The sequence below is a fragment of the Rhinoraja longicauda genome, chromosome 7 (assembly GCF_053455715.1).
Source record: "Rhinoraja longicauda isolate Sanriku21f chromosome 7, sRhiLon1.1, whole genome shotgun sequence".
In the NCBI taxonomy this organism is placed as follows: domain Eukaryota; kingdom Metazoa; phylum Chordata; class Chondrichthyes; order Rajiformes; family Arhynchobatidae; genus Rhinoraja; species Rhinoraja longicauda.
In genome coordinates, this window is record NC_135959.1 from 49,155,606 (window position 1) to 49,277,983 (window position 122,378).

Sequence of the window (122,378 nt, forward strand, 5' to 3'; positions counted from 1 at the left end):
AGCAGTGACTCAGTGGGTCAAAGGACCCTTTTCCACAATGTATCTCTAAATTTAAAAAACTCACAGGCTGGACCGTATTTGAAGTATTGTCACCCCCCCATTAAGGAAGGATGTGAAGGCTTTGGAGAGGGTGCAGAAGAGGTTCACCACGATGTGCATTCATCCCTTCCCACCCAAAGCACCTCCTCCCTGGGACCTTTCCCCTGCAACTGCAGGAGATGTAACACCTGTCCCTATATCTCCTCCCTTGCATCCATACAGGGATCACAACCTGGCAATGAATTCCACCGATTCACCACCATCTGGCTAAAGACATTCCTCCTCATCTCCTTTCTTAAGGTGACATTATCAACATCTCCTTCATTCTGAGGTTGTCCCCACTGGTCCCAGATTCTCCCAATAGTGGAAGCACTGGAATTTAGAAGGATGAGGGGGGATCTTATTGAAACATATAAGATAATTAGGGGATTGGACACATTAGAGGCAGGAAACATATTCCCAATGTTGGGGGAGTCCAGAACAAGGGGCCACAGTTTAAGAATAAGGGGTAGGCCATTTAGAACGGAGATGAGGAAGAACTTTTTCAGTCAGAGAGTGGTGAAGGTGTGGAATTCTCTGCCTCAGAAGGCAGTGGAGGCCAGTTCGTTGGATGCTTTCAAGAGAGAGCTGGATAGAGCTCTTAAGGATAGCGGAGTGAGGGGGTATGGGGAGAAGGCAGGAACGGGGTACTGATTGAGAGTGATCAGCCATGATCGCATTGAATGGCGGTGCTGGCTCGAAGGGCTGAATGGCCTACTCCTGCACCTATTGTCTATTGTCTATTGTCTATCCTCTCCACATCCTGAGACTGAAGAAGGGTCTCAACCCGAAACGTCACCCATATTATTGGTGCATCAGTAATGGTTATTTCTGACTTTGCGATCAAATACTGCATAAAACAAGGTATCATTTTTGAGAAACTTCCAGTATATTTTAACAATAATAATAAAACCCAAAATATTAAAATGTACCTTTTGTTTATGATCATCCACCTTCAGACTGGATTGAAAGATGGATGATCAAAACCATCAGGTCTCTAAATTTAATTAACAAATATTTTTGTTGAATGTACTGTGTTCCGTTGTATTATGTAGTTAAGCAAACAGTACCCTTGCCAATCAAATTACTTTCCCAACTTTTTACACAATTTAGTACTTATAATGTAAGCAGTCAGCATGTTTTTCTTTAACTTGCTGCCTTAAGGGACCTGTCAGACTATTAATAAAAATGCTGAAAATACATAGCAGGCCCATATCCAAATGGAGAGAAAAGTATGAGAGTTGTTCACATGTTATTTTTATTTGCAAAATACACTTACTCAAACATTCTTAAGAATGCCATTGTTAAAAGCTTCTTAATAGCACACATATTGGCGATCACACCGTTGGAAGGTTGTCTATAACATTAATTTCTGATTTACCATAACAGTATCCCTCTAGTAATACTTTAACTCCTTTAATCGGAAGTTACTGGACATTATCTTGCACTATACATTATTCCCTTTACCCTGTATCCGTACACTGTGGATGGTTCGATTGTAATCATGTATGGTCTTTCCGCTGACTGGTTAGCATGCAACAAAAGTTTTTCCCTGTACGTTGGTGCACGTGACAATGAATTAAACTAAACTAAAAAAAAAATATTTGTTAACAGATAATATGATAAAATATAATTTTGCCCTGCAGAATTTTTTTCAATTTCAAGTTATTTTTAAATATCCCATCTACTTTAGCCATGATATTGGCCCGTGTAAGTGTCAATATTTGGAGCTTAGGGTGCTCCATTGCTTTCAGTCACACATACAAATAGCAACTACCTTTTTCTAACGTGAGACAAGTTATTCAGCAATTCGGGTGACACTGCAATGCATGGGGCCAGGTTACCCAAGAGTATGAAGGAAAGGCAACTGGTAGCTTCAATCCTTGCATAATGGTGTCTTGGTGCCCAATTTAGCAGTGAGTAATGGTAGCAAGCAAGATAACAGGACCAGAGAAATGAAAGAGAAACTATCCTGCCAGCCAGGTCAGATGTATTTCTGACTCGGGGGAATATTGCTTCAAGGGTATCCCATTCTCAAAGGGAGGTTAACCATGATGAACTCCTGCACACTGCAGCCAGTAGTGACTAACTGACAAAGGACGATGTGCACAACTCAGCTCTGTCTGAAAAAGGGTCTCAACCCAAAACGTCATCCATTCCTTCTCTCCAGAGATGCTGCCTGTCCTGTTGAGTTACTCCAGCATTTTGCGTCTACCTCCGAAACATCACCATTCTTTTTCTCCAGAGATGCTGCCTGACCCATTGAGTTATTCCAGCACTGTGTCTATCTCAGCTCTTCTCAAACCAATCTGAGCCCTCACACAAGGAACCAGAAATAACAAGAGCCGTGGAGTCATAAAATAATAGGAACAGTGTCGGGCTATGTTCTGACATTCAGTTTGATCATGGCTGACTTTGTATCTAGGAGGCACTTTCCTGTGCGAACCTCATATTTTTTTACATTTAATGTCCAAAAATATATTGCTGATCCTTTTGGTAATTTTCAACAGGATTGAACAAAAAGTGCCAAGATTTGCCCAGTGTAGGAAGGAACTACAGATGCTGGTTTATACCGAAGATAGACACAAAGTGCTGGAATAATTCAGCAGGTCAGGCAGCATCTCTGGAGAAAAAGGATGGATGACGTTTCGGGTCTTGACCCTTCTTCGGTCTGAGTCCGAGAGAGGAGGAGAACTTCTTCACAATAGGCATACCTTGAGGAGATTTGCAGTGGAGCAGGTAAAATGTGTAGAAAGGAACTGCAGATGTTGGTTTATGCTGAAGACTCCTGTGTGAAGAAGGGTTCTGACCCGAAACGTCACCCGTCCTTTTTCTCCAGAGATGCCGCCTGACCCACTGAGTTACTCCAGCACTTTGTGTGCAATAGTTGCCCTGCTGGTTCATCTAGATCTTGCTAACTCCACCCACATCTTGCACATGTATATATTAAAAAATCTCCTTTTGCATGGTTGGCAGAAGCTTCAGACACAGGAAGCTTGGTTTCTTCAAAAGTCAGAGGTTGCAGTCACCAAGATACACAATAACCATCTGCAACCTCACCTCTAAGTCATAGAACGTGCCAACTTGAAAACATATTTCTACATCTTTATTGTTGCATTAAGATCCTGGAAACCCCTGCCCCTACCTCGCAGACACAACAAATAGCAAGGAGGGCTATCACAGATCAAGGTGGGCTGTTAGAGAGCTACCCGATGGGGGGGCTGACGAGAACATGGGGGGCAGGGAGGGGAGGAGAGGGGTGCTGTATGATGAGGCGGCAGGCAGTAGATCTGACTGTTCGGTGAACTTCTGTAACTTTCTTGGCGCCAAGACTTGACGACACTTGTGCACTGCCTGGGTGAGGTCTGCCGTGTAATTTTACCGGGTTGCATGCAAAACAAAACATTTCACTGCACTGACGTACATGTGACAATAAAGTATCATTGAATCATTGAATCCTCTCCACCTTCCCAAAGGCTACTGAGGACAATCATTAAATGTCAGCCTGCTAGTGAACCCACATCCAACGATTAGATTTGAAAAGAAAAGATATTCCCCCTTCCCCTACACTGCCCTCTTTTCCATATCATTTCAATAGCTCCTTGGCCATAATTCATAAATCTAACCCGACCAACTGATATTTATAAAAACACATTCTTACATCCAATCAGCTACACAATCATCAAGAGCTCGCACTCTTACACTGCATGCATGCCTGCTGTACTCCTATTCAATACAATACAATACAATACAATATATCTTTATTGTCATTGTACAGGAGTACAACGAGATTGGGAATGCGCCTCCCATACGATGCAATAATTTAATTAATTTAAACAACAACAACCCAACTAAACAAATTGTAACAGTTTTAAGACAGAATAAAGTGCAAGTAGATCTGTGCCAGATCACTGTGCGATGTGACCATCCGGCTCAGCAGGACCGATTCATAGCAGCTATGGCCCTGGGGATGAAGCTGTCTCTGAGTCTGGAGGTGCGGGCGTAGAAGGCCTTGTATCGTCTGCCCGATGGAAGGAGTTCGAACAGACTGTTGCAGAGGTGTGAAGAGTCTTTGTGGATGCTGGTGGCTTTTCTGAGGCATCGTGTGTTGTAGATGCCCTCCAAGTCTGGTAGCTGTGTTCCGATGGTCCTCTGAGCTCTATGTACTACCCGCTGAAGAGCTTTCCTTTCTGCCTCCATGCAGCTGAGGTACCACACAGGGATGCCATGCGTTAGGATGCTCTCTATGGTGCAGCGGTAGAAGGTCGTCAGCAGCTGTTGGGGTAGACCAGACTTTTTCAGTGTTCTTAGGTAGAACAGTCGTTGCTGTGCCTTCTTGACCAGCGCAGCAGTGTTATTGGACCATGTTAGGTCCTCCGAAATGTGAGTGCCCAGAAACGTGAAGCTAGACACTCTCTCCACACTGTCCCCGTTGATAAAGATCGGGGCGTATTCCCCGTTATGTGACCTACGGTCACATTCCTACAAAATGTTCCTCTGATGAATGCAGCAAAGTTGATGGAGGTGCTGGGCTGTTGTGGAGGAAGTTGTTGGTGGCTCTATAGGATGGGCTTAAGCTGCTTTGGGCCTCAATGGCTAAGATTCCTCGATGTCCTAAGGTGAATCTGCGGAATTCATTGCCACAGACGGCTGTAGATGCCAAGTCAATTTTTAAGGCAGAGATAGACAGATTCTTGATTAGTACGAGTGTCAGGGGTTATGGGGAGAAGGCAGGAGAACGGGGTTGAGAGGGAAAGATAGATTGGCCATCAATTAATGGCAGAGTCGACTTGACGGGCCAAATGACCTAATTCTGCTCCTATAACCCATGAACCTATGAACGACCCTCTCCATCGTGCACCATACCTTCATAGATGGTTCTGGTACAATCCACTTCAGGTTTCACACACAGTTCCTTTATGGGGAAGCAATGCTCTTTGATATTTGATACAGGCTTTAGGTCAGGCATATCATCTTATTCCACAGACACATCAGCCTTCGTCTGAACTTTCCCCCACCCCACACCTCCCCCAAGTCCTCATCTGAGCCTTCTGCAGTAGAACTCATGCCTGACCTCACCCCCTGATACACTGCACAGGCAGATCCCATATCCTAACTGCTTCTGCTGTGGGCAGAGTGCCAATACCTGAGCTGGAAGCAGCAAGCAGCAGAGTATTTGTGTCTTTGATCTTTTGCTGGGCAGCAACCAGAGATTGGTGAGGTTGGAGCTATTGGCTGTGCAGAGGAAGGAAGTCACAAGGATTTGGGATGATGGGAGGAGGAGACGGTAGAGTGGGGTGCAGCAGAAGCGTAAAACAAGGGGCCATATAAAGGTATAATGTGGACATTGTAAGGAACTGCAGATGCTGGTTTACAAAAAATAGGCACAAAGTACTGGAGTAACTCAGCCGGTTAGACGGCATCACTGGAGAACATGGGACGCTACTCTTTTTTGAAAATTACTGGGAATATGACTTTGTTCTAACTGGTCTGAGTAATTGTGCTTGCTTCACCTTTCCACGATGCTTTTGCTCCTGAGAATCGAGTCAGAATGCTAAAACTCTCAGAAAAAGTGCAAAGGGCATGATCGGAATCCAGACTAAATTAGTAATCCAAGCTTGATGCTTGAAGTATTCCTTGGAGCACAGGAAGCTGAGGGGTGATCTTATAGAGGTGTACAAGATTATGAGGGGAATAGGTAGGGTGAATGCACAGCTACTTTTACCCAGGGTAGAGGAATCAGAGGACATCGGTTTAAGGTGAGAGGGGAAAGATTTAATAGGAACCCGAGGGGCAATTTTTCCACACAGACGGTGGTGGGTATATGGAACAAGCTACCAGACGAGGAAGTTGAGCCAATTACTATAACAACATTTAATCGACATTTGGATAGGAATATGGATAGAAAAGGTCAATGATTCCATTCAACAATACTTTATTGTCACAGGTACCTAGGCACAGTGAAGTGCTTTGTTTTGCATGCAACCCAGTAAAATCATCCAGCAGACCCCAGCTAGACAGTGCACAAGTGTCGCCACGCCAGGTTTGGTGGGATATGGGCCAAACACGGGCAGGTGGGACTAGAGTTGATGCGGCAATTTGGTCAGCATGGGCAAGTTAGGTTGAAGAGCATGCTTCTGTACTGTACGGCTCCAAGATTCTCTGACTATACTTGCAATCTTGGCACCGGGACTCATGTCTTGGTAACCTGTATTCAAGTTCCACCGTGGTAGATGGAGAATTGAGTTCATTTGAATCAATACATCCGGAATGCAGCAAAAGCTGGTGTCAAAGATGGTGACAACATCAACAGATTGGTGAAGAGAGCACATCTGGCTTATTCACCCTTTATGTCTGCCCAACAAATGAGACAGATCCAGAGCATTTCAGTTTACCCTTACCTGCCCACACATCATAATCATAATCATACTTTATTAGCCAAGTATGCTTTGCAACATACGAGGAATTTGTTTTTCCATACAGTCTTACCAATAAAAAGCAACAGGACACACAAAATACATTTTAACATAAACGTCCACCACAGTGACTCCTCCACATTCCTCACTGTGATGGAATGCGAAACAAAGTTCAATCTTCTTCCCTTCTTTGTTCTCCCGCGGTTGGGGGCCTCGAGCCTTCCATTGACAGGACAATCTTAGCTCCTGTAGCCAGCAGTCGAGCCCTCCGCGTCGGGGCAATCAAGCTCCTGCAACGTGGTGGGGGGGAAACTCAGTTCCCCCGCGTCGAGCGTTCTGACCCCGGGTCAGGGCTAGTCGAACCTTCTGCGACTTTGGAGCTTCCCGACATCGGTCTCTACCCACAGGCCGTGGTTGGAGCGTCGATCCCAGGCAAGGAGGGATTGCAGGCTCCGGTGGTAAGTCCACGCCTCGCGGTGAGGCTCAAAGTCAATCTTGAGCAAGGCCGTCAGCTGCATAATGTTAGGCCGCAGAGCGACCGGAGATACAATCCAGAAAACAATCGCATCTGCGGCAAGGTAAGAGATTGAAAAAAAGGTTTCCCCCAACCCCCCGCCCACCCCCACATAAAACAAACAAGCGAACATTAACACAAACTTTTAAAACACACTAAAAATAACAAAAGACGAAAAGACAGACAGAATGTTGGCGAGGCTGCCATCACTGAAGGTGCCACAAACATCTCTAAATTGGACAGTTGAAAGGAAGATGCAGTCGCTTCATCCCACAAAGGAATCAAATTGAACAAGACATGGCGCAGTGGTAGAGTTGCTGCCTGACAGCAGAGACCCGGGTTTGATTCTAACTACAGGTGCTTTGTGTCCGGAGTTTGTGCGTTCTCCTGTGACCAATGTGAGTTTTCACGGGTGCTCTGGTTTCCTCCCACACTCCAAAGACATACAGGTTTGTAGGTTAATTGGCCTCTAAAATTATAAATTGTCCCTAGTGCGTGTAGGATAATCCGAGTGTGCAGAGATCGGTGGTTGGCGTGAACTTGGTGGGCTGAAGGGCCTGTTTCCTCATTGTATCTCTAAAGCAAACTAAATTAGAAAATTCAGCATTCCGAGACAGGCGCACTCAGTTTTATGAGTGACCTGTTCAATAATAGCTTTGTTAATTAGATGTGAGAATAGATATTTGATATATTGCAGGAATGTCCAAAATTATTTGAGCCCTAATTAAACATCTTGTGGGTATAAATATTTAGGATGTTTCTTGTCCAAAATATGTTCATTCCGTTGTGAAAGGGCTGTTTGTAATTTCTCTGATATGAAAGAGATTCCATTTATTTACAAGCACAAGGCAGCCTCCTGGAGGGTTGCCGTGTTGGCATCCACAACTCAGAGGCAGCCAAATGGAGGACATGGTGTCCATTATTGAATGATTATTTTGAACAACAATCTGCAATCTCCCTTCTCTTTGATCTGGGATCCGCTCCTCCTTTGCACTGTTGTAGCATGACCCTTGCCAACACTTCGTTAGACATGCATCACCCAAGTAGGCTCTTCTCCAACTGGGAGTTGAAATTGGCAGATCCCCAGCTGGCTGTTGACTCTGAAAATCTTTCTTTCAAAACAATATATTTTGACTGAGCGCAGAAACCCAGTGTCTTAAATGAAAAGCATTGACTTTTTACCTTTAGTTGTTTAGGAGGATGAGGGGTGATCTTATAGAGATGTGCGGAATCATGCGAGGAATAGATCGGGAAAACACACAGAGCATTGTGCCCAGAGTAGGGGAATCGAGAACCAGAGGACATAGGTTTAAGGTGAAGGTCGAAAGATTTAATAGGAACCTGAGGGGTAACCTTTTTACACAAATGGCGGTGGGTGTATGGAGCAAGCTGCCAGAGGAGGTAGTTGAGGCTGGCACTATCGCAACATTTAAGAAATATTTGGGCAGGTACATGGATAGGATATATTTAGAGGGATACTAGACCAAGTGGACCCGTTCCTTGTAGGGTTTCCATTGTGACCTGGGAAAATTGCTTTTTTCTTTAAAATAAATTGTCTGTTAAAATTTTTTTTTTTATCTCAATGGGGAGGAGGAGGGGGGTGGAGAGGAGGGGGTGGTGGTGGAGAGGACTGGGGGGTGGAGTAGGTGAGGAGGGGGGAATGGGGTGGGGGAGGCGAACGGGGAGAGGGAGCCACTGACACCATCCTGCCAGCGGCCATCTTCTTTCTCCTTCACTCCAAAATTTTTAATGGGTTGGACAGGCTAGATGCAGGAAGATTGTTCCCGATGTTGGGGAAGTCCAGAACAAAGGGTCACAGTTTAAGGATAAGGGGGAAGTCTTTTAGGACCGAGATGATTCACACAGAGAGTGGTGATAATGCAGGCAAGGGGGGGGACTAGTGTAGATGGGCCATTTTTGTCACTGTGGGTAAATTGGGCCGAAGGGACTGTTTCCATGCTGTATGGCTCTACAAATCTATGACTAAATAATGGAGTAACTCAATGGGTCAGGCAGCATCTATGGAGAATATGGATAGGTGACATTTCAGATTGGGGGCATTCTTCAAACTTGAGACTTCAAAGTAGGAATACCTTAATGACATTTTGTAGTCGAGTAATAAAATGTAAAAACAAATGTAGAAAGAACAGAAGTAATGTTATTGGAGCCACAGAGAGATACAGCATGGAACTAATTGTTGACTTCAGAATGGTGAACTAGGAAGATCATGTGCCAGTTTTCATTGGTGGGTTGGCGGTGGATAATGTCAACAACTTCGATTCTGGGATGACTTGTCCTGGGCCCAGAACCTAGGTGTAATTATGAAGAGTCTGCAAACTCCACACAGGCAGCACCCAAAGTCAAACTTGTGCCTCTGGTGCTGTGAGGCAGCAGCTTTACCAGCTATGCCACTGTACACTGTTATTGCATGGATAAACTCTGAAGGAAAAAATTACAATAAGGAAATAATTTTATTTTACAGAATCAGCTTCCCTTTGATTATCATCTATGAATTTTCAGCAGATATAGACATAAGATGTGCATGCATTCAGGTCACTGATGATGTGTAAGTGGCAGGAATGTGTTTTGAGCTCAAATGTATCAGAGATCTCAATTGACATTATTTAAAGCACATACATAAGTATAAATTATAGGTTTAGATACCTGCACATCTATCATCTTTAAACACTTCCTGTCAAAGATTAAAATTTCTATCCTTGGTGCTCTAATATTTTTGAACTATTTTGCTGTGAAACATTTTACTTAGACCTTTTACAACATTTACATATACTAAGTGGCCTCTGTGCCTTTTAGTTACTACTTCTGAGAACTAAATTAAGCTGATCACACACAGCTTGGCTTTCACAAAATAGACACAACGTGCTGGAGTCACTCAGTGGGTCAGGCAGCATCTCTGGAGAAAAAGGATGGGTGACGTTTGGGTCAGAACCCTTCTTCGTACTGAAAGTAAAGGAGGGATGGGGGATCTGGAGGTAGGAAAAGGCCAGAACAAATCAGGGCTGGCAACAGATGACCAAGGAAGGGTAGAACCCATAATGACCTACTGTTGGCTAGGGAAGAGATGATAACGATGGGATACAGGGATGAGAACAGTGAAACTAGTAGGACAACTAGGTTGGGGATGGGGGGGAGGTGGGGGGGGGGGAGAGGAAATGCAGGGGTTACTAGTGAAATCAACATTCATACCACTGTTTTGTAAGATGCCCAGGTGAAACATGAGGTGCTATTAAATCCAGGCAGGCTGGCCTTGAATATGGGAAGGATTTCTATAAACAGTGTTGAAATGTTAGGCGATAATTTACTGTGGTAGAGTATAAACGGCATCTGAAGTTGGTTAAACTTGCTGTAGAAGGATGGATTGTTCCCATTTTTGTGTGAAAATAACTGAAGGAGCATAATAATAGAATGGCATCAAGGAATATGAACGAGCACTTGCAATGGGAAAGTCGTTTAGGGCCAAGTCCACACAGGCCATCAAACACCCTTTCACATTCGTTCCATGTTATCCCACTTTTGCATCCACTCCCTACACACTGGGGGCAATTTACAAAGACCAATTAACCTACAAACCTGCACGTCTTTGGGATGTGGGAGGAAACCAGAGCACCTGGAGGAAACCCCTGCAGTCACAGAGAGAGGGTCAAACTCCACATAGACAGCTGCCTTACAGCGCCCAGAGAACCAGATTCGATTTTCACCTCAGGATCAAACCCGGGTTTCTGGCACCTTGAAGCAGTAGCTCTCCCAGCTGTGCCACTGTGACATCCCTAGTTGGAAGGTGTCAATTAATTGCCTGATCACATACAGAAAGAACAAAATACAGAGAGGAAGAATGCATTAAAAGAGGGAAAAAGACAAGGAAAAATTAATTACATTTTACTTTTAATATCAGCAGCAGATTAAAAACCCAAGAGAATGCTACTCTGCCTATACTATCAATGCTACTCTGCCTATACTATCAATGCTACTCTGCCAACACTATCAATGCTACTCTGCCTATACTATCAATGCTCTGCAACTTCATGTTGATTTGTAGCATTTTACCATAACAATGTAATTCAAAGGCTGTCTAGCATGAAATGAACAAGATTTAACTTTCTGGGTCAATGGATTTATTTTTTGAGATCTAGACATCACTGGCAGGCATATAGCTTTGCTATGGCGATGTTCCAATGTCCTTGCTGCCCTGTCGTCATTAATTGTAAAGATCATGGGTTTGGGAAGAGTTATTGAGAGTAGCCCAGGTAACTTTATAGATGATACAGACGGTAACCTCTGTGTGCAGGTGAACCTCGTGTAAGGAAGGGACTGTATTCCTAGAAAACAGCCCCTATCATGATATTCCATAATGTGAAGGCACATCGTCTGTGCACATATCAAGAAATATAGAGCAAAAAAATTAAATTTTGTTTCTATTTATTTAGTTCTTTTTTTAAATTTTGTTGACAAAGATCTATGTCAAGAGGCCAGCAATCACCCCTCTTACCTCTCTAAATTTCTTGGGATTTATCCCACCTGGGCATGTGGACCTATCCATCTTAATGCTCAAGGGCCCCATCTCCCCATAATCTCAAACTGCCCTTGCCTATTATTAATCTCCACACTGATCTCACAAACCTCCTTGTCCTTCTCCTTCATGAATCCTGATGAAAACCATTGGTTTAGTACCTTACGTGAAGTTAGAGAAATCAATATTCATACCACTGGGCTGTAAGCTACCCAAGCGTACCCAGTGGTATGAATATTGATTTCTCTAACTTCAAGTAACCCCGGCATTCCCTCTTTCTCTATCCCTCCCCCACCCAAGACACACCAGCTTCTCATTTTCACCCATCAAACAGCTTACAATGGTTATCATCGTTACTTTTTTCCATATCTTTTATTCAATAGACAATAGACAATAGGTGCAGGAGTAGGCCATTCGGCCCTTCGAGCCAGCACCACCATTCAATGTGATCATGGCTGATCATTCTCAATCAGTACCCCGTTCCTGCCTTCTCCCCATAACCCCTCACTCCGCTATCCTTAAGAGCTCTATCTAGCTCTCTCTTGAAAGCATTCAGAGAACTGGCCTCCACTGCCTTCTGAGGCAGAGAATTCCACAGATTTACAACTCTCTGACAGAAAAGGTTTTTCCTCATCTCTGTTCTAAATGGCCTACCCATTATTCTTAAACTGTGGTCCCTGGTTCTGGACTCCCCCAACATTGGGAACATGTTTCCTGCCTCTAACATGTCCAACCCCTTAATAATCTTATATGTTTCAATAAGATCCCCTCTCATCCTTCTAAATTCCAGTGTATATAAGTCTAGTCGCTCCAGTCTTTCAACATACGACAGTCCCACCATTCCGGGCATTAACCTAGTAAACGTATGCTGCACGCCCTCAATAGCAAGAATATCTGAGGAAGATACACACAATCTCCCAAATGTTCTAGGGGCCGGAGAACCTAGGGTGATGGAGGAACTGAAGGAAATCCACATTAGGCAGGAAATGGTTTTGGGAAGACTGATGGGACTGAAGGCTGATAAATCCCCAGGGCCTGATGGTCTGCATCCCAGGGTACTTAAGGAGGTGGCTCTAGAAATAGTGGAAGCATTGGAGATCATTTTTCAATGTTCTATAGATTCAGGATCAGTTCCTGTGGATTGGAGGATAGCAAATGTTATCCCACTTTTTAAGAAAGGAGGGAGAGAGAAAACGGGTAACTATAGACCAGTTAGTCTGACATCAGTGGTGGGGAAGATGCTGGAGTCAATTATAAAAGACGAAATTGCTGAGCATTTGGATAGCAGTAACGGGATCATTCCGAGTCAGCATGGATTTACGAAGGGGAAATCATGCTTGACAAAGCTACTGGAATTTTTTGAGGATGTAACTAGGAAAATTGACAGAAGAGAGTCAGTGGATGTGGTGTACCTCGACTTTCAGAAAGCCTTCGACAAGGTCCCACATAGGAGATTAGTGGGCAAAATTAGGGCACATGGTATTGGGGGTAGGGTACTGACATGGATAGAAAATTGGTTGACAGACAGAAAGCAAAGAGTGGGGATAAATGGGTCCCTTTCGGAATGGCAGGCAGTGACCAGTGGGGTACCGCAAGGTTCGGTGCTGGGACCCCAGCTATTTACGATATACATTAATGACTTAGACGAAGGGATTAAAAGTACCATTAGCAGATTTGCAGATGATACTAAGCTGGGGGGTAGTGTGAATTGTGAGGAAGATGCAATAAGGCTGCAGGGTGACTTGGACAGGTTGTGTGAGTGGGCGGATACATGGCAGATGCAGTTTAATGTAGATAAGTGTGAGGTTATTCACTTTGGAAGTAAGAATAGAAAGGCAGATTATTATCTGAATGGTGTCAAGTTAGGAGGAGGGGGAGTTCAACGAGATCTGGGTGTCCTAGTGCATCAGTCAATGAAAGGAAGCATGCAGGTACAGCAGGCAGTGAAGAAAGCCAATGGAATGTTGGCCTTCGTAACAAGAGGAGTTGAGTATAGGAGCAAAGAGGTCCTTCTACAGTTGTACCGGGCCCTGGTGAGACCGCACCTGGAGTACTGTGTGCAGTTTTGGTCTCCAAATTTGAGGAAGGATATTCTTGCTATGGAGGGCGTGCAGCGTAGGTTCACTAGGTTAATTCCTGGAATGGCGGGACTGTCGTATGTTGAAAGGCTGGAGCGATTGGGCTTGTATACACTGGAATTTAGAAGGATGAGGGGGGATCTTATTGAAACATATAAGATAATTAGGGGATTGGACACATTAGAGGCAGGAAACATGTTCCCAATGTTGGGGGAGTCCAGAACAAGGGGCCACAGTTTAAGAATAAGGGGTAGGCCATTTAGAACGGAGATGAGGAAGAACTTTTTCAGTCAGAGAGTGGTGAAGGTGTGGAATTCTCTGCCTCAGAAGGCAGTGGAGGCCAGTTCGTTGGATGCTTTCAAGAGAGAGCTGGATAGAGCTCTTAAGGATAGCGGAGTGAGGGGGTATGGGGAGAAGGCAGGAACGGGGTACTGATTGAGAGTGATCAGCCATGATCGCATTGAATGGCGGTGCTGGCTCGAAGGGCTGAATGGCCTACTCCTGCACCTATTGTCTATTGTCTATTGTCTATAATATCCTTCCTCAAATTTGGAGACCAAAACTGCACACAGTACTCCAGGTGCGGTCTCACCAGGGCCCGGTACAACTGTAGAAGGACCTCTTTTCTCCTATACTCAACTCCTCTTGTTATGAAGGCTAACATTCCATTGGCTTTCTTCACTGCCTGCTGTACCTGCATGCTTCCTTTCAGTGACTGATGCACTAGGACACCCAAATCTCATTGTACGTCCCCTATTCCTAACTTGACACCATTCAGATAATAATCTACCTTCCTATTCTTCCCACCACAGTGGATAACCTTACACTTATCCACATTAAATTGCATCTGCCATGCATTCGCCCACTCACACAGCCTGTCCAAGTCACCCTGCAACCTCATAGTATCTTCCTCACAGTTCACACTGCCCCCCAGCTTTGTGTCATCTGCAAATTTGCTAATGTTACTTTTAATCCCTTCATCCAAGTCATTAATGTATATTGTAAATAGCTGCTGTCCCAGCACCGAGCCTTGCGGTACCCCACTAGTCACTGCCTGCCATTCCGAAAGGGACCCATTTATCCCCACTCTTTGCTTTCTGTCTGCCAACCAATTTTCTATCCATATCAGTACCCTACCCCCAATATCATGTGCTTTAATTTTGCACACTAATCTCCTATGTGGGACCTTGTCGAAGGTTTTCTGAATGTCAAGGTACACTACAACCACCAGCTCTCCCCTGTCCATTTTCCTGGTTACATCCTCAAAAAATTCCAGAAGATTAGTCAAGCATGATTTCCCCTTCATAAATCCATGCTAACTCAGAACGATCCTGTTACTGCTATCCAAATGCTGCGCAATTTCGTCTTTTATAATTCACTCCAGCATTTTCCCTACCACTGATGTCAGACTAACTGGTCAATATTCATTGTTCTTTATCTCTCTATATCATCGTCTAAATCTCTTTTTTCCATTTTCCATAACTAGTCTGAAGAAGGATCTCAGCCCAAAACATCACCCATCCCTTCTCTCCAGAGATGCTGCCTGTGCCACTGAGGTACTCCAGCTGTTGGTGTCAAACTTTAGTCTAAGCTGGCATCTGCAGTTCCTTCCTCACACATGTCAGATACCGATTTACTCAGTAACAACCACTCCCAATTTACCCTCCCTAGTTCCTGCCTAATAATGTGTAATCCTCATTCTAAATACTTAGTATATTTACCCAAGGTCCAGAGTTATCCTTATTTATAACTATATTAAAACGTAATGAGTTGTGATCACTGTTCCCAAAGTATATTTCAGTGACTTGTGACACACCATGGCATACATGCACATGCACTGATACCAAATTTTAACTTTAAAAGTTATATTGAGTCAAATATAATGAAACATTCATTTTGAATGCAATTACGAAATATTGCCTGAAATTGCATTGGTCAGGTTACTATTTGAGTTGCCCATAATTTTTGTTATAATTTCAAACAAAATTGTCAATAAACTGACAGATTTGAACTGCACAATTTATCTTTCTCTTTCATGAGAAAGTATTCCTTGATGTACACATCTCTGGTATGTCAGTGTAGTTTAATTGAACCATTCTCATCAACATATCCTTTTTCATCTACTTAGTCTATGAACACAGCAATCCTTTCTCTCCATTCTCACCTTTCTCCTCGGTTTTACTCGATTTATATATACGTACAGATAATTTGTATTTCAGTTTTTTGTCACGAGTATCGAGGTACAGTGAACAACTTTTGTCGCGTGCTAATCAGTCAGCGGAAACACTATACATGATTACAATTGAGCCATTCACAGTGCACAGATACATGATTAGGGAATAACGTTTAGTGCAAGATAAAGCCAATAACGTCTGATCAAAGATAGTCTGATGGTCACCAATGAGGTACAGAGTCGTTCAGGACTGATCTCTACTTGCAGTAGGATGGTCCATTTGCCTGATAATAGCCGGGAAGAAAATATCCCTGAATCTGGAAGCGTGTGTTTTCACACATCTATACCTTTTTGCCTGATTGGAGAGGGGAGAAGAAGGAGTGGCCACTAGCCCTCTGATGTTACATAAGCTCTCCTGAGTCCTCAATTATAACCATGCCCTTGATTTTACCATCTCATGAGGTATTGGCTGCAGGAGAACATGCTGAGGGACACACTGAAGCTTGGTGCAGCAAACACAAAGCTTTTGTGGGGGGAGGACCAGTCAATCATTCCACCCTTGGAGTTTCAAGAGCAAAGTCCGGTAGGGCACCCCTCGAACGAGGGAAGGGGTGTCACCCCTGGGGTTCACATGAGTGGTAAAAAGTTTCGTTTAAAGACTATAGAATGTATAGACACTGAGAATGAGTAAGAATTTTGGCACAGTTTTTTAGGTTTGTATATATTTTTTTATTCTGAGCAAAGTTTATTTTGGAAGTAGAAAAACTCACCTACCAGCACCTGCCTCTCACCCCTACCTCTCACTTACAATATACTGGCTATCTTCCCTCTGTAGGGCCACATCTCTTTGCCTCCATAGATGCTGCTCAACCTGCTAAGTTCCCCCAGCAGTTTGCTTTTAGTCTCCAGTAATGACCTGTTTCATTGATTCTATTTATCCATTATCCAAGACAGCAACAGTAAACACAGCCTTTATTTTCTGGTATCAAATACCTGCTTAAACCACTCTTTTCCAAAAGTTTTGGATTCAGCTTTCATTTGTTTACAACTCAGACTCTAACACGTGATGTTCTCTAGATTTTCCTTTACTTTGAAGCTCATCCTCTTCACAAAACCAACCCTCCGTTCCTAACTATAGATCTACCTATCTATCTATCCATTTACTCAATATTTATTTACATTCAAAACCAAGCAATGAGAATTATTTGCTATGATGCATAAAGATCCACTGTTGATATTTGTGAACGGGCTCTCACTCACAATGTCCATCATAGTATGGTCTGCATTATAATTTATGACAAATCTATAGCTGCAAAATACTATTCTTCCAACACAGCTTCTTAGTTCCATTAGCAACAAATGAATCTTTCCACTCATATCTACCCTATGTTCAAGGTTGTATGATCCATCTTGTCCTCACATATCATTATCAACTTTCCTACATTTCTTTTCTGTGAAAATCTTCCATGAGTTCTTGTAAAATCTACTGTTGTAATGGACTCAGCAACGAAAGATGCCCAATCAATGTCTTAAATTTCACCTACTGTGACTGAGGCCATTTTAACTCTTGATTTCTCTACTCATTCAATATTGTTCACTCAAGCAATGTCTTTTGAAATTTCCAATTGCTTGCTAGCTCTGTGTGTCTGCTCCAGTTTTATTCCAGCTTTCATTATTCAAGTGTAGAAAAATGATTACAAGCAAAGACAGTCTACTGGTCTCTGCATAACTACCACCATTATCCGTGTATATTTTGGCAACATTATCCAAAGGATCCTCCTGCCGAAGCACAATCAACTCTACTTCCTGGCCACATGATTTGATAGGACAGAAAGTGCTGGAGTATCTCAACAGGCCAGGCAGCATCTCTGGAGAACATGGATAGGTGACCTTTTATTCAGGACCCTTCTTCAAACTGATTTGGAAGGTTGTGTGAGGTCTAATAGTGCTGGTCCAGACTTGTCTTCATTTCTTCGTTGAATAATCTATGCATCAGACCTAGTGTAAAGAACGGTCTCGACCCGAAACGTCACCTATTCCTTTTCTCCAGAGATGCTGTCTGACCCGCTGAGTTACTACAGCTTTTTGTGTCTTTCTATGTTCCTTCCACCAACATTCCATCCTCTGGTTTCACAATTCTACCTCTTCTATCCTTATCTCACACTCATTGGCTTTTTATCTCTGGCTTGTGTCCAAGAATCTGCCAACCAAAAACCTCCTTCACCTGCATCCAACCATCACTTGCCAGACTTTGGCCTGCTCCTGCTCCTACTTCTTCACCCCACCACAATCCCAACCTCAAACATCACCTATTCATGTTCTCCAGCCTCACCCGTTGTGTTACTCCATCACTTTGTGTCTTTTTTTGTAAGCATCATACCTGCTCAATGTTGAACCCTTGAGGCAGTAAAAGCAATCCATCTTGAAAGATTACAAGATGGTGGAGATGAAAGGCTTTGCTTTGAACGACAACATTAAAGTGGAGAAGAGAGATTACTGAACACAAATGCAAAATGTGCCAGTATGATTATGTTAACTGGAAGGAGTATAGACCACACAGAATTATCCTCTGATGATAAATTGCCATTGAATGTAATTGCAAAGATGTATGACAATCCAGGTGTTTAAAGAAATATTGTGACTACATGCTACTGAAAATAAACAAATACCATTTCCTAAAAATGGTTTGCAAATCTTGTAGTTTTACAAACCCTTTTTAGGAGAAGGCACACCAATTTCTTTCAGATGGTAATATTAGTCTAGTGGTTTTATTTTTATCTACATTTAATGCAGCTTTCAATAGTAACAGTTTCACTTAGAAAAGTGATGATATGGCCAAATCTGGCAACACATTTGTATACTGTCTCAGTGTACTATTCCTAGACTCTTGTACTGAATTAAAGATGTGCTTATATATAGTAAAAAAATTAACGAATTGTATGCAAAACAGAATTTCACTGTACCTCAGTACGTCATAATAATGTCCTTGAACCACTGAATGCGTTCATTAATGTTTACATCACTTGCATCTCATCTGTTCAGAACTGTGCTCTTATTTGAAGTTGCAAATGGTTTAATGTAGTCCTTTCATTTGTTAGAATCTTATGTAATTCTTCATACTTATCTCACTATCCTCCATATCCTCCTCAATGAATTTTAATGGAAGGTACTGGTTTAGTAACTCATCTGTATCTAAGCAAAATTGCTCCATTACCCATGAGTGGTCCTACCCTCTTCCCAGTTAGGCTCCCATTTTTAATGCATTTATAAAAGGCCTTGAGTCTGTTTCATCCACCTTGGTCAATGCCAATGATATTTCATGATCCCTTCTAGTACTCCAAATTCCCTGCCCGAGTTCTTTAAAGATTTCTTTATATTTCTCAAAGACCCTGTCTGATTTCACCTGAACCTTAGATACACTCCCTTTTTGACCACATTTACAGTGTCTCTGGTGCAACGTTTCAATATCTTACCATTCTTGTCTTTCCTCCTTACTGGAAGATGCTGGTCCTGAACTCCGATCAGCTGGTCAGCTGGTCTGAAGAAGGGTCACGACCCGAAATGTCACCCATTCCTTCTATCCAGAGATGCTGCCTGTTCTGCTGAGTTACTCCAGCATTTTATGTCTATCTTTGGTCTTTAAACAACTCCCACATGTCAGATAACGATTTGCCCAGTAACAACTACTCCCAATTTACTCTCCCTAGTTCCTGCCTAATAATGGTGTAATCTTCATTCCAAATACTTAGTACGTTTCCCCAAGGTCCTGAATTATCCTTATATGTAACTATATTAAAACGTAAAGAGTTGTGATCACTGTTCCCAAAATATTCTGGTGACTTATCTTGTGACTCACCACGGCATACACGCACAAGCTCTGATACCAAATTTTAACTTTAAAAGTTATATTAAGTCAAATATAATGAAACATTCATTTTGAATGCAATTAGGCAATAGTGCCTGAAATAATTGTTGTTTTAATTACAAACAAAATCGCTAATAAATTGACAGAGTTGAACTGCACAATTTATCTTTTTCTTATAGTTATCTTAGATAGAGTTTTATTTTGGTTCTTCCTGGCCCTGGTTTCATGGAGCTTTTATTTTCTTACCAACTGATTTAGCAAATCCATAGCAAACAACCGAGCCTACAGATCTTAGTTCAGTTTAGAGATACAGCATGGAAACAGGCCCATCGGCTCACCAAGTTTACACGACCAATGATCACCTCTACACTAGTTCCATCCTGCGCACAAGGGAGAATTTATAGAAGCCAATTAACCTACAGACCTGTATGTCTTTGGAATGTGGGAGGAAACTGGAGCACCTGAAGAAAACCCACACGGTTACAGGGAGAACATACAATCTCCGTACAGACGGCACCCGTGGTCATGATCGAATCTGGTCTCTGGCGCTGTCAGGCAGCAGCTCTACCAATGCACCACTGTGCCGCCTCTTAACGCCTCTGGAAATTTTGGTCAAAATGTACCTTTGCAATGAAAGAAACTATGAAAGACAAGTACATTGATAGGACACCTTTGGAGGGGTACGGGCCAAAAACAGGCAAGGGGGACGAGTGTAGATGTGACATGTTGGTCGGTGTGGGCAAGTTGGGCCGAAGGGCCTGTTTCCACACCATATGACTGATTCTATGAAAGAATACCCATTGAAAAACTATCAGTCTGCGCTGACACAGGAGTAAGAGAACCAATGACTTTGGAATCTTTTTCCATCTCAATAAAATGCAACAAAAAAAAGACTACTGTGGGATTGATTGAAGTGGATTGCTAGTAAATTCAATCCTGATAAGTAGCGCTAAACATGCCACACAATTAGATCAGGGCATTGTGTTTGAAATTCATTCCAGCAAAGTCAATGGAATTAATTTTTGATGCAACCTTCAATGTGTTGACATGATTTTCGAGCGATATTACAGAGCAGGGATGAATTTCAAAGCACAACCTCATCTTCGAGTTCTTTTTCAAATAATAGTTACACATGATTGGTTTCGAATGTAGAACGAACATTTTGAAATATACTTGCTTCAATACAGATCATGAACTAATCAGTAATGAGAAATTACAATGCCCAATTGTACAACATGATTAATTAATTTTCACAATTACTTGAAGATTGCTAAAACAGCAAGGTTAATTGACTGTACCTGTACTGAAGTGAAATCATCTCACTTGCACAGTGAGAGTCAACATCTCTTTGTTATCAGAAATCTGTTATTCTCAGTTCATAAAGCAGATTTCATGCTAGCCAGCACCAAACATAAATATAATTTTGTTGATTTCCTCTTTAAATACAAAATGGGACAGGCAGCAAATTACCAGTAAAGCTGGTGTCAACTTTATCTTTATCAGCCCAGACGGATGGCAGATAACTAACTAGTTAATCGGATGGCGTCTTCATGAATATCCCCATCCTCAGGGAGTGGGGAACCCAGCAGGAAAGAGCAAACAAGATACCGGGGCGGCGCAGTGGCGCGGCAGTAGAGTTGCTGCTTACAGCGCCAGAGACCCGGGTTCGATCCCGACAATTGGATTTGGTACGTTATAAAAAATTGGCCCTAATGTTAAGACTACAGGCACTGATAATATTCTACCTTTACTGCTAAAGGGTTGTACTTCTGAACTGGTGGAGCCTCCATTCAAGCCGCCTTGGTAGAGCTAACGAGAATTACCCAAATCCTAATCCCCACAAGAGCAGTGAAAATTTTGCTAGAACTGGAAAGTTTTGCCAGAAGTCATATCCTGCATCCAGTCACCAACAACATGTTCAATGATGTTCATTTGGGAATCTTCCATGATCACCCATATCCAGACTTCACTGCAGTCTTATCATCTAGGCAGTTTGTAATATTAAGGAGTCCTGGTAATATTGAAGCCATTGAGCATCAAGCAAAACTATTCACTGAATGGGGTTGAAGGAAAGACTAATGGCTTATGCTAATAGCATTAATATACAGTGCCCTCCATAATGTTTGGGACAAAGACTCATCATTTATTTATTTGCCTCTAAACTCCACAATTTGAGATTTGTAATAGAAAAAAATCACATGTGGTTTAAAGTACACATTGTCAGATTTTAATGGAGGCCATTTTTATACATTTTGGTTTCACCATGTAGAATTTACAGCTGTGTTTATACATAGTCCCCCCATTTCTGGGCACCATAATGTTTGGGACACATGGCTTCACGGGTGTTTGTAATTGCTCAGGTGTGTTCAAATGCCTCCTTAATGCAGGTATAAGAGAGCTCTCGGCATCTAGTCTTTCCTCCAGTCTTTCCATCATCTTTGAAAAATGTATTGCTGTTTATCAACATCAACAAAGTTGTGCCAATGAAAGTCAAAGAAATGAGACTGAAAAACAAGAATAAAACTGTTAGAGACATCAGCCAAACCTTAGGCTTACCAAAATCAACTGTTGGGAACATCATTAAGAAGAAAGAGAGCACTGATGAGCTTACTAATCGCAAAGGGACTGGCAGGTCAAGGAAGACCTCCACAGCTGATGACAAAAGAATTATCTCTATAATAAAGAAAGATCCCCAAACACCTGTCCGACAGATCAGAAACACTCTTCGGGAGTCAGGTGTAGATTTGTCAATGACCACTGCCCGCAGAAGACTTCATGAACAGAAATACAGAGGCTACACTGCAAGATGCAAACCACTGGTTTGCCACAAAAATGGGATGTCTAGGTTACGGTTTGCCAAGAAGTACTCAAAAGAGCAATCACAGTTCTGAAAAAAGGTTTTGTGGACAGATGAGACAAAGATTAACATATCAGAGTGATGGGAAGGGCAAAGTATGGAGGAGAGAAGGAACTGCCCAAGATCCAAAGCATACCACCTCATCTGTGAAACACGGTGGTGGGGGTATTATGGCCTTGGCATGTATGGCTGCTGAAGGTACTGGCTCACTTATCTTCACTGATGACACAACTGCTGATGGTAGTAGCATAATGAATTCTGAAGTGTACAGGCACATCCTATCTGCTCAAGTTCAAACAAATGCTTCAAAACTCATTGGCCGGCAGTTCATTGTACAGCAAAACAATGATCCCAAACATACTGATAAAGCAACAAAGGAGGTTTTCAAAGCTAAAAAATGGTCAATTCTTGAGTGGCCGTCAATCACCCGATCTGAACCTAATTGAGCATGCCTTTTAAATGCCTAAGAGAAAACTGAAGGGGACTAGTCCCCAAAACAATCATCTGAAGATGGTTGCAATACAGACCTGGCAGAGCATCACCAGAGAAGACACCCAGCAACTGGTGATGTCCATGAATCACAGACTTCAAGCAGTCATTGCATGCAAAGGATATGGAACAAAATACTAAACATAACTACTTTCATTTACATGACATTGCTGTGTCCCAAACATTACGGTGCCCTGATATTGGGGGACTATGTATAAACACTGCTGTAATTTCTACATGGTGAAACCAAAAATGTATAAAAATGGCCTTTATTAAAATCTGACAATGGGCACATTAACCACATGTGATTTTTTCTATTACAAACCTCAAATTGTGGAGTACAGAGGCAAATAAATAAATGATGGGTCTTTGTCCCAAACATTATGGAGGGCACTCCATATCTCAAATTGGCACTGCAGTTATGGGAAGGCATAATACTTGAACCAATGTGATGTTGGAAACTATGGTTCTAAAGATTGAAATGACAGATCATTCATCATTTTCTGAAGAAGATATGGTGAACTGAAGGCCAAACTCTTTGGATAAGAGAACTAGTAGAAACAAGAAACTGTAGATGCTGGTTTACAAAAACAGGCACCAAATGCTGGAGTAGCTCAGCGGGTCAGGCTGCTTATCAGGGTAATGGGGATAGGAAGGTCCCAAGCTGAAAAGTCACGTATCCATGTTCTCCTGGGATGCTGCCTGACCCGCTGAGTTACTCCAACACTTTGTGTCTTTTTGAGGTTAAGAGAACCACTTGACAGTCTGAAGATGGGTCTTGACCCGAAACATCACCCATTCCTTCTCTCCAGGGATGCTGCCTGACCCGCTGAGTTACTCCAGCATTTTGTGCCTACCACTTGACATTAGAGTTGGATTGGCATACCAAGAGAACTTCTGTGGACCTACACAAGATGCAATATTAGAAGCTACTGTGAAATAAGGAAACTAAAATCTTTGAATGAGTTTCAGATTTTGAGAAGTTTCTTTAAGTGTGCTCGAATAAAATCTTTGCTTGCCTGAAGTTTGATGGACCATGAGCGGCCTTTGTTCACAACCGATTCATAACTAGTCGAATGAACACAGAACATAGAACAGTTCAGCAAAGCACAGGCTCTCCAGCCCATCGTGTAGTACCAATCATGATGCCAATCTAAAGTCATCTCAGCTGCCTGCACGGGATCCATAATCCCTCCATTTCCTGTCTTGTCACAATTCTGTCCAAATGTATCTTAAACATTGATTTTGTATCTACTTCTGCCACCTCCCACTGCAGCAAGCTCCAGGCAGCCACCACTGTCTGCATAATTTGTCTGGCATGGTGGCGCAGCAGTAGAGTTGCTGCTTTACAGCGCCAGAGACCCAGGTTCAATCCTGACTACAGATGCTGTCTGTACGGAGTTTGTACGTTCTTCCTGTGATGCATGGGTTTTTTCCGGGTGCTCCAGTTTCCACCTACACTCCAAAGATATACAGGTTTGTAGGTTAATTGGCTTCAGTGAATTGTAAATGGACCCTACCGTGTGTATGAGAGTGGTTGTCTGCGGGATCAGTGGTCGGTGTGGACTCGGTGGGCTGAATGGCCTGTTCCCATGCAGTATCCCAAAATAAAATTAACTGAATCTCCTTTAAGCCTGCCCTCTAGTGTTTAACATGGATGATTAGATGGCAGTCATCATTTCAGTGTAGACACATGATAAAGGGAATAACGGGAATAACGTTTAGTGCAATATAAAGCCAGTAAAGACTGATCAAAGATAGTCCAAGGGTCTCCAATGAGGTAGATAGTAGCTCAGGACCACTCTCTAGTTGTGGTAGGATAGTTCAGTTGCCTGATAACAGCTGGGAAGAAACTGTTCCTGAATCTGGAGGTGTGTGTTTTCGCACTTCTATAACTTTTGCCCAATGGGAGAGGAGAGAAGAGGGAATGGCCAGAGTGTGTCATGTCCTTGCTTATGCTGGTGGCCTTGCCGAGGCAGCGTGAGTTATAAATGGAGTTAGTGGAAGGGAGATTGATTTGTGTGATGGTCTGGGCAGCATCCACAATTCTCTACACTTTCATGCGGTCTTGGATGGAGCTGTTCCCACCCCATGCATCCTGATAAAATGCTTGCTACGGCACATCTGCGGAAGTTGGTGAGAGTTGTTGGGGGCATGCTGAACTTCCTAAGCCTTCTAAGGAAGTGGAGGCATTGGTGTGCTTTCTTGGCCATTGATTCAATATGGGTGGTCCAGGAGAAGTTGTTGATGATATTCACTCCTAGGAATTTGCAGCTTTCAACCATCTCTACTTTGGTACTGTCAATGCAAACTGGGGCATGCACACTGTCGATCACTGTTGAAGTCGATCACTATCTTCTTTATCTTGCTGACATTGAACACAAGATAGACACAAAAAGCTAGAGTAACTCAGCGGGACAGGCAGCATCTCTGGAGAGAAGGAATGGGTGATGTTTCGGGTCGAGGCCCTTCATTGAAAAATGTTCATAGAACACATCCTTGCAGAGCACCAGTGTCCAGCATCTGCAGTTCCTTCTGTCTCCACAGGCGTAGATTATTTGGTATCCTTCAAGGCTCCAAAACACAACAAAAAAGTCAGCAGAAAATATTGTTTAGTTTAGTTTAGTTTATTATTGTCATGTGTATCGAGGTACAGTGCCTTTGTGTGCTCGCTATCAGGTCAAAGAAAAGGCAAAACATGAATACATTCAAGCCGTCGACAGTGCACAGATAAAGGGTACAACATTTAGTGCAACATATAGCATTGAAGTCCGATAAAGTCCAATTAAAGATAGTTCAAGAGTCAAGTGTTTTATTGTCACATGTCCCAAAACAGAACAATGAAACTCTTGCAGCATCTCAACAGATATGTAAACATATTATTCTGTAAAAGCCATTATACACAACAACAAAAAAAAGTTCAGTGCATATAAAAAAGTACACAGACAAATAAACAGACAATTTGTAGACAGTTCAAAGGTCTCCAATAGTTGGAAGGTCAGGACCACACTCTAGCTGATGATGCCGAAACATGTGAACTTGTGAGATTCTTGGACTGTAGTTTCTTTTTAAAAAACAGATTCACTGCAGTTTTGCAGGGAAGGCAATGTCCTAAATTAGTCTTGCCCACTCCTGTTCCACTTCTATAGTCATCTCCAGGCAGTTTCTTCTTGTTTGAGTACAGTTGGCTATGGATTAAAAAAACGGCGGAGCAATTTGTTAACATTACTTCGAGGATTCATAATGCTAAATGAAAAGGGTGCTAATGTCTTATATTCCTGCAACAACAACAAAAATCCAGCCAGGAATCCCAGATGGTCAATTTGAGAAACAGAAGAGTTAACAGGTAACAGTGATCACAACAGTGAACAGTGCAGGTGATCACAAACACCGACTTTAACCTGGTGTTAACATGGTGCTTTGCAAGGTTGGACAGTGCAGATCCGCAAATGACTCGGGGAACTTGAGCGCTGCATCTTAACATTAGCTTCGTTATCCCATAAAGTGCGCAAAAAAAAGTAGTGCGTTGCCAAATCTATGTCATATAAGGACTGTGCACTGTGGATGACATTCCCGGCGTCAAGCAGAAAGTGCTACGTGTAGACTTTTTCCCCCTTTTAACGTGAAAGCCTCGGCTGTACTTGCAATGCTTTTCCTTTTGTTTACACTGCAAAGTGCTGTTTCCCTATGCTTTGCCCGGCTTATTTCCTCACCAGCACTGTGGCAGCACACGCGCGATTTGCACCGATCACTGTCTCTGCGTTTTTGAAACCACATCTACTTTAGCGCTGTCAAGAGTTACTTACCAGGGTCCGGTTTTCACTGCATTTTCAACGCTTTGAAGATGCCCTCCTTGAAGATGAGATCTCCCCGGGACATAGTTTGTGGGTGAAATTTCGGATCCGACTTACTCCTGGGGCTGGGGACTCGAAGAATCAACCTGTTGCATCTTTTTTTTTTACGTCTTGGGGCTTGTTCTCTGCAGGTCGAGACGTCCAGAACGCTTTCTGCCGTCACATTAATAATGCAACAAACTTGTTAGAAGAGCAACGCCAAAGTTTCCAGAACGCTTTGAAAATTTGAAGAACTATCGTCGCCTAAGTGGATTTTATTGCTAATTAAGCCGTGGAAATCCAGGAATAAAGATCCCAATGTTATTGCTATTCACATTGGTTATAGTGTTTGCTGACTTTGGCCTTCATGGCATCAAAGCTCAAGGTGGTTCCATTAAGGCTTTGCGATCATCTACTATACAGAGAGATGGTAAGTTCGTTTTTTAAAATATTTATTTATTGCATGCGAGTATTTGAAGTTGTTTGGAGCAACATTGTTTTCAATTATTAAAGAGAACTGGCGTTGTTTAGCGACTCCTGTTGGGCTGAATGCGGCGAAGGAAACACAACAAAAACTTCAAAACTTTTTTCCTCCCCGTTCCCCTGAAGTATATACAGTGATATTTCAACTTCTTGGCAGAACATTTAGTTTGACTCCATGAAACGTTCCAACAACTGCTTTTTTTCTCACCCCACATATTTGACATTTTTTGTGCGGCGCCCGTGTGTTCCTGAATTGTGTCATTTTATTTGCCTCTTTTCTGGTGCAGCACAAAGACAGTGTGTTTTTCACTGGACTTGGTCTATATTACAATGCAGTCGGGTAGCACACGTATAACTCACTGCGCATACAACCATTAAACAAAAGTCTAAAAAAAAGTTATATATATATATATACTTCAAGATTGCATTCAGGAATTGAGGCCAGCCAGAAATTCAGCTGTGCCTAAATGTAACTACAACTTTATCTCAGTTGGTGACGGTCTGGGCAAAGCTCGCAACCTTCACTACTGTTTCTCCAGTCGCCACGAACGACTGCGGATTGTGCAGTGAAATACATTTCAAGCGGGCGGCTTGAGCTGCCGGAGTAGAGTTCTTGCACAGGGCGCTTTTCCAGCGGCGCTGCCGTGCTAAAGCTGACAGTTGCCTGTCCATTCCGCAGAAGCTCTGGTTTCAGAGCTCATAGGCGCTGCATTCCAGCTGGAAGAATGCGAGTGTAATGGAGGGCAGCGGGATCCATTACCCGCGAGAGGGAGGGGGCATTTACTCCGGCACTAAAATCGCCTTGACCTCATCTTTGTCATTGTGCAATGTGCTATACAATTTCCCACATACATCAGTGGTATACAATCTCCCACATACATCAGTGGTATACAATGTGCCATATACATCAGTGGCATACAATGTGCCACATACATCAGTGGCATACAATGTGCCACATACATCAGTGGTATACAATGTGCCACATACATCAGTGGTATACAATGTGCCACATACATCAGTGGTATACAATGTGCCACATACCTCAGTGGTATACAATCTGCCACATACATCAGTGGCATACAATGTGCCACATACCTCAGTGGTATACAATGTGCCACATACATCAGTGGGAGACATTGTGCCACATACATCAGTGGAAGACAATGTGCCACATACATCAGTGGCATAGAATGTAGCACATACATCAGTGCCTTACAACCTGCAACATTCATCAATGCCATTCAATGTGCCACAGACATGAGTGCCTCACAATGCGGCATTCAATGTGCAACGGACATCAGTGCATACAACCTGCCTTCATGCACCAATGCCATACAATGTGAGCCTATGCGTCCCGCCCCGTTCCCAAGCCCAGACTCTCCGCCGATCACGCACTGGTCAGTGGGAAGCTCAGGGGCCGCTGTATCTGGAGGGTTTCAGAGCTAAGTTCCATACTGCAACATACTAGCTACTTTCCTTTAATTGGCCGTGATCCAATACTGCATGGAGGGCAGGTTAGGCCAAACCAGCTCCATGATATCAATGTCCTTGCACTGTTTCAGTTACAATGGAATAGTCATCTTGATAAATAGTATGCTTTGATCTCATTGTATTTTGGCATTGTACAATGCATAATACGTTTAATGCCATTATTACAACCATAATGTATTGCCTTCTTTGTTTTAAATAAGAGTATAATGTATCATCATAAATGGTACAATTAATTGCAAAGAATATCTATTTTAAAGTTATCTGTTTATGTTAATTCACAGATTTATTCACTAATTTGAAATTAATTCACACATTTACAGATGCATTTAAATTAAACTCCAGCGTTAAAACATTTTTTACTCATCTATGAATTAATTAAAACAGTCATTGCTGCCATTTCGTTTGAAGGCGCAACTTTAGATTTATCACGTTCTTACTTTAATGTGCAAATGAGTGGTTTGTCTTTATTTAAATTAATACATTTTTGTTAGATAATTAAGAGTTGCAAGACAAAACAAAATCAAGCTTCAGTTATTGTGCCTTAAAATATAATTTCATGGTTCACTGAAAACAAGTTAAATTGTTGATGGCTTTACCATTATTGCAACATTTGAATTTTGGGTTTCCATATTAAAGAGGCTAGGCAATTTTTCAAAGTAGTGTTCAGTGAAAAAATGATTGTAAAATGTAACTAAATGTTCATGGAAGTTTATGATGGAAATTACCCAGGTATTTACTCGGACTGATTTTATTTCAACTATTGATGATGTGTTAATAATTTCCTTCCTCAGCCACACATCACCTGTGTTGGTCATGACATACCATTGTTGGACAACTGGGAGCAGAACTTTGCGAGCTTCAAACTCATTAATACAAGGATACTGAATCCTTTTTCTTTATCACCTTTTTATTTTGTCTCTTGCATATTACCCCACAATCAAGATGAGGAACACACAAGGTTAAAAGTTTGACAGGTCTCAATACCATACCAAGCAACAACTTGTACATATAGCAGACGTGTAACAAATGAAATATTGGCTTATCATAAGAAGATTATTGAACACAACTTGACACTGAGCTATTGAACAAGATATTTTGACCATAAGATTGGTCAATGAACCTAGTTTCTTGGAATGTTTTAAAGAAGGGAAGAATGAAATATGAAGTAAAGATTAAAGGGAGATTTCCAGAGCTTCAAACCTTATGCAACTGAGGGCATAACTCAGCAATGGAATAAAATAAACCAGGGATATGCAGTAGACCAAAATTGGAGGATCTATCAACGTGTGATTGGCACATTTATAGAGAGCAGAATTTCATGGGTTTGGATGGATATGAGAATAAGGATAAGAATTTTTAAACCAAAGCATGGCTGGACTGTGAGTCAATGTAGGTCACACCAGATCAAACGTATGGAGTTTTTTGGTTCCATTATTGGAGTTTCATCACACTTCACGTGTTATTTTTCAAAATGTCTTGTCCAAATATTCAGGAAAAAACCTGCATTAAAAAAAATCAAATGCTTTCCTTTTACCTTTTCTCATAACTACCTTTCAGTAAAATGTTATTGCATTTTAATATAGAGTGCCCAGTCGTGTGAATGCTCATATGCTTTAATGTAATTTGATATGGAAATGTAGTTATAATCAGGTCTACTTTATCTTGCCTGTTAAAGGTACAAAGCTAGGGACAAAGTAGCTATTTAGCCTTTTGAGCATGTTTTATCTTTCATGGCTGGTCTGTAATCTGTTCCATTTCCATGCGCTGCCTTTGATCCATCTGTGCCACCTTTGCAAACTAATGTTCCATCATACTTGGTATTGAGAATCTCAAATGACCGAACATCTACAACTTTTCAGGAGAAAGTTTTAACGATTGTGAAGACTTTTCCTTTTCCCAGATTCTGTCTATCTCTCTAAGTTAATATTCCTATCGACTTCATAATATTCCACCAGTCAGAATACACCACCATAGTCCCTACTATCTTAACTTTACAGGTAATTGGCTGAGAGTTATGTTTTTAATGTGTTGGGGATGTGTTTGCAAGTTTCTCTGTCCTATGTAAAAAGTGTGTACAAAATGAATAAACATCATGTTGTTAAACTGATGCTCTACACTTTTGCATTTAGGAATCATGAATGGTTGCAACAAAAAAATCCATGAACATTCCTGCTATCTCATTTTTTTGTCTTTCAAATATTTAGTAGTAGGCTTCTTGTTTTCTGTAGAAAGACACAAAGTGCTGGAGTAACTCAGCGGGTCAGGCAGCATCCCAGGAGAACATGGATAGGTGACGTTTTAAGTCGGACCACTTCCCGAAACATCACCTTTCTATGTCGGGACCTGAACTGAAACTTCACATATCCATGTTCTCCAGGAATGCTGCCTGACCCGCTGAGTTACTCCAGCACTTTGTGTCTTTCCTTAGCAAACAGGTATATGCAGTTCCTTGTTATTACTTTATGTTTTCTGTTTTGTGTATTTTCATTCGAGTAGTTCGCATGGATATATATATTTTAGAAATTTAGTAATGTTTTGATACACAAACTCTCATATATCCAGTCTTCAGAAAGCAAAATGGTAAAACAGTTATCTCCAATGTTCTTCATAGAGCCTAACATTGCATTTACTTTTGCAGGATAGAGAGTGGTACTTTTGCTATAATTAGCACATAATTTAGTTGTATTGGAAGAGGCAAAGTGATGCTCAAGAGTGTTATCATTGCTGTAAAACTGTTTCCACGAGGCAACAAACCACTGACTAATTGGGCACTTCATTAATTTAAGAAGGGTATTTTTTTATTGCTGAATATACTAAATGCTGCTGGTTCTGTTTTCTGTGCCACACCTATTGGCAACTTCTAGCTCCAATGACTATTGGATCTAACTGGAACACCCAAATCATTATTTTTTGCAGAGTAAATATTCCAAAGGCACTGAATGCTGTAGAGACCAAGATAAAAATATCTTGGTCTCGACAGCCTTCAGAGAATGATAAGTTCTTGGTACTATGGGTGTCAGGTGGTATGGGGAGTAGGCAGGAGAGTGAGATTGATACAATACAATACAATACAATATATCTTTATTGTCATTGTACCGGGGTACAACGAGATTGGGAATGCGCCTCCCATACGATGCAATAATTTAGTTAGTTTAAACAACAGCAACCCAATGAAACAAGGGAGGGAAAGATAGATCATTCATGATTGAATGACAGAGTAGACTTGATGGGCTGAGTGGCCTAATTCTGCTCATTTAACTTATGAACATAAAAAAGAGGATAGCAACATTTGAAATTTTACCTCAGATATTGATTTTAGTGTGATTTCAAAAATTATCTTATCATTGATTTTTCTGTTGAAATCACTGAAAATTCCTTTGGTCTTTTGATACAATATCATGTTCGTGTAAATCATTATTTAATTTGCAAGCCAGAAAACTATATCCTGGAATATTACAATCAGCCACGAGGCTTTATTACAAAACTTTATTTTTGTGTGAGTTGCAGTGTGGAATCATAAAATGTTAAATTATGTTTTCAGTACTCAATTGCAGTTGAAAATACTAAATGATAAAAATATTTTCTTCATAGGAAATTGTTGCATGATTAAGAAAACCAAATAAAAAAACGCATTACTGATAAAATATCCATCCTATTTTTGGATGTCCATTCTGATTGCACATAATATTATATATACTCACACCTGCATCCGTATATAAGCTCAGTTATGTGATTTAATGTTTGCATTAATGGGATACAGGGTTTGCTGAGGTGAATAGCCCAGGACCAGAGAACATAGGTTCAAGGTGAAGGGGAAAAGATTTAATAGGAATCTGAGGGGTAACTTTTTCACACAAAGGGTGGTGGGTGTATGGAACAAGCTGCCAGAGGAGGCAGTTGAGGCTGGGACTATCCCAACGTTTAAGAAAGAGTTAGACATGTACATGGATAGGACAGGTTTGGAGGGATATGGACCAAGCACAGGCAGGTGGGACCAGTGTAGCTGGGACATGTTGGTCGGTCTGAGCAAGTTGGGCCGAAGGGCCTGTTTCCACATTGTATCACTCTATGACTAACAGAGCTGCCTGTTCACAAAGGATTCTTTCCATCCTTTACCTGAGATAAATTTCAGGTAGTGAGTATCAGTGTTTCTTTAATTGCGATCAATGCTCAAAGATTACCTTAGTACCAACTTTGGTTTTGTTGCTTCTAAATACAACATTGTCAGAGAAACTACCCTAAGTGAGAAGTTAAATTATTGTATCTTGTATATCATCTTCAGTGTATATAGTAGATTCCAGGCACAATTTTGATGATTTGGCAGGAAGGCATTCCCAATGTTGTAGTCACATTATCCCACAGTTACGATCGTTGAAATTGATTTTATGGGACTCTATTCCTTGGAGTGCAGGAGGATGAGGGGTAATCTTAAAGATCCTAAAGAGTATAAAATCTTGAGTGGAATAGATTGGGTAGATGCACAGAGTCTCTTGCCCAGAGTTGGAAAATTGAGAACCAGAGGGCATAGGTTTAAGGTGAAGGAGGAAAGATTTAATCGAAATCTGAAGGGTAACTTTTCACACAAAGGGTGGTGGATGAATGGAACAAGATACCAGAGGAATTATTCACAAAATGCTGGAGTAACTCAGCAGGTCAGGCAGCATCTCGGGAGAGAAGGAATGGGTAGAGGAGGAGAACTTCTTCAAAGTGGACATACCTCGAAGAGAAATCGCAGTGGAGCAACCAGTAGTATAAGAAAATAACTGCAGATGCTGGTACAAATCGATTTATTCACAAAATGCTGGAGTAACTCAGCAGGTCAGGCAGCATCTCGGGAGAGAAGGAATGGGTAGAGGAGGAGAACTTCTTCAAAGTGGACATACCTCGAAGAGAAATCGCAGTGGAGCAACCAGTAGTATAAGAAAATAACTGCAGATGCTGGTACAAATCGATTTATTCACAAAATGCTGGAGTAACTCAGCAGGTCAGGCAGCATCTCGGGAGAGAAGGAATGGGTAGAGGAGGAGAACTTCTTCAAAGTGGACATACCTCGAAGAGAAATCGCAGTGGAGCAACCAGTAGTATAAGAAAATAACTGCAGATGCTGGTACAAATCGATTTATTCACAAAATGCTGGAGTAACTCAGCAGGTCAGGCAGCATCTCGGGAGAGAAGGAATGGGTAGAGGAGGAGAACTTCTTCAAAGTGGACATACCTCGGAGGTAGTTGAGGCAGGGACTATTGCAATGTTTAAGAAACAATTAGATAGGTACATGGATAGGACTGGTTTAGAGGGATATGGGCCAAACGTGGGAAGTTGGTTGGTGTTGGAAAGCTGAGCAATAGGGCCCGTTTCCACGCTGTATGACTATGAGATTATCTCGTCTGGTAAATATACTGATATCTTTCTGGTATTTTTATATTACTTTATGAATGGGGAGAACGTTGAAATTATGCCTGCATCTTTTGAACAAGATTATTCATTGTTAGGGGAAGGTTATATGAAACAGAAAATTCCAGAGGGAGGTTATGCCTCAGTTGAACAATGCAATGGTGAGACGTTATTTGGAATAAAGTGTATAATATTGTTATTCTTATTTAAGAAAGTAAACAATTCAGAGAAGGTTTATTAAACCTATACTTGGGATGGGAAGGTTGTTTTATGGTGAATGATTGGAGAGCTTGTGTCTGAAGGAACAGAAGATTAAGAGGCGGTTTGATCGATAGTGGTGGAAATGGAGAGAATGGTGTTTCTTGTAGGAGAAACTGCAGCACACTTTTAAAAAGTTAGGTAAGTTCTTAGTTGGCTTTGACTTTGTTTACAAAAATCACCTCACAACCTTCTTTGCTCTAAGAAGAACAGCGTCAACTTCCCAGTCTCACCACAGAAAGTGAAATCCCTCCATTCTCAGGATCATTTCACTGTATCTCCAGTGCACCCTCCTTAAGAGTATTACATCCATACTGTGTGGTATTGACCATAATTGGATGTGATGCTGTTGGGTCCAAACCGATGTTGAATTTGCACTCTGTACCTCTGTTTATTCCACGTGTAATTTATTAGTTTTCTCAACTTCTGGCACTTCAAAGATATACACATACTTTTTCTCGTTTGTCTGTACCTTGCGCTCTTTAAAATTATTACTTTATATCATATTCCCATTTCTTATTCTTCCTACCAAATGTATCATTTTGCAGTATCCTGTTTAAATTTCACTTGCCATATTTCTGCCGATTCCACCAATCTATCCACCTATCATTAAAGTTGATCACCACTCACTTAAGAAAAACTATATTTGGATGTTTTGCAAATCTGCAGATGTTGTAATAGCACTCTGTACTTTCAAATCAAAGTAAAATATATCAGGAAGCGGTCCTAATAACAACCTTTGAAAATCATATTGAATGCCTTCTTCCAGTCTGAAAGGCACCTGTGCACCTAATCTCTTCAACCTATCCCTGAACCGATTTTGCAGCCAAGACTTCCTGCTTAAAGTCCACTTAAAATTTAAAGACAACCTGATATTTCTATTGGAAATGCACTTTTGTATTGCCCAGAAGATCCAAGCTTGATGTAAATTTGAATTGTAATTATATGGATTTTTCAGTAACTTTTCTGGAAGGTCTTATGCATGGAATATTGTTGCACAAGAACTGGCTATTTAAGTCAGAATGTTTTCTCCTGATTATCAACGTTTTGATCCTCAAAGATACTGGAAAAATGGTGAGTTTAGACTTGAGGGATACAATGCAGAAACAGGTCCTTCAGCCTGCCGAGACCACGCCGACCAGCGATCACCCTGTACACTAACCATCACAATAGGGACAATTTTACAACATCAAAGCCAATTAACCTACAACACTGCGTGTCTTTGGTGTATGGGAAGAAATTGGAACATCCAGAGAAAACCTACATGGTCACAGGGGGAATGCACAAACTCTGTGCAGACAGCACCCGTAGTCAGGATCGCACCCGTCTCTGGCGCTGTGAGGCAGTAACTCTACTGTTGCTCCATTGTGCCACCCACAGTGTGGGTGCTCTAAGCTGTAGATTCATTGGCCTTCCCTCTGTAGAAGGTGCCTTACAACTGCTACTACTCAAGAAGATTACTAGCCTTCTGAGATCTGTGCAAACAATGGACAAGTTTCTGTGCCTTTGTTCCATAACATCAGCAGAGCATCAATCAGGCTGGGAACATGGGAGTAAATTGAAAGATTTTGTACCTTTATATAATTTTTGGTATATCTTTTGTGCTAAAATGGATAAATACAAGGCTCCTCATAAAGATCTGGAACAGTCAGAGTTATTTCCCTGATTCAGTCACCCAATGTTTCTAGAAGTCATTGGCCTGCAGATCCTGATTTCTGTCCTCTCAAAGGACAATAGACAATAGACAATAGACAATAGGTGCAGGAGTAGGCCATTCAGCCCTTCGAGCCAGCACCGCCATTCAATGCGATCATGGCTGATCACTCTCAATCAGTACCCCGTTCCTGCCTTCTCCCCATACCCCCTCACTCCGCTATCCTTAACAGCTCTATCCAGCTCTCTCTTGAAAGCATCCAACGAACTGGCCTCCACTGCCTTCTGAGGCAGAGAATTCCACACCTTCACCACTCTCTGACTGAAAAAGTTCTTCCTCATCTCCGTTCTAAATGGCCTACCCCTTATTCTTAAACTGTGGCCCCTTGTTCTGGACTCCCCCAACATTGGGAACATGTTTCCTGCCTCTAATGTGTCCAATCCCCTAATTATCTTATATGTTTCAATAAGATCCCCCCTCATCCTTCTAAATTCCAGTGTATACAAGCCCAATCGCTCCAGCCTTTCAACATACGACAGTCCCGCCATTCCGGGAATTAACCTAGTGAACCTACGCTGCATAGCAAGAATATCCTTCCTCAAATTTGGAGACCTGCATGCTTCCTTTCATTGACTGATGCACTAGGACACCCAGATCTCGTTGAACTCCCCCTCCTCATAACTTGACACCATTCAGATAATATCTGAAACATCTTCCCTGATTTTATGCCTGATTTTATTAAACGGTGGAGCAGGCTTGAAGAATGTAATGCCTTGCTTGCTCCGCATTCATGTGTATATATCTTCATATGTTGCTTTCACTTACATTGCAATATTCATGGAACGGCACAGCACAGGAACTGGCCTTTCGGCCCACAATGTCCTTGCCGAACATGAAGCCGAGTTAAACTAATCTCCTCTGCCTGCACATGATCCATATACCTCCATTCTCTGCATATGCATGTGCCTATCCATAAGACGCTAAGACATAGGAGCAGAATATCAGCCCATGAAGTCTGCTCTGCCACTCAATACTTGTTGAACTATTTTTCCCTCTACACCTCATTTTCCTGCACGTTCCTCCTTTTTGTACGTTCTCCCTGTAACCTTTGCCGCCCTTACTAATCAAGAACCTGCCAATCTCCGCTTTAAAAAATACCCAATAACTTGGCGTCCACAGCCATCTGTGGCAATGAATCCCACAGATTCACCACCCTCTGGCTCAAGAAATTCCACCTTGTCGCCATTCCTAAGGTACGTCCTTTTATTTTAAAGCTGTGCCCTTTGGTCCTGGACTCTCCCACTACTGGAAACATCCTCTCCACATTCACTCTGTACAAAAGCCTGTTGAATGCCACTCAATGTTTTATGTCTGAGATATCAAAGAATGCTGAATTTTTATTTAGTTTGTGGCATTTGTGGCATTTTTCCATCACCTTTCTCTTTATAAACTTCAGAGGTCACATTTGCTATGGAGATAAACTGTGTTTTTTGTACTTGCATCATCTAACCAGCGATGGCGCTAATAAGCTCTATTTTCACCTCCTGATCTTCAATGGCACTTTATTTGTCACATGTACCGAGGTACAGTGAAATTCATTTTTGTATACAGTTCAGTATAAGTATCACTACACATAAGCACATTCAAGAGAGAGCTGGACAGAGCTCTTAAGGATAGCGGAGTCAGGGGGTATGGGGAGAAGGCAGGAATGGGGTACTGATTGAGAATGATCAGCCATGATCATATTGAATGGCGGTGCTGGCTCGAAGGGCCGAATGGCCTCCTCCTGCACCTATTGTCTATTGTCACTTGGGATATATCTCAGATCAGCATCACAGATACAGTACAAGTGTATAGTAGTAGTATACTGCAACAGAATACAGAGTCGCCAGACTTGGCACCATTTTCAAGTCCCAGTTCTTATAGGTGTAGAGTCCTCAGGAGGAATTGTGGAAAACCTACTTGCACCAATTAATGCTGCGATCTAATTGATGCAATTATGGCTTTTTTTGTAGAAACAAAATAAAATGAAAATATCATATAAAATAAAAATATGGAGAAGACATTAAAATGAAGACTGAATTGTGCCCACGTCTAATTTATTTTCAAGCTTCAACTTGAAGACTGCAGTTGATGCCAACACTTAGATTTTCATGTCTTTGGGCATAATTTTGTTACCCAGTTTTTATTTGCTTGTTTTGAATGGGCAAAATATACTGCGGATGTCAATTTTAAACCCAGATGAGAAGATGAAAAAATACAGTTATTTAATGTGATGCCATGGGATAGTTATGTTAAAGTTATAGTTAAATAGATGATGGTTCAGCAATTGTTAGTTCCAATACAGACAATACTCTCTTGAATAGAAAATAGTGCTCTAAAAAGATGGGCTGGGGACCCATTTGGAAATAATGGTGGGGGATCTTGAGGCAAAGTTTGGATGATTGTTGTTCTTGGAATTCATTGCCACAGACAACTGTGGAGGCCATGTCAATGGATATTTTTAAGGCGGAGATTGACAGATTCTTGATTAGTACAGGTGTCAAGGGTTATGAGGAGAAGGCCGGAAAATGGTGTTGAGAGGGAAAGATAGATCAGCCATAATTGAATGGTGGAATAGACGATGGGCTGAATGGCCTAATTCTACCCCTAGAACTTTTGAACATATGGGTCAAAGCAGCAGGAGGTGTCTCAATCTGAATTTCTTCACTGTTTCAGTCAATATTGCACTCAATTTATTGATGGTATGAAATCTTGTCTAGATTCTGTAGTGATCATTCATAGTAGCTTGCATACAGACAACGCCCTCTTAAAGATTCAAGTGACTGCTCAGGTGCTGGAGCCTTGAGCAAAAAACAAAGTACTGGAGGAACTCAGCGGGTCAGCCAGCATCTGTGGAGGGAAATGGACAGACGTCTTGGGTCTTCAGACTCAGTCTGAAAAAGAGAGTCCTGACCAGAAACATCGTCCATCCATTTCTCTCCACAGATGCTGCCTGACCCTCTGAGTTCCTCCAGCACTTTGTTTTTTAACCCTCCTTCCAGGCCATCATTTCAAAACCTCTTTGCTGAAAGTCTAAATATTGCTATTGCTTAAATTTGTGCCAGCATACTGCAGCAAAAGTTGATTTTGCTACTTTTACAGAACAACGGTATGGCTGGAAAAACTGACTCACAGACCAGCCGCGACTGTACAGGATTTTAGAAGCCTGTGGTTAACATCCCACGGGAATCCTAATTGAGGTAAAAGGGAAGCTGAATTTTGGCAATAAACAACATGTTATTCCACACCAAGAAGAGAAAAATAGGTTAACATTTTTGGATTAGTGGTTAACCTGATCTATTTTAATTTCACTTCACCATTTTAAGAAAACTTTGCTGAATCCTATCCTTCTTTGTTTTCCTTGGACTTAGCAACGAAGAAAATGATTTAAATTAGATGATTACGTTTGCTAAACTATATAACTAATCACAGCATTTAATAGTTGCAGTCTGAATAACTTAGAAATAATAGTTGAAGGCTATTTTAGTTCTTTTATCTTCTTGGCCAGTAGAATAGGAAAATATATTGAAAGATTAACATTGGGGAGCAAAATATTAAGGCATTAATTTGCATATGTTTGCAATATTTGTTTTTTTTTCTTATTTAACTGAATTACATAAAAAGGGAAAATGGAATACGGTAAATGGACTTGCATTGACTTCTTCCGTTTAACGTGTTCTCAAGACGTGCTGCAGTGCGTCACACCCAATTATTTACATTTTTAATGTAATTGCCGTTCTGTGGATGAGTGCGTGCGTCTGTGTTATAAACAGACGTTAATAATATGGCTGTATCCACCTATCACTTGCCAGGCTTTGTGTTGTCCCATCTCTATCCCACCTTTCTCTCCCCCACCGGGGAGTCTGAAGAAGTGCCCTGACCTAAACATCTAAATTTAACCTTGTTCTCCAGATATCCTGCCTGATCTACGGTGTTACTCCAGCACTCTGCCTTTTTTTGTAAACCAGCATTTGCAGTTCCTTGTAACTCCTTAACATAGCTGCAGTCCCCCTGCTACTGACTTGATAAGACTGCTCTTGTGTTGCAATAGTTTCTACTTCTCCTACCACCTTAGGTAAGGTCCATACTCCGCCACCTCCAGTTTAAATTCCATTTGGAATATTTTGGAGGACCAAGAACCAAAAACCAAGAACCTCTCTCTCCCCCACTCAAGGGATTTTGTGAATCTCAACTTTCCTAACAGAAGCCCAAATGAGAATCTTAACTGGAAAACTGGTTAAATCCATTGGCACAGGATGGAAACATTTTTTGACCTCAAAAGTTTCCAAATGAATATTTAAACAGAATTGAAATTTCCTTCTACTTGTTCAAACATAAGATGTCTTTTACAGTTCTCCCCTAACTCTTGAAGTATCCTGAAACAAATACCCTAGCTCCATCAATTCAAGGTTTGCAAAATAATGTCCTCTTCATTTCTGCTAGTCATTTCCTTTAGTTTACACAGCACACACTTCTGCTGTGTGCAGTTCTGGATAAAACTGCAGATGGAAGAATTTAAATGGTGCAGCACCATAAAACCTATTGCTGTTCAAATCCAAAACCTGGTGGATATTCGGCAAAACCCTACTCCTAAAAACGATACAAAGTACTGGAGTAACTCAGCAGGTCAGGCAGCATCTCTGGAGGACATGGATAGGTGACGTTTCATGACGAGACCCCTTTTCAGACTGATTGTGGGGAGAGGAGAAATGAAGCTGATAGAGAGGAGGGGCAGGACAAAGCCTCGCAGGTAATAGGTGGATACAGGTGAGGGGTCAGATAAGTAGATGGTTGGACAAAGGCCAGAGATGAGCAGACAGTAGGAGTGAGACGATAGGATTGAAGAGTTGTGAATCTAGAGGAATGAATGTAGGTGGAAGGGGAGGTGTGGGGGAGGGGGGTGGGGGGGGGGGGGAAATAAGTACTAGAGGAATGAATGTAGGTGGAAGGGGAGGTGGGGGGGGGGGATGTGGGGGGGGAATAAATATTCTGGAACTCCAACTCTCCTTTGTGTCTTTTTTTTGTCTACCAGCATCTGCCTTCCTTGTTTCTACAAATCCCTACCCCTTTTCATTTAAATAAACTAATCCTAGAAGTAAGGTCAGGGTCAACAGAAGACATAAAGATGTGGGCAGACATCTCAAAAGTTTGAGTGGAAAACATAAAATGTCTGAAGAACCATGGGTCTTTTAAGCAAGATCAAACAGAATGGCAACAGCTGCCAAGTATTTTTCTATATTTGCTAATTCCCCAAGGGACTATTTGCTTTGTCCGCATCACTCAATGGAGCCTTTATGAAATGCTACCTTGAATGCATGCCGGATAAATGAAATCGCTATTACCTATATCGTAGCTCTAATTGTGGTTGAAAACTGTTTTGAAAATTAAACCATGATGACACCATAGATCAGGAAGTTAAAAGTAGAAACGTACTGAATATAGCAAAATGGATCAATTCCCATTACCACGTTGCACTGACACTAAACACTTAGCTTTTCTGGCAGAGGTCTTTCTGGGACTGCAGATTGTTGCCATGTGTCGTATATGCTTGCCGAATCACAATAGGGTCTGCATCAGTAAACTTAGACACAAGAACATACTCTACACCATCGGGCTTGCAGCTCATCACATAACCCCAAGTTGCATGGAGTGTTACAGCTGCAATCATCAGTGATGAAGAGAATACCAGTTATGATTATAGACACAAATTGCTGGAGTAACTCAGCGGGTAAGGCAGCATCTCTGGAGAAAAGGAATAGGTGACTTATTGGGTTGAGACCCTTCATCACTGAGAGTCAAGGAGGGGAAGGGTCAACCCGAAATGTCACCTATTCCTTTTCTCCAGAGATGCTGCCTGACCCACTGAGTTACTCCAGTATTTTGTGTCTATCTTCAGTGTACACAGCATCTGCAGTTCCTTCTTATAAACCAGTTGTGATTAACTCTCTCAGAGTTGTACACATCGAAGAAGCAGTGACTTTAGACTTGAGAGCGGAAATGGGCCCTTCAGCCCACTGAGTCTGCACCAACCAGTGATCACCCTATACACTAGCACAATCCTACACACTAGGGACCATTTTTAATTTTACCAAAGCCAATTAACCTGCAACTCTTTACATCTTTGGAGTATGGGAGGAAACTGGAGCACCCAGAGAAAACCCATGCAGTTACAGGGAGAATGTGCAAACTCCGTGCAGACAGCACACATAGTCAGTATCGAATCCGGGTATCCAGCGCTGTAAGGCAGAAACTCTACCGCTGTGCCACAGTGCTGCCCTAATGCTTCCATCCCAGTGCTTCGACAGTTTTCTGCAGTTTGAAGTATTGCAGTGACTGATAGAGTCATAGAGTGATACAGTGTGGAAACAGGCCCTTCGGCCCAACTTGCCCACACCGGCTAACAATGTCCCAGCTGCACTAGTCACACTTGCTTGCGCTTGTTCCACATCCCTCCAAACCTGCCTTATCCATGTACCTGCCTAACTGTTTCTTAAACGATGGGACAGTCCCAGCCTCAACTACCTCCTCTGGCAGCTTGTTCCATACACCCACCGCCCTTTGTGTGAAAAAGTTACCCCTCGTATTTCTATTAAATCTTTTCTCCTTCAACTTGAACCTATGTCGTCTGGACCTCGATTCCCTTACTCTGGTCAAGAGTGTGCATCTACCCGATCTATTCCTCTCATGATTTTGTATACCTCTATAAGATCACTCCTCATCCTCCTGCGCTCCATGGAATAGAGACCCAGCCTAATCAACCTCTCCCAATGGCTCACACCCTCTAGTCCTGGCAACATCCTCGTAAATCTTTTCTGAACCCTTTCAAGCTTGACAATATCTTTCCTATAACATGGTGCCCAGAACTGAACACAATATTCTAAATGCGGTCTCATCAACATCTTATACAACTGCAACATGACCTCTCAACTTCTATACTCAATACTCTGACTGATGAAGACCAAAGTGCCAAAAACCTTTTTGACCACCTTATCTACCTGCGACTTGAACTTCAAGGAACCATGCACCTGTACTCTTAGATCCCTCCAAGCTACAACACTACCCAGAGACCTACCATTTACTGTGTAGGTCCTGGCCTTGTTCGACATCACAAAATGCAACACCTCACACTTCTCTGTATTAAATTCCATCAACCATTCCACCGCCCACCTGGCCAATCGATCAGATCAAGATCCTGCTGCAATCTTTCATAACCATCTTCACTATCGGGGCAATTTGTAGAGGGCCAAATAACCTACAAACCTGCACATCTTTGGGATGTGGGAGAAATCCAGAACACTTAGAGGAAACCCACATGGTCACAGGGAAAACGTACAAACTCCGCATAGAAAGCACGCAAGGTCAGGATCGAACCCGGGTCTCTGGCGCTGTGAGACAGCAGCTCTACCAATATCAAGGTATGGCCAGTTACTGCTCATGGGTAATGAAACACATGCAGTGTATATGATTAACAGGCATCCTTGATATTGACGATAAAATTTATTGAGCTGAACAGATGACTGAAAGATATGAAGGCGATATCTGGATCATTGGATACATTTGCCACTTCAGAATTTAAATTTACAAAGTTATTTTCACATTGAGTTATGCAGCAGTAAGTGTAAAAGCAAAAGTGTATGAAATTATCGCCCTGAGACTTTTCTTCTGCATGCTGCATTGTGAGCTTTGTAAATAGCTGCTCCCATTTTCCATTTTCACTTCTGATTAAAAAATAAATGTAAACATTTAACCTGGGGTGCTAATTCTATGACTGCTTTCTTAGGTGCTCGACTCCTGTCCATTTTGAAGGAGAATTCTGAATTAATATGTTACCGTGTGTTTATGGAAGTTTACATCTGCCTGAGAGAGCAAATTATACAACATCTTCGTGTTGCTTCCAAAGGATGGCACAGTTCAGCATTCGAGGGCCTGAGCTATAGGGTGAGGTTGAGCAGACTTGGACTTTATTTCTTGGAGCACAGGAGAATGAGAGGTTATCTTATAGAGGCGTATAAGATCATGAGAGGAATAGATCGGGTAAATGCACAGTGTCTTTTCCCAGAATAGAGGAATCGAGAACCAGAGGACATAGGTTTAAGCTGAGGGGAGAACGATTTAATAGGAACCTGAGGGGCAATTTTTTTACACAAAGGATGGTGGGTGTATGGATCAAGCTGCCTGAAGAGGTAATTGAGGCAAGTATTATCACAACGTTTAAGAAGCATTTAGACTGGTATGTGGACAGGATAGGTTTAGAGGGTTATGGGCCAAACGCAGGCAGGTGGGACGAGGGTTGATGGGACATGGGCAAGTTGGGCCGAAGGGCCTGTTTCCACGCTGTATGACTCTAAGTGGTATTGCAACACTCATGCCTTGAAGTATTGCAGCCTTGAAGTACATGGTGCTTCAGTCTAGTTTGTGTGTTCATGTCTCTGTACTTTGGCATGAAGTCAAAGGCAAGACTGATTGGCAGTTGGCACCATTAGATTATGTTTGCAGAATGCCTGCCAGGAGAGATTTGGAGAAGCTGAGGCTGACGCTGATAAAGACACACATAAGCACGACATGGGCTGAGTTGAGGACTGAGTTAAGTACAGAGACAAATAGGAGCATAGAAACATTGAGGTTGGAAGCTGCGTAGGGCTTAGAATAGGGATGCATTGAGGTTGAAAGCTGTGCAGAGGATAGAATAGGATGATTGTACACTGTGAATGGCCACCCTCTGACTAAAGAAATTTCTCTCTTCTCCAGTTCTTCCTCCCTTTTTCATTCTGATAAGTGCTATGAACACCCTAAGATCTATTTCCAGTTTTGTGGTCACCTTCGTCTTCATATCTTGAAATGAGTATTATTGGTCGATCGCTTATACAAGGTAAAACCAGTTCAAAGCTGGTTTGGATGGGTAATGGACACCTCAATTATTTTCTATGTTCTGTAGTTATTTTTTTCAAGTAATACAATAAATTGAATTGCTGAATAGGATGACATAAATTATTCGGGTTACTATAAACTTACATATTTTCAGTAGGTTCATATTAGTCAGTGGGTTCAAATCCAAGGCAATTAATATCATGGTCCATGTCAACATTTATCAATTTCTCAAGGCAGTAGGCCTAAGTAAAGTCTGAAGAACACTTTATCAAAGTACACTGTGAACACAATTCAGAACTTTAACAAATCAATTCATGGGGCATTGTGTTGTCAAATGCTATGTTGGAGGCATGGCAGCTCTGATAAGTACAGTTCTAATTCCCAATATTTAGGCAGTAAACACATCAATACTCCAGCTTACACTGCTAGGAGAAATTAGATCATAATCAGGCACCAAAACAACTGATCTGTTATGACATCATTTGGAGAGATCCAGAGAAAATTATAAGATGTCCTCTTGATAGTAAAATGAATTATTGATAATTCTTTATGCATTGATGGCTATCCTGGATGCAAATGGCTTGTTTTAGGGATACAGCGTGGAAACGGGCCCTTCAGCCCACCGAGTCCATTCCGACTAACAATCATCGGTACAATAGTTCGATCCTACACTCCGGCGACAATTTACAGAAGCCAATTAACCTTTCAAAACTGCACATCTTTGGGATAGGGGAGGAAACCAGAGCACCCGGAGGAAACCCATGCAGTCACAGGGAGAACATACAAACTCCATGCACACAGCACCTGTAGTTACCATCAAACCTGGGACTCTGGTGCTCTAAGGCAGCAACTCTACCGCTGCACCATTGTGCCGCTCGCAGTTATAGAAGTAGGCCAATCAGTCATGGTACCTGTGCCAGCTGTGTTCTATAACAATCCAGCAGGTTAGACCTCCCAGGCCTCCCTGCGGTTTTGTAACTTTATAACTTTATTCTCTTTCAAGTATCGATGCAATTCCATTTTGAAAGCAGAAGTTGAATCTGCTTCTATCATCCCTCCACTTAATAAATACCAGTGAAGACCACATTTTGTCTACTTGTTGCCTGATGAAACTTCTCTTTACACCATCCCTGGACATTCTGACAATCACCTTCAGTCTGTATCCCCTGCTTCAGAAGCCCTCTACCAATGCAATCAATTTCTCTTTGCCACATTATCCAGACCTTAGTCAGCTTTGACCTCCACTATCAAATTGCCTCTCACTGTAAGAAGAAAGGTCCCGGCATTCCCTGTCTACGTACAGAAACTCAAAGCCTCCATTATCAAGATCATTTTACTGTACCTTAGGTGTTTAATTTAGTTTATTATTATTGTCTCATGTACGAGGTACAGTGAAAGGTTTTTTATTGTTGCATACTATCCAGTCAGTGAAAACACTATACATGATTTTAATCAAACTGTCCACAACGTACAGATACAGCATAAAGGGTACAGATACAGTACAGATATAATGTATAGATACAGCAATAATGTTTAATGCAAGGTGAAGTCCGATTAAAGATAGTCCGAGGGCCTCCAATATGGTAGATGGTATGTCAGGACCACACTCTAGTTGGTGATAGAATGGTTCAGTTGCCTGATAACAGCTGGGAAGAAACTGTCTATGAATCTGGAGTAATGCGTTTTCACACTTCTGTACCTCTTGCCTGATGTGAGAGGGGAGAAGAGGGTATGACTAGGATGAGACTTGTCCTTGATTATGCTGGTCCTAGCCAAGGCAGCGTGAAGTGTAGATGGAGTCCATAGAAGGGAGGTTGGTTTGTGTGATGATCCGGGCTACGTTGACAACCCTCTGCAGCCTACCCTCTCTAAGACCTTTACATCCACATTGTGGTGCAGTGACCAAAATTGGATGCAATGTTGGTGTTGTGTGTCCAAACCAGAGTTACATTTACATTCTGTACCTTTCTGTTTATTCCACATGTGGTTTATTAGTTTTCTCAATTTCTTCGGCTATCTTCAAAGAACTCCACACAAAAAGACATTCTCTTCTACCATTGCACTCTATCAGTAATGCCTTCCAAAATGAAACTGCATTTGTGTATTTTGTAAATCTGCAGATGTTGAAATGGTTTCCTGTACATCCAAGTCAAAGTCAAATATATCAGGACGTGGTGCTTATAACAACCTGTGGAACTGCACTGAATACCTTCCTCCAGTCTGAAAAGCAACTGTTCATCTACATTCTTGAATGTATTTCTAAACTAATTTTGCACCTGAGTCTTTACTTTAGAGATACAGCAGAGAAACAAGTCCTTCGGCCCACCAAGTCTGCATTGACCAGTGATCACACCATACACTAGCACTATCCTACACACTAGTTCATAAGTTCATTAGTTATAGGAGCAGAATTCAGCCACTCAGACCATCAAGTCTACTACCCCATTCAATCATGGCTAATTTATATTTCCATCTCAATCCTATTCTCCTGCCTCCTCCCTATAACCCCTGACACCGGTACTAATCAAGAATCAGTGACACTTTACAATTTTTTAACAAAACCAATTAACCTACAAGCCTTTAAGTCTTTGAAGTGTGGTGGGAAACAGGAGCACTTGGAGAAGACCCACATGGTCGGAATCCCACAGTAATTACTATTAATTCTGTACTTCTGTGAAAAGTTTCACGTTCTTAAACAAAAACTCATATTTGAAATAAATAGTGGAATTCTGCACTTTTTCTTGTTTTTTGTCCTTTCAGCTCAAACTGACATTTCATAAAACTAGTCTCACCCATCTTACTAAATTATTTTGGGTATTAATTAATAAGATTTATTGCATTCCAAATCATCTGCACCCTCTGACTGGGTGTTTTCTTGCATTTAACAAGATGATCTGATTTGTTTCCAAAGCAATTTCCGCAACTATGTTTGACATCTTGAAACAAAATCGTTTAAAAATATTACATACTAGGTCTGGTCTGTTTTTTCTTTTTACTTTTTTTTCTTCCTTTATTTCTTTCTCAGATTAAAAACTGTAAACTTATATATTTCTAATTTTTTTTGCCCATGTTCTTGTTGGGAGCAAGTTTCAGTTGTAGTCCAGAGAATAGCGGCACAGTGGTGCAGCGGTAGAGTTGCTGCCTTATGGCACCAGAGGCCCGGGTTTGATCCTGACTACGGGTGCTGTCTGTGCGGAGTTTGTATGTTCTCCCTGTGACCACCTGGGTTTTCTCCTCCAACAAAAGACAAAGTGCTGGAGTAACCGAACAGGTCAGGCAGCATCTCTGGAGAACATGGATAAGTGACGTTTCAGGTCAGGTCCCTTTATCTGACTGATTGTCATATTTCATTATTAATTAATTTGCTGTGAATTACAAAATGTTTGTAATATGCTGCCGTTATTAATAACATTAAAAATTGATTAAAAAAAAAAAAATCTCCTGTAAGGAGAATTTTAATCTGCTTTAAAGATTGTAGATGTTTTTGAGTTGGACAAAGTCCTTGGACACACTCTACCTTGCTTCCATCATGTTCCTGGGCCACTGCCACAGTTTCTATTTTACTTGAATTCCCATTCTTCCTTCATTCTGCATTAATCATTTCCACCCCCCGGGTCAATCTTTTGCCCCTTTGTTTGCCCTATTACCACCCTGGTTGCCATTTAATCTTTCCTTCCTTCCGCACTGAAAGAGTCCTTCCCCTTGGCTAGCCTTTCCTCTGAGCTTGCTTTTCTTCCTGAGTTCCCAGAAACACCTATAACTCACAAAGTTTCTCTCTTCACAAAGGTTGAATGACCTGACGGTGTTTCCTGCATTTTCTGTTTATTTGCTGTATTTCGTTGCAATATTTGATGCAAAAAGTTAACACATTTCCTGTTTAAAGATAATCAAAATACTACCTGCAAGGAGGTACCATTGAAAGGAAATTCTCCATTACAAGCAATGGCACCAGTCTGTATTTAGAAAATCAGCTTTCGAGGAATAAAGTATATTTTCACTCTGCCTTGTTGCAGTTGTAATTTCGCTGGTAGGCCACTTTATACATATGTATACATCACTTTGAGTTTACACTTCAGTTGAAGAAAGAACTGTGTGTGTGACTTTGCATGCATGCAAAATAAATGCAATTCAGGAAGAAATAAATAAAGTTACATTGCAGGATTGAAAGCCAAATCACACACCATCCAAAATGAACATCTTGAATGGAGGTCAGTGTAAGGTACTGCAAAAAAATAACCAGACTTGGTTTAATTTGGATCATTTAAATTTAGCCTCTCTCTTTTACAAAACAAACTGGTAGCATACTTTGTAGGAAGAAACTGTAGATGCTGGTTTACACCGAAGATAGACACAAAATGCCGGAGTAAATATAGTGGGTCAGGCAGCATCCGTGGCGAAAAGAAATAGGTGACGTTTCAGGTTAAAATGCTTCTTCAGACTGAGAGTCAGGGGAGAGGGAAATTAGAGACATGAAAAGGTTCAGAACAAATCAGAGCTGGCACTGATGACCAAGGAAAGGTGGAGTTCACAATAGTCCATTGTTGGCTGTGGAAAAGGTGATAACAAAGGGATATATGGATGCGAATAGTGGAACAGGCAGGATGACCAGGGTGAGGGAGGGGCAGAGAGAAAGGAAATGCAAGGGTTACTTAAAATGAGAGAAATCAATGTTCATAACACTGGTGTGCAAGCCGCCCAAGCAAAATATGAGGTGCTGTTCCTCAATTTGCTTGTGCCTCACTCTGATGGTGCAGGTGGACAGGATAGAAAGGTTAATATGCGAATGGGAAGGGGAGTTAAAATGTTTGGCAATCGGGAGATCGCTTAGGCCAAGGCGGTCTGAGTCCCTATTTTGAGGGATTAATTTCATGCTTAATAATGGATCTGTGTGATTCCAATCCAACAAGTCATGTCTTCCAAATAAGTGGAAATAGGATACGGAGGTCTGTGTATAGTTCCTTCCCTTCCTATGGCAAGCATTTAAATATCTTTTACCTATTCCTCACCTATTCCTTTTCTCCAGAGATGTTGCCTGACCCGCTGAGTTACTCCAGCATTTTGTGTATTTCTTCAGTATAAACCAGCATCTGCAGTTCGTTCCTACACATTTTATCTCTCCCCAATGTCAGTCTTAGCGGGGAATCCCTTGCTGAGGATCAATAAGTTCAGAAAAGGGGTTGGAAATACTTGTTGGAAGTACATTCTCCCTGTGACCTCATGGGTTTCCTCCAGGAGCTTCATTTTCATCCCACTTCCAAAAAATGTGCGGGTTTGTAGGTTAATAGGTGTCTGTAAATGGGCCCTAGTGTGTAGAGAGTAGATGACAATGTGGGAGATAACAGAACTAGTGTGAACAGGTGATCAGTGGTCAGCTGTATCTCTAATCTAATGGGACATTTGCAGCATTTTTGTTTATTATGCCAGATATACAGTATCTCCAGTTTTTAAAAAAATTGAAAGTCAATGTCTTGGGTCTTACTGCTGCGTCACTGGGGGAAATTACAACTTACTTAATATGTGTGAACATGTGCTCGATGGTGGGCGTGAACTTGGTGGCTGAAGAGCATGTTTCCATGCTGTATCTCTAAAACAAAAAAACAAAACTTCTATATGATTTGTGAAGGGATCAGGAAGAGGTGGAGGAATCTTTACCCTTGCAAGCCGAGGCTTCCACCTTAACCCTGGGCCCCTTTACTGACGATCTCTCCCAGGACTGTTCCCATGTGCCTTTGGCTGTATCTCCTGCCTTGCTCGCCTGATTCCTGCCTGCCCGTCTGACGTAAGTGATCCATTAGGGCAGGAATTGTGCTAGATCTACTTAAATGAGGCCTGAGATTAATTGACATGGGTCTCACCCCATCAGCCTGCTCTCACAAGTTAAGAATGTGGCTTCAGATGACCTGCATTTCAATGCTGCCAGCAAAGAGCTATAAACTTAGTGATTTAAATTGAACTCTATGCAGTTCCTACCCTTCAATGTAATTAATGGTTTGTCGTGACCTTTCCAATACTTCATATTCAACAGGAGCCTAGACCAGTGTAAGATATCCATTCTTGTGTTATGATCTATTTGATGGATATAGTTTAGTTCAGCGATACAGTATGGAAACAGGCCCTTCGGCCCACCTTGTCCACGCCGACCACAATCACCTTTGCGTAGGTTCTGCACACTAGGAATAATTTTAAAAAGCCAATTAACCTTCTGCATGTCTTTGGGATGTGGGAGGAAACCGGAGCACCCGGAGAAAAAACACATAGTCACAGGGAGAATGTACAAACTCCGTACAGACAGCATCCATAGTGAGGATCGAACATAGGTCTCTCTGTGCCGAATATGATGCCCAATTAAACTGATCTCACTGTCTGTACATAATCCATAATCCCTCTATTCCTTGCACTTCCATGTGTCCATCTAAAAGCCTCGTAACCACCATCATCAAGTCTGCCTCCACCAACACCCCTGGCAAGGCCCCTACCTCTCTCTGGGTAAAATAAAACTTGCCTCACACATCTCCATTAAACTTTCCCCCTTTCACCTTATAGCTATGCCCTCTTGTGATGGACGTTCCCACCCTGGCAAAAAAGGTTCTGTATGTCTCCCTATCTATGCCTCTCATCATTTTATATACTTCTATCGTCTCCCCTCGACCTCTGGCGTTCGAGAGAAAATAATCCAAGTTTATCCAACTCTCCCTGTAGCTGAAACCCTCTAATCCAGGCAACATTCTGGTAAACCTTCTCTGCACCCTCTCCAAAACCTCCACATCCTTTCCGTAATGGGCCAATGAGAACTGCATGCAGTACTCCAAATGCGGCCTAACTAGAGTCTTGTGGAGTTGGATCGTGACTTCCTGACCCTTATACTCAATGCCCCTATCAGTGAAGATGATAGGACAGTTGAACAGGGATAGGAGTGTCCAGAAGAAAATGGGGCAAAGGAGATGATGGGAGTTGTCAATTAGATGATAGTAGGTGGGATACAATAATTGGCAATGAGATGGATCAAGTCATGTTGAGCGTTGGTTAATCAAACTTTAAAGAAAAAGACATGTAGGAAAGAACTGCAGATGCTAGTTTAAATTGAAGATTGACACAAAATGCTGGAGTAACTCAGCAGGATAGGCAACATCACTGGAAAGAAGAAATGGGTGACGTTTCCGGTCGAGACCCTTCAGACTGATGTCAGGGGAGTGGGCGGCACAGAGATCAAATGTAGCCGGAGACAGTGATTGGTAGGAGAACTGGGAAGGGGGAGGGGATGGAAAGAGAAGGAAAGCAAGGGCTACTTGAAGTTAGAGAAGTAGATACTTACTGGACAAGTCAGGCTCATTGAGTAACATAGAAGCAGATGTAGCCTTGTGCAGAAGGCCTGCCTTAGTGTTTGTGACTAGTGCTATTTGGAAATCTCAAGTGCACTGCAGAATTCTCACCTAGTGACACAAGGCAGTGCTATACATTATTTGATGCCAAAAGAGAGATAGACAATCTCTAGGTATGTCATCAGCCAGTGCATAAAAACATTAGACCATGCAGTAGGATTTCCAGGTCATTATATGTCCTGGCAACAGCCTAGGACTTGCGTAGAAAAGGCACCACTCATAACAACTGGAGCATGGACTGGGCATTGATAATGGCACCAAAACATGGTGCATCTTGCATGCGGGATCAGAAGACTATTTCTGTACAATTTGCTAATCGGGAATATGCTTAGGTATGGCAATAGTCTATTGGACTGTTTGTAAGAAGAGAATTTCACTGTGTATTTGCACTTTGCACATGAGACAATAAAAGCATCATTGAAACTTTGAATACGAAAAACAGAGAGGACTAAGAGGAAGGACGGACTTTACAGTTGGTGTAGGATAATTAATACTGTGTTAAAAATATACAGTTAAATCCATGAGGGGGTGGTTTGAGGGAAATGGAAAAAAAAATGATCCTGGGATCACGATGCACAATTAACTGGAGTTTATTGCAAGCAGACTTGCAAAATACACATTATCATTGTCTTTCTGTCTGCTGCTCACTCAAGACAACTGGGCTTTTCCAGAACTACTGCATAACCTGACCAACATCAGTTCCAGCTGGCTAGAACTGATTACGGCCGACCAACAGTTCTTAAAGCGGAGACACTTTGAGGCTGGAACTGGTTATGGCAATTATCACCGAAACCGAATTGCTTAGAAGGATGAGGGGGGACCTCATTGAAACTTACCGAATAGTGAAAGGCCTGGATAGAGTGGATGTGGAGAGGATGTTTCCACTGGTGGGAGAGTCTCGGACCAAAGGCCATAACCTCAGAATAAAAGGATGTACCTTTAGAAAGGAGATGAGGAGGAATTTGTTTAATCAGAGGGTGGTGAATCTGTGGAATTCATTGCCACAGATGGCTGTGGAGGCCAAGCCAATGGATATTTTTAAGGCGGAGATGGACAGATTCTTGATTTGTAAGGGTTATAGACAATAGAAAATAGACAATAGGTGTAGGAGTAGGCCATTCGGCCCTTCGAGCCAGCGCCGCCATTCAATGTGATCATTGCCAGTCATCCACAATCAGTACCCTGTTCCTGCCCTCTCCCCATACCCCCTGACTCCGCTATCATTAAGGGTTCACTCATCATGGTCCATATCCATGGGTCCTCATGTCCATCCTTCTAATAAAACCCTGATCTCTTTTGGGCTTCACTGCATCAATTACACAGAAAAAGCGAAGAAGAGAAATCATAACTGGAACTATTGCAATTAAGGCCATGAATCTTTTGCCGACTCTTCCAAATTGCCAAAAATCTTTTAAATTCAAACATCATTTGAGATCCAATGACTTGAGAACTGATGACCCTCGCAAAGTAATGCAGCACCCCTTGCAGTGATTCTACTGCTGCTCTCTTTTTAAATTAACTTACGAGTTGTGACATGAACAGTTTAGTTTAATTTATTGTCACGTGTAGCGAGGTACAGTGAAAAGCTTTTTGTTGCGTGCTAGACAATCAGTGGGAAGATTGTACATGATTACAATTGAGCTGTTCCCAGAGTACAGATACATGATAAAAGGAATAACATTTAGTACAAGATAAAGTCCAGTAAAGTCCGATTAAAGATAGTCCGAGGGTCTCCAATGAGGTAGATAGTAGCACAGGACTGCTCTCTAGTTGTTGATAGGATGGTTCAGTTGTCTAATAACTGCTGGGAATAGTATTTCTTCCAAATCAAATAACTGTCGGTGCTGGATATCAGAAATGAATAAAAAAATGCTGGAAATACTCAGCCGGTCAAGCAACATCTGGGATAATGGAAAGTTATAGTTTGTACGTTCTTCTCCCCGTGACCGCGTGGGTTTTCTCCGGGTGCTCTGGTGTCCAAAAACGTACAGGTTTGTAGGTTAATTGGCTTCGGTAAAATTGGAAATTGCTCTTTGTGTTAGTGTTAGTGTACGGGGTGAATGCTAGTCAGTGTGGACTCAGTGGGCCGAAAGGCTTATTTCCACGCTGTATCTCTAAAGTTTACAGCATGGATGAAAGCCCTTCGGCTCACCGAGTTCACACCGACCATCGATCACCTGTTCAAGCCAGTTCTATATTATCCCACTTTTGCCTCCATTCCCTACCCACTAGAGAGCAATTTACACTGGCCAAATAACCTCCAAACATGCACGTCTTTGGGATGTGGGAGGAAACTCATGCGGTTACAGGGAGAACGTGCAAACTTCACACAGTCAGCACCCGTGGTCAGGATCGAACCCGGGGCATCTCTTTGATGTTGACTTTCTTGAGTGCTGTTGGAACTGTGCTCATCCAGCATTTAGTCCTGGAGTGAAATCCACCCCATTCCCAACATGCCTCGTAGAATTTTCTTTCTGCCCAAAATATTCCTTATTAATAGCATTTGTGAATACATTATACAATATGTCACTGTTCAAAAGACAGCTTATATTAAATATGTTCAGTGCGTTGCTCACCAGGGAGCCTCATTTCAATTCACAAAACAAATTTTACATTAAGATGACAGGTTACTTCCTGTACTACACGTTAGAACAAACTGTGGAGGGTTTTATGTCTCGGAATCCAGTCTCCAGGTGTGCAGTGCTAGTGGGACCTCAAACCATGGCCATTAACCATGGGACCTTTGCAGCCACTCCAACACATTGTAAGCTTCCCTTAGCACAAAGTCTCAGATTTAGAGTGCACTGGTGGGTAGTGTTTGATTGTGAACAGTTCCTTACACTGGAAGTCCAGGAGGGTTTAAGGGAGTTAATCATTGAGGCGTGACTGAATGAATCATCTGTAGACACAAGGAACTGCAGCTGCTGGTTTACAAAAAAAAACACAATGTGCTGGAATAACTCAGTGGGTCAAGCAGCATCTCTGGAGAACATGTATAGGTGACATTTCAGGTCAGGGCCTTCTTCAGACCCTTCTTCAGTTAATGATCTTCTGGCAGCAATTGGTTTTTATCCCAATGTGCATCAATCGCTCTGAACAACCTGAGGAGTCCTGTGTTAACATCTGCTTGAGTTAAACTCGAGGAAGACTATCTTGAGGGGTACTTTCATTGATAATCCAGCTGTGCAAGTAGGATTTAGTCATAGAATCATTCAGCACGGAAACAGGCCCTTCGGCCCAACTGGTCCATGCCGACCAATATGCCCCATTTGAGCTAGTCCCATCTGTCTGCCTTTGACCCATATCCCTCTAAATCTTTGCTATCCATATAGTACCTGCCTCAACTACCTGCTCTGGCAGCTCATTTGATTCATCCACCGCCTTTGAGTGATTAGAGACAAGGGTGTGATGGAGATCGGCCTTCTCACCACTGGCCAGGCAATGTCTATGATTACAATCAAGACATCCAGAATGTACAGTCACAGGATCAGGAGTAAAATGTACAGTGCAAGATAAAGTCCAGTAAAGTCAAATTAGAGATAGTACCTTATCGTTTTGATGTGTTTATGCTTTATTCTTAATTGTTAACTGTATGTTTGTGTTGTCATTTGTGAGCGGAGCACCAAGGCACATTCCTCGTATATGCACATACTTGGCCAATAAACGTATTCATTCATTCATTCATTCATACCAGGGTCTCCATTGAGGTAGATGGTAGCTCTCTAGTTGTTGATAGGATGGTACAGTTGCCTGATGACAGCTGAGAAGAAACTGCCCCTGAATCTGGAGGTATGCGTTTTCACACTTCTGTACCTCTTGCCTGATAGGAGAGGGGAGAAGAGGGAGTGACTGGGGTGAGACTCGTCCTTGATAATGCTGTCGGCCTTGCCGAGGCAGCACGAGCTGTAAATGGAGCAGTATGAGGTGTAGATGGAAATCACCGCTATGCTACAGGGCTGCCTAAGGAGCCCAGAATGTTCCCTGCTCAACACACATTGCTTGACTTGGTTTTGGGAAAAGGATTAGTAAATAGTGGCCCCACATCATTGAACAAGGAACACAAATTGGAAGAAAATAATATAGAGAGTAATCTCTGGCTTAGAAAAATACAGAATAATAAAGGGGAATTTTGTGCAAATTAACTCGACAGAAAAGTTATCCATCTAGTTGATTGTTCAGCAGTGGTAAATCTTCAAACATAAGATGCATAGGTATTAATAGTATTCAGGATGCATCAAAGCATACGATTGCATTCATCATAAGCATAATCATAATCATAATAGTAATTTATTAGCCAAGTTTGTTTTGCAACATACGAGGAATTTGATTTGCCATACAGTCATAACAATCATAAATACAAATAATAAATTTAAGCCATCTCGAAAAGCAACCTGATAAAATTCAGGTCAATGGTATCCTCATAGAGCATCTGCGGAAGCCCAAAGTCTTTTACCCAGACTGGGGCATTCTAGAACAAGAGGACATAGATCTATGCTGAAAGAGGAAAGATTTAATAAGAATCTTGAGGGGCGACTTTTTTACATAGAGAGTGGTGGCACAGTGGTGCAGCAGTGGAGGTGCTGGGTCAGAAACACAGGTTCGATGTAAGCAGCTTTTATAAAGCGAAAGAATACTCAAAGGGATATTTGGACCTTGGAATGATTGAGCTTAATCCAATGATATGGGATAAAGGTTTGGCAGTCTGTTCAGTAAATATTTTCCATTGGAATCCTGATGTACCAGAAGGGAATTTGAACAGTTTATGGAAGATACTTTTGTTCCTAAATAGAAACAAATGGTGAAAAGGGTGGGGGTTGTGGTAAAGAAAGGCACACTGTGCATGCTACGGATGGGGATGGGACAACAGAGTGCATTGGTGGAAGACATAAAAATGTTACAAATCTTCTTTAACTGACCTTAAGCTCTACAGTGCATTCAGAATATATTCAGACCCCTTCACTTTTTCCACATTTTCTTACGTTACAGCCTTATTTTAAAATGGATTAAATTTTGTTTTTTATCATTAATCCACACACAATACCCCAGAATGAAGAAGCAAAACCAGGTGTTTAGAAATTTTTGCAAAGTAATTAAAAAGAAATAACTGAAATATCACATTTACATAAGTATTCAGACCCTTTGCTATGACACTCAAAAGTTTGCTTAGGTTCACCCTGTTTCCATTGATTATAGACAATAGACAATAGACAATAGGTGCAGGAGGAGGCCATTCGGCCCTTCGAGCCAGCACCGCCATTCAATGTGATCATGGCTGATTATCCTTGAGATGTTTCTACAACTTGATTGGAGTTCACCAGTGGTAAATTAAATTGGTTGTACATGATTTGCAAAGGCACGCACCTGTCTACATAAGGTCCCACAGTTGACAGTGCCAGTCAGAGCAAAAACCAAGCCATGAAGACGAAGGAATTGTTCGTAGACCTCCGAGACAGGATTGTGTCGAGACATAGATCTGGGGAAGGGTATAAAACAATTTCTGCAGCATTGCAGGTCTCAAAGAGCACAGTGGCCTCCGTCATTCTTAAATGGAAGAACTTTAGAACCACCAGAACTCTTCATAGAACTGACCGCCCGGCCAAACTGAGCAATCGGGGGAAAAGGGTCTTGGTCAGGGAGGTGACCAAGAACCCGATGGTCACTCTGACAGAACTCCAGAACTCTTCTTTGAAGATGGAAGAACCTTCCAGGAGGACATCTATATCTGCAGCACTCCAGCAATCAGGCCTTTTTGGTAGAGTGGCCAGACGGAAGCTACTCCTCAGTAAAAGGCACATGGCAGCCTGCTTGGAGTTGGCCAAAAGGCAACTAAAAGACTCTCAGACCATGAGAAACAAGATTCTCTGGTCTGATGAAACCAAGGTGGAACTCTTTGGTCTGAATGCCAAGCGACAGGTCTGGAGGAAACCGGGCACCGCTCATCAACTGGCCAATACCATACCTACGGTGATGCATGGCAGTGGCAGCATCATGCTGTGGGGATGTTTTTCAGCGGTTGGAACTGGGAGACTAGTCAGCATCAAGGGAAAGATGAACGGAGAAAAGTACAGAGAGATCCTTGATGAAAACCTGCTCCAGAGCATTTTGAACCTCAGACTGGGGCGGAGGTTCACCTTCCAACAGGACAATGACCCTAAGCACAGAACCAAGACAATGCAGGAGTGGCTTCGTGACAAGTCTGCGAATGTCCTTGAGTGGCCCAGCGAGAGCCCGGACTTGAACCCAATCGAACATCTCTGGAGGGACCTGAAATTAGCTGTGCATCGACGCTCCCCATCCAATCTGACAGAACTTGAGAGGATCAGCAGAGAAGAATAGGAGAAATTACCCAAATACAGGTGTGCCAAGCTTGTAGCGTCGTAGCCAAGAAGAGCTGAGGCTGTAATCGCTGCCAAAGGCGCCTCAACATAGTACTGAGTAAAGGTTCTGAATCTTATGTAAATGTGATATTTCAGTTATTTCTTTTTAATTGCTTTGCAAAAATCTCTAAACACCTGTTTTTGCTTTTTTATTATGGGGTATTGTGTGTAGATTGATAATAAAAAAATGAATTTAATCCATTTTAAAATAAGGCTGTAGCGTAAAAAAATGTGGAAAAAGTGAAAGGGTCTGAATACTTTCTGAATGCACTGTATCTGACTATTGGGAACATATAACAATTTAAGAATATAATGACGTGGCACAGTAAGAACATTTAAATGCTCTGTGGAGAAACAAGTGACTGCAAATACTGATTTACAAAGTGCTGGAGGAACTCAGTGGGTCAGGCAGCATTTCTGGCGAACATGGATAAGTGACGTTTCGGGTCAGGACCCTTCTGCAGACTCCTCTCTCTGATGGGTGTTCTGAGAGACCCTCGCTCATTGCTCCCCCTATGTGATTCTTGCACTTCGTCTAATAAGGCTGCAGAAGGGCCCTGACCAGAAACGTCACTTATCCATTTTCTCCAGAGAAGCTCCCTGACCCATTGAGTTACTCCAGCACTTTGTGCTTTGAATCCAAATACTCCAAATACTCTTTACAAACCTGGTATGAAATGAAGCCTTTGATTTCACAGATTCACAACTCTCTGGGTGAAAAAGTTTTTCCTCATCTCAGTCCCAAATGGCCTAACCTTTATTCTTAAACTGTGACCCCTGGTTCTGGACTCCCCCAACATGGGGAATGGAAACAGGTCCTTCGGCCCACCGAGTCCACACCGACCAGTGATCACCACACATTAACACTACCCAACACACACTAGGGACAATTTTACATTGATATCAGGTCTCGACCCGAAACGTCACCCATTCCTTCTCTCCCGAGATGCTGCCTGACCTGCTGAGTTACTCCAGCACTTTGTGAATAAATCGATTTGTACCAGCATCTGCAGTTATTTTCTTATATTAACCTACAAACCTGTTTGGCTTAGGAGTGTGGGAGGAAACCAAAGATCTCGGAGAAAACCCATGCAGGTTACGGGGAGAATGTGCAAACTCCGTACAGACAAGCACCAGTAATCAAGATTGAACCTGGGTCTCTGGCACTGTAAGGCAGTAGCTCTACCGCTACGCAACCATGATGATTTTGGACGAGGCTAACACTGAAAAACTATTTCTCTTTATGCCTTGTTTTGAAGAATAATACATAGGCAGTGGCTGGCTCAACAATGCAGAAGTACAAAGTCAATTATGTTAATTCGTAGAACATTAAACATAGAATATAAAACAGTACAGCATATGAATGGGCTCTTTGGCCCACAATGTCTGTGCCAACATTATGCCAAGTTAAAATAATCTCCTCTGCCTCAACATGACCCATATCCCTCTGTTCCCGGCATATCCATGTGCCTATCTAAATGCCACTATCGTATCTGCCTCCACCACCACCGCTGGCAGCGCATTCTAGGCACCCACCACCCGCTGTGTAAAAGACCTGTCCTTTAAGAACTGTGTAAAATCTCCTTTAAACTTTGCCCATGTCACTTTAAAGCTGTACCCTCTAGTCACTGAGATTTCCACCCTCAATAATAAAAAGGTTCTGACTGTCTACCCTATCTATGCCTCTCATAATTTTACATACTTCTATCATGTCTCCCCTCAACTTCCAGTATTCCAGAGAAAACAATCTAAGTCTGTCCAACCTCTCCTTATAGCTAATACCCTCTAATCCAATATCATTCTGGTAAACCTCTTCTGCACCCTTTCCAAAGCCACCACATCCTGTATTGCAGCAATCAGAACTGCACGCAATACTCCTGTAAAGCTGCATCATGTCTTCCTGACTCTTATGTCCACACCAATGAACGCAAACATGCCTTCTTTACCATTCTATCTATCTGTGTTGCCACTTACAGGACATTGTAGATGGAGTCCAAGATCCTTCTGTACATCAATGCTGTTAGGGGTCCTGCTATCAATTGTTTATTTTCCCCTTACATTCAACCTCCCAAAGTGTAACACCTCACATTTACTTGGATTAAGCTTGCTTTAGACTTTAGACTTTAGAGATATAGATCGGAAACAGGCCCTTCAGCACACCAAGTCCAAACTGACCAGCAATCACCCAGTACACTAACACTATCGACTATTTTACCAAAGCCTGCATGTCTTTGGAGTGTGGGAGGAAACCGGAACACCCAGAGAAATCCCACGCGGTCACCGGGAGAATGTACAAACCTCTTACAGACAGAACCCATAGTCAGGATCGAACACGGGTCTCTGGCGCTGTAAGGCATCAACTCTACCGCTGCGCCACAGTGCTGCCCTCTGCTATGCCAGTATGGCAAAATGCAGTCAGAGGCATGTCCTTGTGCAAAGTAAGGGAGGAAGAGGGGGGATGAAAGCCACCTCTTTAAACTGGTCATTCGCCCAGAAAGGTGTGGTGTGTAGCATTGGAAGCAGAGTCAGGAAAGAAAAATATTTACTTGATAACTTACCCCCTGCAGAAATAAATTAAGTTCCAGCTTTCTGCGGTTCAGTTGCTGGAATGTTTCCCAGGCTGTGTTTCAATGCTCGATCAGAGGGTGAGATTGCTTTTATGTTGGACTTGGTAATAGATAGGAATTTATAAAAAGAAAAACAAGGCAGAAGCCCTGTGGTCCTCTGCCTAACTGCAAGCCAGGGGAAGTATTTTCATCATTATGCCAGCAAGCTGATTTTCATAACATTTTCAGAAGTCTCAGTTTGAGCGAAAAAGGCAGTGAGTGCCCTTTTTCTTACCAATCTATGCTTTCCAAAGAAATCAAGTCAATGTTTTCACTTCCCCTCCATCGTAAACATTTCCACCTCCACAACATGGCCTTCAGCCCTACCACAGCCAATCTGACAGTGAAACCTTGCCCTCGCAACCTACAGACATGGCTTCTTCAGCATGTAGGAAGGAACTGCAGATGCTGCTTTACACCAAAGATGGGAGCAAAAAGCAGGAGTAACTCAGCAGGTAAGGCAGCATCTCTGGAAAAAAGGAATAGGTGACCTTTTGGGTCCAGACTCCTTCTTCAGACCTTCCTTCAGTGCTTTTCCTGGGCAGCTTCACCTTCTGCAACATTCAATCAAAAATCTATTGCTTGTTTCCTATCCCTTACCAAGTCCATCTCAGCCACCATCACTGACTAACTCCTCCTCCCCCCCCCCCCCCCCCACTCTCAAGCCCAATGACACCAGGTACTCCAACATCACATTTAACATTCATGTTGTTAAGTCATTGTCGAGTCTTGCATTAGTGTGAATTACTTGACAAAGTTGAAGTGAGGATGCCTTTTCCTGTTCATTCAGTTCCCGTTTGGTGGAGTGTGCAGGATTGCAAATACCAGGTCTGGAATATCACCGGAACTCCACTGCAAGTCCACGAAATGTTCCCTTGTATAAGAAAATCCAAAAAAAAACTGCAGGTACAGGAAATCTGAAATAGAAAGTTAAAAATGATGGAAAAACTCATCAGGTCAGGCAGCATCTGTGGATAGAGAACCACTTAACGTTTCAAATGGAAGACCCTTCATCAGATCTAAGAAATAGTTTTTAAAAAGTTGGTTGCGATAACAAAGAAGTTGGGGGAGGGCAGTAGATGAAGCAAAGGGAATTCCTGTGATAGGGAATGAGTGTAACACAGCGTACCTCTATGACAGGGTATGTATCTCACATCAGACGTCCTGCAGCTGATAGCACTCATTCATTTAACAGCTCTGTCTCAAAATTTGGGGGGGACATTACACATTGTTCCTGAAGCAAATGGAAATGTCACTGGTTGCCTTGGTGTAGATACTTGTAGTGTATAGAATTGAACTCCTTTGGCACCACATACATGACATTCAACTGCTCGTCTGAATCCATCCCTGTCTGTCCCTGAATAGCTCATGTCATTCCACTCATTTCATGTCATGTCACTTCAGTTGGGTCAGTGAGCTGAGGAATGGCTAAGGGAGGTTAACGCAGATAAGTGCAAGATGTTGCGCTTTGGGAAGTGAAACCAGGGAGTGAACCTGGGGATTGTAGAGCAAAGCAATCTAGGAGTGCAGCTACATACTTCCTTGAAACTGTCATCACACAGTGATAGGGTGGTCAAGAAGGTTTTCGGTACATTGGCCTTCATCAGTCATGGTATTGAGTATAGAGGTTGGGAGTTATGTTACAGTTGTACATGACATTGGTGAGGCCTCATTTGTGGTATTGTCTTCAGTTTTGGTCACCCTACCATCAGAAGGATGTTGTTAAGCTGGAAAAAGTACAGAGAAGATTTACAAGGATGTTGCCATGATTTGAGGGCCTTAGCTATGGGGAGAGGTGGGGCAAGCTCGGACTGTATTCCTTGGAGTGAAGGGGGCTGAGGGGTGATCTTATAAAGGTATATAAGATCATGACGGGGATAGATAGGGTAAATGCACAGTCTGTTACCCAGATTAGGGAAATCAAGAACCAGAGGACATAGGTTTAAGGTGAGAGGGGGAAGATTTAATGGGAACCTAAGGGGCAACTTTTTCACATGGAGGATGGTGGGTATATGGAATGAGCTTCTAGAGGAGGTAATTGAGGCAGGAACTATTTGAGACAGGATCTACAACAACAATTAAAATACATTTGGACAGGCACATTGGATTGGAAAAGTTTGGAAGGATATGGGCCAAACGCAGGCAGTTGGGACTCGTGTAAATGGGACACCTTGGTTGGCATGGACAAGTTGGGCCGAAAGACCTGTTTCCATGCTGTGTGACTCTATGACACTTTATGGACAGTATGGAGTTTCTATCTGTTGTCTCCATTTAGACAGACGACTTGCTTGGAAATCCAGCAGCCTCGGCATCCATATTTGTTCCATTGTGTTGCATTTCGTTTGAATCAGACGTGCGCTATCCTAATTGGGAGGGATAACATCTGGCATTTGGGAAGTGGATGTATGCAAGGCATCCAAAGGTTTCAGACACCATGTATTAGCATCATTCTCGTTCCCTGTAGCATGGCGGGGAGGCGAAAGTAACAATATACTTTATTAAAGAAAAAAACGGAGAAGGAAAGAGATTGCATTTCAGGCTCTCTTTTACCCGACAGACAACTGATTCGTGCTGATCAGGAGATAGGGCATGCAGGAAAATAGTGATGAGGATGATCTCATTGAATAGCAATACAGACTAGAGAGGCTAAATAGCCCATTCCTTCCACTCATTTTCTTATTTTCCTTGGTTTGATTCTTAAAGGGGTACACACTAAATCTGATGTTATCTGCCTAGTTTACAGTGACTTTAAATTAAAATGTCTTCAAGATTAAATTCACAGCCGCACAGCAGCAGAGACCTGGGTTCGATCCTGACCTCGGGTGTTGACTGTATGGAGTTTGCATGTTCTCCCTGTGACTGCATGGGTTTCTTTTGTGTGCTCCAGTTTCCACATCACCAAAGACATGCGGGTTTGTAATTTAATTGCCCCCAAATGTGTAGAGTGGATGAGAAAGTGGGATAACATAGAACTAATACGAACAACTGATCGATATTTAGAGCGGATGCGGTGGGCCGAAGGGCCTATTTCTATGCTGTATCTCTAAACTAAACTATTTAATATACAATAATATTCATTCATTTCTTGTCTAGATTAAATATTTCACTACATTTTTATCAGTAGTTAATGTTGCTGCCACTAGTTGTGAATTAACTGCAACAAAAAATTGACCTGAATATTTATAAAGTGAAGATTCCAACGAGAAATAAATTTATTTATGGTCTCTGGAGGCTGACTCGTTACATCAGGTTGCAATATGCGGTGTACAAGTAGCATAATTACTTGTCAGCATTGACGTGCAGCAACAAATCCAACTGCAAGAACTGCAACAGCTGGAATTTGGATGAAGATTCTCTCGGCAATATATCTAATGATAATCAATGAAGTCTGCTCTATGTGAAACAATCTGTGGAATGCTCAGGAAAGGCTGGTTGAAAGGTTCTGGAGACGGGAAGGAGATTGATATGAACAGGAGATTTGCAACGTTCAGTCAATAAATGAGAAACAATCAAAGGGCAACTTTTCATCAATTAATGTGCAGGAAGGAACTGCAGATGCTGTTTATACCGGAGATGGTCACAAAATGGTGGAATGAATCAACGGGTCAGGCAGTATCTCTGGAAAGAAGGAATAGGTGACATTTTCAGTCAGAATCTGAAACATCATCTACTACTTTTCTCCAGCGAGTCTGAAGAAGGGTTCCAACCCAAAACATCACCTATTTCTTTTCCCCAAAGATACTGCCTGACCCGCTGAGTTACTCCATCATTTTATGTCTATCTTTTCATTAATTAAATTGAGGTAAAGGTAGAGTATTTGTACTCATTAATTGTTACGACTGATAAAGTTACAGATATTCACTGATTATTAGTGCAGATCTGCCAACAATGCATTACATTTAGTGGTGTAGATAAAAGAAAATTTACAAGATACAAAAATTCGATTTACTTTGCTCAGGATTTTTGAACTATCTGTACATTCTGTATGGCTCGAATGTAATAATGCAGTCTTTTCACTGACTGGCTAGCATGCAACAAAAGCTTTTCACAGTACCTCAGTACACGTGACAATAAACTAAACTAATTAAACTAAACTAGACAATCTCCAATATTACATAATTCTATGTTACAGAAAATATTAATTTCAGAACATTTAAGAGAATATAATGTATTAAGTGAGTAAAATCTAAAGGACAAGTGCGGAGAACGTTATTCACACAGAGAGTGGTGAATTCTTGGAATGTGCTGCCAGGGAGGTTGGTGGAGGCAGATATGATAGTGGCATTTATGAGGCATTTAGATAGGCACATGGATTTGAAGAGAATGGAGGGATATGGATCACATACAGGCAGAAGAGATTAGTTTAACTTATCATCATTTTCGGCACAGACATTGAGGGTCATAGTCAATACTCTATGTTCTAAATTTCAGGGCAATCATCCAACCAAGCCATGTAAATGATATAAATTACAAGGGGAGTATATTATTTCTGTGCAAAATGACTGAAAATCTGTTATTGCTCAAGGTCCACATTTCCATATGCTTCCTTTAACTGTTATATCCTTTTTTCTTAAACCCATACTTCATTACATGCCAGCTACATCAAACACAGGAGAGGCAGCATAATGTTAGTGAAACGGTAAAGATGATCAATATATCAGAAATGAATATACATGCTTTCATGAGAAAGTATGCATTGGAAAATGTTTTAGATAAAGTCATGCCACAGAGTGTACAAGGGAAAGATGATGTGCGTGTGTGTCGATGCTGTACATGATGTCGATGCTGTACATGATGCCTTCTAGACTTTGACATTTCTACCAAGGAAAAAAGGTTCAGACTTCCTTCCCTATCAATGCCTCTCATAATGTTATAAACCTACTAGACCAAGTGGACCCGTTGGGCCCAAATCTCTCCGGCATTGGTGCAGCACCCTGTCCTCCCCCCCCTCCCCTCTCTCCTCAACCCCCCCCTCCCTCTCCCTTCTCCCCCACACCCCCTTTCCCCCCTTCCTCCCTCCTCCCCTCCCCCTCCCCTCCTTTTAAATGTGAATAACTAAAAATATAACACCGATTTCAATAAAACTGCTTGCATTATCACTAAAGTGACAATGGTAAGTAAGGTGGGCCTAAAATTGTCGCGCTATCGTGTACCGTTTTGGCTGAAGTTCAGTCACAAACAAGATAACAAACGAGAGTTTTAGTATATAGATATTATGTCTCTTCTCAGCCTCTGATGCTCCAGAGAAAACTATCTGAGTTTGTCCAAACTCTCCATATACCTAATACCCTTTAATATAGGCAGTATTCTGGTAAACCTCCGCTCCAAAGCTTCCACATCCTTCCTGTAATGGGACGACCAGAACTGCAGAAAATAAATCTCACTGAGAAATATTATAAATTTGCCTTTTCTGCTGGGACTTCACAGTTAGAGCTGAATGACAATATTCTTGAGTTCACATAGAAACATAGAAACATAGAAAATAGGTGCAGGAGTAGGCCATTCGGCCCTTCGAGCCTGCACCGCCATTCAATATGATCATGGCTGATCATCCAGCTCAGTAGCCTGTACCTGCCTTCTCTCCATACCCCCTGATCCCTTTAGCAAAAAGGGCCACATCTAACTCCCTCTTAAATATAGCCAATGAACTGGCCTCAACTACCTTCTGTGGCAGAGAATTCCACAGACTCACCACTCTCTGTGTGAAGAAATGTTTTCTCATCTCGGTCCTAAAAGACTTCCCCCTTATCCTTAAGCTGTGACCCCTGGTTCTGGACTCCCCCAACATCGGGAACAATCTTCCCGCATCTAGCCACTCCAACCCCTTAAGAATTTTATATGTTTCTATAAGATCCCCCCTCAGTCTTCTAAATTCCAGCGAATACAAGCCCAGTCTATCCAGTCTTTCCTCATATGCAAGTCCCGCCATCCCAGGGATTACTCTGGTGAACCTTCTCTGTACTCCCTCTAAGGCAAGAACGTCTTTCCTCAGGTTAGGAGACCAAAACTGCACACAATACTCCAGGTGCGGTCTCACCAAGGCCCTGTACAACTGCAGCAGAACCTCCCTGCTCCTAAACTCAAATCCTCAATTCACTGTTTTCAATGTTTGAAAACATTACTGGGCCTGAGTTTATTTGTGTCATGGCTTAAGTTTATTTTACATTGCCTTTAATTGAGAAATCTTAAGGGTGTGATATTTCTCCAGTAGATGATGTTTAAAAAAAAAGTAGAAGCAGGATTAGGTTTTGCCTCATCCTGGACACACACAGAGTTCCTTCCCATCTCCTTGATGATACTGACTCAGGGCCAGGATTGAATCCAATGTGCACAGTTCCCCTACCTTCTCTATTAAATGGCCACCCTTCCCAGAAAAGTTCAGACAATGAATGTCGGCCGGGCGTCACAGGTTGGTCTCATTTTTATTTTTATTCTTCCAAGGTCAGAAACCAGTTGTACCTCCTTTCCTCTGACCCAGACTGAGGTCATCCAACCCCAGGAAGCAAACTGGCCCTTCCAGCCTTGGAAACAATCTTAGTAACGCACCGAGTGATAAACTTCACAGTTGGTGAACAATGCTGGGGACATTCACAGACAGTATACTGTTGTTTTGGTGTCCCAGGGTCCCGGAAACCATGTCTGGTAGTGCTTGATTTTCAAAGGAACAATATCCTATGTGCCAAGAATATTGCACAGTGGTTAATTAAACTTTTGGATGCAACAGTGAAACAAGGTTCTGTACATGCCTCCAGACAGCGGGAGGGTGCTTTGAGGTGCCACAGGCTGCATTCTTCACAAGACAAATTATTGCCAAAAATGTCCACTTACTAAGCACTATTTTTGTAAGAGGAGCCTTAAAAACAAGTGCGGGCAGTTCCTTGTGTTCTAACAAATGGAATGCAAACAGTTGCCAATTATTTCCCAGATATTCACATAACAATCTCCACATTCTCTGAAATTTACTTTAATACAAACAGTAAATGAGAAATGAGGCAATTAAAACAATATGCTGAATGTCAGTTCTTGTTTTCTGCCACTTAGTAAGGCATAGTGTTGTAGTAACACAATCTCAACATTATCCATTATTGATAAGGTACCAAGGTACCAGATAATCTATCGCAACTATCGTAACGTTTAAGAAGCAATTAGACAGGTACATGGATAGGACAGGTTTAGAGGGATCTGGGCCAAACACAGGCAAGTAGGACTAGTGTAGATGGGGCATGTTGGTCAGCGTGGGCAAGTTGGGTCAAAGGGCCTGTTTCCACACTGTCTGACTCTATGGCTCTATAGTCCATGAGTTGCCTATGGGTTTTATTGATGGATCTCTGAGGAATATCTACTTCACACACGGACAGGTGTTTCTAGTGAGGGCAGGTGGGACTAGTGTAGATGAGGCATCTTGGTCTCCATGGACAAGTTGGGCTGAAGAGCCTGATCCAAGCTGGTTGACTCTACGACTCGATGACCTGAAAGTAGGCCCAGAACAGAATTTAGATGGTGCATCATCATTCAAACCTTTCAAAAACCAGAGAAGGTTGACATTTTCTTTTCTTTTCTAACTAACAGTTAACTTTGAAAACAAACAAACTGCAGATGCAAGAAGTCTAAAATCAAACAAGAAAATGCTGGAAATACTCAGTAGGTCAGGTTGCAACTGTGAACAGAGAGACAGAGTCAGTGCATTAGGTTGAAGGCACAGAGCATGGAACATAGATCATGGAACACTACAGCAGAGGAAAAGGCACTTCAGCCCACAACGTTCATGCTGAACATGATGCTAAGTTAAACTAATCTCCTTGGCCTGAATATACATGTGCCTATCCAAAAGCTTCTTAAATGTCAGAATTATTAATGCAATGAGAAGACTCGTAATGCAATGTGAACAGGAATTACTGTCATGGTGCAGTCAAGTTGTTTCTAGAATTTTTTTTCTTACATTGTACAGTTCCCCTTGCTGTTGCTAGTGGAAGTTTCAGTTTGATTTAGTTTAGAAATACGGCATGGAAATAGGCCCTTCAGTCCACCAAGTCCACACCCACCCGCAATCACCCGCACACTAGTTCTACCTACATACTGAGGACAATTTACAACCAAAGCCAATTGAGCTGAAAATCTACATGTCTTTGGAGCGTGGGGGGAAACTGGAGCACCCAGAGAAAACCCATGCGGTCTATGGGAGAATGTGCAAACTCCGTACAGACAGCACCCATAGTCAGGATCGAACCCGGGTCTCTGGCACTGTAAGGCAGAATCTCTACCACTGCACCACCATGCCGCCTTTCATTTATATTATGCAATTGAGTCCAAATTGCAAATGGACCCAGCTTGCAATTTTGACCATTTTATGCACTGTAAAGTACTTTAGTACAAGAACATTTAATTTTTTTAATGGAAACTTGCACACTTTTTCAATCTTTCAAATACTGCATCATCCTTTAAAAAACTTGGTGACATTTTGCAGATTGGATTTAACTACATAATTTTAAAGGGATGTGAGCTATGAGCACCCAGTTACACTGCTCACTCACAACACACTCGGGCTAAAGAAAGCAGAAATCCAAGCATTTAAATGTCTTTGATTGTTTATGTTAAATTCCACGTAGAGTCAACATGGTGTGAGCCCACCTCCTGGATGACATTTCATCCTGACCACAAATGTTAAACTTGCGCCACTTCCACTTCAAGCCAAGAAAAAGAAAACTGAGTGGGCTGCAAACCAGGCAACTTGATCTGGTACCTTCTGTTTCATGTCCATTTGAAGTTAAAGCATCCGTCATGTATGTTATCTTTGTTTCTCACTTAACTCATCAGCTTGTCCTACCTTGCTAGACCCGTTGCATGCCATTACATCGGCACCTCAAAGTGGATTCCTTAAAAGTGCAGCTGGGGTGCACAGTATCTCCTTGTTCATTGCTTTGGGTGGGTGTGATCCATAATTCCCTCTGAGAACAAAGTGGTGAACCACCTTCTTGAGCTACCATGGCCCCTCAGGGCATGACTTACTCGTTGCAGCCATTCTCGTGAACGTCCTCCCACAATGTTGGTAAGCAGTGATTTCCAGGATTTAGGCCCAGTCTTGATGAATAAATGACAATATATTTACTCATCAAGAGTTGGTACATTCTCCCTGTGACCGCATGGGTTTTTTAGGGCACCCCGGTTTCCGCCCACATTCCAAAGTTTGTAGGTTAATTGGCTTTGGTAAATTTGTAAATTATCCCTAGTGTGTAGGACAGTTCTAGTCTACGGGGTGATCACTGGTTGTCGCGGACTTGATGAGCCCAAGGGTCTGCTTCTGCACTGTATCTAAAAGTAAAGTAAAGATTATTTTATGAATTTGCTCGGGTGAGATATAGTCTTATTTTATAATCACATTTAAGAACCTCAAGTTCTAGTCGATGCATCTCTTTGTGATTACATTCCTGAGCTTCAGTGCTGTGTCAGAATGAAATAGAGTTTGTCACAAAAGGTTGACGTGCTTCAATTCAGTGATTCAGGGCTAATACCCCTCTAAACCCTTTGTTTTGCTACATGTTGCTTCCTGCTGCTATCTTCTTCCTCAAGGGTGGTGGCAGAGCTTAGTAAATTTGCGGCAGTGACTATGTATAATATGGCTGTGATGGTTAAATGGTTGTTTAATGTTGGAGATGTGGATAGTGTGAGAGTCAGCATTGGAAGATAACTACCTTCAGGCAGATGGGACTATTGTGGATGAGGCATGTTGGTCAGCATGGGCAAGTTGGGCCGAAGAGCCTGATTCCATTCTGTATGGCTCTATGACTCTATGATTCTATGCCCATTCAAAATCACCCACTGCCAGCATCATGGAGGGCAAACGCAGGGCTCCCGGCAGTGCCTTTTAGCTCATGGCTGTATGGCCTTGCCCCAAGACCATTGACATAAGCGGGTTTAGGAGAATGGGGACAGATGTGAAACAGCTGGAGGGTTGCTGGGGCTGGAAGGAAAGAGCAGAATGCCAGGCCTACAATCAGCGCTGGGCAAGGAGAGAGGCAACCAGTGCACAGGGCCAGTGCAGGGAGGGAAGGATATGAGCAACTTGTTCAGGGTCTGAGAGTGGGAGGATCCAGACAGCTGAGGCATAAACCTAAAGGTGGCAATTCCTGAAACTGAGCGAGGATGTTGCCAGGAGTTGAGGGCCTGGGCTACAGGGAAAGGCTGGGCAGGCTAGGACTTTATTCCATGGAGAGCAGGAGGTTGAGGAGTGATCTTTTAGAGGTGTAAATGATCGTGAGCAAAATAGATAGGTTGAATGCACAGAATCTTTTACCCAGGCTAGAGGAATCAAGAACCATTGGACATAGGTTTAAGGTGAGAGGGGCAAGAATTGAGCTTGAGAGGCATAGAGGGTGGTGGGTGTAGAGAACGAGTTGCCAGAGGAGTTAGTTGAAACAGGCACTATAACAACATTTAAAAGATGGTTGGATAGGTACATGGAATGGAAAGATTTGAAAGGATATGGGTCAAACGCAGGCAAACAGGACTAGATTAGATGGGGGCATCTTGGTCGGCATAGATGAGTTGGGCCAAAGGGCCTGTTTCCATGCCGTATGAATTTAAGTGCCAGAATGCTGAGAAAGAAGTTGCAATAAACAGGGGTAATTAGTAATAAAAATTCAGTCTCACGTTTGTTCGGTTGCCGCTGAGCCATCTGTAAAGACCTGCTTGTCGCATTTTTCTAGAGACTTAAGTAAGAACAGAGGGTTGAAAAACAGGCATGTTTTAAATTATGTAGGTGTGATAATTCATACTTCCATGAGTTCCTCGCTATAGGAGTGTTATGTGCCACAATCCCCCACACAGAATGTGTTATTTACGTAGATGTTTCACAGAGGGGGCAATCATATAAAGCAATCGCCCTCCAGTACACTGGTGGATATAACAGAGAGCGTAAGAGAATCTCTGGTGTTTCGCAGTTAAACATCAGTCAATTGCTCACCTGCGGTGTTTCAGGGCCAGTCATTTCAGAACAAGTCAACAGAGAACACTGAACGCAGGAGAACATCACCTTGTGATTAGTCTCAGACTGAAAGCAGGAGAACATCACCTTGTAATTATTCTCAGTAGATAATCTGAGTGAGATGGAAATATGTAACTGGCAGCTGTCAGAATACAGGATTCTGTTTTGTAAGTTAATGACTTACAGAAAAGTTTTGTAAATTAATGACTGAAATTGTATTCCTTAATAAAAGGCTGACTAACATCGCCACATTTCAACAGAGCAATGGTGGATGATTCTTTTTCTACACCTTGCAAGACCAAATAATTTTATCTTCACTTTAACTGGGGGAATATTAGTACCTTCAAATGTTTTCAGTAATTTTTTTAAACAACAAGTTTAAAAATAAGATTTCCTGATTTAGAGGGTGTCAGTGATATCATTCAGCCTGCAATTTATATTTACAACATGAAGATTTTAATTTAGTTTAGTTTAGTTTAGTTTAGAGAGGCCCTTCAGCCCACCGAGTCCACACCCGGTCACCCCATACACTGGTAATATACTGCACACTAGGGCCAATTTACAATCTTTACCGAAGCCAATTAACGTACAAACCTGTACATCTCCTTGCCCAGCGCTGATTGGGGAAACCGGAGCACCCGGAGAAAACCCACGTAGTCACGGGAGAATGTACAATAGGCAGCATCCGTGGTCAGGATTGAACCCGGGTCTCTGGCACTGTAAGGCAGCAACTGTACCGCTGCACCACCATGCAGCCCCCTGCGCCACCGTGCCGTCCTTGTGACCTTTTTAGTTGAGCACTTTCAGCAATTACTCAATTAATAAACAGCAGAATAGGATTTTCACATGTGCACAGACTGCAGGATTTGGTCCATTCTTGGGCATCTGCTTTGCTCTGTGAGATTCTAGAGATGAGTTCATTGCTTTCCTATATTGCAAAAACTTCCAGTTCATTAAGGTATGGCTGGTGCATAATCTCGAGCAACACAGACAGCGCCAGTCTTGTTCATTCCATCAGCTCCTTACTCTTTGCCACAGTATCTGAAGATCTAGCTCAATGAGGCCTGGGGTCAGATGTTTTGAATGTGAACACTATGGGAATATGCCATGTGACAACTTATGGAGGATGGCAGTGTGGATAGATTACAGCATTACGTTTGGCACATTGCATTATTTAATAAAAGGCTGACTAACCTGGCCGACTTTCAAGACAGCAATGATGTATTGCTCTGTTGCACCATGGAGGGTGTGAGGATGTGCAAGAACCCATCAAACTGCAGATGAATGTCCTGTGCTCTGTCCTTGACTGATGCCTGCCTCTCCTCTCCCAATCCCTGTCCTCTGCCTCCTCTTCAGGAGGAGTGATCTCATGAAGTCATGTTGCCCTCATCCAACCAGATCACACTGACTGGTGGACACATGTTTAATTGAATTGATTGATTGACTGAAGATACAGCATGGAAACAGGCCCTTCAACCCGAGTCCATGCCGTCCATCCACATGTTTACAACACTTTGCTATCCCACTTTGTAAATCACTGACTATGCACTAGGGGCAATTTTACAGAGGCCAACCTACAAACCTACATGTCTTTGGGATGTGGGAGGAATTCTTAATTAGTAAGGGTGTTAGGGGTTATGGGGAGAAGGCAAGAGAATGGGGTGAAGAGAGAAAGATAGGTCAGCCATGACTGAGTGGTGGAGTAGACTTGATGGGCTGAATGGCCTAATTCTGCTCCTACAACATATGAACCTTTGAATCCGGAGCACCTGGAGGAAACCCACATGATCACAGGGAGAACGTGCAAATTCCACACAGGCAGCACCCGAGGTCGGGATTGAAACTAGGTCTCTGGCACTGCGAGGCAATATCTCTACCAGACGCACCACTCTGCAGCCTATAAAGATTGTCCTGCCACAATGTGATGTGCAATGCACTTGCAAATCGAATGCATGTGGGAGCCTTATCTCAACGTTGACCAAGTTGACTAGGTCATGTTGAAGAATTATCCACTTCTTGCGGTCCATTGAAAATAAATTATGATCTAATTATTACTTCCTTGTAATAATACAAACGATTATGCTGGGCTTGGAAACATAATAAAGGCAGTGTCTGGAGATTGTCTTCAAAATATGATCAAAATTATTTTAGGTACTGTCAGAGCACGGGAAGGCAAAGAAAACATAATAATATTCATTTATTGTCATTGCAACGAGTACAACGAAATTAAAAAATAGCCAATCCTGACGGTGCGTACAAACATATATGCAATAAATGCAAAAACAAATAAATACATAAATACAATTAAATACAATTATATTAAGTACAAGATTTTTTAACGGTGTTGCCTAGTGCAAAGGTAGTGTTCAGTTCTCGTATGGCCCTGGGGTAAAAACTGTTCTTAAGTCTGTTTGTTCGGGATTTGATCGACCTGAAACGTCGACCAGAGGGCAGATGAACAAACAGACGGTGGCCGGGGTGGGATGGATCTTTTATTATTTTGCCTGCTCTACTGAGGCAGCGTAGGCTGAACAGGTGCTCCAGGGAGGGCAGTGAGCAGCCGATGATCTTCTGGGCCGTCGTGATGACCCTCTGAAGGGCCTTCCTGTCCTTTTCTGAGCAGCTGGCATACCATGTGGTTATACAGTATGCCAGCACACTCTCGATGGAGCAGCGATAGAAGGACAACATGAGCTTCTCCTGCAGGTTGGTTTTCCTGAGGATCCTCAGGAAGTGGAGTCTCTGCTGTGCCTTCTTTACTGTGGTGATGGTGTAGGTAGACCAGGTAAGATCCTCTGCGATGTGCGTACCCAGGAACCTGAAAGCTGGTACCCTTTCCACACAGACCCCATTGATGTAGAGTGGGTCGTAATCTCCACTGGTTTTTCTAAAGTCAATTATAAGTTCCTTTGTTTTGGAGGAGTTCAGGACCAGATTGTTCACTGAACACCATGCTGCCAGCCTTTGGATTTCATCCCTATAGGCTGTCTCATCTCCTTCTGAGATGAGTCCAACCACAGTCGTGTCATCCGCGAACTTGATGATGGTGTTGGTGGGATGGGTGGGGGCGCAGTCGTGAGTGTAGAGGGAGTAAAGGATGGGGCTCAACACACAGCCCTGTGGTGAGCCGGTGCTCAGTGTAATGGTGGAGGAGAGGTGAGGGCCTATTTTGACGGTCTGGGGGCGGTTGGTCAGGAAGTCCTTGATCCATTGGCAGATGGTTTGGGAAAATCCAAGGTCGGAAAGTTTGGTGACCAGTCTGCTCGGGATGACCGTGTTAAAGGCAGAGCTGAAGTCGAGGAAGAGCATCCTCACATAGCTCCCCTGGTGTTCAAGGTGGGTCAGTGCAGTGTGAAGAGCAGTGTCGATGGCATCCCCTGTAGACCTATTTGCTCTGTAGGCAAACTGGTGTGGGTCGAAGGTGGGTGGGAGGCTGGCTTTGATGTGCTGCAGGACCAGTCTCTCGAAGCACTTTGTGATGACCGGTGTGAGTGCTACCGGACGGGTAGAAATAGATTAATTTGGGAAGCAGCTTAACCTTTTGAATGATTTTTCTGTATGAATTCTATTCAAATTGCCGATAGTGACATAAATGGGCTGTTTTTATTCACAAGGTATAATGCCACTCAGTATCACTTATAAAGACTAACGCAACAAAGGGGGGAAAATGAGTTTCATTTATGTGATGTACTATCTGTGAATTTCAGACTTGCAACCCAATCTGCATTGCCAAGACTACATTTGAAACATATGATTAACTATTGATAGAATTGTTTTTCATTATGTTTGCATTTGTATGGGTTTCTGCAGATTGATTCATCTTTTTATAATCTTCTGTATATTAATATGGCAATGCTATTTTATTTATATCATGGAAATTCAGTGGAAGTAAAAGCCAGCAGAGATGTGCTGGTTGCCAACTTGCAATCATTCATTTACTGATATCGCACAATTTCCAGATATGATTCAGCGAGTTTCATATCCGAGCTGAACCATCTAATGGAGATGTTGAATGCAGATTCCCGCCTCCAACAGAGAAGGCTGAGATAACAAGGAGGACAAGCTGATCTTCAAAATCTAGCAATCAAGAAATCACAACATTATTAGAAACTGACCATCCCTTCGCATGTGATTATAGATAGACTTATTAAAAAAGAAGAAAGAAGGATGAACTTTAACCAACAATATAAATCTCTAATTACATTATCAGTCATGTCACTGCAATGTAATGACTGGTATGAAACCTCGTGCGTTATAGTCAACAAATTGATACAGTTATCAACTTTGTTATAGACAGCAAAATATCATTATTAATTAAAATATTGGTGTTTTAATGACATCAGCATTTTCTATATTATTACTTATGCAATCTAAAATAAATTTTCATTCTCTAATTATTTTTTACTGCTTATTTGTGTAAATGGTTTTAGGATTACGGGAGATTTAGCAGGACAGTTAGCGGCAAAGTAGTGTAGCAGTAGAGTTTCTGCCTTCCAGAGTCAGAGACACGGGTTCGATCCTGATTATGGGTGCTGTCTGTACGGAGTTTGTACATTCTCCCTGTGACTGCATGGGTTTTCTCCGGGTGCTCCGATTTCCTCCCACATTCCAAAGACATACAGGTTTGTAGTTTAATTAGTTTCGGTAAGTTGTCTCGGGTGTGTTAGATAGTGATAGTGTACGGGGTAATCGCTGATCGGCATGGACTCGGTGGGCCGAAGGGCCTGTTTCTGCACTGTATCGAAAAGTAAATTAAAGATCATTTTATGAATTTTATAAGTTTTATTTTATAATCACATTTAAGAACCTCAAGTTCTAGTCGATGAACCTCTTTGTGGTTACATTACTGAGCTTCAGTGCTATGTCAGAATGAAATAGAGTTTGTCACAAAAGGCTGACCGTGCTTCAGTTCAGTGATTCAGACAATATCCCACTTACACCTGCTTGCTTCTACATTGCTGAAAGGAAGATTGGAATTTCAAGTGCACTTTTCATATCTGTTTCTGAACATCCCAAACCACTTCATGGCCAACAAAATACCTTTGAAGTACAATTACATTTCTGCTGCATGAAACTCAATAGATCCCTCAAAGGCCAATGTGGTAATGGCCAGATAGTATATCTCTTCACTGATGTTGACTGAGAAATATATACTGGCCAGAAAACCAGGAATAACTGGACTGCTCTTCAGTAGAAAAATCTCATGAGATCATTCCTCTCCATCTGAGATAACAGACAAGATATTTTAAAATTTTATCCAAGAGAAAGTATTTCTAACAGCAAACCCTCGGTACTGCACAGGAGAGTTAGCTTAAGGATTTCAGCTTTAAGAGATACAGTGCGGAAACAGGCCCTTCGGCCCACTGAGTCCGCTCCGACCAGCGATCACTCCATACACACAATATAGGGACAATTTACACACAATTTATTAGACACTAGGGACAATTTACAATTTTACTGAAGCCAATTAACCTACAAACCTGCTCGAATTTGGAGTGTGGGAGCAAACTGGAGCACCCAGAGAAAACCACACGATCACAGTGAGAACGTACAAACTCCATTCAGATAGCACCCATAGGTCTATCGAACCAGGTGTCTGGTGCTGCAAGGCAGCTACTCTGCTGCTGCGCCACCTTACAGCCCTTTTTTGAGACTTGAGTGGAGTCGACCATCTTGCCAAAAGAGTCTCAAAAGGCAGAACTGTTGTCAATGATGAAGACAACTGCCGCCCCAAAGCACATTTTGTGTCCGAATGATTATGTACTTTCTGGATTTTGTGTCAATAAATTAAACATTTTCCAACATAATGATTCCATTTTTCAGAAAGGAAAACTAACCAAATTGTTTCTATTAATGATAGACACAAAGTGCTGGAGTAATTCAGTTGGTCAGGCAGGTCGGAACCCTTTCAGTCTGAAGAAGGGTTCCAACCCAAATCGTCATGCATCATTTTTCTCCTCAGATGCTGCCAGACCTGCTGAGTTATTTCAGCACTTTGCGTTCACCTTCAATATGAACAAACATCTGCAGTTCCTTCCTACACGTGTTTCTATTAAGGCACAGTTAATAATAAACTGAAATTTTACCAGAATAAAAACAGTTCAAGCTTTACATGGAGATAAATATTTATTTGATCTTACATGGAACTTATCTTACTGGCGTGAGTGTCGAATGTTAAACCTCACTGCAGGTAAATTCCTGTGTCAATTCTTCTTCTGGTTTTAGACTGGGATAAAACCACATGGATAAACAAGATTCCCACCAAAAAGGTCAGGAATCAAATTTCTCCCTGTTTGGTTTGGACTTTCTTTCTAATTCTAATTCCACTCTCATTCCCCATGTGATTACTAATCTGTCTCAGTGTTTCACCTTAATTTCTTCCTCTTTACAGCCTACACATTTGTTTGATAACATAATCAGAGAGGACTAGACCAAGTTCAATTTGTGCGTTGATTATTTTAACCTTCATCTTTCTGCCTCCAACTAAACTCTGAACTACGAATTGCCTCGATTGCACGAGGGACGTCAGGCTTTGTTTTTTTGTTTTTTTGTTTTTTTGCACTACATTGTGTTTTTTTTCATTGATTTATTTTTCTTTTTATATATTGTACTATCTTTCTAGCTTAGTTTTAGTTGAGAGATACAGCGCGGAAACAGGCCCTGCGGCCAACCTTGTCTGCGCCTACCGACCATCACCCACCCGTACACTAGCACTATTCGACACTTAAGTACAATTTACAATTTTACCAAAGCCAATTAACCTTCTTTGGGATGTGTGAGGAAACTGGAGCACCCAGAGGAAACCCACGCGGTCACAGGGAGAATGTACAAACTCCTTATAGACAGCACCAGAGGTCAGAATTGAACCTGGGCCTCTGGTGCTGTAAGGCAACAGGTCTACCACTGCGCCACTATTGAGTACGGTATATACAAGCCAGTTGTACTGCTACAAGTAAGGATTTTATTGTCCATTAGACCAAGTGGACCTGTTGGGTCTAAACCTCTCCTGCATTGGTGCAGCACCCTCTCCTCCCTCCTCCTCCTCCCTCCTCCCCCTTCCCTCTCCCCCTCCCCTCCCCGTCCCCTCTTCCCCCCACCCCCCTCCCTCCCACTACCCTCCCCTTCCTCCCTCCCCTCCCCTCCCCTCCCCCCTCCCTTCCCCCTCCCCCTTCCCCCTCAACTCCCCTTATCCTCCCTCCCTCCCCCCCTCCCTCCCTCCCTCCCCCCTCCCTCCCTAGGAGATAGATTTAAACTTTAAAATGCGAATAACTAAAAATATAACTCCGATTTCAATGAAACTTCTTCCATTAGCACCAAAGGGACGACGGCGAGTAAGGTGGGCCTAAAATTGTCGCGCTATTGTGTACCGTTTTGGCTGTAGTTCAGGAACAAACAAACAAACAAATGAGAGTTTTAGTATATAGATTTAGGTACATATGACAATAAAACACTTTTAACTCTTGGCTCTCTTGATTCCAAGGTAGTTGCTTTAATCTCCATCTTTCCAACATCAATCCCTATTATAGATGCAGGTGCCTTCCATTTGGGTTCCATTAACACTGGTGTTCTACTGATTAACTACAGTATCTGTCAAGCTACAGCTTCATGGCACAGTGGTAACGTTCATTGTAACATCCACTCCATTCCCATGCAACGCGCACAATCATTGCGACATGCCCCAATTCCCACTGCTGCTGTGATTCTGTCTACTTATTAATCACCTCAAGCCTTTACTTATTAGTATTCTCCGAGCAGATTTTCTTGCAGCTTTCGTTTTCAATGATCCTCAACTCATTCATGATTTTGATTGTAAGTCTGCAGAAATTGGTTGGTAGTAAGTCAGTTTCTCGGTTTCAATTCAGTCATCAGCATGGCAGTTTAGCAATGGGGTGGCCATCAGCATTAATTCATGTAAGCGTAATTCTATAGTTCAATTTATGGTGGCGCAGTGGTAGAGTTGCTGCCTTACAGCGCCAGACACCCAGGTTCGATCCTACGGGTGCTGTCTGTATGGAGTTTGTACGTTCTCCCTGTGACCACGTGGTTTTCCCCAGGTACTCCAGTTTCCTCGCACACTCCAAAGACATGCAGGTTTGTAGGGTAATTGAGACATGCAGGTTTGTAGGGTAATTGGCTTCGGTAAAAATTGTAAATTGTTCCTAGTGTGTTGGATAGTGCTAGTGTACGGGGATCGCTGGTCGGCGTTGACTAGGTGAGCCAAAGGGACTGTTTCCATGCAATAACTCTAAACTAAACGAACACAGTGTCATCCATCATTTATATACTGACGTGACCTGGCCTTCAAAGTAGACTAGATATGGCACGGACATAAATGAGTGTACTTTGTTGTCAATGGTCAATAGTGGTTTATTATCATATATCCTGAAACAGAACAATGAAATTCTTATTTGCATCAGCAGCGCGGTTGGAAAGTCTAGGACCAGAGGCCATAGCCTCAGATTAAAAGGACATAACTCTAGAAAGGAGATGAGGAGGAATTTATTTGATCAGAGGGTGGTGAATCTATGGAATTCATTGCCACAGCTGTGGAGGCCAAATCATTGAATATATTTATAGCTGAGATTAACAGATTCTTGATTAGTGAGGGTGTCAGGGGTTATGGGGAGAAGGAAGGAGAATGGGGTTGAGGGAAAGATAGATCAGCCATGATTGAGTGGCAGAGTAGACTTGATGGGCCGAATTTGCTCCTATGACTTATCTTATGACCTTATGAACACAACAGGTTGCCCAGTTAGCATCCACATAAAATATGCAAGGGTCAATCAGCCACTGAAACACTTGTCCACCACCTTGTCAACACCAGATATTAAAGAGTACTAGACCAAGTGGACCCGTTGGGCCCAAACCTCTCACGCATTGGAGCAGCACCCTCTCCTCTCCCCCTCCCCTCCCCCTCCCCTCCTCCCTCCCCCTCCCCCTCCCCTCCCCTCCCCCCTCCCCCCATTCCCCATCCCCTCCTTCCCCCTCTCTCCCCCTCCTCTCTCCCCTCCACCTCCCCCTCCCCTCCACATCCCCATCCCCTCCCCTCCACCTCCCCTACGCCTCCCCCCTTTCCCCTCCCCCCCCACTCCATCATCCTCAACCCCCCCTTATCCTCCCTCCACCCCCTCCCTCCCTCCCTCCCCCCTCCCTCGGAGATAGATTTAAACTTTAAAATGTGAATAACGTTAAAAATATAATACTGATTTCAATTAAACTTCTTCCATTAGCACCAAAGGAACAACGATGAGTAAGGTGGGCCTAAAATTGTTGCGCTATCGTGTACCGCTTTGGCTGTAGTTCAGGAACAAACAAACAAACAAACAAACGAGAGTTTTAGTATATAGATATGGATTTACGAAGGGGAAATCATGCTTGGCTAAGCTTCTGGAATTTTTTGAGGATGTAACTAGGAAAATTGACAGGGGAGAGCCGGTGGATGTGGTGTACCTCGACTTTCAGAAAGCCTTCGACAAGGTTCCACATAGGAGATTAGTGGGCAAAATTAGAGCAAATCGTTTTGGGGGTAGGGTACTGACATGGATAGAAAATTGGTTGACAGACAGAAAGCAAAGAGTGGGGATAAATGGGTCCCTTTCAGAATGGCAGGCAGTGACTAGTGGGGTACGGCAAGGCTCGGTGCTGGGACCGCAGCTATTTACAATATACATTAATGACTTGGATGAAGGGATTAAAAGTACCATTAGCAAATTTGCAGATGATACAAAGCTGGGTGGTAGTGTGAACTGTGAGGAAGATGCTATAAGGTTGCAGGGTGACTTGGACAGGTTGTGTGAGTGGGCAGATGCATGGCAGATGCAGTTTAATGTGGATAAGTGTGAGGTTATCCACTTTGGTGGTAAGAATAGGAAGGCAGATTATTATCTGACTGGTGTCAAGTTAGGAAAAGGGGACATACAATGAGATCTGGGTGTCCTAGTGCATCAGTCACTGAAAGGAAGCATGCAGGTACAGCAGGCAGTGAAGAAAGCCAATGGAATGTTGGCCTTCATAACAAGAGGAGTTGAGTATAGGATCAAAGAGGTCCTTCTGCAGTTGTACAAGGTTTTAGTGAGACCGCACCTGGAGTACTGTGTGCAGTTTTGGTCTCCAAATTTGAGGAAGGATATTCTTGCTATTGAGGGCGTGCAGCATAGGTTTACTAGGTTAATTCCCGGAATGGCGGGACTGTCATATGTTGAAAGAATGGAGCGACTAGACTTGTATACACTGGAATTTAAAAGGATGAGAGGGGATCTTATCGAAACATATAAGATTATTAAGGGGTTGGACACGTTAGAGGCAGGAAACATGTTCCCAATGTTCGGGGAGTCCAGAACCAGGGGCCACAGTTTAAGAATAAGGGGTAGGCCATTTAGAACGAAGACGAGGAAAAACCTTTTTCAGTCAGAGAGTTGTAAATCTGTGGAATTCTGCCTCAGAAGGCAGTGGAGGCCAATTCTCTGAATGCATTCAAGAGAGCGCTGGATAGAGCTCTTAAGGATAGCGGAGTCAGGGGGTATGGGGAGAAGGCAGGAACGGGGTACTGATTGAGAATGATCAGCCAAGATAAACTAACCTCATCTGGTCCCTGCTTATCTATATGCCTATCCAAAAGTGTCTGAAGCCCACTATCATATCAGCCTCCACCACCATCCCTGGCAACGAGTTCCAGCCACCCAACACTCTCAGTGTAAAAACTGAGAACAGAGTTCCAGTCTACTTGCCCCACACGTCTACTTTAAACTTTGCCCACTCAATGTTCTCAAATTTATTCCAGCTCTCTTTTCTATCCCCTTTTTCTAATCTCTAAGAATTTTGAATCTCGAAAGAGACTTTTTGCTCATCTCTCTCATTCAATTTAATCCTATCTTTGCAGCAGTGAAGGAAGTAGTTTTATATTGCTGTGACGACTTGAATTTATTTTGAGAGTTCGGCTCTTCCGATTCTGCAAATTATTAATGTGAAAATCAGCGAACAAATGCAAAATCATTTCATAATTACTTTCAATTCAAAATAGAAAATGTTTTTAAAAAATTAAAGGGCACTCCATGGATTAGATAATGACAGAGCTTCGATTGAATAAATAACGAGTGTTTACTCTAAATGGGAAGGTAATGAGATGAGTATCTGTGTTAAAATTATCATTAGAAAAGTAAGCAGAGTCCCTTAGTGTAGCATCTGCATATTGGAGTAGACAATCCAGGGCATAACAGTGGCAGAGCTAGCAGAGTTCTTGCCTCACAGTTTGAAAGACCTAGGTTCAATTCTGACCTGGGCTGGTTCCTTTGTGCAGTTGTGCAAAAATATGTTCTCCCTGTGATTGCATATTCTCCCTGTGACTCCCTCTGAGTGTTGCAACTTTCTCCACATCCCACATCCGTCAGGTTTATTGATCACTGCAAAGTGCCCGAATAGTGAAAGGCCTGGATAGAGTAAATGTGGGAGAGGATGCTTACACTAGTGGGAGTGTCTAGGACCAGAGGCCATAGCCTCAGAATAAAAGGAATGTACCGTTAGACAGGAGATGAGGAGGAACTTCTTCAGCCGGGGGTGGTGAATCTGTGTAATTCATTGCAACAGATGGCTGTGGAGACGGTCAATCTATACCCTCACTAATCAAGAATCTTTCAATCTCCACCTTAAAAATAACCATTGACAGTCTTCACAGCTGTCTGTGGCAATGAATGGCACAGATTCATCACCCTCTGACTAAAGCATAAATCTAACACCAAAACCTAGTGGTCCCCTTTACTGTAAACTATGCCGTTCAAGATAAGCAGAGCAAAACATTCTGATAATATATAAAATGAAGAATCTTCATGTTAAAATATCATTTTTATTTTAGCTGAATGCAGTAGCCATGGCTATTTGTCATTTTTACTTACTTGAAAAGATAGTTAAACTTTAATCCTTTCTAAAATTTTATGCCTGTCCACAATTACTTTTTTTCTGCTTGCAAAAACTTTTTTTTTCAGTTAAAATTTAAATCACAGTCTAATAATTTTATTTTATTTTCCCACTTACCAAAGCCAAGGAATGGGTGACGCCACGGACTAAGCCAAACTAAAGTAGAGCATGTACTCTGTTCTCTCCAAAACTTCACTCTTTGATTTCTTTACCAATAAAAATATGTTTGGAGACATGAGGAACAAAGACTTAATTAGTGTGCAATTTGATACATTGAGCCAATAAAAAGAGAATAAAAACTATGAACTTGTCACAGCTGCCCAATCAGTCCACTAGAACTCCTCCACCTTAACCCTCCTTTTAAAAGTTTCTTAAAAAATATTGTTTCAAGTGCTCTTTCGGCCCATTACTTAATTCTGTCTAGTCAAGCTAGCTTGCCACACTGGTCTTTTTTTAAGTTTAGTTTAGTTCAAGAGTACCAAGGTACAGTGAAAAGATATTATTGTGTGCTAACCTTTCTGCAGAAAGACTATACATGATTACAATCGAGCCGTTCACAGTGTACAGACACGTGATAAAGGGAATAATGTTTAGTGCAAGATAAGGTCCAGTAAAGTTCGATCAAAGATAGTCCAAGGGTTTCCAGTGAGGTAGATCGTAACTCAGGACAGGTCTTTATTTGTTGATAGCATGATTTAGTTACCTGATAACAGCTTTTCTCTTAACTATTATAAAATATCCTGAAATAACTGCAAACACAAAACCTGATGGAGTATTGCATGGTGTTTAGTTTAGTTTTGAGATTGTGCATGGACACAGGCACTTTGGCCACGCCGACCATCAATGATCCACTCACACTAGTTTTGTTAACCACTCTTTCACATCCACTCCCTACACATTAAGGGCAATTTACAGAGGACAATAAACCTATAAACCCGCACATCTTTGGGATGTGGGAGGAAACCGGAGCACCCGGAAGAAACCCATGCATCAAGGGGAGAATGTGCAAAGTCCACACAGACAGCACCCGAGGTCAGCATAGAACCCAAGTCTCTGGCGCTGTGAGGCAGCAGCTTTCACAGATGTGCCACTGTGATGTTAAGAAAGGAAAAAGAAAGGGTTCCCGATTCCAGTCTTTGATCAGTCACTTTGAGTATTTCAAAAAAGAAAAGAAACATTGAATATTTTACCAATCATTTCTCTTGTCGTCTTCTTTTGGGGAAAAAAATATTGTGATAATGCAGCACATAAAAACATCATCACAACTCACTCAAGCCTGTTTATTAAACATTCCTGAATTTTGCACTGCAATTCAGGCTGATCGGAGCAGCCAAATGTAAGCGGAATTTCAATGTTGCTAACTCACATTCAAACAGTAATATTTTCTACCAAGGTTCATCTTACGCACAATCCAGATACTCAATCTGCACTTTTCCATTCAGATACATATACTGGGTTTACTTTTAACCATAGCCTCACAGCACCAGAGACCCGGGTTCAATCCTGCCCTTGGATGCTGTCCGTGTGAACTTTACATGATCTCCCTGTGACTGCATGGGGTTTCCTCCGGGTGCTCTGTTTTTTTCCCCACGTGTAAGGGTTTGAAGATTAATTGGCCCTTTGTAACGTGTAGGGAGTGGATGCAGAAGTGCTATAACAGAACTTGTATAAATGGGATAGCGATGGTGGGCGTGGACTTGGTGGGCCGAAAGGCCTGTTTGTAAGCTGTATCTCTAAACTAAACAATCTCTAAACTAAACTTTTTACTCGTATACATTTTTTAGTTTAGTTTAGTTTATTATTTATTGTCAATGTGTACTGTGGTACAGTGAAAAGCTTTTGTCATGTGCTAACCAGTCAGCAGAAAGACAATACATGATTACAATCAAGCCATCCACAGTGTACAGATACAAGGGAATAACGTGAATAACGTTTAGTGCGAGATGAAGTCCAGTAAAGTCTGATCAAAGATAGTCCAAGGGTCTCCAATGAGGTAGATAGTAGCTCAGGATTGCTCTCTGGTTATTGGTAGGTGGTTCAATTGCTTGATAACAGCTGGGAAGAAACTGTCCCTGAATCTGGAGGTGTGCGTTTTCACACTTCTGCAACCTTTGCCCAATAGGAGAGGGGAGAAGAGGGAATGGCTTGGGTGCAACTTGTCCTTCATTATGTTGGTAGCCTTGCGGAGGCAGCGTGAGGTGTAAATGGAGTCAATGGAACAAAAATCAAGCTGATGGAGCTGGTTAGTTGCCGAGAAGCACAAATATATTTTGTGCACAATCTATTTTGTGCACAATTGGACTAGTTCTATCTAAAAGCTGAATCCAGCCATAGCAATATTTTAATAGTGATCTGATGTATCATTTATGAACTGTTTCCATTTGCTGATGTTATGTTCTGTATGTTCATTGCTGTCTTGCCTAATTTCTGCCTTGACTGATGTATAATAAATTCAGGTGTCAAAATCAGTTTGAACTTGACAAAGTGTTTTCCAAATGCATCTCATCACCTTTGTGAAAGAGGGATTGCTTTCATGGCAATAAAATTGCTCACTAATTTCATATAGAATTATTAGCAGCAATTTATTTTAAAGCCATCTATCTCATTATAAATATGTCCCTACTATCTGTTCAACTAAAGTCATCTGCTCTGATTTTACTTCCATGTCTTTGTAACTGGTTTTTATGTTCATGCTTATGTGATACGTATGTAATATCATCTAAAATAACAACCTAATTTTGTGCCTCTAGGCAATTTTTAAGTTTATGAAAATATCAATGTTCTGAAAGATGCACTACAAAGATTATGTAATATTTGTTGTGCTGTGAGTTGTTCTTATTTGTCACGACTAATTTTTAGTAACATTTATACAATTGTTTACTACTGCCCTCTTTAACATGGAGCAGATGCTATTATGCCATGTTTATTTATTGTTCTATTTAGCACATTTAACCAGAGCTTAACTATTTCTAATCCCCAAAGGGCCACAGTGCCTGTATGATTGTAACTTTGAACAGATTTCTGATGACATAGTTTTGATTGCAAATGAAGTTTTTAAATGTAAAATAATTTAAATGTAAATTAATTGTAAAATAAATGTTAAATATTTAAAGATTTATCATTCATTGTTATGCTTGGTGCTTGTGTTTTTGCATTGTTCATCGATATTTAAACAGCCAACTAATTTGTACAAGTTGTGACTACTAACAGAGAGCAATCACCTCACAGCAATATATCGGCATGAGGATACAGTCAATGTCGTGAATAATGGATATATACAGAGCCCACGGTTTCCTCTCAACTATCCAAGAAGCATCTTATTGACATGGAGGTTGCTGTCTCCCGAAAACACACGAATACAGTTGGTGTTCGATACTCGTTTCGGACTGGAGGACCCAGAAAATGATATTTGCAGGTAAGCAGAAAGATGCATAAGTTATGAGAAAACATTTTTAAACAGTTGAAAGCAAGGTCTGTGTCATGAACAACTTTAGGTCATAAGCTTAAATGCTCCTTGAATAGCTTATGTTAAGTTCTGATGCTTGTGGTTCAGTAGGCTTGGGATCAAAATGTATATGTACTGCATTTACAGGGTCAAATACGAGTAGATGGTGAAGGACTGTAGAATAGAACATAGAACAGTACAGAAGATAGACATAAAAAGCTGGAATAACTCAGCGGGTCAGGCAGCATCTCAGGAAAAAAGAAATAGATGTTTTGAGTCAAGACCCTTCTTCAGACAGAGTCAGGAGAAAAGGAAACGAGAGATATGGACTGTGATATAGAGAGATAGAAAACAAATGAATGAAAGACATGCAAAAAAGTAACGATGATGAAGGAAACAGTCGATAGTTAGTCGTGGGCGAGGTGAAAACGAGTTACAGACAATGAAACTCACCAGGAGAGTCTATATAAGTCGTTTTCACCAAGAGAGTGGTGACCAGGACTACACACAATAGTCCAAATGTGACCTAACCAGTTTTATACAGCTGGAACATGAATGTCCAACTATAAATGCTCCAAACAATAAAGGCAAGCATGTCATGTGCCTTCTTTCACACCCTATCCACTTGTATTGCAACTTTCAGAAAGTTTTGGACTTGCATCAGAAATACCTCTGTACATCAATGCTCCTATTAGTCCTTGCCATTAACTGTATACTTTCCTCTTGCATTTTACCTCCCAAAATCTATCACCTCACATTAGTCGCATTAAATTCCATCTGTCGTTTGTCTTTCCAAATTTCTGTCCATCTAAATCCTGCTGTATCTTTTGACAATCTTTCGCAATATCAACAATAATTTTTAAGTTGCCTGCAAACTTAATAATCAGGCCATCTACATTTTCATCCAAATGTCTATTCTACATTTTCTTTGAGCTTTATCTCTTTTGATCTCTTACGCTTCCTTATCTCTGTAACTCCATCTCCCCTGACGCTCAGTCTCAAGATTGGTCTCAACCCGAAATCCCACCCATTCCTTCTCTCCAGAGATGCTGCCTGTCCCACTGAGTTACTCCAGCATTTTGTGTCTATCCCTTGGTGTAAACCAGCATCTGCAGTTCCTTCCTATACACTTTCATCCAAATCATTTATATGCGCTGCTGTGAAGATGCAGAAGCAGGAATTCCAAACTGGCACAGCATAGGATGCTCAGTGTGAATACACTTTTATACAGTTGCTGTAATATATATAAATTCATAAGTTATAGGAGCAGAATTAGGCCATTCGGTCCATCCGACATTCGCTCATGGCTGATATATCTTTCTCTCTCAACCACATTATTCTGCCATTGCCCCATATGTCCTATGCATTACCGGTCAGTGAAGAATAACTGTTCTTTAAATACTGTCACCTCTTTAAGAATTGTTTTGTGTAATTGGCTGCCACAGGATTTGGGGATGCCAATTGGCTCTGTAAGCTGCTTCAAGAACAAAGTCCCTTTGTTAATAGTCACTGGTTATTTCCAGTATCTCAAGGAGTGAATGAGAAAGATTGGAGACAGCTGTTAGTAGGGAAAAGAAGCTTTAAAGCATACCTTTTACACATTATTTTCCTAATCCACTGATTTTATAGAGGCCGAATAATCAATTCCCAGCATCATTGACAAAAATATTATTTCCCAACAGGATCCACTTCTTGTTTAGTCTTTGTGTCCAAATTCATTAGTTTCATGTTTATTTGATTTCTTCCATAAATCCAAGCTAGTGCATTAATAGAATCTGTTACCAGTACATCTGTGCCACCATTTGTCAAGGAAGAACAACACATGACCAACTCTAAATACATTCAGGACAGTTAAAGGCACTTTCTGATGGTATGGTATGGTAAGGTTAGGTTAGGTTTAGGTTAGGTTAGGTTAAGTTAGGTTAGGTTAGGTTAGGTTAGATTTGGTTAGGTTAGCTAAAATGTAGAAACAAAGAACTGCCAATGATGGTTTATACCAAAGATAGACACAAAGTGCTGGAGTAACTCAGCGGGTCAGACAGCATCTCTGAAAAAAAGGATAGGTGATGTTTTGGATCGGGACCCTTCTTCAGACTGCCCGAGCATCCTGCCCAAAATGTCACCCATCCTTTTACTACAGGGATGCTGCCTGATCCACTGAGTTACTCCAGCACTTTATGTCTAGGTTAGGTTAGGTTAGGTTAGGCTACGTTTTTTAGTCACATGTACCGAGTTACAGTGAAAAGCCTTGTTTTGCATGCAATCTATTCAAATCAGATAACACTATACATAAATACAATCAAGTCAAACTCAATAATAATAGATAGGAAAGAGATTTGAAAATGTAGAGCGATTGTATCGGATGATAGTAGATCCTTCTCTGGCAAGAGCACTAAAAGAGCCGCCACACTCCAGCGCCATATTTTCCATGTAAATCCGAGGCCCTGTCCCGGTCAGCTGGATATTTTCAATTGACCTACTCTCAGGGTTGGTGGTTGAGGCAGATATGATGGTGGTATTGGAGAGACTTTTAAATGGGCATATGTATATGCAGGGAATGGAGGGATATGGATTATGTGCAGGTAGAGAAGAGATGGTTTTCAGCACAGGCATTGTGGGCTGAAGGGCCTGTTAATGTTCTATACTGTTCTATGTTCTATATGAAAGATCCTACAGCATAGTGAGGAATGAAGTTGTCCCCAGTGTCTTGGATGATATTCAACCTTTACTCATTGTTACTGAAACCGATTGTCTGGCCATTATCTCCTTTCCATTTGTGCAATTTGTGTAATTATATGTGGAGAGGGTGTTTCCACTAGTGGATTAGTCTGGGACCAGAGGGCACAATCTCAGAATAAAAGGACGTTCCTTTAGAAATGAGATGAGGAGGAATTTCTTTAGTCAGAGGGTAGTGAATCTGTGGAATTCATTGCCACAGACGGCTCTAGAGGCCGTCTATGGATATTGTTAAGGCAGAAATTGACAGATTTTTGATTAGTATGGGTGTCAGAGGATATGGGGAGAAGGCAGGAGAGTGGTGTTGACAAGGAAAGATAGATCAGCCATGATTGAATGGCAGAGTAGACTTGATGGGCTGAATGGCCTAATTCTGCTCCTATGACATGGACATAAACATAGAAGATATCAGACCACAAGGATCGGCTGGTGTAGCTCAGATCCTCCCATTTTTCCAGTGAACAACAGCTGACATTTTAGCTGATGAATATTGAACAGCTAGAATTTCTAAGGACTTGCAATAATCTATCCAAGTAGAGAGATTAAAACTGGATTTATTCAAAATGAAGTCTGAATCTCTGAGTGGAACGGTAATGTGCTGATTGGCCTCTTCTCAACCCTTATTTCCCACGCACCCTTCCTCACTACGTTCCTCACTGCAGCACGTTTCAAGAAAATACTCTGGCGACATGTCTTTAAATGACTTCATTCTTGGCTAATACTTTCATGTGTAATGAATCTAATCTTGCAACATTCAAACTGGTGTCTGCTCTCCCAAGCTTTTCAATACTCACTCCAATTGACTTTAGCAAAAGGGAGAACAATTGACTAAATTGGCTATGAAGAGCAATTTTGTGGTTGTAAATGTGAAACAAAATTATCATAATTATCATCATAAGATATTGCATCAGCTTTTGTGAAGTAGATACTTGAATTCCAAAAGCAGTCAGACTGAGGAGATAATTTCATGTTGCTCTCATAACTAATACAACCTTTTAATTTTTTATATATGAAAGTAATGCAGTGTAAATTTTATTGCTTGCATCCATACTGTCAGTGTTATGACAATTTAAATAAATATCTCCACTGCAGGGCAATTAACTGATTTAAATTGCCTCGTGTTGAGAACAACAAATAGCAAATTGATCAAGGTCATATCTTGAAGTTGAGAGCGGCAATGTTTAAAGGAGATTTGCAGGGCAAATTTTACTATACAAAGAGTGCTGTGCACCTAGAATGCGATGCAGAGGTGGGGGTGATGGTGGAGGCAGATAAAATAGTGGCATTTAAGAGGCTTTTGGATAGGCACATGTATGCAGGGAATGGAGGGATATGAACCACATGCAGGCAGAGGAGATTAATTTACTTTGGCATCATGTGTGGCATGGACAATGTGGGCTGAAGGGCCTGTTTTTCTGCTGTACTGTTCTGTATTCTATCTTTCTAATTGCTTGCCTCATCTCCTAATGTGCCAAGTACAGATCTTGCCTAGCGTAAGAACAAGAGTTCTTTCTTGGGTAAACTGGACCATTTATTTTACATTTGATATTATCTAAAATGAATCCCAAATCACGGGCAACACAGAAAATAATTCCTGAGTATTTTATATTAGTTTCAGTTTAGTTTAGTTTAGAGTTACAGCGCAGAAACAGAGCCTTCTGAGTCCATACCGACCAGCGATCCCAGTGTACTATCCCACACACTAGGGTCAATTTACAATTTTTACTGAAGCCAATTAACCAACAAACCTGTACGCCTTTGGAATGTGAGAGAAAATTGGAGCTCCCGGGGAAAACCCTCGCGGTCACGGGGAGAATGCACAAATTCCGTGCAGACAGCACCGTAGTCAGGATCAAACCCGGGTCTCTGACGCTTGTAAGGCAGCAACTCTACCGCTGCGCCACTGTGCCGCCCTTGATCTCTCCTTGAGCAGAATTTTGATTGACTTCAGTGAGCCTTGTATTCCTGTTCAGGGAAAGAAAAAGGATTAGCCTGTCTCCCCTTTGTAGATTTTTCCTTAAATTGTCAACAGTTGCTAATAAATATGACTTCCTGCCATTGACTCCTGCCTGTGACTAATGCCTAGAGAATCAGATACATTGGCATCTTAAGAAGAGAATGACTGGAAATGACTTTAGCACAGGGACATTTAAAAAAAAAAACCTACAGTGAATAATAATAGAACGAGCAATTATCCTCCAGTTATTCTTTTGATGCTGGTATGATTGCTGTGTGTGACCTTGTTATAAAAAAGAACTCTTAAATAATGGAGCACCTTCTCTGCAGTTCAGTTCTTTGATATCCAAGAAAATATATTTAACGATAACTAAAAGGTTTATCGTTGATTCATGACAAAGGTTGTACTTCTATCTAGTCTTTAGTAATACAAATCCATGTGCTTTGATCATTTATATCTCTGGAGAAGTTTATATTGTTGAGTGCAACATATATGTGTTTTATTATATATTCTGGGTGATTATCCATCACCCAAAACGTCCCCTATCCAGCTTCTCCAGAGATGCTGTTGGCCTGCTGAGATGCTCTAGCACTTTGTGTCCTTTTGTGTGTAAACTAGCATCTGCAGTTCCTTGTTTCTACATGTTTCTTATTAAAGTTTACATCTGCAGTGCGAACATGCATGCAAGCTCTTTATCATTTTTCACAAGATGCCAGCTAGTGACAGTGCCGTGACAAATCTGGCTTTACAAGCACTTTATTCTTCATTCTTGACAGCTTTTTGACTCCTATGGTCGACTCACCATGACAATGCCTTCAAGCACAGCAATACAGAAAACCTGACCTTACATCAATGATAATCATTTGTGCATTCCTGACCAGCTTCCAACATTGCAAATGTATGCACATATTCATCCCAAAATAACATTGAAATCACCTTTTCACTTTGTTTCAGTCTGCCAGTGTTTATCGTTTCATAAGTTAATTTCGTTTAGAAATGCAGCATGGAAAGAGCTCCATTGGACCACCCAGTCCACACCGACCACTGATCACCCATTCGCACTAGTTTTATGTTATCCCACTTTCATGTCCATTTCCTACATATCAGTGGTAATTTACAGAGGTCAATTAACCTACAAACCCACACGTCTTTGGTATGAAGGAGAGAACCAGAGTACCTGGAGGAATCCCATGCAATCACAGGGAGAACATGCAACCACCACATAGACAGCAACCGAGGTCAGGATCGAACCCTGGTCTCTGGCGCTGTGATGCTGCTGCTCTACCGCTGCACCACTCTAATTTGATTCCTATCCCTTTAAGCACATCTTACCTTAAACATCTCTGCGGCATTCCAATGGAAATTAAACAAACAAATCGTACTTTCAAGAATAAATGCTTTCCACCATACTGAATGGATTTGCATGTGAATATTTTGCAAACATCTGAAGCAGCAGGGAAATCTCTGCACAAGTTCAATCATTGCAAATCATCTGCTTTTCTATTTTATTTGCAACAATATCAAGAGTTACAGAAGATAGACACAAAACGCTGGAGTAAATCAGCATCTCTGAAGGAAAATAACGTTGGGTCAGACGTTTGGGTCAGAACCCTTCAGACTGAAAGTAGAAATGCGGGGTGGGGTGGGGTGGGGGGGGGGAGTAGGGTGGATGGGAACTAAACTGGAGATGAGAAAAGGCTAGAACAAATCAGGGCCAGCAACAGATGAAGGGTGGAGCCCATAATGGCCCATTGTTGGCTGGGGAAGGTGTGATAACACAAGGGATACAAGGATGTGAAAAGTGGAACTGGTAGAGTGGGGGAGGGGGTGGGGGAGAGGGAATGCAGGAGTTACATGAAATTAGATAAATCAATGTTCATACAGCTGGGTTGTAGAATGTTTATACCGCTGGGTCAAGAGTTATATCACCTGGAATATGCCTTGTATCACACTTTAATTAAATTAATGACTGATATAACTTAATGTGCAATAAAATCAATTAATATAATGAATGATACATTTTAGTTTAGATCTACAACATGGAAACAGGCCCTTCGGCCCACAGAATCCACTCCGACCATTGATCACCCATTCACACTAGATCTAAGTTATCCCACTTTCACATCCACTCCCTGCAGGCTGGGGTGATTTTTTACAGAGGCCCAGTTAAGCTACAAACCCACACGTTTTTGGGATGTGGAACAAAACTGGTACACCTGGAGGAAACCCATGTAGTTACAGGGAGAACGGGCAAAATTCACATGGACAACACCCAAGGTCAGGATCAAACCTAGCTAGGTCTCTGGTGCTGTGAGGCAGCAGCTCTATCAGCAGGAGTCGTGTATTAGAAAATTGAGATCTAATTTTTTGTCAGTATCACTCTCAAGCAAACAGCTATAAATTAGCTGCAATTTTAATCACATTCAACATGGGAAATCATGAGATTGTAAAAAAAATATCCTATTTATGTATGCGCAATCAAAATAAAACTTCATTTGAGAAAAGGACAAAAAATATATTGCTTAAGTTCGCACGGTTATTCCAGGAAGTGTCACTTCTTGATTGCCTAGTAACACATCTTTCCAATTAAGCATGTAAATTGACTTGAAAGCCTCCTTCTTCTTAATGCTTGTAGCAGTGAAGTCCCAGCTGAGATCAGGTAATGATTACTGACCAAACATCATTCAGCATCTGACCATTCCTCAGACAAGTTACTCAGTACTGCCCCAGGACCCTTTGTTTACCTGTTAAAACTACAAAGGAACAATGTTCACTTTGAAAGCAAAGACGGCGCAGTGCGCAGCTGGTAGATCTGCTGCCTCACAGCGGCAGAAACTCTGGTTCAATCCCGACCTCGGGCGCTGCCTCTGCGGAATTTGTTGGTTCTCCCAGTGACTGCGTGCGTTTCCTCTGAGTGCTCCGGTTTCCTCCCACATCCCAAGGACGTGCGGGTTTGTGGGTTAATTGGCCCTCTGTAAACTGCACCTTGTGGGTAGGGAGTGGATGCGTAAGTGGAATAACTTAGAACTACTGCAAACGGGTGACCGTTGGTCGGCATGGACAAGGTTGGCCGAAGGGCCTGTTTCCATGCTGTATCTCCAAACTAAAACTAAAGTACACTATTTGCAGAATTAACCACAAAACATTGCACCCTCTATCTTTTAGGTATGACTTTGTAGAGGTGGAGGATATATCTGATACAAACCGAGTCATTCGTGGAAGATGGTGTGGCAGTAAAGAAGTTCCTCCGAGACTAACATCGAAAAGCAACAGATTAAGGATAACCTTTAAATCAGATGAATATTTCGTGGCCAAGCCTGGATTTCGCATTTATTACTCTCCAGTGGAAGTGGTATGTAACAGCCATTAGTAAATTCAAAACTAAGGAATCACAGACATTATCAATAAGGTTATAATGCTTTCTTTTAGTGGAGTTTAGATTAATGTCACATGTACCAAGGTACAGTGATTTTTGTTGTTGTTGCTTGCTATCTAGTCAGCAAAAAGACTACACATGATTACAATTGAACCATCCATAGGATAAAGCCGACCATAGGATATTGGGTATAGATACGGGATAAAGGGGATAATGGTTAGTTCAGGAGTTTCGTAATTTAGCATGATATGATGGCCGAAAATATCATAGGGTTTCAAGAGAGAAATTAATAGATAGGAAGAGTTCAGCTGATGTCAGGAGAGTAATTAGACATCCTCTCATAAATTATTGAAACATTGTTTGGCAATATACAGTAATCACAATATTTTCGTTCAATTCCGGAATAGCATATGGTCTTGGGCTGGGAGCTGGAAATATTTTGTCTGAAAAAATGTCCAAGTCTTTCATTGAAGTGGATGAAACAAAAATGTTTGAAGTCATGATGGCTCCAGCTCTTCTGAAAGCAAAAAGTATTTTTTGGGAGGGTGGAAGTAATCTCTGACAAGGCATTCTCACCGAGTCAGATGAAAGGACTCAGTTTGAAAGGAGGTTAAGTATTTTGGCCAAAACATAAAACAGCACTGCTGAAAAGGACTTTTTTGTTTTCTTGTTAACCTTGTATTTGTAACTGAAGATGCATTTCTGCTCAAGGTAGTCCAATGTCTCATATTTCCTTACATCTAGTGTATGCCAGTTCTCCGAGCTATCCCATCAGTCCCCTTCCTCCATTTATTTTCTCTGTGTCCTATTCCCTCTCACGTGCCCATCAACTCCACACTCTCACCCGCTGCACTCACTAGACCTCCAGTAGCCCATTAACCTATCTTTGTCGTTGTGATGTGGGAGGAAACTTGAGCATCCAGTGGAAACCCACATGGTCACAGGGAGAACATACAAACTCCACACAGACAGCACCTGACCGAGAATCAAGTCTGGGTTGCTGGAGCTTCAAGGTGTATCACTAATTGTTATGCCATTAGACCACCCTGTAATATCATGTCATCTTAAAGACATTGCAATCTCACATTGCTCTTTGATTGTTAGGTGATATGAAAGCAACCCAACAAGTTCATTGGAAACATAAGGACATGAAAGTTGCAACTTTGTTACTTGAGGCTGAAAATAATAATTACAATAATGAGAAAGAGAAAAACTGTCCAACGTGATGAGTAAAATGTACAAGTTGTAGTATTATATAATATTCTATGCTTCTGAACAAAGCTAAGTGTAATATCTTAATAGCATCAAACCCTATGAAATTGAACATCAATGATTCATTTAGGTGGTTAAATATCCTGAGATACAAAGATCAAATTACAACCAAGCAAGTTTACTTCCACTTGATGGAACTTTTTCTATTGCAGGTATAGAAATTGTAATAATTGGCAAAATATTAATTGGCATTGAGCAAGAGTATTTTTCTATCTTATGTGAACAAATAAAATCTATCTTTATGCCCCCCACCTAATGCTCAGAATAAATTGAGAGTACAGGCAATTGATAGAAACCATGCTCTGAATATTGCAGGCTTTGTGTAGACTTGTCTGAATGTAATGCCAGATAGGTCTGCATTTATGTGAGTCGATGAAAAGACAAGTGAATTGACAGTCTCCAAATGCACATCCCTATCGGGCTACTAATGGAAAGACTTTATTATGGTAATTTCTCAAAAAAGTATTGACATTTGTCATGGAATAGCTTGTGTTATGGCCAAGTAATCTAAAATGATGGACACCCATGCAATTTTCTAGAGATTTCTACAGGTCCTTTGAACAAATACTATAAAAAAAAATGTTTTATTGTGTAATGCAATTGATTAAAATGTGAAAGTTATGCAATCTATTTTCCACAACATAATTACCTCAAAAGATGAATGTGCGTGACGTTGTGTGCCTGTGCTGAGCAAAAGCAGTGACTAACTGAGCAAGAGTATTTACAATATGAATTACGAACTGTCAGCTTGTTTATCTTTTCTCCTCTGCTCTTGACAATCAGAATATGTAGTTGATGTTTCGTTGGTGCCAGAAATGCCAAAGCTGAAATAAATTTCTTTCAAAGCAAGTAAACTGTAGTTTAAAAATTAGAAAAATAGTTTTCACATGTGCCGATGATAATTCAAATGGGATGGTGGAGACAAATCTGGATTAAACAACCTACAATGGCTTCTTGTAAACTTTTGCATGCATGTTTAGAGATACAGCTTGGAAATAGGCCCTTCGGCCCATCGAGTCCACACACAATTGATCACCCATTCATACTGGTTCTATGGTATCTTTCTTATCCACTCCCTACACCTGCCCCTACAGAGCCCATTCATTGCATATCCATGTTCCTATCCAAACTTTTCTCAAATGCCAGAATTATTAATGTAATGAGAAGACTCTTAATGCAACATGATCAGAAATCACAGTCATGATGCAGTCAAGTAGTTTCTAGAATTTGTTTCCTTACATTGTACAGTTTCTCTTGGTATTGCAGGTGGAAGTTTCAGTCTAGTTTGTTTTAATTTATTTTGGAAATACGGCATGGAAACGGGCCCTTTGGCCCACCGAGTCCATGCCGACCACAATTACCTGTTCACTAGTTCTATCTACTGTGAACAATTTCTACAGAAGCCAATTAACCTACAAACCTGCACGTCTTTAGAATGTAGGAAGAAGCCTTAAGCACCCGGTGGAAACCCATGTAAGAACCTGCAATCTCCACAGAGTATCCGAGGTTAGGATGGAACCTGGGTCTCTGGCGCCATGAGGGGGCAGCTCTACCAGCTACGCCAGTTTGTTGCACACTGCATCTTTCTGATTTTGTTGCAGTGTCCACCCCTTATTGAGGCTTGCCCTACTAAGCTGTCCTTTCCATAAAGAAACCCAAAATCAGAGGCATGAATGATATAAACCATTTTGTGACCACTTTTAGCAAATAGCTCTGATAGAAAACACTGTCACATAGCAGGTCATGGCATACCATTGTAGAAAAAGAAAACATTTTCAACTGGGCCCTGCATAATGGTTAAGGAAAAGGTCATATGTCAGATTTGAAAAGACCACCATATAAACTTTCTGCAACTGGTCTCCTGAAATGAAACCTTATTCAATATGAGTATGGTTGAGGTAATTGGGGGTGAAGGTCATTTTCCAGACATTAATAACCAGTAGGAAATCACGCATGTCATAAATATCGATCTCCAGACCTGATTCTTAAACTTTGCTCCTATTACTTGAGATTCCGTGATTCTGTATCAATAGGTTATCAAAATTCAGCCTGCACATAAAAATAGATTAACGGGTAACCTCTCATCTGAAGTTAAATTCAAACCGGTTTAATGTCAGAGTAAATGTCATCTGTCCCACTTTATCCACCTTGTAACAGACACGTAACTTGCCCTGTTTACATTCCAACCGACACCACTCACCACTTCTGTGGCTGAGAAACGAGGCAGATGATCTGTTCTCAAAATATGCCACTCGCAGCCCCGATTCAGTCATATGACTGGCCATTTCCTCTGTTTATCCTCATGTATGCTGTGAGATATCTCAACATCAGCTGCAGATGGTCAAGTGTGGATTAGGGGTTGCCAAATGAGAGATAACACTTTGCGGCATTTTACAGGAAACACTGGCTGATCTCAAGGTCATTTGTGGAATTTCCCAGTTATGCATCATTATGTTATGATCAAGGGCAATGGTTTGCATGCAATCTAATGTACTGAAAATTATGTTGTGAGTTTAGTATACTTTTTAGTTTTGGATTGTATAATTTTGTAAGTATTTAGTATCAATTGTAGACAGGTTTTCTTATTATTGCCATTTATATAAATAAATATATATATATACATATATACACACACACAAACACATATATTAATGTGTGTGTTTGTGTCACTCTCTCTCCATATTACGCACATATATGTGTGTCTGATTGTGTGTGTATATATATTTTATATATATAAAATCAAAACCAACTAGGACATGTGCAAGAGTGACCCATAGTGACTAGAATTCCAGCTCATGGATGATCAATCGCGTAAATGCATTAGTTATGTGTAGAAAGGAACTGCAGATGCTGATTTATACCAAAGATAGACGCAGGATGCTGGAGTAACTCAGCAGGTCAGGCAGCATCCCTGGAGAAAGGGAATAGGTGATGGTTCAGGTTGGAACCCTTCTTCAGATTGAATGATAGAGGTGGGGGGGTGGGTATATTTATTTGTTATGACTTCTTTTAGCAGGGCATGCCAACTCTCAACATATGCATGGCATTGTCTGAGCAAATCATATTGTAGAGTTATTGCAGGCTTGTGTAAGTGTTTGGGCATGGTAAAGTTAAATACACAAGGAAATTCTCTTAGATATTTGAGCTTGAAAGGAAAAAGCATCCATGAAATGCTTGGTCATTAGAGGACCGTCTGTGGTGAGAAAAGTTTTGGCTATGTTGTGTGAGACGTTACAATCATTCCAAGATGTGTTTTGAAATTGTGGTATTCAGTCAGTCCCATGTGTCTCTCCCCCCCCCCCCCCCCCCCCCCCCCACACACACACACACACTCTTGAAACTTCAACAGCATCATATTCAGAATATATGGCAGTGCAACACAGTGAAAACATAAGAATAACTCTAAGACTTGATTTTTATTTTAAGTCTTAATTAGTCTTGAAGATCCATAAGCATACAGTCACACTGACGACAGTAGTTGTTTAAATGCCACTAAAACACAAATTTTGTGAAACTCCATGCCACTGAAATTAAAAGTTGCTTGACATGAAATATATTCCGAGGCAGCCCTTCGGGATCGAGGGCATTTTGCTACCACTCTGGTTTGTGGGTTCTGGGTTGGTTTATGAGGTCAGTGTAGGTTATTCTATAGATGGGGCAGATGTTGTGGTCTATCCTGCACACTGGGGACAATTTACAGAAGCCAATTAACCTAAAAACCTGCACATCTCTGGAATGCAGGAGGAAACTGGAGCATCTGCAGAAAACCCATGCGGTCACAGGGAGAACTTACAAACTCCGTACAGATAGCGCCTACAGTCAGGATCAAACTCTGGTGTCTTGTGGTGTAAGGCAGCAGCTCTACTGCTGCGCTACTGTGCCACCCCCTAAAGACTTCTTTTTGGAGAGTCTGGCATTTGACTTGCAAATATCATGCTCAGCCCAGGGTGGGAGCTGCTTTATGTCCTCGTCGTCCACCCTGGGTAGTTCTACGGAACTGGCAAAATTTGCAGCAAAGCATCAACTACGGTACTCTGAAGCACCAATTGCCACTTTTGACTGTTGTTGTTGACATGCGAAAGAAAGAAAGATGCTCAGCCCAATATAACCGACTGAGAGAAACTAAGCTCGCAGTGTTGGGATGTTGGTTGCAAATAACATATAAAAATAATTCACTACCCAGAAAACTAAAGGCATCACCTTTCATAAAATGTTTTAAAAGATATTGAAGGAATATCTTTCATCTTTATATGTTGATTCCATTCCATTCTTTTGGTGAGAGCATTTCACATCTTTGAGAACAAGATAGCAATACGAGCATATGAAAGGGACATTAGTTTAGTTTAGTTTAGTGACAGAGCATGGAAACAGGCCATTCAGCCGATTGAGTCAACACTGTTTTACTGTTGTACAATTAATAGCGAGGATGATTCCAGGAGTCTGAGTTATAAGGAGAGGTTGGGTAAACTAGGACTCTATTCCTTGGAGTGCAGGAGGCTGAGGGATGATCTTGTAGAGGTGTTAAAAATCATGAAGGGGATAAATAGGGTGAATACACGGAGACTTTTTCCCAGGTTAGGAGAATCAAGAACTAGAGGGCATAGGTTTAAGGTGAGATGGGAAAGATTTAGTAGGAACCTGAGGCACAACTTTTTCACTCAGAGGGTGGTGTGTAAATGGAACGAACTACCAGAGGAGATTGCAGAGGTGGGTACAAATAACAATTAAAAGACACTTGGGCAGGTACATGGATAGGAAAGGTTTAGAGGGATATGGACCAAATGTGGGCAAATGGGACTAGCTTAGATGGGAAATTATTTGGCATGTATAGATTGGGCTGAAGGGCCTGTTTAGAAGCAGTATGATTCCATGACTCGAAGACTATTATGTGCAGCTAATTCCCTTTTTTCATATGTAGGGTGTCCAATTTGATGCTTGGTTTTAGTGCATCAAGTAAAAGTAAAATCCAACTTCTTAGCATATACGTTAACAACAACAATGGAATGTATGTTAACACTACAACAACAACAATAACAAAAGTGGTCAGTTGTCTAGACACTTATCTCATTCTGTTTCAGGAAGATTTACAGCCACAAACCTCAAAATCAAACTGGGAGGCAGTCACAAGTTCTATCCTGGTAAGTAATCTTGAGTGCTGTTCTACGACAAAGCGTTTAATACATAAAGAGTCAGAACCATCCATGAAGCTATTTAAAGGACTATCAACCCTATTATTTGCAAACGGTAAATTAAATTCAAAGAAATTAAAACTTTACATTGTTTTATGCTCCTCTTGCTCTACCCTAAATTGAGCCATTGAGTCTCTGTTTGAAAAAAACAGGTGGATTACTTGATTTCTTGGTGCTGTAAGGCAGCAAATCTACTGCTGTACTACTGTACCGCCCCCTAGTCATACAACTAAATGGCCTGGGAAACAGGCCCTTTCACCCAGATCATCCATGCCAGCTAAGTTGCCTAATCAAAGTAGTCCCATTTGCCTGCACTTAGCTCATATACCACCAAACCTTTCCCACCATGTACCTGTCCAAGTGTCTTTTAAATGTTGCAATTGTACCTGCCTCTACCACTTCCTCTGGCAACTCGTCCCATTTATGCACCCACCTCTGCTTAAGAAAGCTTCCCCTTGGATGCCTTTCTTAAATCGTTTGCCTCTCACCTTAAAACTATGCTCTCTAGTTTTAGACTCCCTTACCCTGGGGAAAAGACAGTGGCTAATTACCTTATCTACGCCCCCTCATGATTTTATATACCTCTCTCTGGCCACCCATCAGCCTTTGACATATCACAGAATTTGCAGTGATTACGAATTCCCAAGTGCCATATAATTTTGAGAAAAGTAGCATGAAATAAAAGTAGTCAGGAAAATCTGTAATATAGCAGATCAATGTAATACCAGAGGCAACAGTGACACAGCGCTGGGAGAACACTGATGCTTTATTCCACTAGGACAGCTTTTAGATGTTATTGGAAAAGCACCAAGATCAATAAGCCTGCAATTAATGATTTGTATGGCCACGGCTTTTTTTTTTAAGCAACACTGCATTTGAGATGATGGTTCACACCACAATAATGGTGGTTCTATCAAGCTTGGATTGTTTGCATGTCAATCGTTACATGTAGCTGATAATGATCAATGCACTCATAAGGACCATTAGCCAGTGGTTTTCAAGTCAAAATTGGCAAAAACAGATTAAAAAATCAATAGAGAGCCACAGAAGTTTTTTTTTTAAGTCAATGAAAAATAAAGCTTCAAGATGTGCAAAACCAACTGCCAATTTCCTTTTAGCTCTGTTGGGCAAGATATATTTAAACCACCTAGCTATTTTCCTGGTTTAAAATGCATGATTTTGCTGTTTTGATCGGGCTTTTGTGAGAATACATGCCCTTTGCAGCATTTTGTCTTGTTTTTGTGTTGCTAAGATAAATGTTTTGGGACTGTGCATCTGCATTCCTTCGCACAACTCCCATACAATTAGTTTTGTTTAGAGATACAGCATGGAAACAGGCCCTTCGGCCCACCAAGTTCATGCCAACCATCGATCACCCTAATTGTATGATATTCACCTTCCCCCCCATTAAAAAAAGTCAAATTGTGTATATTGCCCATCTGATACCATATTCGCTGACCAATTCCATTGTGATCACTGGGAGTGGCTCGATTGTAACCATGTATTGTCTTTCCACGGAATGGCTAGCACACAACAAAAGCTTTTCACTGTACCTCGGTACACGTGACAATAAACTCAACTAACTAAAGTCCATGCCAACATATTAAGTCAATATCATTATAGGTACAGTCTTTCTTCAATATATTGAACCATTTTTGCCATGCTTTTAAATATAACTACTTGACTACATTATGATCTTAAAATGAACTTTACATTAGTGCTACGTTATCACTGAGAATTGGTCCATACACTGATAATGCCCATAGTAATCAATAGGTTAATAACAATGCTGGTGATAATTAGCATAGTGTAGATATGGTCAAGTGTGTTTAATTATCATATGCACTGACAATGGAACCTTGAAATTCTTAATTACAGCAACGTACAAGCCTTTAAGCACAATACACATATAAAATATATAATAAACACAAGAATCATTAAATTAACAACTCCAATGCTCATATAAATAATCTCCAAAGTTGTCAATGCAACCAAAGACAGAACTTAAGTTCATAGTTGAGGTTAGTATTGCGTCGTGTTCAAGAGCCTGATGGTTGTTGAAGCAGCTATTCTTGAACCTGGTAGGCATGGTTTTCAGACTCCTATACCTTTTTCCCAAAGGTAGGTGTGAAATGAGAGCATGACCAGGGTGGTGTGTGCCTTTAATATTTGCTGCCTTTTAATCCTTTTGTGGGTGGGGAGCTCAGTACCCATGACTGGGCAATGTCCACCACTCTTTATAATCTAGGTTTAAGACCCTTCTTTCGACCCGAAACGTTACCCATTCCTTCTATCCAGAGTTGCTGCCTGTCCCACTGAGTTACTCCAGCATTTTGTGTCTATCTTTGGTGTAAACCAGCATCCTCAGTTCCTTCCTACACTCTTTATAATCTCCTTTGTTCCTGCCATTCAAGTTGATCTGGGAATTTGAGATTGTCTGTATATCTGGTTCACGTTTTTTTTTTGAGATACAGCATGGAAACTGGCCCTTCGGCCCATTGACTCCACACCAACCATCGATCACCTGCACATTAGTTCTATGTTATCCCACTTTCGCATCCTGCACACTAGAGCCAGTTTATAGAAGTCAATTAACCTACAAACCTGCACGTCTATCGAATGTGGGAGGAAACCAGAGCACCTGGAGAATGCCCACGAGATCACAGGGGAGCATTCAAACACCAGACAACTAGCACCCGTAGTCAGGATTGAACATGAGTCCCTGGCGCCATGAAGCAGCAGCTCTACCACTTCGCCACGCCGTGTGGTTGTTGGAAAACTTTGTAGCTTTCCACCATCAATGGACTCCAAAGGAATTTGCCATGAGAAATGTTGAGTCAGGTAGAAACGCAAACCTTTACGGGTTTTTAAATGTTTGAGGTGCTTGAATATCTCATGGTTTTGCTGTGTTACACAGGGTTCACAGTGGCATCACTCCTCTGCTACAGCTTCACCACTGACTGCAGAGTCTTTGGATGAGGCTATTGCTAGCTTCGATACAATAGAAGAACTTCTGAGGCATTTAAATCCGGACTTCTGGGAAGACGACCTGAATAACATTTTCAAAGAAACACCCCAGTTTCGAGGCAGAACATTCCATCACCGTGAACGAAAGACCAAAGGTACGAAGACAGCTCATGTTTAAAATGATAATCAATAGACATCTATCACATATTAAAGTTAATGAATGGAATTACAAGATTTTAATTCAACATGCATGGACAATAGACAATAGACAATAGGTGCAGGAGTAGGCCATTTCGGCCCTTCGAGCCAGCACCGCCATACAATGTGATCATGGCTGATCATTCTCAATCAGTACCCCGTTCCTGCCTTCTCCCCATACCCCCTGACTCCGCTATCCTTAAGAGCTCTATCCAGCTCTTTCTTGAATGCATTCAGAGAATTGGCCTCCACTGCCTTCTGAGGCAGAGAATTCCACAGATTCACAACTCTCTGACTGAAAAGGTTTTTCCTCATCTCAGTTCTAAATGGCCTACCCCTTATTCTTAAACTGTGGCCCCTTGTTCTGGACTCCCCCAATATTGGGAACATGTTTCCTGCCTCTAACGTGTCCAACCCCTTGGAGATAACCAAATATCAGGACTTGCCAATGACAAAGTTCATAGAGCACAGAAAATTACAGCACGGGAACAAGCCCTTCAGCACACAATGCCTGCGTCAAACTTGATACGTTTAGTATTTCTATTATTATTGTCACATGTACGACAGTGAAGAGCTTTGTTTTGCATGCTATCCAAAGAGATCAGACATATTATATGTAAATACAATCAAGCCAAACTTAAGTACAATGGATAGAGCAAAGGGGAAGATACAGATGCCAAATTAAACTACTCTCCTCTGCCTGCAGGTGACCCATATCCCTCTTTTTCCAGCACATCCACATGCAATCCAAAAGCCTCTAAAATGCCACTCTTGCATCTGCTCCACTATCACCCCAGGCAACCTATGTACGATTCTACTGCATGTGACGCCCACATCATTTGATAATACGTTCCAGAGAATGAAAGCAGCGTTGGAATTGCCTTCGATGTGTAAACAGACCTCTCAGTCCACACCCCCCCAGTGTTTATGGTCCACATACCCCCTCGGCTAACTATTTCCACATAACCCTCAATTAGTTTTTTCTTCATGTACATCTGAGTAATTACTTTATATTGATGGCTTCTGATTTTGAACCACACACACGGAAACATGCATTCAGACTGAAGAGGGGGTCCCGGCCCAAAACGTAATCTATCCTTTCTTTCTAGAGATGCTGCCTGATCCGCTGAGTTACTCCAGCACTTTGTGTCTATCTTTGGTATAAAGCAGCATCTGCAGTTCCTTCCTATAACATGCATGTTCTGTCTGCTCTATCAAAACCTTAAATCAGCCAGAGTGAAGATGGTTAACTAATTGCTGTCAGCCAAACCTGATGCCCACATGCTTATATGCCGTTACTGTATGTATGCCGTTACTTTATGCATCTTTATCTAACTGAATTTCCCTGTGGAAATAAATCTGCTTTTACAGCGAGAAGTTGCTGTAATTTCCATCGTCTCAAACGAGTTCCCAGTTGCTGAACAATTGATGGCTTTCTGTGGGTCATAGGCCCTTCAGCCCACCGAGACCTTAACTAACCACCCACAGTAATCCTACACCAATTTCTTCACTAAATGGAGAGCTCCCCTGATGGCCCAACAAGGTCCGGGAGTGGCAGGAGGTGAGATGCTTATTTGGGGAAGGAAAAATCAGCCGGACTTCCCGTTCCAACTCATAAACAAGTGATTTCCACATGAAGCAATAATGTCAGTAAAGTCAGAATTATGTGCAGATGGGAATTCAACTCCTCTGTATGTTTGAACAGCTTGTCAACACTCACCATCCAATGCCACATGTGAAGAATCAGTGTTTGAGACAAAATAATTATTTATTGCTATTGATAACATTTTGCAAAGCAGCAACATAAATTTTAAGGACAGTGTAATTTGGCTGTTTTCAGCAGTAAAAGTAGAAATGACAGAATAATGTGAGTGTGCATTTACTTATTTCCCTTGAAGTGTGTCTAAATAGCTCAATCACCTGTCAGCCTGCTCGTAATTTACACTTAACTTTTAAATAAGACAATATAAGTGCAAAACATTCAGCATTAGTTCCACTGTGACCTTTCTTTCTCACAACATCAGAATGGATTATGGTCGTTTTTATCTGCACTATTAACAGCAATAATGGCAACATTTCTGAATGATGGGAGCAACTGTGCACTGAGGCGGACAAATAGTAAATGAGGTTTGAAAAGAGGAAATGTCTGATTTAGAAAGCCGTAAGATAAAGATCAGTAAGGAAATGCCAAAGCAGGAGAGGGCTTGGGTGATTTTGTTTTTATTTGTTTGCTTTGAGGAGGATGAATGATGATACCGAGGAAAATAAAATATTAATGACACTCGCAAACGACAGTAAAATTTGAGTCAGGAAGAAATTTATTTTTAACATGAAAACGTTTTCATCAAGAAATAGAACTTTTTTTTCATTATTTGAGTGAATTATGAACTAAAATAGGTAGGGTGAATGTAGGAATAGATAGGGTGAATGCACCGGGTCTTTTACCCAGGGTAGGGGAAACAAGAGTTTTTGTTTAAGGTGAGGGGGCAAGATTTAATAGGAACCTGGGTGGTGGGTATATGGAACAAACTGCCAGAGGAGGTAGTTGAGGCACGTACTATGACAGCATTAAAAATACACTTGGACAGGTACATGGTTAGGAAAGGTTTAGAGGGATATGGGCCAAACATAGGCAAATGGAACTAGCTTAGGTGGGGTATTTTGGTTGGCATGGATGAGTTGGGCCGAATGGTCTGTTTCCATGCTATGACTCTGAAATAGGTAGCAATTCGATTAATTTGTCATGAATAAATTTTGAATAAGGCAGAAAATGTGTTTTCAATTGCAAAGAATCTACCTTTACTTTGTGTCCATCTATAGAAAAGGTAGACAGTCAGCTCATTTTTCTCAGGGTGAAAATGTCAAAGACTAGAGGGCACAGCTTTAATGTGAGAGGGGCAGAGTTTAAAGGAGATGTGTAGGTCAAGTTTTTTACACAGTGACTGGTGGGACACACAACTCCAAGGATGGTGGTGGAGGCAGATACGACAGTGGCATTTAAGAGACTTTTGGATAGGCACATGGATAGGCAGGGAATGCAGAGATCTGGGTCACGTACAGGCAGAGGAGATTAGTTTAACGACATCATATTCGGCATGGACATTGTGGGCTGAAGGGCCTGTTCTTGTGCGGCACTGCCGCAAGTTCAATGGAGGAGTAAATGAAATATTTGATTGTATCTTTTGAATCAAAGCCATTCCAAACTTTCACAAGGACATTATCTGCAAAGTAGCTGAATGCTTGGATGAATCTCAAGTGTTAACTTTAGCTTAGCTTAGTTTAGAAATACAGTGCTGAAACAGGCCTTTTGGCCCACTGAGAACACGCCGACCAGCGTTCCCCGCGCACTAACACTATCCTACATACACTAAGGACAATTTACAATTTTTATCAAGCCAATTAGCCTACAAACCTGTACATCTTTTGAGTTTGGGAGGAAACCTGAGCTCCCGGGGAAAACCAACGCTGGTCATGGGGAGAAAGTACAAGCTCCGTAAAGGCAGCACCCGTAGTCAAGATCAAAGCCAGGCCTCTGGCGCTGTAGGGCAGCAACTCAATCGCTGCGCCACCGTGCCACCCAAGTGGGAAGCTGTCAGTATAGTTTGCCAACCTTTCAGTTGTCAGGAGTCATTTTCAGTTCAGTTCAGTCCAGTCTAGTTCATTGTCACGTGTACCAAGCTACAGTGCAAAGCTTTTTGTTGCGTGCTAACCAGTCAGCAGAAAGACAATACATGATTACAATCGATCTATTTACAGTGTATAGATACATGGTAAGGAAATAACATTTAGTGCGCGGTAAAGCCAGCAAAGTCCAATCAAGGATAGTCCGTGGGTCATCAAAGAGGTAGATAGTAGTTCAGCACTGCTCTCCGGTTGTGGTAGGATGCATCAGTTGCCTGATAACAGCTGGGAAGAAACTGTCCCCGAATCTGGTGGTGTGCGTTTTCGCACTTCTATACGTTTTGCCTGATGGGAGAGGGGAGAAGAGGGAGTGCCCATCACCACAGCAGAGTTACAGAACAACAAACTCAGCTACTTAACATTTGAGTTTTCACTTTGGTGGATCATTTAGACTTGGCAGTCGAAACATACAGTCGGAATAACATTTGCCAGAGGACAGTCAGTGCAAATGGATTCATATGTCAGCACTAGTCGATATTTTTGTGAGAAGAAAGAATATTTTAATTAACAAAAATGATGAGCTAGTTTTATGGATTTCCTGGATCTTAGTTACAGGGCATTTCACTGACAATTGGAGAAAGCTGAAAGACAGCCCAGACATTTGACAATTAAAATTTTGTGCCATGAAGTGATAGCTTATCCTGACAAGCTATTTTACACTTTGAAAAAAGATTAGAAACTGAAGCGACAGGATAGGTGGCTAAATTGCTTTGATTGTAACATACACTTCAAAGAAAATTCATTTCCAATAACTTCAGGGCAACATTGATGTGATGTTCCAGATCTTCATGGCCAAAGTCATCCAACTCCTGCAGTGTCTGCCATGGATTAGTTATGCACAGTAGCCGTTCAGTCTTACGTCTGAAGAAGGGTATCGACCCGAAACAGCACCTATCCATGTTCTCCAGAGATGCTGCCTGGCCCGCTGAGTTACTCCAGCACTTTGTGTCTTTCATTGTTATTCCATGTTGATTTTTAAACCCGTCTTAAGGTTCACCATTGTAGGCAACCAGATACCTTCGCCCGAAAAAGGGTCCCGACCCAAAGCACCACCTATCCATGTTCTCCAGAGATGCTGCCCGATCCACTGAGTTACTTCAACACTGTCGCTTTTTTTGTAAACCAGCATCTGCAGTTCATTGTTTCTCCATTCATTTCCAGTTATTCTCAAAATTGGACAGTAAATGGTGCACAATAGATTGCCCAAACTAAATAGTCAGAATGTTATGATAATGGTGTACAATGAAAGGAAAAAATGTCAAAATAGATGCAGAGAGAGCTTCAGTTTGTATTTGGCCAAGAGTACACTTAACATGGGAGCAGAAGGTGAAGTAGAAATATTTGCTGCACTTGGGCAGTGGAAATTAACTATCGTAAGGTTCACTAATGGTGGCATCTCTTTGAAACCTTCATCAACAGGATATCTGCACCAAAGCTGTTAAGCTCTTAAGAAATTACAACATGTTATTATTTAGAGTCATAAAGTCATAGAGATATACCGTGTGGAAACAGGCCCTTCGGCCCAACTTACCCACACTGGCCAACATGTCCCAGCCACACGTCCCAGCTGCCCATGTTTGGGCATTTTATGCACAGAATTATATCAAAGTTTCCTGGCTGCTATTTTAAGAGCCATTCATTTTTAAAGCCGTTTATATCATTGTTTAAGAGGATTTGAGTTTAGGAGCAAGGAGATCCTACCACAGTTGTACAGGGCCCTGGTGAGCCGCACCTGGAGTATTGTGTGCAATTTTGGTCTCCTATTTTGAGGAAGGACATTATTGCTATTGAGGGAGTGCAGCGTAGGTTCATCAGGTTAATTCCTGGGGATGGTGGAACTGGCATATGATGAAAGAATGGGTCAACTGGGCTTGTATTCACTGGAATTTAGATGGATGAGAGGGGATCTTATAGAAACATAAAATTCTTAAGGGAGTGGACAGGCTAGATGCAGGAAAAATGTTCCCGATATTGGGGGAAGTCCAGAACCAGGGGTCACAGTTTAAGAAAAAGGGGTAGGCCATTTAGGACTGAAATGAGGAAAAACATTTTCACCCAGAGTTGTGAATCAGTGGAATTCTCTGCCACAGAAGGCAGTGGAGGCCAATTCACTGGATGTTTTCACAAGAGAATTAGATTTAGCTCTTAGAGCTAAAGGAATCAAGGAATATGGGGAAAAAAAGCAGGGATGGGGTACTGATTTTAGATGATCAGGCATGATCATTTTGAATGGTTGGGCTCGAAGGGCCGACTGGCCTACTCCTGCACCTATTTTTCTATGTTCCTATGTTTCTAATTAGTGGAATTTAAGATGTGCTGATTAAACTTGCATCATATGAATGTGATTGAGGCCATGAGCCCGCAGAGTCAGTCTTAATGTTTGGGCTGATTGTGCAACTACTCCAAGAACCATTTTGAGGTTTCATCCTGCGTGAACTAGGGCAGATGAGTTGGTTGCCACAATGATACATTCTGAGATACAAAGGGCTGGAGTAACTCAGCGGGCCAGGCAGCATCTCTAGAGAGCATGGATAGATGCTTCCTGACCCATTGAGTTACTCCGGCACTTCATGTTTTTTCTTTGTAAACCAGCATCTGCAGCTCTTTGTGTCCACATCATACATTCTACCGCAGCTCACCATGTTGCTATCGCAACATTTAAGACACATTTAGACAGGTACGTGGATAGGTTGGTTTAGAGTGATATGGGCAAAGGGCAGGCAGGTGGGGCTTGGTTGATTATAAGCATGTACAGTCTTTTCGCTGGCTGTTTAGCATGCAACAAAAAAACTTTTCACATGTGACAATAAATAAATAAACTAAACTAATCTAAACTCGTGTAGATGGGGCATCTTGGTCGGTGTGGGCAAGTTGGGCCATAGACAAGAGATGCTGTCTGACCCCCTGAGTTGCTCCAGCACGATTCCAGCACCTGCAATTCCTTGTATCTCCATAGTAGCAATGTTGGGGTGTTGTTTTCACAAGTACAAAGCCATAATTATATCCGCTCAGTGTGCTAAGCACTTCCTCCATCTATAATATAGTAGTTGGGTGATAATGAAATGTGGTGTGATTTTTGCCTGGCATTTTTTAATTGCTTCTGAGATGGCACAATAATTTTTTTCACAAAAAATATCCTAAATTAAACCTGGATTTCTGAACCTTAAGAAGAATACATCCTTATCTATGTAACAAAATTATTTAAGGGGTCTGGAAAGTTGATTCAATCCCAGATCAACACAGCTTGTCACGTAACCTCTGTGGAGAAAGCAGCAGTTAACATTTCAGATCTTTCATTAGAATGGCAAAGGATTGGAGATAAACATGACTAAGCAGTCGAGGAAAGGGAGAGGAGAGAACAAAAGGGTGAAACTAAGTAATGGAAGGTGGAATAGTGTAAGGTGGGAGAGCTGCTGCCTCACAGCGCCAAAGACACGGGTTGGTTCCTGACCTAAGGTACTGTCTGTGTGGAGTTTGCACGTTCTCCCTGTGACCTCGTGGGTTTCTTCAAGTTGCTCCGGTTTTCTCCCACATCCCAAAGATGGGTTTGCAGATTAATTGGCCTCTGTAAATTGCCCCTAGTGTTAGGGAGTGAATGAGAAAATGAGATAACATAGAAAGAAGACACAGAGTGCTGGGGTAGCTAAGCGGGTCAGGCAGCATCTTAGGGGAACATGGATAGGCAACTTTTCGGTTCAGTACCCTTCTTGAGACTGTAGGGATTCGAGGGAGGGATATTCAGGCCTCTGTAAAAATTGCTTCTAACATTTAGGGAGTGGATGTGAAAGAGGGATAACAAAACAATTGAACAGGTGATCGATGGTAGGTGTTGACTTGGTAGGCCGAAAGCCTTGTTTCGATGCTGTATCTCTAAAGTAAATGAAACTAAATATAACGTTGTGACACATAGTTTACTGATTGTATGACAGGAAACATTAATACTTTTAATAACAGAGATTGACTTACTTTCTTGAAAATTTTGTCTTGTAGTTGACTTGAACAGAATGAATAATGACGTAAAACGCTACAGCTGTACCCCGCGAAACTACTCCGTTAATCTTCGAGAAGAGCTGAAGCAAACAAATGCAGTTTTCTTCCCGCGCTGTCTTCTCGTTCAACGTTGTGGTGGGAACTGTGCCTGTGGTACCGAACACTGGGGATCCTGCAACTGCATGCAAGCTAAAACTGTTATGAAATATCATTCGGTATGTATAATTAAATTATATTTCACTGAGACCATGACATAATCAGATGAGTCCAGAGAAGGCACAATCATTGCTTTGGGCAGACAACAGTGCTAGGAGTATAGTATACAGCTAGCAACACTTCAGGGCAAAAGCAAAACCGCTTGCTGGATGTGATGGCACAATCACTGTTAATTGCTACCTCACTGCGCCGGAGATCCGTGTTCGATTCTGACCTCGGAGGTGCTGTCTGTGTGGAGTTTTCACATTCTCCCTGCTACCTCATGGGTTTCCTCTGGGTGCTTCTGTTTTATTCCCACATTCCAAAAATGTTTGTAGGTTGTCTCTGTAAATACCCCATGGTGTGAAGAGAATGGATTCTAAAGCAAGGGATCATAGAACTATTGCGGATGGGTGATGGATGGTTGGTGGTCTCAGGGTGGGCTGTCGGGCCTGCTTGCATGCTGTATCGTCAATTCTATTGCAGTGTTGTTATCTTTCACAAAGTCAGATCATGACTTTTCTTTTTTCATATGCTTTGTCTCCAGAATAACTGTTCAGTCCAAAGAGTGTTAATTAGACCCATAGTGTCAAAAAGCATGGAAACAGACCCATCGGCCCAACTCGTCCATACCGACCAAGAAGCCCCATCTACACCAGGCCCACATGTCTGCATTTGGCCCATAACCCTGTCAACCTTTCCTATCCATGTACCTGCGCAAGTGTCTTTTAAATGCTGTTATAGTAGTTTCCTCAACTACCTCTTCTGGCACCTCATTCCATATTCTATAATTTAAACGATATGCCCATACCTTGAGAGTGCCATATCTATGCCAAATCTTGCCATCATATTTGTACAGATAATCCTTGAAAATTCATGCAGTACCTTCAAGTATTTGACATAAATTGTTCTCTCAGATTTAATCATATCAAGAATAGATCGGGTAGACGCACAGAGTCTCTTGCCCAGGGTAGGGGAATGGAGAATTTAATAGGAATCTGAGAGGTAACTTTTTCACACATAGGGTGGTGGGTGTATGGAACGTGCTGCCAGCGGAGGTAAGGACTATTGCAATGTTTAAGAAACAATTAGACAGGTACATGGATAGGTCAGGTTTGCAGGGATATGGGCCAAATGCAGGCAGGTGGAACTAATGTAGTTGGGACATGTTGGTCAGTGTGGGCAAGTTGGGCTGAAGAGCCTGTTTCCACCCTGTATGACTATGGCTCTATGACTATACCAAGCTTCGAAGCTGATTTATATTCAAGAACTAAAATGAGATTTGAAAGGAAAAATTAAAACTCTAGTTTGTCTTTTGAGTTTAACTTTCATGCAGAAGTCCAAGCATATCTGTTAAACACTGACAATTTACATCTGGGAATATAAGATCAGTCCCGAGGCCAATTATACTTGAACCGTGAAGCTGCTCAAACAGGGTGAATTAGTTTTAAATACAGACAGGCAGTAGTTATAGCCTCAGCTACAGACTTGATCAATCAAAGCCCTTTTTGTACTGTTAAACTGCATACTTTTTTCAACATAATGAAGTGGGAAAGGAATCAGTTGAAAGGTCTTTTTGATATTTCTGACATGCAGCTTGTAAGTTGCCGTGTTCTGAGTAAACTCTCGTGAACTAGATCTAAGATATACTTCACAAGCAGCTCATAACCACTGCTTCAGCTGCACTGGAAAATGTTTTGTGAGAATAATGACTTACTCAAGCCTTTCCTATGAAAGTAAACACTTGAGTGATGTTGCAGATATTGCTGAAGCCTGGGTAATCAAAGATGAAATGGCCCGAATTAATCCGACAGCACTATCAGTGCAGCGTGAAAGAAAAAAAGACGAATTGATCAATTCTGGGCTCAAGATCAAATAGTTGCTCCTGAAATAAGTGACCTTGTTGGGCCATTCTGATAACATGCTGGATATCAAAATAATTCCCAACAGGCAAGTCAGGATAATGCTTTTGGTCAGGGGACAACTGGTGGACATGGAAACTGTTCTGCTTTTAGTTTAGTAGAAGCAAGGAACTGCTGATGCTCGTTTACACCAAAGATAGACACAAAATGCTGGACCCAGCGGGGCAGGGAACATCTCTGGTGAAAAGGAATAGGTGACGTTTTGGCTCCGTACCCTTCTCCAGACTGAAGTGAATGCGAAAGTGGGATAACACGGAACTAGTGTGAATGGATGATCATAGAAACCAAGAACTGCAGATGCTGCTTAATACACAAAAGAACACAAAGTGCTGGAGTAACTCAGCAGGTTAGATTGGTTAATTTCTCTGGAGAACTTGAGATCAGTCTGAAGAAGGGTTACTAGAGAGCATTCTGAGGGATAAGATATACATGGATTTCAATGGACAAGGGCTGTTTAGGGATAATCAGGAAGGTTTCATACAAGGGAGGTCATGGCTCATGAATCTGATTGAGTTTTTTGATGATGTGACCAAAAAGGTAGATGAAGGCAGAGCTGTAGATGTTATATATGTGGATTTCAGCAAGGCATTCGACAAGGTTCTGCATGGTAGACTGCTCTGGAAGGTTAGATCTCATGGAATCCAAGGAGTGGTAGCTGAATGGACAGAAATTAGGTTTCATGGAAGGAAACAGAGGATGATGGTGGAAAGTTGCTTTTTAGACTGGAGGCCTGTTACTAGTGGTTTGCCTCAGGGTTTGGTTAGTATATAGTAGCTCAGCACTGCTCTCTAGTTGTTGGTAGGATGGTTCAGTTGCCTGATAACAGCTGGGAAGAAACTGTCCCTGAATCTGGAGGTGTGCGTTTTCACACTTCTATAACTCTTGCCTGAAGGGAGAGGGGAGAAGATGGAGTGGCCCGGGTGAGACTCGTCTTTGGTTATGCTGGTGGCCTCTCCATGTTCTCCAGTGATGCTGCCTGACCCACTGAGTTACTCTGTCATGGGCCTCCACTATTGACACAGTGAGGCCCACCGCAAATTGGAGAAACGGCACCTCATATTTCACTTAGGCACCTTGCACCCCAGCGGTATGAACATTGACTTCTCTAACTTTAGACAGCTCCTCTGTCCGTCTCTTCCCCTCCCCCTTCCCATTTCTCCCACTGTCGTCCTGTCTCCAACTACATCCTTTCTTTGTCCTGCCCCCCTCCCCTGACATCAGTCTGAAGAAGGGTCTCAACCCGAAACGTCACCCATTCCTTCTCTCCTGAGATGCTGCCTGACCTGCTGAGTTACTCCAGCTTTTTGTGATACCTTCGATTTGTACCAGCATCTGCAGTTATTTTCCTACACTGAGTTACTCCAGCCTTTTGTGGCTTTTTTTGTAAACCACCATCTGCAGTTCCTTCTTTCTGCACTTCATGTGTTAATTTAGAGATTTTTGTGTACAAGGAAATACATTTCATAAAATATTAGGAGCTCAAATGGATTGAAGTTCTCTTATTGTGTTTGCTTTCAATATTTACTGCTGATATTTTCTTTCATCGCTGTCATTTTTGCTCATTATTAAGTGTTGGAAAGTTGACAACTCCACACAGGAGAGAAATTTAGCTGCAAAATTTTTCGTAACTGTTTTTGTAATTCTTTTCTAAAAAATTACAATTTGTAATAACCCAAAGAGCTCTCTGATCATAAATAATTAACCATCCCTTCTACTGGTAAAAGATAGTTATGACCTTAGAAGCGGTGTTTGCTTTTGCAATGTGACAATTTGTTAATATCCCAGTCGATTCCACTACACCTTCACACTATACTCCAAAAAAGTGTGAAGTTATGAAAACGCCAATAACTCTGAGAACATGTTTTGTTAAATCCACAGAAATACACTGGTGCACATCGTTTCACAGACTATAACGTGTTGATGTCTTTATGCACTCTGTACTTAAAGAAAATCATAGGCAGCAAGTTAGCTCAGCAGTGAATTTTCCGTCTCATTTCACTATTTTATTAGGTTAGTTTATGAACAAAATTATAGTTATGGAAACAAAATAGTTTTCTAAAACTACATGCACGATGGTCGTAAATGGGCGATACAATGGTGCAGCGGTAGAGTTGCTGCCTTATAGCGCCAGAGACCTGTGTTGGATCCTGACTATGGGGGTACTCTCTGTACAGAGTTTGTACGTTCTCCCTGTGACCACGTGCAATTTCTCTTGGTGCTGCAGCTACCTCCCACATTCCAAAGACATACAGGTTTGTAGGTCAATTGGCTTTGGTAAAATAAATTGTAAAGGCCCTGTCCCAGTTAGGCGTTTTTTAAGGCGACTGCCGGCGACTGTCATAGTCGTAGCAGGTCGCCGAAGAAACGGTGACTGGACCCCCCCCTACGACAATGTCTATGCCAAGCTACAACAACCTACCACCTAGTCAACATCAAGCTACGGCAAGCTACCGAAAACCGGCGACCCAATCGTCGCAAGTAGAACGTCCACCTACGACCGCACCTACGACAACCTACCACCACAGAGACGACAACCTACGACAACCGAAGTCAACCTACATCCACCCACGACAAGCTTCAACAAGCTATGACCCTGAAGACTGAAGACAACTGAAGACAATTCACGTTTCACCCACTTTCCCTTTAATAGGGGGTGTACGGTAGGGTTTCCAATCATTCTGCATCATGACTATTTGAAAGTGATGCCATGAGAAACTACTCTGAAATACAATAACTTCATACATCAATTTGCCGTCAAAATGTCAAGAATTTCCTTTATTGATATACAAACAATTTTTTTTTAAAGGTTGATAAGAACATACAACAGTGCATACAAAAATATTGTAATAAATTTCAATAAACTTCAAACTTCAAACTTTAAAATTCAAACTTTAAACAGAATACAAGTGCAAAACATTACAAAACCTAACATTATTTATGGACACATTACACTGTTGGATGATCAGATCAAGTCCACACTTGGAATTTGCCGAAGTCAGCACCGGCGACAACCTTAATCACCAGGCGACAACCTGACGACAAACTACTTCACCAGTCGACAGCCTGGTGACCACCTACGACAGCGCCCACGTCAGAAGATGTCAAGCTACACTCATTGGGGTCAAACCAACAGTCGCCGTAAAAAAATTCATGCCTTCACAAAATCCAGTGACGACCAGAAAAACACTCCGACTCTTTGGAGACTACTCACGACTGACTATGCCCACGACACCCCAGCGACTGCCTAGTCACCTAGTCACCTAAAAAATTGCCGAACTGGGACAGGGCCTTTAATTGTCCCTAGTGTGTAGGATAGTGTCAGTGTACAGGAAAATCGCTGATTGGTGCGGACTTGGTGGGCCGAAGAGCCTGTTTCCACGTGATATGTCTAAAGTCTAAAGTGCCCAGCATACTTGAATTTCTCTTTCTGTGTAATCTGCTATACCATAGCTGAGTGTTCCTGAGCCTATTTTATCCCTATCATACTAAAACTGTTTCCTTTTATTATATATATATATATGTATATACAAACACACATTCAACTGTTTTTGTCGTTTATTATATTGTTTACAAAGTGCTATGTTTACATATTCAATTGTGCTGCTGCAAGTAAGAATGTCATTGTTCTGTCTCGGCCATATGACAATAAAACACTCTTGACTGTTTCAGGTGTTGAGATTTATTCCTGAGCCTGGAAGGAGCAGAAAGAGGAACATATCCCTTGTTGACATCCAGTTGGAGCATCATGAACGATGTGACTGCACCTGCAGTTCCCGGCCACCCCGATAGAAGAAATATTGGAATAATGCGAGAAGCTTTTGAAAAGGACCTTATTCTTAACAGGATTGCATTTGTGTATAGATGATTGCAGGCACCAGAGCTAATTTTTTCCAACATTACAGAAAGTAATAATTGCTGTGCTTGAATATATTCTTTAACTAGCAAATGTGGCAGCAAAACTTTCATTATAATAATACCTTGCTTCTCGCAGTCAGAACATTATGAGACTGAGTTTTACTAATGCATCCCGCTTAAATGCAGGACAATCCAGATTTTCTTTTCTAATGTTTGGAATTTCATCTCAATCAGTTTTACTTGTTTTAAGTCTGAGACTTTATATTAATTTTAAGGCTATGTATGAGGAGCAATTAATTATTGAATGTTGTAATCCATGGAAATTAAAGCAGAAAATGCTAGATAGAATCAGGAGGTCAGATAAATTCTCACTACGCTGAAATAGTTTAATGCCAATGGCCCTCCATGAAAAATGTCTAATGAAATGTCATCCAGCCAAATTGTTAATTTTTATTTCACTGGTGTTTGTTGATCTGTTGGGTATTCCTGCCATTTTCAGGTTTCATTTCAGATATCCGGCTTCTGCAGTATTTTGCATTTGTTGCAATATATCCACAGGTGTGGCCACCCGATGACCAAAAGCACCTTTGAAATTTCACATTGTAATAATGTAAAATGCAAACTGCTTTTATGAGACTATTTAAGGTTAAAGTATTTCTCAGGCAATGTTTCTTTTATGGCCTAGATTTCTTTCAACTACTTTTAATAACTGAACATGTAAATGATATTTAAAGATTTTTTCCTCCAGTCCATTGTAAGTCTGCTGAAGTGTAATGCAAGATTTTAAATATTGTTGGTCAAGGAAGTTGTCATTGTTTCTGTTTTTTGTTTGTTTTATTTTATATTAGCTGATGCAGTGGATAATACTTAACCTCCACAATCTTCCTCTCACAGAGCAGAAACTGTTTTTGTTTTAAAATGAGGAATGACAATACTAAAGGATTAATAATTATTATTGGCATGATCAGACCTTAATGTAAAACTTACTTTAATCTCATTTCACATGTGCTTTAATTATTAAAATTGTCCATTAGTGGAAAAACTGAATGCATCTAAGGTAAATGAAATAGGCACAGATTTGTCATGCAGTAATGCTTAAAGCCGTGCTTTTTAAATTGATATCATTTTGTTTCATTCATAAATGGACAAAATAATTGGCCTAGTATTTTTTCATCTCATTTATAGTTACACCAGTTTTCAAGTATTACATGCACAAATCAATATGAGCATCCATTAACAGCAACAAGCCTTTCATATCTCATCTGTTCAATTCTATTTTTAAGCAGACCAGAATAACAATTAGTTCAGCCATTATTTCCATCATTCTAATGGAGACAGTGTACATGTACAATAAAGAACAATAACCAAAGTCGTATGCCATTGTCAATTCTAAATCACTTTGAGTCAAGCTTTCTGAATTTATTAAGGGAAATGGAAAAGGGTAATGCATTTTAGTGATAATTTTATTTAAGCCTTCATTAAGTCATCATGTTTGAAAATGTTACAGGTTTCTAAAATTTTGGAATAATTCCAACATGACAAATGTTTAAATGTATTGAATTTTTAATGACACTTTTTTTAAATCACAAAGTACAGCTTCATAACCCTTTAGAATCAAATAAAAATGGTGTTTAATTATGAATGATATATGTATACAAATCATTTGGTTAATGGAGTAGGTTTACTTGAGCAGGTTCCTGCACCTTACTATAGTGCTACCAAAGTAGGATCATGAACATATAAAGCTTTCTGTACTTTATAAAAGTAATACAATATTATCTTTTAAGGTCATATCTCAATGCATCTTTCTCATCTCATTCATCAGATTTACATATTACAAAATAAGCAATGTCCAAGTAAGGTAACCTTTTTAAAAAAAGTTTTCTTTCATCATAAGAATATACATTTTTCATTTTCCTATATGTTGTATAGTAATACGCTGTGCTATAATATTAGTACACTTTCAGTACTGCAAGGGCTAATTGCCTTTAGAATAATTCTGCAGGGTTCCAGGGATATCGTTTTTGTTCTTGCAATAAAAACAATTTCCTTAAGTGCAATTCTTTTATTTTAACACAACTTAATTTTAATTATATATAGAGCATTTCAAAAAGCTTCTTTTTGATTATTGTATGTATTATTGTTATTGATTAGAATTATCTTGTGCTTGTGTTTTTGATGGAATGTAAAGACTGCTCGAGTAAGGGAATTGTAGAGGATTATTTTTTGTTATAAAATAAACTAAAATTCTCAACCTTATTTAGGAGACCGCTTCCTGGCCAATTCATAAAATTCCCAGAAAGATTTGCATGATAGTTAAAGATGAGAAAGAGTAGGTTTACATGCACAATTTTAGACGGGACTTCGATTAAAAGGTTCACCACGTATCATTCACTTTTGGGCATTTTGAATCTTGACTAGATTTGGAAATGAGTGTAGTTTATTTTATTTTATCGTGTACCAAGGTACACTAACCAGTCAGTGGAAAGACAGTACACGATTACACAATCGAGCCATCCACAGTATACAGATACATGATAAAGGGAATAATATGAATAACATTTAGTGCAAGATAAAGCCCAGTAAAGTCCGATCAAAGATAGTTTTAGGGTCTCCAATTAAGTAGATAGCAACTCAGGACTGTTGTCTAGTTGTTGGTAGGATGGTGCAGGTGCCTGATAACAGCTGTCCCTGAAATGGCAGCTGATTGTAGTACCAGTTGTCATGGGAGTCCAGTATTGTCACATTGAGTGGGGCATTAGCAGCTGTGTTCTTCCAGTTGGTGGAAAGCCTTTACCCTGGCAAATTTATGTGCTCACGGCAACTGCTACTATATGCAAAAATAAATTAGATGTCTTACAATCTCTCATCTCTGTGACCACCCTTATTTAACAGTGAATGACCAACTGAAAATATGTTTACACACAGACGGTGGAGGTTCACATGGAGGGTGGTGGGTATATGGAATAAGCTGCCAGAGGAGGTAATTGCGGTAGGTACTATAACTACATTTAAAAGACATTTGGATAGCTAATGGATAGGACTGGTTTAGAGGGATATGGGCCAAACAAAAATGGGAAATCTTGGTCAGCGTGAGCAAGGTGGGCTGAAGGGCCTATTCCTGCACTGTATGACTCTATGCGTCTATCTCCTGTTCCAGCCTGAAAGTAGCTGTACATGATGCCGATCGTCATGCCGACAGCCACTGGCGTAGGCACCAACGTGATCCTTGCTGGAACTTGGACATGTAGCATGTCATATTTCACTGTGGGCCTTCTCACTGAATAAAAGTCACCTCAAACGATGTGGGCGAATATTTTAAG

The 122,378-nt window shown here is 41.6% G+C and overlaps 1 protein-coding gene across 2 annotated transcripts; it reads left to right on the forward strand.

Annotated features, from left to right (window-relative positions):
* The first annotated feature begins 26,380 nt into the window (after positions 1–26,380).
* Positions 26,381–121,269, forward strand: pdgfd (platelet derived growth factor d). Of its 2 annotated transcripts, none has more exons than XM_078402524.1 (7): positions 26,381–27,261; positions 87,501–87,687; positions 95,576–95,762; positions 102,137–102,196; positions 105,165–105,369; positions 113,084–113,298; positions 118,870–121,269. In XM_078402524.1, the coding sequence occupies exons 1-7, from the start codon at positions 27,150–27,152 to the stop codon at positions 118,987–118,989; spliced, it is 1,086 nt and encodes a 361-aa protein (XP_078258650.1). In that variant the 5' UTR covers positions 26,381–27,149; the 3' UTR covers positions 118,990–121,269. The 2 variants fall into 2 exon arrangements, with proteins under 2 accessions (XP_078258650.1, XP_078258649.1); XM_078402523.1 differs by having other exon boundaries at positions 26,384–27,261; positions 87,483–87,687.
* Positions 121,270–122,378: the final 1,109 nt, after the last annotated feature.

What these genes read in the sequence shown, in the direction of transcription:
- pdgfd (XM_078402523.1), top strand. Translation starts at nt 27,150, where the DNA reads ATGTTATTGCTATTCACATTGGTTATAGTGTTTGCTGACTTTGGCCTT. An exon ending in ATTACTCTCCAGTGGAAGTG is followed by an intron (nt 95,763 to 102,136) that starts GTATGTAACAGC and finishes ATTCTGTTTCAG; the next exon opens with GAAGATTTACAGCCACAAAC. An exon ending in CTGTTATGAAATATCATTCG is followed by an intron (nt 113,299 to 118,869) that starts GTATGTATAATT and finishes TGACTGTTTCAG; the next exon opens with GTGTTGAGATTTATTCCTGA.